Consider the following 144,179-nt stretch of genomic DNA (forward strand, 5'->3'; position numbering starts at 1 on the left):
CTTAAGTTTTCTGGTTTTCCAAACCTTGAAAACAAAACTTGTGCTATTCATCTTTTTCATTCTTTCTCCCTTTGCCAAAAAGAATTCGCCAAGGACTAACCGCCTGAATTCTTTTTGTGTCTCTCTTCTCCCTTTTCCAAAAGAACAAAGGACTAACTGCCTGAATTCTTTTGTGTCTCCCTTCTCCCTTGTCAAAGAATTCAAAACGACACAGTCTGAAAATTCTTTTGATTCTTCCCTTTCCCATATACAAAAGATTTCAAAGGACTAACCGCTTGAGAATTCTTTTGTATCCCCATTCACAAAGTTTCAAAGGTTTAACCGCCTGAGAACTTTGTCTTAACACATTGGAGGATACATCCTTTGTGGTACAAGTAGAGGGTACATCTACTTGGGTTGCTGACTGAGAACAAGAGAGAATACATCTCTTGTGGGTCAGTTCTAGTGGAGGGTACATCCACTAGGTTGTTCAAAGAGAACAAGGGAGGGTACATCCCTTGTGGATCTTTGCTTGTAAAGGAATTTTACAAGGTTGAAAAGAAATCTCAAGGACCGCAGGTCGTTTGGGGACTGGATGTAGGCACAGGTTGTTGCCGAACCAGTATAAAGACTTTTGTGTGTTTGTCTCCTTCTTCCCTACTCTTTTAATTTCCGCTGTGCACTTTAATTCTTGTTTTTACTTTTGGTTAAGTTTCTTTTCTATTCTTTATTTTCTTAACAACATAGTAAAAGCCTTAGAAGAGTAAATTTTTAATTAGTAAAGGTTTAGGAATAATTAATTCAACCCGCCCTTCTTAATTATTTTGAGGCCACTTGATCCAACATTAAAAACTTTTCAAACTCTATGATAAGTTATGTAAGGTGACAAGCTAACCATGTTGCTTATAATCTAGCTAAGGCATCAAGGTCATATGTTGGCAACTATGTCTTTAATCAAATTCCATCTTGTATTTTATCTTTGATTATTAATGAAATGACATAATTCCCTTGCTATAAAAAATAAAATAAAAACCCCCACTAAACATTAGAGGTCAAACACATGTTTTTCATCCTCATAAAATTTGAAATGTTTGGATATCATTCATTCAAAATTTTTAGTATGTTTTTCATTTTCATAAAATTGAAATTTTTTAAATTTAGGCTTAGAGTTAGGTTTAGATAAATTCGAACATAAAATGATGATTTGTCATACATATAACTAACCTAAGTGTAAAGTTTTCTACATTGATTATGCATGTAACTTTTATAAATGTAACATTTTTTAATTATTTATGCATATAATTAATGTAAAAAAGTTATACATGTATGGTTGAATATCCGAATCTTGCTTGAAGTGATATATTTCAATTTTATAGGGATAAAAAATATATTAAAAGTTTTGCAGAATACAATTTGAACTTTATAATTTAATGGGAAAAAAAACATATTTTATCCCAACTTTAGAGATGCCTTTAACTAACAAAATGCCATTGAAGCAGGATTGCATCCACATGTCCTCTTTGGTCATTTCAACCAACGCACCTAAATTAATTCAAAACAAAACCTTCCCTCACCTGAATCCATCCATCTCAAATAAAAAAAAAAACGTTGCAAAGGAGAGAAAAAAAAACATAAAAATAAAAAGCCAAATAATAAAAAAACCCCAAATCCAAAACGAAGAGAGAGAACCAAATTTCTCTCTTTCTCTCTCTTTCCGATCAGATCGGACGCCCTGTGTCTGAATTCCAATACACCGCACACAATTTCGATTCCTTTCTTTCTCTCAACGTTTCAATTCCCAATTTTTCAAAAACTTTCCCCATTTTCATCAATTCGAATTTTATTTTTTTACACTGTTTCCGTTCCCAATTTTTGCGATCTGGGAAATTCCTTGTATTAGGGTTAAGGTTGTTGTATTCGGGTTCATTGCGACGGTGATGGCAATTTGAGCGTTGAGAATTTGAATTTGTCGATATTTTTTCGTTCCAGATCGTTCGTTCGTGGTTCTCTAATGGCGTCGGCTCAGGTGCTGCCAAACACCGCCGCGTCGTCGCGGAAGCAAGAGCATCTTGAAGCTGGCAAGCGCCGGGTATGGATTTTGATTTGATTTGATCTGGTTTATTATTGAGTATTGTTCTGATTATCAACTTGTTGAAGATTGGCAAATGCGTTGTTGATTTGCTAAGTGCTGTGTTTTTGATGTTATAATGTTGTGCATTTGTACATGTGGGAGTAATGTGGGTTGTTTGGTTAGGATTAGAGTTTAATTTTTGTGGTTGGACTTGGATGGAATTTATTTACTTATTTTTTTGCTCATTATGAACATTTTGGAGCTCTTGGATTGTTTTGCTGATTGTGTTTAGGGTGGTAAATGGAAGGAAATAGTGAAAATGATTGGAGGGGAGCTGAAAGGAAGAGGACTATGCAATCTTCAATTACGTATCGCGTGTCAGTCTGTTGTGACAGTTGAAGGCCTGGGACTTATTGGGGGGGTCCTGCTCTCAAGTATATGCAAGAGGGAAGCTAAATCATCTAGTTGCTACTTGCGTGAGGATCCGTTTTTGTGGTTATAAAGCTTATAGTTTTCCTTTTAGGCTGCTACCTTTTGTTTTGGGGCTAACAGGGGCAGAAATTTTGGAGGAGTAAACTTTTAGGGATTTAGTTTTGTTTGGTTGATGAGTAAAAGAAAAATGAAAAATCTTGAAGAGTATCTTTTTCCCCCTTTTGGGGATTTTGTTATCTTTTTTCTTTTTAAAAGTTTATTCATCCGTTAATGCATTCATCTCAGCCACACTTATGCCTTTGCTTGCCTTTATCTGGCACTTGATTACCCATATTTTCTAGCTGGTCTCAGTAGCCTGGTCTGTTCTTTTACCCATCATCTTGTTTGGCATCACATCTTCGGTTTGATTGCATGGTACAATGAAGGAACCTGTTCACCGGATAGTAATATTGTGTTATTGTAATACTGATCATTGTTTTGTTCCCTTAAAAAAGGGGCTTTTCATTTGTTTGAAGATCTTTTCTTGCCTATCCTACTAGAATGAAGATTCAAATCCTATACCTAGGAAAACCGGAAAATTACTGTTTCCTACTTACTAAACCCATAATGAAAACATGTTCTTTAAAATAAGATTCAGTAATACCTAAATAATTCAAGCATATAATAAATTTACTATGCCCATTTGGTGAGTGATAAATTTACAAAAATATACCAGGGATAATAATAACTTAATTAATTTATCAAACAACCAGGGAAGCCATTTACTGAATAGTAATGTTGTATATTGAGCATTGTTCCCTTGAAAAGTGGCTTTTCATCCAGAGTAGTCAACTGAGTGCTATAGCACCACTGTGGGCCAATCAATGGAACCCTGTCTCGTTGCAGTTTTATGTTGTGCCTGGAGTGTGTGAATCATGGCTGCTATTGCAGTTGTGTGACCACTATTGGCTCAGAGACAAAACTCCTTTCTATTTGTCCTCGAATGACAACGTTTGGTGCCGAGTGAGGGGGGCAATCTTGGGATTTCTCCCCTTTTTATTTCATCTTACCCTATTTCCCCACTCTCTGTCCATTTGAAAGCTAAATGATGCAGGTATCTTTTCTCTTTGATGCAAGCCATCTGACCTAGAGCTCCTAGTTGCATTTTTAGCCAACCCATGGCATGATGGCACTTCAATGGAGTTTCCTGCCAACCCACCTACTGTGGAACTCTGGAACATCATCCTTTGGTCTCTGTCTGTTCACATAGGGGTCTATGTTTTGTTTTACATTCTTTCACTGTTGTGTTTAGATTGGTAACCTTATGTAAATGTAAATTATGTTGCCCTTTCTTGCTGTATTTTCTTGTATTAACTTCTATTTTTGCCTTAAAATTATGACATTTAATGTGAATACGTATTTATTTATGGGTCATCCTGCTATTCGCTATCCTGCTATAGCTGTTTAGGGGTTGGTTGCTCTGCCCTGCTATCCAGGTTTGATAACTATGTTTTCATTTCTTTAAAGAATAATTTCCTTTTAATTTGGTGCTATAAGCCAGAGGTTTTTTTGTTTTTTAGTCTTGGATTTAAGTTTTGTAATTATTGATATATATATGTATATAGCATTAAATTAAATTAAATTATTGAGTCTCATCCTGATTTACTTTATCAATTCTAGTCCCTTTCTGTGGTTATTGCTGGAGTGATTCTGGTGTTCATATTAGGTTTAGAATATATGTCCTTTCAGAATGTTACTGATAGGGGAGGAGGTGTCATAATGTCATTAATTATACCCAAAGTGTATGAATATTTTTAATCTCTTGGTTATAAAAATGCTCATTACTTCTATTAATCTCCTTGAATAACAGTTATCGGTTAATTACATTGAGAATTTATGGACTCTATTTGAAAAAAATGGTGTTTTTTAATTCTATTTTTTAGCTAGAGGCTCTATATTGGTGTATGACTGTCATTGTGATGGTTCTGCATGATCCAGCTTCTATGTCAAGGATCAGCTATCTCTTATTGGGTGAATACCCATGATTTTTTTTTTAATATATCTGACACCTCCCATTGAGCAATAACCCTTTGGGCTTCAAGTTGGGCAACTCATGTCTAGCTTTACTCATGTTGAAATTTTAATAAGAATCAGGTTGGTGTAACAAGGATCAAACTGTAGACCGCATGGTCATAGAGGCTTTGAGACCATGTCAAGAACTATACCAAAAGCCTAAGTTCAATGTGAAGGCACACATGAATGGATTTTATATCTAATAGATTTCTTATATTTGCTATGCAATTTGACTACTTATTGCATTATTAATTTATTTTGTATTATGTCTAATTTATTGTGTTGTGCTACTTTGTAGTTTGTAGCTGTACTACTTTTAAAATGCCATTCTCTCTTTTGCCTTTTTTCTATCAATCTCATACTTTTTTGGGTCTTGCAGCTGGAGGAGTTTCGTAAAAAGAAAGCTGCTGAGTGGACCAAGAAGGCTGCTTCCTCTGGCCAAGTTCACAATTCTGATGCTAGCTTGAATAAAAAACAATCTTCTGAAGTTGAAAATGTACGTGTTAACGAGTCAGATGGAGTTAGCACATCTGATGGTGTTGGGGGATCTGTTACTGGCACATCAACTTTGGGGATGAGGAATGATAAGAACCTGAATTTGATTAGCCAAAGTAGTAGTCAAGGGTCTTTGGCTGGTAGTACTTTTCTTGCCAGAAATGATCTTAATATGTCATCTACAAGTCTGGGGGAGGCACATTCCAATATTGATGAAGGTAAGAGATATAATGCTTCTTCTGTTACCACATCTGCTGATTTTAGTCAAAACAATGAGACAAATAAGGTGAATGATATACATGGAATTCATGCTGTTGGTGTTGATGGAATTCCATATGCGACAACAAACCACCAAAGCGTTCCTCTACGCTCGCAAGAAAGTCAAGAGTTTGATAGTAATCCTAGTCAATCTAGTCTTCATGGGGTGAATGACAACCAATCAAACAAGAGTAACAGTTCTTTGAAGGATTATGCAGTTACTGATAATTTCTCTTCGTATTTTCCTTCAAAAATCACACCTCAGAACTCTGTTGATACTCCACTGCAAATCAAGCCAATGAATTCTAGCACTTTTGATAGTGGCTACTCACATAGTTTGCTTTCTGGAGGTAACATTTTTTTTTTCTTTTCTTTGCTTCTGTAGTTTCGAATTTTTATAATTTGTTTCCTGTTTTACTATAACCTGACAATTGCATAGAGTGCTCTTTGCTGATAGAGTTGTGCATAATATATGTTGTATTGCAGGTTTCAGTGATTCTTTTAGTTCCAAGTTTCGAGAGACCATTACTAGCTCTGATAATAATTTGCCTAGTCTTCATGGTGCAACTATGCCAAAATATGATTCCACAGGTTATGAAGCAAGAAATTCTTCTAATCATACACCAATACATTCGTTGCCAACGGAATCTAGTTCTCAGAGGTCACGTCCATCTTTTCTTGATTCTCTTAATGTCACTAGACCTTCTTTGGGGTCTCCATTTCATCAATCTGAGCAAGATTCCTCAATGTCCAATCATTTAGAATCAAGCAGCAATGGCATATCAGGATCTACTTATTTCCATAAGCCGTCTGAAGAGACAAAAAGTATGCCACTTTTCTCAAATTTTACAACTGCAAATGTTCATAGTTCACTTGAGCAGTTGACAACCCCTTCAGTTGTTGATAATGACAATCAAGGTGCACTGATGACAAGCACTAGGGAAAATGGCATGGAGAAGCAGCATGATTATTACTCATCTTCACAAAATGAAGACTTTTCTGCTTTAGAACAGGTGATCTCTGCTAGTTATGGTCATGACATTACTTTCTTGATGCCTGTTATATGATGTTATAGTGCTTTACTTTGTGTATGTGTTTTTTATGAATTAGTATAAAAAAATGAATTGGTTTTGATGGTTGAGTTTTGTGCTTGATTTATTAGCTACAGAATTGTTTGTAGCTGTAAGAGCATTTGGTTGCTGGGGATATCTATGATATGCCAAATATGAGCTAAAATGTACCTAATTTTTAATTGGAATTGGTGAAATCTTTTGATGATTTTGTGCTTAAGTTGTGAAAGGAATGTCAATAGGTCAGAACTAAGATATGCCTTTACATGAGTGTAATTTCTATGCTTGTCTAGTTAAACCAATGGAATGTGAATATCAATTGTTCATCATATTGGCTTATCCGTGTTAGCAGCAGAATATAAGTAATTAGTATGTCATTTATGGGAACTAAGTTCCAATTCCAAGTTAGTTCTATTAATGGATTGGAGTTAGTTAATTATTAGGAGTATATGTGATGGAAAATAAGTTGTTCTGTAATAGCAAATATATTAGAGAACATTTCTGTATTAGAAACTGCAGGATGATAGCTATTTGTAGAAAATAACTGTTGGTAGTTAAGTATTAGGAGTATATATCTGATAGTAGGCCGTGTAATTAGGCAGTGTGAAGTTATTTGCATTTTGTGGACACAAATACTTTCTGTAGGAGACTTTTGTCTCTCGGACTGAAGGTTATGCTGTCTTGTGTTGTGTGTGATACAAGACTTTGGTCTCTGGGACAGCAAGTGTATTGCTGTTTTGTGTGTGATTTCAGTGTTCAATATTACATTATTACTTTGTCAATTGGTGTTCTATCAGTGATGCACAAGGGATGTGATCTCACTATTTAAGGGGGGTGGGAGGTGTTGTTCTTTGATAATGTCGATTATGATTCTTTCTCTGGTTTGTGGGAGTTAAAAATATTTTATTTATCAGTGCAGTGGTGTACTTACAACAATGAAAATGATACGCATTGGTTCTATAAACAGAGACAGAAAATGAATATATTGGTTCTTTTCTTTTGTACTTTTTCAGTCTATCCTTTCTTCTCTGGGAAAACTTTTGTAGTCACATTATCATTTACCTGTGTTTGCTCGGCAGGTCTTTTGTATGTCTCTCAATTTGCAAAAGTTTCTAATTCTAATGCGTTAAAAATGAACTTTTAATATTTTTAGTTGGTATTGAAATGATTCTTATGAGAAAGCACTCATATGTTGTACGCATCTTAGTTTTTCCATGCCTTTTTTATATGTTAATTGTGAAAAATAAGTATGTTATATTGGTTTATACTTTTGTCCGCTTTTTGTTTGCTTGGCAGGTCTTTGTATGTCTCTCAACTTGCAAAAGTTTCTAATGTGTTAAAAATGAAATTGTAATAATTTTATGTTGTATTGAAATGATTCTTATGAGAAAGCACTTATGTTATACACATTTTAGTTTCTCCATGCCTTTATTATATGTGAATTGTGAAAAATAAGTAAGTGTTATTTGCCTTTCAAAAAAAAAAAAGTAAGTGTTATATTGGTTTAAATTTTTGTCCTGTTTTTGTTCTGCAGCATATCGAAGATCTAACAAAAGAAAAGTTTTCTTTGCGACGCGCTCTTGAGGCTTCTCGAACTTTAGCAGAGTCACTAGCTACTGAAAATTCAACTCTGACTGATAATTATAATCAACAGGTTTGGTAATGGATTACAGTATATCATTTTGAAGAATAATCAACTTTGATACTGTTGCAGTTTTTAATTTTTACCACATTGTTTTGTTGTCTATCTTCCTTTTGAAACAATTAGTTATTACAATTATAATTATAAAACACGCTTCGGTGTTACAGAACATAATATGTTTATCTATTGAGCATATTATGATATTTCATGTTGAGCTATTTAATAATTAATTACGAAGAACAATAGGTTTCTAATAATAGGAGCAGTCATTGTTATTGTTATGACTATTGAAGTTAGTGGCTTTTGGGTTACTTGTGTTGTACTCCTTTGATATGAGATCAAACATTTGAACATAATTGGTCTGTGTGATTGTGGGTGTATAAAAGGAACTTAATTAGTTGTAGGTTGCAGAAATTAGTGTAAATGTCTTGCAAGGCTGGTGTACTTTTTTCTTAGTCCCAGGTTATTTTGTTAACTGTGTTAGTACTTAGATCTTTGTTATATTGGCATTACTTAAACCAGATTCCGAATTTAAATTGGTGCTTCACATTAACTTTAATGGTAAAATAGTTGTATGTAGTCACAATTTTTTGTTTCTATGTTTTTATAGAGGAGTGTCGTCGACCAATTGAAATCAGACATGGAGAATTTACAAGAAGATATCAAAGCCCGACTGGTTTGTATCAACACTATCTAATCCCTATCTAATAGCGTAATTATTTTGGCTGTGCTGGTCTTCCATTATACACTCATGCATAGTCTAGCTTTGCTAGTTCATTTGCATACTTGCTTCCATTTATATTACTAAAAATCATATATTGAAAATATTTATATAAATTTAATTATTATTACAATTTTGTCAAGTTATTATGTTAAAAATTCAAAAATATTATATATATCAATTGAGCTGGCTCACAATCTATTGAGTTGAATATTAGGGGGTTTAAGCTTGACTCATAATAGAATTATCCTCATATAAAACTTGATGCGGAGATAATCAGGCATCGAATTAAGCAATGCCTACAGAGTTTGTTGAATTGGGCTTCTTATTGAGCTCATTGTGATTCCTGTCCCATTTCTTTAGTATTATAGAAAGTTTATGGTTGGATTAATTGGATGACACTTTGTGTCATTCTTGTCTGGAATATGTATGATATATTTTAGTATACACAATAACTGTTTTCACTCTTCTAAAGCCCATCAATTTCAATTGATATCCTTGGTTTCTTGAAATAGTGCACCACTGAGAGGATCATTTGGCTCACCACACTTTCTAAGAAAGGTGCTAAAACAACAAAAGTTGTTCATGATCATCAAGATCCTTTTATACAATCTTTCCACAATGAGAGTTGTCTTCCATAGTCTTTTTTCTTGCATAAAAGTATCTGTGGTTGATATGGATTCATATTTGGGGTGTTCCTCTGGAGATATGGGACGCAGAGCACTTCCAGACTTTGATTTCGCCATTTGGAGAGATTGTCGAAATTGATGAAGAGACGACGGAACGTTCAAGGCTTGACGTCGCGCGGATTCTGATTCGCACTAAGGAGAAACCAATTTTCTCCCAATCGATGAGGGCTATGGTGAATGACAAGGAACATCACCTGTTCCTGAGGGAGGAGATAGCTCGACCTATCGGAAGACGTGGGTGTCGGTTGGAGCTACAGGATTTGCCACCATCACCGTTCACGACAGTTATGGAAGATTCCGACGAAGACTCCATAACTTGCGCCCCGGACGGAGCTTCGTCGGAGTACAGGAGGGATGGCCGGCGGCGACGGTGGACCAACGCCATCAATTTATGGTGCGCGGATTCCGAGGTCTCCTCTGATGGTGACGCGTCACCTCTTCAACGGGAGCTGCCTCCTGATGCTAGGCTGCCACACTGTGTCACTCGACAGGAGCCACTCAACGGTCCTCTCACAGAGTTTTTGCATGGAAGCGGTATGGAGGGTCGTAGGCTTTCCTCTCTCGGTCAGAAGAGTTTGCCAATAATGGAAAAAGATATTGCTGGTCTCAACGTAGACGATATAGTCGAGGGCGCTGACCTTAGGGTCCTTCAACATAGCCCAGAGGATATTACCCCTGCCTTATATCCTGCAGTTAACACAAATTCAAATTCACCAAATAATATGTCTCACGGTTTGAATAATAGCTATCACTCTAAGGGGCCAGAAGGGGAGAAGCAGATTTTGGGCCTGAACATTAAAGGCCCAGAATCATATGGATTAGAAAATACCCATAACCTTAAGGTGTACTCTAGAAAAAAGATGGGTGCAGGAAGCAAGTATTTGGGCCACTCAAAGGTTGCTGAGCCCAGTAGCAATGGTTTTAAACCTCCACATCTAGACACAGCCGACAGTGACCTCAGTCATAGGGAAGATGACGAGGCAGGGGGGGTGCATCTAGCTGATGTTGATACACCTCAGCTCCAGACCTGTCTCAGTCCCATTCCTTCAAGCAGCTTCACAACTTCTCTTCAAGAGGATGAGGAGGCTTTCCATCAAGACATAGCTAGACATTTGGGTTTGACTTTTGAAGATCAAATTAGTGAGGATGCAGTAAATTCACCAGCTATGATGGGTAGAAACAATCTTGCCTCATGAATATCTTAACCTTTAATTCTAGAGGCTTGGGTGGGGCTGTTAAAAGATCAGCCATTAGAAAGATGACTCTGACTAATAATCTTGATGTTCTTTGCATCCAAGAAACAAAAATGGAGTCTATTGATAGAAAGCTTTGTCAGTATTTATGGGCTGACTGTAATGTTTCCTTTGAGTTTGCTCCTGCAACTAATTCTGCTGGTGGTCTTTTATGTATTTGGAACAATGCCTCTTTTACAGTAGACAGAAAGGTAGTGGGGAATGGGTTTATTTTGTTGGAAGGGAAGTGGATTAAGGACAGCAAAATGGTTTCTATTCTAAATGTTTATGCGCCTTGTGATCTTCAAAGAAAGAGGCAGCAATGGGAAGAGGTCCTGCAGCTGAAGACAGATTCACAAGTAACCATGTGGTGTGTTTTAGGTGACTTCAATTCTATAAGACACCAAGATGAGAGGGTGAGCTCAGCCCAGTCTGTTAGTGTGGATCCTAGCATTTCTGAATTCAATGCTTGGATTTCAGACATGAACTTAGAGGATGTTAGGTCTGTTGGGAGAAGATTCACTTGGTATAGACCTAATGGAAGTGCTATGAGTAGATTGGACAGGTTTCTTATATCAGATGATTGGTTGATGCAATGGCCTGATTCTACTCAATATGTGCTTGACAGAGACTTCTCAGACCACTGCCCCATCTTGTTAAAGTCAAAGAACATAGATTGGGGGCCAAAGCCTTTTAAGGTTATGGATTGGTGGTTGAAGGACAAGGGTTTCCAGCAACTAGTTCAGCAGCAGTGGAACAACTATCATCCTCCAGGATGGGGAGGATACGTTCTGAATCGTAAAATAAAAACTCTCAAACAGTGCATAAAGCAGTGGAGCTTAATAAATGGTGAAGCTAATGCTAGAAAAGTTATTATGACTAAAAAGGAGCTGAATGCTCTAGAGAATGCTCTAAATGACAGACCTTTATCCCAAGTGGAAGTCTCTATTAAGAAATCTCTTCAAGTTCAATTGTGGGAGGCAGCTTATGCTTATGAGTCTATGTTGAGACAAAAGGCTAGAGTTAAGTGGTTAAAAGAAGGGGACAGCAACTCCACTTATTTTCACAGATTGATCAACCACAGAAGAAGAAAAAATGCTATTCCAGGTATTTTCATGGATGGTGTGTGGATTCATGAACCTTGCAGGGTTAAAAATGCAGCTGTCCATTACTTCAAAGACAGATTTTTGGAGGATTGTTCTAACAGGCCAACTCTGGATGGTGTTTATTTCTCCTCGCTGGATCTAAGAGACAAAGAAAGCCTTGTGTCCAGATTTAATGAACTAGAGATAAAATCTGCAGTTTGGGACTGTGGGGGGGACAAAAGCCCTGGCCCGGATGGCTTCAATTTTAATTTTATTAAACACTTCTGGGAGATTTTGAAACCAGACATCTTGAGATTCATGGATGAATTCTATATCAATGGATCCTTTCCAAAAGGATCTAATGCTTCCTTTATAGCCCTCATCCCAAAGATCAATGACCCTCAATCTTTCAATGATTATAGACCCATCTCCCTTATAGGGTGTGTCTATAAAATCGTGGCAAAAGTTTTGGCCAAGAGATTGGCTGCTGTATTACCTCACCTTATAGACGAAAGGCAGACAGCTTTTATGAAGGGGAGGCATATTCTTCATGGTGTTTTAATTGCCAATGAGGCTATAGCTGAGGCCAAATCTAGAAGCAAACCTTGCATGGTCTTCAAAGCTGATTTTGAAAAGGCTTATGACTCCGTTTCTTGGGGTTTTCTTGATTACATGCTTAAAAGGATGGGATTCTGTGAAAGATGGAGGAAATGGATAAATGGTTGTCTAAATACTGCAACTATATCCATTTTAATTAATGGGAGTCCATCTAAGGAGTTTACTCCCAAGAGAGGTCTAAGGCAAGGTGATCCCCTGGCACCTTTCCTATTCAACATTGTAGTGGAAGGTCTCACAGGCTTGATGAGGTCAGCTGTGTCCAAGAACCTGTTCAGAAGTTATCTAGTGGGATCTTTAAAAGAAGAAGTGAACATCCTCCAATATGCTGATGATACTTTGTTTTTTGGAGAGGCTACTAAGCAAAATGTGAGAACCATAAAATGTGTTCTGAGGTGCTTTGAGGAAGCATCTGGTCTCAAGATAAATTATTCTAAAAGCCACTTTGGCTGTTTGGGGAAATCAGCAAGTTGGTGCAGGGAAGCTGCCCAATTCCTCAATTGCAGTATTTTGGAATTTCCTTTTACTTATCTTGGAATTCCAATTGGGGTATCCTCTAAGAGCTGGATCGTGTGGCAGCCTATTGTAAAGAAGTTTGAGTCCAAACTTGCAAGATGGAAGCAAAGAACTCTATCTATGGGGGGCAGAATCACTCTCATTAATTCTGTCCTCTCAGCCTTACCTATATACCTTCTATCCTTCTTTAGGATCCCCAAAAAAGTAGTGCAAAAAATTGTCTCCATCCAGAGAAATTTCTTATGGGGAGGTCACCAAGAGGCCAGCAAGATTCCTTGGGTGAAGTGGGACAAAGTATGTCTTCCTAAGAACAAAGGGGGCTTAGGGATTAAAGACTTATCCTTATTTAATGCGGCTCTACTTGGCAAATGGGGGTGGCAGCTGGCTAACAATCGAGACCAACCTTGGTCTAGAATCTTAATCTCTAAGTATGGTGGGTGGAAAGAGCTGATCTCTGGTGGTAGGAGGAATTTCACTTCCCAATGGTGGCAGGATTTGAAGAGTATCTTTCAGCAGCAACATAATGAATGCTTAATTGATAATTTAAGTTGGAAAGTGGGTAGTGGGTCTAGCATCAGTTTCTGGAAGGATAATTGGATGGAGGACAATTGTAATCTCCAAGGAAAATACCCCCAGCTCTATTTAATAAGTAAACAGCAGAACTCATCAATTAATTCTATGGGAGATTTTGTGGAGGGTAGGTGGGATTGGAAGCTATCATGGAGAAGGGATTTTTTTGATCATGAAATCCAGCTGGCAGCTGATTTCCTAGCTGAGATCGATTCTATTCATATTCACCAAACCAGCAGAGATCTCCTTTGGTGGAAGCCCGACACTAATGGAGTTTTTACAACAAAATCTGCCTACAAAGTGCTGCAGGAGGCTCATCATAGTGACAGGGAAGACTCTGTTTTTAAACTTATGTGGAATCTGAAAATTCCCCCAAAAGTGAGGGCTTTCTCTTGGAGACTTTTCAAGAATAGACTTCCTACTAGGGACAATCTTAGCAAGAGACAGGTCGCACTACCTTCTTATAGTTGTCCTTTATGTGATCATGAAGAAGAAACGATTTATCATCTTATGTTCAACTGTGAAAAGACTAGGAGCCTTTGGTGGGAGACAATGAGATGGGTTAATAGAGTGGGTCCCTATTCCATAGATCCAAAGATACATTTTCTACAATTCACCCAATGGAATACCAAAGACAGTACCAACAAAGCATGGGAATTTCTGTGGCTAGCCCTGTCCTTCTCCATTTGGTACCATAGAAATGCCAATATCTTCAAGAACCAGCAGTTCTCTCCTGAAAAGGTCATGGATGATGCCCTGTTCCACACCTGGTCTTGGTTAAAATGTGTGGAGAAGGACCTCCAATTGCACTTTAATTTTTGGTCATCCAATCTAAAGGATGTTCTTTCTTAGAGGGGTTGGGTTGTATCTTTGTGGGCTGTTTTTGGTCTCCCCTACTGGGTTGCAGATTGTATTTGTCTTGCTTTGTATCTCTGTTTTTTCAGTACACCTAGTACTGAACTTTATATATAATATATTGATTTTTGCTGTGCAAAAAAAAAAAAAAAGTATCTGTGGTTATGTGCCTGTCTTTAATCTTTTGCGCTGTTCCATTATCTGGAAAATATTGATATCGGGTTCCCATATCAATGATTTTTTTTCAGTGTGTTCTTCCCAACATCTAAGATTGTCATGGTCCTGTTTTGGAACTAGAGTTTTTAGTGCATTAAGCTGTGTGTGGTAGAAGTTTAACTTCTACCACATTTATTGTTGATTGTCTTTGGTTGACAATAGACTGGTTTCATGTGAACAGGTTGAGTTTGAGGCTATCAAGAGTGAATATACAAATGCACAACTAGAATGTAATGCAGCTGATGAGCGTGCCAAGTTATTGGCATCTGAAGTTATTGGTTTAGAGGAGAAGGTACTGATTTTTCTTGGTATTTTTGCCATTTGTACTTTTGAGGATAAAGTATTTCCCGTCTTTTTTTTTTTTTCTGAAATCAAGTTGTTAATTGAAACTTGTGTTGAATTTTTTTTCTCTTAATCATGTTGAGTCATTTTCTGACATTTAATTAACTACTCTAAATCATCTGAAATTAATTGATGACTAAAATGTTATTCAAAACGGATGCAAATGAAAAATTAAGAAATAGGATTTTATTAATATTTCCTAATGATTTGTGGGTGGAATTATCATGAAATGAATTGAACTAATGAAACAAATGTTAACTAATTTGACTGTTTTGTTATGCTTCAATCTTCAGATATATTATACAATTCATTATTGTCAAAATGAATGGTGAGGATGGGCAATAAGTCTTTCAAAGTTACTCTTGGAGTAACTCGATCCCTCTCTCTCTCTCTCTCTCTGAACTTTAAAAGTTATATCACACAATATAATTTTGAAAATAATTTTAGTGTTTTGCTACCTACATCTGTTCTGCTCTTATATGTATTACTTTCATAAGTATTATTCTTTGAATATAATTTTATATTAGAGGTTGGGTCTTGTTTATGTGTAATGAACTCATGTTCTATATATGAATGTTAGAATAGAGATGTAAAACCATTCATGAGCCTCCACCAAAAAAGTGAAAGCTTTTAGGAGAATTGGCATTTGATTTATTAATAAAGCCTCTATAATGGAGTGGTAACTGGTAACCCCACTTTTTATAATTTATAATGAAATTAAATTTCAAAACAAGGTAAAGTGGACCAGTGCAATGTCCATACTTCAAGCCTTAAAAGGCTTACTTGTTTAAACAAATATTTCTGTATGCATATTTTAAGACGTACAGAACTATGGGATGTCTATCTCACCTAAACACAGGGCTGTAAATGTTAGGTGACATTTAGTTTGAGAAAATATTTTCTATTTTCATTTCCTGAAAACAGTTTTCATTTTCATTTTCAAGATTTAGAAAATGTGTTTGGTTTGACATCTTATTTTCTATTTTCTGAAAATGAAAATATTGAAAATGTGTTTGGTTTAATCAATTTTCATAAAACATTGTTTGTTTTAATCAGCAAAAGGAAATATATTGATATTGTGTATAAGGGATACCCGTTCATTACAAAAAACTGACAGAGTTATATACAGAGAAAGATTCCAACATATACTGAAATCATTCTCCCCATAACTAAGTCAAGAACCATGATTCACGAAACCAAAAGGCCCACCACTATCCATCCCACAATAATTACAATTAATAATCCCCCCTAGTTTGCTATATCAGATCATATAAACTGCACAAGAACCTATAATTCCATGTAAGTAGTATAGACTAACTATGACTACCTATCCCAACATGCTTTAATTCCAAATCCTTGTTGTTGCCAGTATGTATGTATGCTGCCATGCCCTGTTAGAACAAATGACCAAAAATCCCACCCTTGATCCATTTCACAACCCTGTCAAGCATTCCCTGGGTATAGTAGCCCATGAGTAGTTGAATCCAGGGGACTTGCTAAATAGCCAACACCAGGAGTTTGTTACCACCATGCCCTGCACCACATGCAATGATGCAAATTCCATTGTTCCTCGTTGAATACTATCTTATTTCTCTGGTTCCATATACCCCAAACAACAGCACACCAAATAGCCTTATCTAGTTACAGAATGCCTATTTCCCTTGATCCAGCTATGTTGTAGAAAGTGTTTTCTGGGATCTCTGTGTGTACCATAGATAAGCCAATCCATGAATAACACTTATTCCATACAACAACACATTTTCATAAAACATTTTGTAATATATGCTACTGCAATATATGTAGGATGTTTTTGTAATGTTCTCTATGCGAAGCACCACCCATCTCAGCTTTTTATTTATCGTCAAATGACCGCTCCGAAATAGCTTCTCATTGTGGCATTTTATCAGATACAAGAAGTGCATCTTCATTTCCCCCCTGCAACCGTGTATAAATCAACCATGTGTTGCAAAAGTCATTTTTTAGTTTGGAACTCAAGTTTCTACACATACTCATGAACAATTTTGCCAGGAAAAATAAAAGATTTCAACCTCCAACACATACCCCATGAATGATTCTGCCAATTGAACAATCAAGGGGGAGGGGATTTTTTCATGAACTAGTTATCCTCGCTTTCTGCCACCCTTCTGTTACCACTTCAATTTGCTTCATCGGATTCACCTCATGGTGGCCTTTATCGTCCGTCCTTGCCAACCACCTTATTGAATCGCTTACTCTCGAAAGCACAACATCATCTTTGTTGTTGGGGTTAAGCACTTTGTCAAAGTCAACAACCTGGTGACACTCATGGTTGGGACACTCTTTTCTTCACGTGATACCGTTCATGTTGTCTTGTTATCAGTGTTGTCAAATGGCAGTCATGGTGTGGTGGTTTTTTGAAAAAATGCCACCAAATAGCGGTGGTGTTGTGGGTTTCAAATGGCGGCGCCATGGCGGCTGCCATAGGCTTAACGGTGGTGGCAGAGTGGCGGTTATGGCTGAAGAAACTTATTTTTTTTGAAAATTTTCCCAAAATTACAGATTGGGTCGTCTTGGGCTGACCCGACCCAACCCTAAACCCAGTTTTTGAATCAAAATGGGATGAGCAGCATGCGAACTCCAGCACGAGCACGAGCAGCACGCACCAGCGTGAGCAGCACGAGCAGCAGGCAGCACGCACCAGCGATGACGGCACCACGCACCAGTGCGAGTTCTCTCACGGTCTCACCCGAAGTCGACGATGGCACCACACGAGCACCAAACACCACGCAGGCGAGCAACTGATGGCGACGGCAACACCCTGATTCTGTTTTTTTTTTTTTTTTTTTTTTTTCTGTTTGACACTTTTAATTTTTGGTTCTGGTTTTTTTCTTCTGTTTGACTTTTTTTTAATTTTTGGTTCTGCTTTTTTCTTTTATCTGTTCAGCCCTCTTCTACTAGTTACAATGGCTGAACCATCATCTAATGCTGCAACCTTTACTTTGCACTTTGCATTATGCTTTTATCCTTTTGTTATTTTGAACTCTTGAATGAGTTTATTTGGTGTTGGTTATTGGGTGAACTCATGAAACATTTTAAGTTTATTTGAATGTAATCCATTGTTTTTTTAATTTTTTATTTATTGTTTTGTTAATATATATATATATATATATATATATATATATATATGTATATATGTATTTTGTCCTCCATTTGTCGCTACGCCATCCGCCATATTTTTATGGCAGATTTTTGACTTTCCGCCATGAACCGCCATCTGCCATTAACAACATTGCTTGTTATTCATTGTCATCATCTTAGTGGGGAGCCGTTGGACCTTCCTCCACCCCTTGCGAGAGGTACTTTGTCGAGGAGGAGAGCACAATCAAAAACAACTGAAAACAAGTTATTTACCATAATGTCACTGCGTTTTCAGTGTTCAGTTTCATTTTCAAAGAAAATGAGAAAACAACTTCTTTTCATTGAGTTTTAACTTGTATTTGAAAATATTTTCACGAAAAATATTTTCCCAAACATAACCAAATGCATTTCCAATATCATTTTCTGTTTTCAATGATAATGAAAACGGAAAACGCACAAACCAAGTGCCACCTTAGGGGGGTGTTTGGTTTAGCTGTTTTCTGTTTTCATTTTCATTGAAAACAGAAAATGGTGATGAAAATGTGTTTGGTTGGATTTTTGAAAATATTTTCAGTGAAAATGAAAACAGAAAACAACCAGAAAATGAAAACAATAAAATTTCGTTTTCAGTTGAAAATAGGAACCTCATTTTGGGTAAAATGAAAATGCGATGGCAAGGAATATAATTTCAAACAAATCTAAAAATACAAAAAAGACAAGAAGTCAATATATCATAAATTTTCAGTGTTTTTATTTCCTAAAAACAGAAAACAAGAAGTCAAACCAAACATATTTTCAGAATTTTAATCTTTTGAAAATGAAAACAGAAAATGAAAATGAAAACAAAAAATGAAAATGCAAACCAATCACACTCTTGGTAATCCAATCTGAACTCATTTAGGTAGATTTTTGCATATAAATTTAGGAAATATATTACATTATAGCTTTAATTTGTCGTTGTGTTCATCAAACATGACAGGCACTGAGACTAAGATCCAATGAGCTAAAGCTCGAGAAGCAGTTGGAAAATGCTAAAGAAGAAATTTCTTCATACAGGTATTTTTGAGGTTTTAAATAAGCTTCAAATTAACTATAGATGACAAGAATGTGATTTGTTGAATATTCAACCATTGTTTCTGCCTGAATTTATTTGAATGCTTACAATTGAAACTTCTTGTGTTAACGTGCTTTTTTTCTTGAATGATACTCTGGTCGTTAATATCTAAATTTGATGGTAATTTGTCTTATCTCGGAATATTTGAAATCGTTGAACAGAGTTCAAAGCATAGAATTAGGGGAAAAAATGAAATAAATTTGAGGTCTTGGTGAAGAGTTGGTCATGGGTGCGAATCCGGAAACAGCCTCTTAGAGGTAAAGTTGTGCCTTGATGACTTGTTGGTCATGGGTGCGAATCCGGAAACAGCCTCTTTGCATATGCAAGGGTAAGGCTGCGTACAACATCCCTCCCCCATACCTTCGCATAGCGAAGAGCCTCTGGGCAATGGGGTACGAAGTTTTTTAATTGGTCTTGCCTTTTTTCTTCCTCCCATGCGTTTCTTTCTTGTATGAATATTTCTTTTCCTTGAAGTTCTTACCTGCTTACTTTTCCCAATAAAATATTAAAATTTCTTGTATGGAGAGAATGCTATAAAACTATTTTTGAAACAATGAGTTCTATGTTTGGGAATATTCACCCACATGTAATTTTTGGTGATTGGGACAGTAACACTTGAAATTACCTTTCACTGTTTTTTTTTTGGCAGAATCACCCTAATTCAATGTTTGGTTGGGCAGCCAGACATGACAGCTTGTATTCTATTACTTTTTCTGAACCTTTACAATTACTTCGGGATTGATATCCAAACTATCTGGTTAAAAACACTGCACTTTTTTTTATATAAATTTAAATAAAATTTTACCTCAATTCCGATGGAATTTGATCTTATGTCAGCTCTTATTTTCCTTCCTTTGTTCATTCTTGGGAATTTTAATATATTTCATTCTGGGGCATATCAAAATAACTTTTCATAATAAATATTGCAGAAAGAAAATGTCTAGCCTAGACAAAGACCGCCATGATTTGCAGTCAACCATCGAGGCTCTTCAAGAGGGTAATCAGACTACTTTATTTTCTTTCTGCATTTTGATTCACATAGATTTTAATGTTTCATTCAAAGTTGCAACTTTTACTTATATCTGGCCTGCTGATTAGCCAATGTTTATTGAGGTGGTAAGGTTGGTGCCTATTCTTATTTGAAGTTTATAAAAGTTAAAAGGGGATACTGCTTTTGTTGTTATTGTTGTTGTCTAAAAGTTAAAAGGGGCTATCAACTAACAATGGGAATAGGAAATAGAAAAGAAAGTGTTTTTGGATTGTTACAGTCTTTCTTCTATCCTGTTTCTTGTCATCTCAAATTTATTCCTAATTTAAAATGCTCTAGTTTGTAATAGTGCTTACAGGAAAATCACATATGATGCTTCTCTCTCTCTCTCTCTCTTGCTATATATATATATATAATGATTTTCGGAATTCCAATTTTGAGTATCTTGCTTCTCGTCCTCAAGTTTTATATTATTGAGACAAATGTTACATGTTCAGAGGCACAGTACTATTGTCAGGTTCACTTTGGTGGTTGATACTTTATTGTATTAAAAAGCCTGTTTGTGCTTTGTAACATTGTTTTAACTTTGTTATTGTCAAGTCTGAAACTCTGACACGGACACTTGACATGAAATGGACACAGATACTTCGACACAGCTAATGTCTAAAATATAGGATAGAGGGACACCGCATACACACAAACAAAGAGAGGCTCTAATGAAATGAAATATGAGTAACATTCCTTCCTTCCTTCGTACCCCATTGCCCAGAGGCTCTTCGCTATGCGAAGGTATGGGGGAGGGATATTGTACGCAGCCTTACTCTTGCATATGCAAAGAGGCTGTTTCCGGATTCGAACCCATGACCAACAAGTCACCAAGGCACAACTTTACCGCTGCACCAGGGCTCGTCCTCAAATGAAATATGAGTAACATATAACAAAATATTTAAATTGATGGTATATTCATTTTTTTAAACCAATTCTATGTTTTTTCAAGTGTCTGATTTTGTAAAGGTGTCCTCTTAAGTATTCAAGCCAACAAAAAATCATTTTTAAATTGAACACCTAATAAGAAGTGTCAGGCAATTGTCAAACAAGTGTTGGTGTTGGAAATGTATCCGACACAGCGACACTTTGAACATTCATATCCACAACTCTATATATGCACTATTTTAGTATTTTGTTTTATCTAATAGTTGTTTTTCAAACAAAAATATTATCTTTTGCATGCAAATGTAAACGTTTGTCTGCTATGATATTTTCAGGACTTAAGTTGTTGATGACTTTTTTGCATTTATTGTTTCTTCTGGTATGTGGAAAACTATCATTATGCATACTGCATAATCAATTTCATGTTTATGGCTTTTGTCTGTTTCACTATTTTATGGATATACGTAGAGTTAAGTGGATTTCTTTGTTGGTCCGTTTCTTTTTATTGGTGGATATCATGTAATTAAATCATTTTGTTCTCTTTTGAATTACTTTTTATTTTCCTTATGAAGTGAAAATATTGGAGATGTGCTAAAAAATCGTAGTTAACCGTTCAGTGTGACCACTAAATATGAAACAAATTTTGGCTAATCTTTCAAAATTGCAAGCGAATTTTGTTTGAATTGAGTAAAATCATATGAACTCAGAAATCAATGTTCTTTCTTTGCCATTGCACTGATACAGAAAAGAAGATGTTGCTTTCTAAGCTGCGAAAGGCTTCAGGAATTGGAAAGTCTATTGAGAGTCAAACAAGTAAAAGGGATGTTTCTACATCTACAGACGATTTAGGTTTGTTTGACTCAATTAGCACTATTACTCTGTCTGTTCTTGGCATTCTTCATGGTTTTTCAATTTACATATGCTGTGTATTTGGCATCAATTGAGCAAGTTTGCATATTAATCTTGCAAGTCAAGCCTTTTTCTTTTTATTCCATTATTCTAAATGAAAATAAGAGAATGAAATGCTTCTATTTTGTATCCACTAACAAAATATGCTTAAAACAGAAAAAGAAAAGAAAAGAAAATAACAAGTCTATGAAGTTGTTTTGCAGACAAAGCATATGAATATATAATATGCCTAGCTTAGGTTCATTTTATTTTATTATAAAATATATTCTTTTATGTTTCTTATTGCACGAATGTCTTGTGTAAATAACCAACATCTGGTATAATATCTTTCCAGCATATATAAACTTGTAGTCTTTCTGAAATCTTTATAGCCAATATAAACTTGTTGGTATTTTCCCTTAGTTGGTTTAGATCACATGATGTAAATGTATGTTGTTCTCTTCATTCAAGGATTTTGATTCTCATGAATCATGACTGGCAAATGATACTCTTGATTAAACTAGTTGCTATTACTTTTTGTATTTTATTGGTTTAGTATCTAGTTATATTCATATATCTATATGTAATGCAGCAAGTGAAGATCCTGCTTCTAACTCTTCCAACCCAGAAATCAATGATAATGCTGCTGAGGCCTCTAGTTTGTCCTCTGTTACTGAAACTAGACACTCATCTTTTGGAGTTTCAACTGTGAATATTCCTCACGATCAGATGAGAATGATTGAGAACATTAATGCACTTATTTCTGAGGTAGGATTTGGTCTGTTGATAATTTGGTGGGTAATATATACCCTACCTCTTGTTGCTTATTAGTTATTTGGAAAATTTCTTTTGTCACCCATCCAGCTTCCATGTTATATTAGAGTAGTGTGAAATTGTTGTCAAACAAGCCCTCATATTCACCTGTCTACCTTTTTTTTTTGTGTAGCTGGCATTGGAGAAAGAAGAATTGATAAAAGCCTTGACATCTGAATCATCTGAGTGTTCCAGGATGAAGGTAATTCAATTAGAATGCAATTATATGAATCAGGGAGCATTTGCTTTCTGATTCTCTACTCTATAGTTTTAGGCATAACTTGCTATTATTTATACGACCGTAGAGAGAGCACTTTGGAAAAAAAATTGCAATGTTGTTACATCTATTATATGAATTATTTTTTCTTTGAAAGAGGTTTCTATAAAAGTTGCTATTAGAAAGAAACAATATTGTCTAAAATATTAGAACTTGTTTTGCCCTATATAGTTAAGTCAACAAGATGTACATTTTAGTTAAAAATAATACTTATGATTATAGGTTTCAGAATGGTTATGATTACCTGGGCTAATAATAAATGGGTGCAGTGCAACTTCCTAAATATTAATATTTCCAACATTTCTTAATGGATAAAATATGTATTTAGTTCCTGTATATTACTTCATTTAATTTTGGTCCTTCAGTTTTTTTGTTGGTTTTGGACATTTGGTCCTTGCAAATTTTAATTTTTTTTTTAAACAATCCTTGCCGGTTGTCATTACGTAACAACTACAGGATTTAACATTACCATGTCACATGCCACATCAAAATAGTTGTTGACGTGGTATAACTCAATGCATGACACATTGCTATTAAGTGGTTTTAGGAACCATATTAAAACATGAGAACCAAAACCAATAAATTCTTTTTAAGGAGTAAATATTTAATGGTTTCTTAATTTTGTTGTTTCGTAATTTATTTATTTCTTCTTTTGCTTTTTGGTTACATCCTTAATTTGTTTTTTCCAGTTAAGGTTAGTAAGTAGCCTTGTTGTATCAGTGGGTTAGGGTTTGTATTTATCTTTCCAAACTTGATCTAATTATTTGTATGAACTACATATTTGTGTTTTGCATTTTACACCCTGTATCTATCACATATCCAAGTCCGTGGGTCCTTAGGATCTTTACTTTCTCTTTTGTATCTAAAATCCTGTAAATTATTCGGAAAAAAGTATTGCCAATAAGCATGTGGGGGGCAGTAGGAATTGTGATTCCTCTGTATTTCCTTTTATGCATTCAATTCATTAGTAGTGATTGTTTGACACTACTGTTTTCTCTTATCTGTGATTGGGTTTCTAACAGATTGTATCTTAATCTAACCATGTAATATATGCTGTTTCTTTTCCTGAATGAAGGAAATAAACAAGGAGTTGTCCCGAAAGCTTGAGGTCCAGACACAAAGATTAGAGCTTTTGACTGCTCAAAGCATGGTCAATGAAAATGTTTCTGCAAAGCAACCAGATTCTCGTGCTATGTATGAGAACACCCCATATGCAGATGAGGGTGATGAGGTAACCTATGATCAGTTTACTTTAGTTTGGTTACGTGAACTTGTTATTGTCTTGCATGTCTAGTACACATTATTTATACTCCCTCATGGATTTTGGAAGTCTTGACGATCAATCCCAGCCTACTATTTTGTAATTGAAAGCTTCACTACTTGTGAGGAGTGCAAGTATCTAGAAAAACATCAGACCTAGACTATATTGTTTGGGTGGAAGTAGTTAGTCTGTGATGAAAACCTGTTAAATAGTAATGATTGTTAATATTATTAGGATTAGAAAACTTCAAAATAAAAAAGGAATTAATATCGCTTTTTCTGGTACCAGGTCGTGGAAAGGGTGTTAGGATGGATTATGAAGCTCTTTCCTGGTGGAACTTCAAGACGGAGAACCAGCAAACTTCTTTGATTGGATTTACATTAGACTTTTGTATTTGTTGTCACCAAAGTCTTACTCAACTGTTAGGATGGATCATGAAGCTGTTTCCTAGTATGCAAGGTAAAGAATCAGCAAATTTCAACCCCGGATCCACGAGTAACATGTTGACAAAAGTCTACCGAGTTGCATTTTGTTCTTGTAACCTCCTCAACCCACTGGAGGTCGTGATCTGTAAATTTTGAGTGAATTATACAACAAATTCTTGAAAAAGAAATGATTTTCTCTTCTGAGCTGCTGCTTATTGATCGATGAATCCAGCTGCAATTATTTTCGAAGATGGCAATAAAATCTCTTCTGCGGTGTTATCTCTTTGACTGAATTCCAAATTTTGTAAGTATAATAGTTGGCTATGAAAGAGACTGTACCAAGAAGCATAGTGTGAGAGTCAGAGATCAGTTGTTAAGTATGAGATGTGAGAACATTTGTTGAATGTATATTGCTAGATAGAAGTGCAAAAGATGATTATAGATACATAATTGATTTATTTTTAAGTGCTTCAACTTCAAATCACTCATGAACATTATATTTGCTCAGTAGTGAAAACAGCATTTACCCATTATGAATGGGAAGAGAGTTTGTGTTGACAAGATGACATGTATAAGTCATCAATTAGTATTCTTTAAATAAGAGTTATTTTTCCATGGAGACTTGTACAATACTTAGTAAATATCACAAGTTTGTACTATTTAAACTAACAAACAAACAATGATGATTTAAACATAACATTCAATAATAAAGATAAAGCAAAATAAGGTTATAAGTAACAATATTTTTGGAATTTTGATAAATACACAATAAAATCATATGAATTTCACATGATGAATGTTGTCGGGATTAAGATATTATAGAAGCAAACTTTCTTTATGCTAAAACATGATATTTAACTTGTAATCCAATGTTAATATTAATTGCAGTTCAAAAATGATATTCTAATCTCTAATTCCTTAGGTAAAAAGACCTAAATTCTTCCATTAAATGTCAATTCCTTACACATTTAATAAAGAAACTTGTTTTAAGTTCAATGATCCCAAGATAATCATCACCCCTCATCCTATTCCTAGTTCTGAGGTTTAATGGATATTTTATCATAGTTCAAGATAAAGAAAGTATTTTTCAATAACAATCTCATCCAAGAATCAAGCCGAGTGACCAATCCATAATAAGCATGAAACATAAAAGTAAAAGGTTAACATTGAAGAACAAAATAAATATATAACACTATTTCAAAAGAAATACATGAGAGCATAAGGTTCGAATACAATCTAACCCCAACAATGGAGGGCTTAACTGCTTATCTCCATGAATAACATCCGAAAGCAAGAAAGATGAAAAAACGATGGAAGAAGATAGTTGGAGAAGAAGAACTTTAGTAAAGAAGATGTTTTCACAAAGCGAGAAACATGTGTCCTAAAAAATAAGCGTGAAAATCTATTTATATAGTCCCAAAAATCTGCACTTAAGTGAGGGTTTGCTTAAGCAAAATATTTCAAGCTTAAACAGATACTTCAGCTTTGTAGTTTTATACTTCAGTCTAAATTTAGCTTAAGCCAAAAGCTATTTGACTAAAACTGATTTTTCCTTGGTAGCTTTTTTCATCTTCTCAAAAATGCAATTCAATCCAATTCAATATCCTATAAAATAGTCCATCAATAAGCATATGTGATCTAGCAAAATGACAAGTTAAAGAGAACAAACTACAAATTAAAAATTTAAATAAAAAAGGACATAAACAAAGTCCTAAATAAGAGAAAGGATGAGATAATGGTCTAAATCCACATGTCTCAATTAAATATTTTTGGCAATTATCAACTCCCCCAAACTTAAAACTTTGCTTGTACTCAAGCAAAAGTAACAAACTAACACTTTGACATGGGTTGAGATCCATCCCATCCTAACATATCCAACACATGCATTTTTTAGAACCAAGATCATAAAAAAGGAATGAGACAAGAACTTAATTATTCACAGTGATGTCCTCCTTACGAGACCATAGCAAGGATACACAAGCTCAGAATTCAAGGAAAACAACAAGCACGACAATTAATCATTGATGCAATTAGAACACATTCTTCACCAATCAAGTGTTTCACTCACTCACAAGTGCACTCAAGTGTTTGTCTCTTAATCACACACATTGGAATTGCACAACTCAGTTTTGCTATACTTCTCAAGTTCAACACAATTCAAGCACACAATTAGATCACTGAGGACTTTTGAAGCTTGTAATGTGGCCGAGCTTCAAAGAAAGCATGGTTTTTCTAGATCACATCAAAGCACCAAGAGGCTAGGAGAACAAATATATCATGCATTACATCAAATCTCTCAGATCTCTTTCTCTTTCCTAAACAAAAGAAAAATCCAAAATAATAAACACCCCAGTCCATGATCAATCAACAGTTTAAGAACTTGTCACCATGAGGTTTGCTTGATATTTCTTTATCTTTTTTTTTTTTCTTCTCTTAACATTTTTTTACCTTTTGAAGAGAAGAGAGAAATACATTAAGTAACAATTCTTTTTTTACAAGCAAAAACATGAGTTGAAACTTCATTAATCAAAACCCACATTGCATACACACAACTCCCCCAAACTTCAATGAAATCCCATTCATTCAACAATTGCTCTCCTATCCTAATAGTGAGGGAAGTCATTCGTTTTTCTCTTTTGGCTTTGGGGATTCAAGAAAGAATAATTTTTCACATTGAGGCTCAAAGGGGTACAAGGGAAAAATCAAGAATGGTTTAGCTTTTTGGTTTAGTGACTTATAAAGAAAAACATGCCTTGATCATATCCAACATGCTTGCAAGATAGTCAAAAGAAAGAATCAAGGAAAACCAATGTATTAACTCCAATGGTGGAACTCACAAGTATATCAACTTAGTCCAAGAAACACACTCATCCCTCTTTAGGGTCTAAAGTATTCACAGGCAAACAACAACTTTATGCAACACTCATTGATCTCTTGAAAATCACAAAAGTATCCAAGTTATACTAACCAAGAATTCAATCACATGCTTCAAATCAATCCAAAGTCCATAAACCTCAATCACATGTTAGGATAATAAAATGATGAAATTTATCTCAACCCAACAAAACATGAATAATTAACATGCAAACTAACTACTAACATTAAGCTAAAAACCCATCACCCCCCCTATAAAAGAGGGCTGCTCCCCCAGCCAAACAACAAGGTTATTAAACCCCTAAAAGATAAAACCAGCAGAGAACATAACAACAACAACAAATAAAAGATTACTCCACAAACAGATATCAAATGACACCAAAGACCCAATGATGCAATAAACAAGTTACAAAATCATAAATCAGAAAAGAACAACATGAATGTAACAAATGGTCTCCTCTAACTGAACACATGAATGCAAAGCCAAAACAATGATGAAAATAAACACTAACAGAAGAACTAATACTCAACAAGTATATAAGCACAAATTAAAAAAAAAAAGGAAGCAAATAAAGAAAAAAGGTTAAACAAGTACTGTAGCTATAGAAAAGAAGAAAAAGAAATATTAAATTAAGGAGACAAACAAACACACATTTAACAAAACACAAAAAGACCAAGTAAAACTTAGACAATACAACAAACACTTACTGGATATGCATTTTCTTCAAGAATTAGAGCACAAGTATACAATAAACCCAACAAGCAAACATGACCTTCTAATACTATAAACCACAAACTTAATTGAAACAATAAAAATAAACTAGTTATTAGACAAACACAAGCTAACAATAAAAGAAGAAGAAAACAAACTAAAAACACAAAGGAAATGAAGAAAGAAAAACACCTACTAACAAAGAAAGTAGCAAAACAAATGAGATTCAACAAAAATAAAACTAGCACTAAACAGGCCAAGTCATGAGAAAGTGACACCGAGTCTCAAAACCAACAAAAAAGTTGCAAATCAAAGAAATTTTGGCTTAGGCATTTCATCAAACATTTAGAAGGCACACGTAAAATAAAAGTAAATTGAAGTCATTTGAACATAAGTAAAATCCCAAATTTGAAAAACAAGAGGAAATAACACAAAAAGCATAAAAAATTAAGATGCCAAGGGAAGGAAACCCCAATAGGTAGAATCTATTCCTAAACCCCCCAAAAGAAAGGAAGACAATTAACAAAACAGAGAATCACAAAGGAACGGAACGGAATTAAAACAAAGGAGAAAAATAGCTAAAAACACGCAACTAACAAGAAGAACAAAACAAGCAAATCCAAATGCAAATCATGGAGAATAAAGAAATTAAAACTATGAATAAGCTTGTGAATGAACAAAACATGAATAAGGAAGAAGAGAGAAAAAAACGTAAAATAGAACTTGCAAAGGTGAAAAACTTTGGATGAAAATGAGAAAGAAAAAGATTGGGTGTGTGAATGTGTGCCAATTGTGGTGAGTTTGGAAAAGAAAATGGGAATGGTGAAAGGTTTGAAGAAAATAGAAAGAGAAAGAGTGAGAACGGAGATGCAATTGGAAGAATTAAAAGCTGGAAATTTATTTTAATGAAAATTTTGCTTAAGCCTTTTTTCCATTAGCTTAAGTGAAAAATAGACTGAATGTAGCATTTTTCTCCTAGGGGGCTGGGCTTAAGCCAATTTTTTTCAAGTTTAAGAAAATTATGCAGAAAAAGAGAATTTGCACATAAATGAAGTTTGCTATGCATAATTGGACTTAACCTTTAAAAAATGACTAGGTAACTCTTAAGTAAAAGCATAATTTTACACTTTTAAAAATCAATTCCAAGCCTAAAGAGAAGTGCCAAAATATACACAAAGGTTTTCAAACTTAATGGCACTTTCAAGCATCAAAACACATGATTTTAATTACATTTAACACAAAACATGAATGTGAATGCAATTAAGCACAAGATAAGCATCAAGTGAGGTCAAGCCACAACATTTGAAGGTTATGTGTTCAAAGAAAGCCAAAATAGCACATGCCTCCAACCCAAAGCAATGACATGACCAAACTAAAATTGCACAATTCAAACCCAAAATCACCACAAGTCTTGCACATGAAATTCAAAGAACTACTCACAAGAAAATCACACAAATAACTACAACTACCAAGTACCAACTCAAATTCAAAACACAAATCAAAGCATGCTAAAAACTAAAACTAACTATGACAAACAAACTAAACAACTAATATCAAGAACTAAGCATAGCATAACACAACCAAAGAACACATAAAACAATAGAAGATGCAAAAACTAAGCAAAAATACAAAAGGAAATTTAAAAGTAAAGGTTAGAAAATTGGGTTGCCTCCTAATAAGCGCTTGTTTAACACCATTAGCTTAATGGGTCAAATGCCTTCAAGGTGGCATGAAGGTCACATAGAACACATCCTCCTTGCACTTTCTCTTGGCTAGAAACTCTGTGAAAATCATGTATCCATGAAGCGACTTCCATATCATTGCAAGGCAAGAGTTGGTGAACAAGGAAAAAATGACAGTTAAGGATTTATCAAGTTCTTCATGCCTTTCTTCCTGTCAATCAATTGGTGGGGAGAGATGTTAACATGGGAAAACTTTCTTGTTGAATTTTTACTTGTGAGCGCTTCTCCCACTATTGTTGTGTTTTCTCCTCATCTTTCTCTTCTTTTTCTTCACCTTTTTCCCTTGAGTCATGCTCCTCTTCAAGACTCTCTTTTAACCTTTAGTAGATTTTCTTTCATTATGGCCATAGAAGACATTTCAGCCACTTCTTTTGTTAGATTACCAACTTGAATATCAAGATTTTGAATTAAGTTTTGATTGACTTTAAAGTTAGGAAGTTTCCATATTGCATCAACATATTCTCAAGATTAGAGAGTCTTTCTCCTTCATATTGATTGTAAGGGTGTAACTCTTGTTCCCACTAAGAACTTTCCATGAAGTAAAGATGACAATCATCATTAAAATGCTCTCATTCACAAAAATCACAATTGATAGGTTGTGAGTGACTGACCCCTAATTGCATGATTTCAAGATGCTTAGACAACATCTCTAATTGGTTACTAAGAAGCCTTCGTTGTCTGAACATACTACTCCAAATATCTTCCATGGATCAAGTTCTTCAAAGGTTTCACCCTATATGCAAAGACCCATAATAAAAAGGGATTCTTTTCCTTGTTTTTTTTAATTAGTACAACACAACACAAAGAACTAGAAAACAAAAGACTAGACCACACAAGTTAGCACAATGTAACAAAATAAAAGAAATTAACTTCAAAGAATGAAAGAATAAAGCTTAGATAAGTAGAAAAATGCAAAATTGCCTAGTATTGAGACACAAGTCCCCAACAACGGCTCTAGAAAACTTGTTGACTTATTGACAAGTGTACGAAGTTGTCAAGTAGTATTCAATAAATAAGAGCTATCGTTCCCATGAAAACTTGCACAATGGTTAACAAATATTTCAAGTTTTTACTATCTAAACTAACAACTAAACAATGATGATTTGAACATAGCATTCAACAATAAAAATAAAGCAAAACAAAACTATAAGTTACGATATTTTTGGGATTTTTTTATAAACACATAATAAAATGATATGAATTTGAGATGGCAAAGGTTGTTGGGGTTAGATATCACCAAACCAAACTCTCTTTACGCTAAAACATGATATTCAACTTGTGATCCAATGTTAATATCGGTCAAAATTCAAAAATAATATTCTAATCCCTAATTTCCTAGGTGAAAAGACCTAAATTCCTCTATTAAATGTCAATCCCTTGCACATTTAACAAAGAAATTTGCTTTAATTTCAATGATCCAAAGATAATCATTACCCCTCATCATATTCCTAGATCTAAGGTTTAATGGACATTTTTCCACAATTCAAGATAAATGAAGTATTTTCCAATAGCAATCTCATCCAAGAATCAAACTATGAGTGACCAATCCATAACAAGCATGAAGCATAGAAGCAAAAAACTAACATTGAAGAACAAGATGAATATATAACAATATTTCAAAATAAATACATGAGCATAAGGTTCAGATACAATCTAATCCCAACAACGAAGGACTTAGCTACCCATCTCCATGAGTAGCATCCAAAAGCAAGAAAGGTGGAAGATCAATGGAAGAAGAGAGTTGGAGAAGAACTTTAATAAAGGAGATGTTTTTAAAAAGTGAGGAACATGTGTCCTTAAAAATTAGCATGAATATCTATTTATACAATCCTAAAAATCTCAACTTAAGCGAGGGTTTGTTTAAGTCAAAATTTTGGGCTTAAAGAGATATTGCAGCTTTGCAGTTTTGCACTTTTGTATAAATTCAGTTTATGCCAAAAGCTGTTTGGCTAAAGCTGATTTTTTCTTTGCAATTTTTTTTATCTTCTCCAAAAAAGAACTTCAATTTGGACCCTCCAATTCCGATTTAAGCACATTTGTTGTAATTTTCACTTCAAGCTTTCATTAAACCTTACTCCAAAAAATGCAATTCAATATCCTATAAAATAGTCCATCGATAAACATATAAAATCTAACAAAATGACAAGTTAAAGAGAACAAACTAAAAATAAAAAAATTACATAAAAAGACATAAACAAAATCTTAAATAAGATAAAAGATGAAATAATTATCTAAATCTACATATCTCAGTTAAGTATTTTTGAAAATTATCAGTCTCACATGTTTATGGATAACTAGGGGTGTTTTTGTTTTTGAAAAGTTTCATTTGACATGTCTAATTACTTTCACAATTAAAATAAAAAATGTAGAGCCTAATTCATTACATTCACAATTTAAAATTAAAAATGTGGAACCTAATTCAGTTAACAGTTAAGCACTCAATTCTTATGATTCTAAACTGAAGGTTCCTGATATCCAATTAACCTACATATTAATCTACAATTATGACAAACTTACCTAAATCCTATGTAGATATTGAAGCTTCTGTATTTTTATTTTGATTCTCAGTAGTCTTTCCAATTCCCAAAGCCTTTCGCTGCTGAGACATGTTATATTATGTATCAGTGCAACAACAGAGAGTGAGCTTGAGTGTCCAAGTAATATTTAACTCGGTCCAAATAAAATTTGTTTACCCACAGCGAATTGATAACTAACATATTTTTAGTCATAATTTTTCTCTTCTAAAAAAGGTAATTTTTTTGAAAATGAATAAAATAATATATAATTATTAATTTTTCATTTAAAATCTATTAATGCTTGATATTTTTTTCTTCTATTTTGCATTTAAAGTATACTTAAAAGTTAGAAGACGTTTACGTTCAAATATACTTAAGAAACAAACAAATTTTAAAAGACAAACTATCTTTGACATAAGTCATTGGAAGTAAATCTCCACGTACACGGAAACTTGAGTTTTGCCATCTCCATCATATTGATGTAATCAGCACATGAATACTTGTAAACAAACATTTCAAAGCACCGATTTTTTTGGAGTGAATAGGCAATTTAGTCCCTGAGATTGTAACTAGTTTGCATATTAGTCCCTGACTTAAATTTTAATTCATAATAATCCCTAACTTTACATAAGTTTTGCAAAATAGTCTCTGTCGTTAAATTCTCAGGTGACGGTGTTAGTAAGGTGTATAGGTGGCAATTTAGTGCCACGTAGATTGTCCAACGTGGCACTGAGGTCTGCATCTATAAACTCTCTCTCACGCAAGGTTGCTTCTTCTTCTTCCCACGCTGAGTTGCTTCTTCTTCTTCTACTCTGAGGCTCAGTCGCTGCTGCTTGTTCACTTGATTTCTCCATGTCTGCAAGTGGCAGTTGTTGTGCATTTTCTGGTAGTTTCATTCGGCAATGCCACCATGGAAGACGTGCAGCTATTCGAACTGCAAGAATAAGGAGGAACCCAGGAAGGTTATTCTATAATTGTGCATTACCCCAAACAGACCCAGATAACTGTCAATTTTTTCAATGGGTTGAAGAAGAAAACCAACTTTCTAATTCGTCTTCTGTCTCAAGAGAAACAATGGTAGTGGCTGATTTGAGGCTACAAATTGAAACTTTGCAGAAGAAAATGAGAAATTTAACAAACATTGTGTTGTTAGGTTTTTCATTTTTAATTGTAATGTTAGTTTTAGGGGGAATGTATTTTAGGTAAAATGTGTAATAGCAGCTTTTGATATTGTAATTGTTGTTTTGCTGAAGAATTTGTAGTAGGAAGTAGCTTTTGTAGTGTAATAGCAGCTTTTGTTGCTACTGTCAATTACCCATTTCAATTAAATATAATTTGTTGGTGAAATTTGTTGTTGAAATTTGCAGTTTATTAAATATAATTTGTTGTTGTATAACTTTTTGAAGTTATTGAAGTAGCACTAAACTAGGTGGTCCTACTCCAACTCCAAATCCAACACAGTGTATAATTTATAAAAGAAAGAGAAGAAACATGACATTAAATCAATTTCACATAATGTTTGACATCCCAAAGCATGATAGTTAGAAGCAATTGTTCAGTAGGCCATAATGTTTACATCATTTCACATGCCAATGAAGCTTTCAAAATATACAACTACATATCCTAATATCAAAATGCAACAAAAAATGCTTCTTCAGTTTTCTTCATCAGCAACCTTCAAACTCAGCAACCTTCAAAATGCAACAAAAAATGCTTCTTCAGTTTTCTTTATACTGCATCATCTTTATCAGCAACCTTCCTTTGTTTGGCTCTTGTTATGGTTAGCTTATTCCTTGCTATTGGTGGAACAATTGTTGCAGGGACCTACATGCAAATGGCAAACATGAATAATTGTAATATATAAAAATGGAGTGCTGCAACAAATTAGGTTGAGATAAAACTACTTTGTTGTGACAAATATTTACCATCAACTCCATGTCACTATCTTGTGACAAATGAGGCTGAGATAAACTAATCTCCACCGGATCTTGTTGAACATGAGCAGCAGTTTCTTCAGCCTCATTCAAAGCTTGTTCATCTTGAGATAATAGGTGGTCATCCTCATTTGAAGTTGATGGTGCAACATATTTCTTTGGCCTAACAGGAACTCCAATATTTTTACAGCTTCTAATGTTATGATTGGTTTGGCCACACCTTCCACATGTAAACTCAGCCAATTTCCTCTTTAGCTTATGTCCTGTGACATTGTCCTCATCTACAGATCTCCTTTTATTTTTCTTTGGCCTTCCTCTTTGGACCCTTTTATGTGGTGGAAGAGGGTGTGCATACTGTGTCTGGGCCCAATATTGTGGTCCTTAGACTGGTTCAATAAAATGCTGGTATGTCTTATTATAAGCTTCTATTGACAGCCACTCATGACACATGTCCTCAGGCTTCCCTCCTTTGTGAGTTATTGTTGCAATGGCATGTCGGCATGGCATCCCTACATCAAAGTTGTAAAATCAGCACACATGTAGGTTAGGAATGAAAAAAAAACTATAAAGAACACAACTTGTTAGTTGCCATACTCCACAAGTGCATGTCCATTCACCTAAATTGACCTCAACCTTATTCCCCCACATGTGGACCTCATATCTCAGGCCCATGTTATCACTACACCAAATGGGAGTCCATTGATTAGCAAAATGAAATTCTTTTTCTAGTCTTTTATACTGCACTGGACATAATGGCCAGGCTTTCCAGAAAGTTTAACCTTGCGGGCAGCCATGGTTCTCATGATATAACTTCTAATTTCTTCAATCATTGTGATAATAGGCTTGCATCTATACTGCAGAATTCTGGAATTGAATACCTCACAAGTGTTGTTGCATATATTGTCCACCTTGGGTATTGTACTGAAGTGGGCTTTTGTCCATGCTTATTTGGGCCATTTATTCAAATACTCCCAAGCCTGGCAGTTGATTGTCTTCAAATGGGCCATATGGCCTTCAAACTCAGCAACAGTAGTGGATTTTGCACATTGCCACACAATTCCTTTAAGTTCCTTGCTTTTCCATTGCTTTGTAAAATTTTTCCAAAGATGCAAGACACAGAATATATGAGGTGCACCAGGCATGACTTCCTGTAAAGCTGGAATAAGTCCTTGAAAAATTGCAGCAAAGTAGTAAATACTTTTGGACTAGTCCGTAACTTATGTCATTAACTTCAATTAAATACCTAACTTATGATAACAATTGCAAATCACACCATGTCATACCTTTTGCATGTCTGACATGAAATTCCACCCATTCTGTATGTAATCCCCAAGATCTTCATGCAACAAAGTTAAAAACCATTTCCAATTGTCTTTGTTCTCAATGTCCACAACAGCATAAGCAATAACAAAGATGTGGTTATTGCCATCAAGCCCAACAGCAGAGAGCAAGTTTCCTCCAAATGCACTTTTTAGGAAACATCCATCTAGACCTATGAATGGTCTACATCCAGCAACAAACCCCTTCTTACAGCTAGCAAGACAAATATATAGCCTCTGAAATTATGGTGGACCTTCTGGACTTGGCACTATGTTGATCTTAACTGTTGATCCAGGATTGCTCCTCAACAATTCATGTGCATAATCAAATACTTTGGCATATTGTTTCCTCTCATTCCCTTCCACTAATTGCTTTGCTTCTTTCATGGCTCTCTACATCTTTGTAACTTCAATGTGCACTCCAAACTCTTGCTTGAAATATTCCAAAGCTTCAACACATTTAAGGGTTGGCTGCATTCTGAGTTTGCCCTCAAGTTTACTGACCACCCACTGTCTATTTGCTTGTTTGTTGTTCACTTCTCTGCAACAATTATGGTTATGCTTAAATGTCTTTATCTGAAAAGAGTTTCTAACTTCATTCTTTGCACAGTAGATTTCCCAATCACAAAATGCCTTCTTGCATTTTGCTCTAGCCCTCTGTTTATCATTCTTCTTCCACTTGAACTCCCTGCCCATCAATATGCTATACTCCCTCAAGGCAGATTTAAATTCATCTAGAGTACCAAACTCCATCCCTAATTCCAACTTCTGTTCACCAACTCCACTACTTTGACTATGTTGAGGATAAACTTCAACATCCTCATCTTCATCATCACTACTAATGGGGATATTAAGCTCCTCTGAATGATAACCATCTGTCTCAACTTCAGCTTCAACTTCATTCAACATACAAGAGAAATTTATAAACCACTCATCACTGTCAACTTCCTTTTCCTCCTCACTATCAGCAACATCTCTCTCTTCACCACCAGCATCTCTCTGCTCACCAACTTCAACATCCCTCTGCTCACTACCATCTCTTTGCTCACCAGCATCAGTATCCCTTTGCTCACCACCATCCCTTTGCTCACCAGCATCCCTCTGCTCACCAGCATCTCTCTGCTCTCCGGCACCAACATCTGCATCAATGGTGATGAAGTAAAAATTAATCATATTAATTAATTATGGTAACCATGTTGGACCAAGTACAGATGAATTAAAACTTACCTTCCTCATGGCCAGCAACAGGTACATCATCTAAATCATCCTCATTCTCAACAACTTTTGGAATTGGATCACATTCCAAGTACAACATCTTGGGACTTCTTCTAAAATTGGATCTACTTCATGATGAAAATAAACATGTATCTCATTCTCATTTTCAAAAGCATCCCTAACTAAGTGTAATATATCTCCATCAGTTGTACAACTCCTTAACCCATGATTAAAATCTAAGTCCTTATCAATCAACCAAAAACATTCTCCTATATTGCTATACTTCTTACAAGCTTTCACCAGATCATATAAGATAAATGCATTCAGGCAATCTGCAGATATATCCTCCCAAACGTCAAATTCTCCGCCTATATATTCAACCTTTCCATCACTGGCACGTGGAGTGAATCTTCCTCCATGGTGAAATACTAAAGTTATATTGTCATTCATTCTACACAATCAGAAACCACAAACATTGTCATATATTAGGAAATAAAAAAACCTACCTCAAACTCAAACATAGGCACATCACACAACAACATGCAATGTCATCTATAAAAACAGAGCATCATAAACGAAAATAGTAAAGGATCATAAACCTCCCTACGAAGCGCGAAGACAATGCAAATGAAACCCCTCGAACATATAAAACCCCAAATCAAACCACCAAAACAATGCAAACGAAATGAACGAAACCACCAACCTGACAAAAAGCGCGAACCCTCACAATCACGAGAATGCAGGGGAGGGAAGAGCAAACCGCAAACAGTTAAAAAACCCTACAAGCAGTAAGACAGTGAAAGGGAAAATGGGTTTACTTCATTTTTAATTTCTTTTTAACCTAATTTTTCAATTCAGTCCTTGCCTTGCCACATAATATTGCTGACTTGGACTCAAACCTGCCACATTGGAATGCTTACATGGACTGAGGTTTGCCAAATAGACATTTGACCAACGGAGGAAATTAGATTTTAACAGCAGGGACCTATTTGCATAAAGGAGGTAAAGTTAGGGACTATTATGAATTAAAATTTAAGTCAGGGACTAATATGCAAACTGGTTACAATCTCAGGGACTAAATTGCCTATTCACTCGATTTTTTGGTAGTTTTTACCGTGCACCATTTAGAAACATATACTAAAAAATAAAACATTCATTATTTAAAAAATATTTAATATTTTTACTTAATTAAAAATATTTTTTAAAATATATTAAACATGAGGTTGTTGATTTTCACTAAAAACACTCTACAAGTAACCGAAAATAAAATATAACATAACAAAACAAAATAAAATAAAATGTAAGAAAAATTACAAGATATTTCTTAGGACGTGGCATGTTGTGGCCACATCATTATTAACTAGTGGAGTAGAAGCTACAACAATCTAAGTCACCTCTCTCACTCACCTAATCTCAGTTTTGGGTTCAACTCAACTCAACCATGTCTTCCTTATTCCTCTATGCCAAGCTCTCCTCTCTACCTATTTCCCTCACCATTCGTTCTTCTTCATCCAAAGGTACATCCCTTCATAATAACCCTTCAATTTCTCATTCTCTCCTTGCATAGTTGCATATATACTTTGCTTTTCTTCTCTTCTTAACCATCTTTTCTTTTCTTCCTTTTTGTGAAGCAGACACCTCTTTGAAACAGGACTGGAGGACAAAGTCCAAACCTATCCCACCAGGTGGCACATACCCAGCAAAAGATCATTGCAGGTATATAATTATATGTGTGTTATGTGTTACCCCATTTTATTTTATTTTTGGTATGTTATTCTTAGTTATCATGATTTATTTTTGATATTATTCTTTTGTGACAGTCGTTGTGGGTTGTGTGATACATATTATATTGCCCATGTCAAGAACGCGTGTGCTTTCTTGGGAGATGGAATGTCTAATATTGAAGTAAGTCTCTTTCTTAACTCCATTGCTTGTATATCCTTACCCTTTGATGCAATGCATAAACTAGGGCACTAACACTGGCACACTTTTTGTTCTTTTAGATATAAGATTAATAAAATGTTTCAAATTGATGATACAACAAATGATGCTTATCCGTGTTATGTCATTGTCAATTTCCCTCATCTGGTTGGTTGAAAATTTTCATTTTTGTTGTTGTTTTGAAACCACTTCTAGTGAAGCTGATAAGAAATCGTGTCAAATTGAATTTTCTATGTGCAACAGTTATTTGTTAGTCATTTTGGCTATGAAAATTAAATGCGTGTTTGGATGAGCGTTGTCAAAATTGGTTTTGAATGAAATTAATTTTGCGAAATTAATTTGGAAGTGATGTGATTTATGTTTGAATTAGTTATTGAATCAAGTTAGGAGTAAAACTTAGTATAAATTTTCTGATCCAATGGAAAAGCTATTCAAAGTTGCTTCAACTCGAAATCAATTATAGACTTAAAATAAATTTTGAAATCTTTGTAACGTAAAACCAAACATGTAAAAATATATCTAAAATCAATTCTAGACCCAAAATCAATTCTCTAATATCAAACCAAACACACTAAACTTCTTCAAATTTTGTATGCCTAATTCCAATGTTGCCTAAATATTTTTTATTGGCATGCTTTGATACTGATTGGAGGTTTTAGAGCTGATATATAGTCTTTATTGGAAAATATTTTGCCTAACTAAAGTTGCTTCCATGCTCCACAATTGTTTTCCCTGTCAGAGATTGGAGCCTGTTGTTCATGGTAGAGGCAGGAAAACTGATAACATGGATGAAACCTACTTAGGGGTATATGAGGAACTGCTATATGCTCGGAAACTTCAACCTGCGGAAGGTACTTTTTCTGATTTGAAATGTGAAGACTCATGTTTTTTAGGTCTATGTTACTTCTTCATTCTTCTGAGTTTGATGCTGTATCAGTTTTGAGGGTCTTTAAGTGCAGTGTATTTCACGTGCATTAAATTATCTAGTTCCCAGAGTTGAAACAGCATCATTAAACAACTGTTCCTGGCTAGCAAGTTTGAAGTAATTTTTAGTAATGATATATAAGATTTTGTTTCTTGTGGTTTGTAGTTTGCATGGATTTCAGTTTGGGTCCCTCAAATTGCCTTTTTAATTTGATGCTTTAACACGTTAAGATCTAATGTTTTCCATTCGTTGCTTCATTTTATGTAGTCCTTTACAGTAATTTTATGGGGTAAGGAATATGTTGGAATTAGAGTAGGTACAAGAAAATAGGATTTTTCTCATATGTTGATGTTTATAATCTATTGAGCTTTTAGACACAAGACAATGTTTGATTAGAATTAAAGATTTTCTTTACATGGAAAATGATACTTTGGTCCTTGGAGATGTGCCTAACTAGCAATTTAGTCCCTAAATAATTATTCATTCATTTTATCCTTGAATTATTCAAATTTGTTTTATTTTTTCCATCGGAAAATATTAAATAGAGTAATGTGAAACAAATTTGACTAATTTAAGAACTGAATCACAATATAATTAAAAAAAAGGGTATAACCTAATGCATAATTTGGAGACCAATTCTAGTATAAAATAAAATAAAATTTGGAGACCAATTTGATGAATTCTGATTTTATATTTTATGCTGCTTTGGGAAACAAAGATGTCATGACTCATGAGGATGTTTATGCTTTATATTTTATAAAATGACCCTTATTGTATTTTTTGTTGAACAAATGGTTTCAATAACTTAAGAGGGAGTGAATTAAGTTTTTAAATTCCCACTAACAAACTTTTAACCATCTTCTAAATGATAGACTCATAATGCAGAAGAAGAAACAACAATCAATTTAATAATGTTCTTTAAATATGCAAGACAAAATTAATTGTAATAACATAAATGAGATAAGGGAAGAGAGAAATGCAAACTCGATTTATACTGGTTCGGCCACTTCCCGTGCCTACGTCCAGTCCTCAAGCAATCCACTTGAGATTTTTTACTATCTTTGTAAAAATCCTTTTTACGACTACTGAACATCCAAGGAATCCCTTTCCCTTGTGTTAAAAAAACCTCACAGTTCAAGAGACAATCAATCTCTTGATTACAATTGACTTTCTGAGAAGAACATAAAGATTTATCTCCTTTAGAGTGGATAATAAAATTTGAAGTTCTTGGATGAACTCTCAATAAATTTGCAAGTGTTTGCCCAAGAGTTGTTGAGAGAACATTTGACAATGAAGTTCTCTTGGAATATCTCTCTTGCTTTTTGAAATCAGACACACATATATATAGGTCATTCGTGTCTTTTCAAAATGGTTTAAAGAGATGTGTCTTTTCAAATAACTTTTTCTGAAATTTTTCACTGGTAATCGATTACAGATTTATGATAATCGATTACATAGTTATATTTTGAAAGATCATGACTTTTGAATTTGAATTTCAAGAGCTCTATTGTTAGTAATCGATTACAAACGTTTGGTAATCGATTACAGGTTAAAAATTCAAATTCAAAACCCTTTTTAACAACTATTTTTAAACTTGTTTTCTGGTAATCGATTACACTGCCTGGTAATCGATTACCAGAGCCTTGGATGTCTTGGAAACACTTTGTTTTGAGGCAAGACTTTGTTTGTTGAAGCAACCTTGTATTAATTTTAAAGCAATGCTTATGCTTTGAAGAAACCTTGTTTGATTCTTCTTTAGCATCATTAAAATCATATATTCATACATTCACATTCTCCCCATTTTTTATGAGGACAATCATTATCAAGTGATTTCTTTCCAGCATCATCAAAACATGTATGATTCACATTTTTTCTAACCACCTAATTTGTGTAATTTTGATAGTCAATAGAAAATCTAAGTGACTAGGTTTCCCAATAGGGACGACCGTGAGTTCACTGATCACTTCTAGTAGGCTGAGAGTGAGAATGACTTTTACTTTCCTTTTTTTTAAAAGAAAAATTGTTGCTTTCAATTTCATAAAGTGTCTGAAGATTAAAGGGGGAAAGTTTTTCATGATTGTCTAAGAACCTATTGGGTATTAAGAAAGAATATATATATATATATATATATATATATATATATATATTTTTTTTTTTTTTTTTCTTTTTCCTTTTTTTTAATTCAAAAAGATTTAAAGAATATCTTTTAACTTGTTGCGTGGACACATAAAAACATTTCCTTATTTGGCATTAGCATTCAGCATAATGATTTGATGCCAATTCAAACCCACGCTTTGATGGTTTCATATCATATCTGCAAACCACAAAGCCATGAGGGGCAGTAGCATTTGGCATATTATCAGAAGTTCTCCTTTTTTCCAAGTGATATTATATTAGCCCAGGTTTCTGGACTATGTTTTTTTGTAGTAATCCCGATCCATTTGTGGATAAGTCAGTTAGCTTTCATTTGTTAGAAAGTTAGTTAATTAGTTAGTAGTTTGTTGCTAAAAATAGAAAGTAAGGTGTTGAGTTGTAATTTTCAGTTTTATCATTTCAGTCTTTAACAATGATGTATAAATACAATTGATCATTCAATAAGATGGTTGAATGAGTTTATACATTTGCAGAAAAGAATAGATTATGATAAAAAAACTCTATCTCTCCAATCTCATACATTTTTTTCTTTTCGTGCAAGTGTGTGTGTCAAGAAACTCATATATTTTTGACACTAACAGTGGTATCTAGAGCAATGTTTGATCAAGAAGGGATCTTTAAGCACAACCACGGCTTCCAATGGCCATTTTCCCGCGAATCTCCCAGTTCTCACTGGCAAGAACTTCAGCAGGTGGCAAGTTCAGATGAAAGCCTTGTTTGGCTTCCAAGATTTAACTGACATCGTTGAGAATGGTGTAGAAGTTCCAAGAGACAACGCTCTTGATGCACAAAAGGCTGGATTCAAAGAATTAAAGAAACAGGACTGCAAAGCATTTGTGATTCTTCATCAGTGTGTTGATGATACCCACTTTGAGAAGATCGTAGGTGCAATTACCACGAAAGAAGCCTGGGACACATTGAATAAAGCTTATGCTGGTGCAAATAAAGTCAAGAAAGTGCGCTTACAAACCCTAAAAAAATAGTTTGAACTACTGCAGATGGAAGAGAGTGAAGGTATTGGAAATTTCTTCGGTAGATTACAAGTTCTTGCTAATTCAATGAAAGGCTGTGGTGAGAAATTCACTAATCTAATGCTGATTGAAAAAGTATTAAGATCCTTGAATCCAAAATTTGACCACATTGTGGTTGCTATTGAGGAATCAAAGGATTTGGAATCCATGAGCATTGATGAATTACAAGGTTCCCTTAAAGCCCATGAGCAAAGAGTGCAAGAAAGGAATAATTGTAGTACAAAACCTGTTGAAACAGCTCTTGTGGCTCAACAAAACCTGAAGAACTTTGGAAATGAATCATCCAGAGGAAAGAGAAGCAAATTCAAGAACTTTAGAGGAAGAGGGAACTATGGATTAAGAGAGCGATTAGATCAGAAAAACAATGGCAACCAAAGTTCCAATAGAGGAGGACATATTGGAAATCGAGGGAGAGGAGGAAAAAAGACCTAGGACAAGAAGAATGTAGATTGTTACAATTGTGGAAAGAAAAGAAACTATGCTTTTGATTCCTGGTACAAGGATAAAAATTCGGTTGATGAGGCTCAACTTGCAGAAGGAGCAGATTCAGTTTCTGAACCTGTCTTGTTGATGGTGACAAACAAGACAACTCTTGATGACAAGGGTCAATGGTACTTAGACACAGGATGCTTTACACACATGACTGGTCACAAAGACTGGTTCATGTGTCTAGATGAAAGGATGAAAAGCAAAGTGAGATTTGCAGATGACAGCACCATGCTTGCTGAAGGAATTGGAAATGTCCTGATTCAGAGGAAAGATGACAGAGAAACTTGCATATAGGATGTACTTTATGTTCCAGGCATAAGCAGTAATCTTCTAAGTCTTGGTCAGTTACTTCAGAAAGGCTTTAAGATAACTATGGAGGACCTGATGATGCTGGTATATGACAACTAGAAATCTAATCATAAAGACACCATTGACCAAAAATAGAACTTTCAAGGTTGGAACGCAAGCACTTGAGCACGAATGTCTTAGTGCTGTAAGTAACACGGAAGAATGGCTTTGGCACTATAGGCTTAGACACCTGAATTTCAGAGATCTTGCTCAAATGCACAAGTTGGCACAAGGAATTCCTCAACTACAACAACCACATGAGAAATGTAGGGATTGTTAGGAATGCAAGTAGACAAAGAAACCATTCAAGAAGTTTATCCCAGTAAAATCAACTCAGAAGCTTGAAATCATCTATTCAGATGTTTGTGGCCCTATACAAGTAGAGTCCCTTGGAGGAAACAGGTACTTTGTAACCTTGATAGATGATTTCACTAGAAAGACCTGGATTTATATGATCAAAAGAAAGAGTGATGTGTTTAATATCTTTAAGAAGTACAAAGCTTATATTGAAAATCAAAGTTCTAGGAAGATTAAAGTGTTGAGAACTGATGGAGGTGGTGAATACACCTCAAAAGAATTCCTAGAATTTTGTGATGAAGCAGAAATTGTACATGAGTTCACACCACCCTACACTCCACAACACAATGGGGCAACAGAAAGGAAGAATAGAACAATTATGAACATGATTAGGAGCATGCTCAAATGCAAGGATCTGCCACAAAACTTGTGGAGTGAGGCTGCTTCCACTGCTGTGTATGTGCTGAATAGAAGTCCTTCAAAGAGACTGAATGGTGTGACTACAGAAGAAGCTTGGTCAGGCATCAAACCCAATGTGAAACATTTGAGAATTTTTGGTGCTATCTGCTACAAACACATTCCTAACCAGTTGAGACAGAAACTGGATGACAAAGGTGAACAGATGGTATTTCTAGGATACCATGAGACAAAAGGGTACAGGCTGTTTGATCCAAGGACCAAGCAAATTGCAATTAGCGGGAATGTGGAATTTGATGAATTTAAAAAATGGAGGCTGGAACCCGAGTCTACAAGCAAGAATGCAAGATTCCTTATTGAAGCAGATTATAGTGGTAATAATGTTGTTGTAACAACTGCCACATCTGACCAAGGTAATCTGAGAAAGTTAACGAGATTGACACAAGTTCCCCAGAATTTGAGAGATTATGAAGTTTATAAAGATGATCAAATCACTGAAGGTGGTGACCTAGTGCATTTGACTTTATATGCTGGTGCTGAGCCAATAAATGTAGAGGAAGCATTGCAAGAACCTCAATGGATTCAAGCAATGAAGGAGGAATTGAGCTCAATTAAGAAGAACCATACCTGGGACCTTGTGAATCTCTTAAAAGGGAAAAGACCTATTGCAATTAAATGGGTCTTTAAAGTGAAGAAGAATCCCAAAGGAGAGGTGGTCAAGCACAAGGCAAGACTAGTAGCAAAGGGTTTCCTGCAAAGAGAAGGTGTGGACTATGGTGAAATTTTTGCTCCAGTAGTAAGGATCGAGACAATAAGGCTTGTAGTTGCAATTGCAAGTCAGAGAAGGTGGTCAATGCATCAATTGGATGTCAAGTTTGCTTTTTCTAAATGGTCCTCTTGAAGAAGATGTGTTTGTTGATCAGCCTCCAGGTTTTCAAGTTGATGGCCAGGAAGACAAAGTGTACAAACTAAAAAAGGCCCTGTATGGCTTATAACAAGCTCCAAGAGCTTGGAACAAGAAGATTGATGGTGTTCTCAACCAGATTGGGTTTGAGAAATGTATTTCAAAACATGGTGTCTATATTAAAGGAGAGACTACTGCAGATTTAATCCTATTGTGCCTCTATGTGGATGATCTATTGATTACTAGGAGCAACATGTCAGAAATCAACAAAGTTAAGTAGTTGTTGATGAAGCAATTTGAAATGATTGACCTGGGCCAACTATCCTATTTCCTTGGCATTGAATTCAAGGAAACTGAAGTAGGTGTGATGATGCATCAAAGTAAATACGCAGCTGACTTGCTTGTGAAGTTTCAGATGAGCAATTGCAATCCAGTTGCAGCTCCAACTGAAATTGGACTATTGATGAGCTTGAATAATGAAGGAGAACTAGCAGATGCTACTTTGTACAAACAAATAGTTGGCTCACTCAGGTATTTGTGTAATACAAGACCTAACATAGCTTATAGTGTTGGCACTATAAGCAGGTTTATGAAGGCACCTAAGATTTGTCATGATGGCTGCAAAGAGGATCTTAAGATATGTGAAGGGCACAACTGATTATGGAGTGTTGCTACATTTTGGACAGAATGAATCAAATCAAAATCTGCTTGCCTATACTGAATCAGGTTGGAGGAGGGACAAGGATGACAGGAAGAGCATTGCGGCCTATGTGTTCCATGTATGGTGGAGCTCTAATATCATGGAGCTCGAAGAAAGAAGATCCAGTAGCATTATCTACCTATGAAGCTGAGTATATAGCAGCTTCCCTTGGAGCATGTCAAGGTCTATGGTTGAGAAAAATGCTAAAAGAAATGAAGATTCAAAAGAAGGAACCAGTTTGCTTGCTGATTGATAATAAGTCAGCAATCAGTCTTGCTAAGAACCTAGTAAATTATGGGAACAACAAGCACATTGATACTAGGTATCATTTTATCAGGGACAAAGTTAACAAAGGAAAGATCAAGCTCATCTACAGCAAATCAAAAGATAATCTTGCTGATTTACTGACAAAACCATTGAAGAAAGCCAAGTTTGAAGAACTGAGAAGTAAACTGATGATTAAAGCTGATATAGGATCAAAATTAAAGGAGGGTGTTGTAGTAATCCTGATCCATTTGTGGATAAGTTAGTTAGCTTTCATTTGTTGGAAAGTTAGTTAATTAGTTAGTAGTTTGTTGCTAAAAACAAAAAGTAAGGTGTTAAGTTGTAATTTTCAGTTTTATCATAATACAATTGATCATTCAATAAGATGGTTGAATGAGTTTATACATTTGCAGAAAAGAATAGAATGTGATAAAAAAAAACTCTCTCTCTCCAATCTCATACATTTTTCTCTTTTCGTGCAAGTGTGTGCGTCAAGGAACTCATATGTTCTTGACACTAACTTGTTTTACATATCAAATTCATTCTGTTTATAGGAGCTCAATGGACTGGGATAGTAACAACCATTGCAATAGAAATGCTTAAATCAGGCATGGTGGAGGCTGTCATTTGTGTACAAAGGTAATGGAACAAATTTGGGATTTTAGAAGTGAAATAAGATGCTAATGTTTTTTATTGCTAAAACTGACTTTTTCTTTGTTAATGACTTTGATGTAACTTTTTATATCATAGTGATCCTGATGACAAATTTTCTCCTAGACTTGTTTTAGCAAGGTTTGCATTTTTTTTTTGTCAGATGAAAAGTTAAATTTCTATTAATTATTGGTTTTTTTTGTATTAAAATACTTCCTTTGTTTTTTTTTCCTTCAAAATTCATGTAGGACACCAGAAGAAGTGTTGGCTGCTAAAGGTGTCAAGCCAACATTGTCACCTAACCTCAATACTCTCGCACTTGTTGAGGTGTGCCAAATCTCTTTTCATTGGAGAATTTTTCATGATCTAGGATAAATCCTATTTAAAATTTTCAGTGTTCTGGCACAAAATTATTTGTGCAAATAAACTGTATAAATTTGAAACATATTCTAAAAAAGGTGTTATTCAAGTTGATTAAGATTACTACATGCATTGGGGTTCTGTCCTAGAGGTTGAAATGTGTTTATATGATGTGAAACAATATATAGGAATGGGAACCAAGGGCATTTTGACTTTTATCTTTAATTTCTTTTGTAATCTCATTTTTCTGTAATCGATTGAGGAAAGCATTTTGCTAATTATTATAGTGTTGAGGATCTTCTCTACGAGATTCAGTTGTTTTGACACTTTGTATGAGTTCTGGGAACAAAATGATTACATCTAGTATGTTGTCCTCATTCTGTGCACCTTGGCTTTGGAGAGAATTGAATTCATTCTATGGCGTTGAGAACATTAAATTTAATTTCAAGACTGGTCTTTTAGAATTCACTTTCTCCTTTGTGGTTTTTCGGGTTCTTCCTGTTTTTGTTCATTTGGCATTTTTCTTGAGAGCAACTGGTCCTTCAAAAAATTATTCTTTGCTTTGAGATATTTCTGATGAGCAAGATATCTGTAAACTAGTTGTTTATTTAAGATTGTGTCCTAGATGTATAAAAGTAATTTTTTCTCGAAAGTTCAATGAAACATAGATCTTAATTTTTACAACATGAAACTGTAATAGAAGACAACCTGTCAACTGCTCCTGATATTTGTGCATATAGCATCACTCTGTTTGGTTCCTTTATTTCAGCTGTCATAAGATATATTGGTTGTATTCTTCAATGGAAACCTTTTATATTAGTATGTCTGTTTGAATTTTCATTATTAATAGGCTGCAGGTGTCAAGCGTCTTCTTTTCTGTGTTGTAGGTTGCCAGGTGCAAGGTAACACTACTATAAAGATTTATTTTTTTGCAAATTTTCATCATTTTCTCCATTGTGACTTGTAATGTTGTAATGCAAAATAATTTCTTCAATTGCGGCATTAAGATCTGTGGAGCACCACCTGAATTTGGATAAGCTCTATATTGGATGTATAAAGGTTTTGTGTTTCGCTATAAATCATTTGTTGAGTGCTTATAAAGTTGTAATATGAGTAATTCTTAATGGATCTGTTTAATTTTGTACACACTCCCTTGAAAAAAATGAACTTGTACTAAAGTTCTGGTTCCACAGTGGACAATGGTACTAGGGAAGGGCTGGATAAGTTTCTAAAAGCTGCGAGCCAATCACCAGAAACAGTTCTACATTATGAGTTTATGCAAGATTACAAGGTTTTCAGCTGAAAATTCCATTCGGGTTTAGAGTAGTTATGGACAAATTAATGTTTTTTTAGGCAGTGAAAAATAAATGAATAATTTCTTATAGTAGAACCACCAGTTGATTTATTTAGAATAGTGATTTATCATAGCATCTTTCTGTATGACCAAGTTTATTATATGTTACTCAGTTTCTGTTTCAAACATTCTGGCAGGTTCACTTGAAGCATTTGGATGGTCATATAGAAGAGGTATAAAAAGCTCCCTTTTATTTTACTGTGTCCATGGGTTTCACAGGCAAGCAACTTCGTTCAGTTTCAAATTTTACCTTAAACAAGTTCCTTATTTTTGTCTGCCAACAAATGATTTGGTTGATGTTATTGCCCCATCTTGTTACAGGTAATTTTTGTTGTTATTTTAATTTGTTAAATGTGATGGCTTGACATTTATATATAAGAATTACAAGTTTATTTTTACTTTAATTTCTTATTTTCTCTTTCGCTATATGTTGCACTAAGTTGTCAGAGTTTTTTTTTTCCTGCAGTTGTTTTGACTATACAAATGCTTTAGTTGTAAGTCCTTATCCGCTTGACCATCTTGTCTTTTCGACTTGCATATTTTACTTGAACTTAGGAGGATTGTGTTGATTGCTTCTGATTGTTCATGAAATTGTCTGCAATGTACAAACTGTTCATATGCCAAATTCTTTCACCATTTGTTCTTTAATCACTTTCCATGATGCTAGAGTATTTGAAATTTTTGTCTTGAGTGTAAAACAATATGTCAAACTTGTTTTTCATTAATTACTCCATAAATATTAAGACTTGATAACTTGAGTGTAAAATAGGTTGTATCACCAACCACATGTACCTATTTTTATGTTTTCACTTGCTTACATGCCCCCATTTTATGACTTAAGACAACTTATTGATTTGATATTATACTGTATATATGCGTGTTTTTTTACTATATTGTAGGATATGCTTGAAAAAATATTTTGTATTGATTTATGTCATTCATTATGTCCTTTCTTCCAGATGCTTCGTATTAGCTCACTTCTCTCCATTTCCTAAAACCCATATGTATTTTTTTATCCTCTTGTAAAAACTAAATTTTCAAGCTTGATACTACCTCAATTTGATCTTGTTAATATATAACAAGAAGCCCCAACAGACCAACATCCAATTACTTTCTATTTTCTGAGTGTATATGTGTATGTGCATGCATGTGCTTGAGGGTGAAATGTTAAGAATTGTTGTTCATTTGCCAATTTGCCATGTCCTTATTAGACTTGTTTTGTGTAACATCCCAATTTTTTCGTAAATAAATTTAAAAAGAATTTTAGTAAATAAATAAATAAATAAATAAATAAATATACAACAAATAATAGACTGAGTACCCTAGGTATAAATAGCTATGTTAAGTCAGGTGTCTTCTCTTGGCCTCATTTTCATTTTTTCCCTTCTCTTCTCAAAACTCTTTCTTTTTCCCGCAGCCCATCAAACCTATATCAGAAAAATGACGATCTCGAACTCATTTACCGTTGGATCGTCGTGAAATTTTAGCAGCACATTTGCAACCCAATTCTGAGCATTCTCACCATTGGGAATTGTAAAAGCATGTCGGAGCTAAGAAAATATCCTTCGCACCGTAGCTTTCTCTTTTCCTTCAGAAACCCAAAGTAGTCTCAGTAAAACTACGATCCCAGTTTCTTTAACCGTTGGATTTTTATAAAATTTGGATATGTTGTTAGAAACTCAATTGCGCACACTTTTACCGTTGGGATTTGCGAGATAATATTCGTGGAGGGAGAAAAAGGAATCGCATGAAGATAGTATAAGTGGAGGCTTCAATCTCTTCTCCGTCTCTCTGACGTTTGGGAATTTTATCGGGACAGTCAGAGGAATAACTGGAGGAATCTCAGGGAACCGCTAGAGATGCTGCTATTGCTGGCTGAAGACACGTGAGCCTGCTCAGAGGTAAGGGATAAGTTATTCACAATTGGGGATTAGTGAGAACATGTGTAGAGATCCTTAGAGATATAAATTGGAATGAGTTTTGGGGTGTTTTTGCAATTTTCATTTTATCCTTATAATTATTACAGTGAATTATATATGTTTGACAGACCAATTGTTGTGAAATTGATATGCTATTGCGTTGAGCGTGAACCCTATAAATCGAACATTTTTTTAATTAATATGAATTGATGAAATAAAGTAAGGAAAAATTTAGAGAGAGATATTGATTTTGTATTTTCTCTTTTTCTTGCTTTTTAGGTTTTTATATATAATTAAAATAAATTAATATCATAATTGAAATTGACCAAAGTGTTCATATAATTATTTTAGAATTTGTGCATTGAAAGCTTACTTTGAAATTTGTGATTCAATATGATGTATGCTAGTTTATATATATAGAGGTAGTTATTTATATTAATAATTTATGTAAATAATATTGTAGAGTGTTATAGTATGATTCCAAAAATTATTAAGTGTTGGAGTTTGAGAATATTATGGTTAAATTTGATGAACATGTGTATGTTGTACCTTATGAATATCATTAGGAATGTTATGAGATGGTTGATGTGATGTTATGAGATGTTAAAGTGTGGACATGATATTCGATTGTGAATAAGTGGACGTGTTTAACACTTGATGTTGCATTAATTATATTGTGAGCTATGAATTATACAATAACCAGACCAGTGTTTATGTGCAATGTTAAAGAGAAAGTGTTGGTTCCTAGTTAGGAACCAGTGTTAAATTGTAGCGTAATTGTGTTAAACATGTTTGAAACATGAGTGTGAGGTCGTGGTATTGTATAATTCATGAGCAGTGCTTATAAATGAAATATGTGATGAATTGTGAAATAATATGTTGCCTTGAGATTATAATATTGTTATTGAGATTGAGTAAAAGTGTAAAGTAGAACAGGTGTTGAATTGTGAGATACGTGAAAACATGTGATGATGGATTGTGACATTATGAGATATGAAATTGTGAATGAGTTTTGGTCGTGAATAAGTGTGTGATTAACTCTTGATGTGACATTATTGGTGTTGTAAGCTGTAAATTATACAATAACCCGACCAGTGTTATCTTGAGAAAAGTGTAAATGCGCAGTGTTAAAGAGAAAATGTAGGTTTCCTATTTAGAAACCAGTGTTAAAGAGAAAGTGTAGGTTTCCTATTTAGGAACCAATGTTAAATTGTAACGCAATATGTTGTACGTGTTTAACACACGAGTGTGAGGTCGTGGGTATTGTATAATTCACAAGCAGTATCTGTGTGCTAAAATGATTTTAGGGGTTGGACCAGAATCAGGAGGGAGAGGCCCTGACGGACTCTTCGGAGTGTAGGCCTTGGGGGTCACCGGGTTTGAGTGTTCCTTTAAGCCTATGCTGATCCCATATGGTTGAAGCATTCTCGCAAAACATCATGACCCTGACTGGTCTCCCTATGATCTTACTTAGTGAGAGTGACCTGAAAAACCCATTGTGTGGTGTGTCTTGTTATGTACTCCTAAGCACCCCAGGGTGGTTTTTCACTGACATGGTACCACATTGCATATAGGCTTGAGTCTTAGCATAACTGTCTCATGCGCTTGCTAATTGTTTATTATGAAATTGATGTATTATTATGTCTTGATCAGAGCGTGTGATTCTTGTGTAATGCGATTGATGATTGAAAAGTGTGATTGATGGATGAAAAGTGAACTGTGAATGACAAAGTGGTGGAATTACGTGTAAGTAAGTTTTATTTGGTTTATATGACATGTATATGTAGTTGTCTTGTTTCTCTATTAGTTAGGAATGTGATAACTCACTCCCCGTGTGTTGTTTGTGTTTGGATCCTGTGATGATCTTGAACTTTGTGTTCGGGGGAGTAGATGACTAGATGAATTGCTTTAAGGAACATTGTGCTGAAGGACGTCGAGACACAACGCTCTGATAGGATGTGATAGTGGGACATAAGTTTTTATATTAATTGCATGATGTTAGTCTATTTTATTTTATTTCACTGATTTAACAAAATATCTATGTAAATTTTGATGGCTTTATTTGAGCCGAATATGTTTTAATAAGTTTTAATTGATAATAGTGAAGTGAATGTGAGCCTTTTACCGGTGTGAATTTGGTTACCGATATTTTTATATATTTTGTTTATTTATATATATGTTGGGGTAGATGGTGTCACATTTTGCTTGATGTTTACATTGGTTGTTCTTCTTTTCAGTTTTCATGCTAAGAAACTTTTATTAGACAGTAGAAAAATAATTTTCAGGACTTAGTGGTTGGATATATGGGTGTGCCAAAACATTCTGGAATCGGCATGACACAACATCCACAATATGTTACAGTCAGGTAACACTGCTAACTAAAACATGTGTCTCTATCTCTCTCTCTCTCTCTTTTTGCATAATATCATATGCCCCATTTATGCTATTTAGTTATCATGAGCGTTTATTGGCCTAAGAAATCATGCATTACTCTTTCATGGAGGGGTTACTTTTTGGTAAGAAGGGTTGAGTCTTGCATATTTTGCTCTTGATATGACAGGAATAAACGTGGAAGAGAGATGTTGAGTCTTATAGAGAAATTACTGGAGATTACTCCAACAATTAGTACTGTAAATTACCAGCTCTGTTCCATTTAAGCATATTATTATTATTTTAAAATAAATAGTATGATTTTTTCCATCTGATTCAGGGGAATAGGCGACCATTTGTCATGGAGACTGTTAAGGCTGATGATGAAGCTAAGTTAGGTATATAACATCCACTATTTAATGTATTTATTTTATAGGGTTTTCTGTGTATTGTCTTGGCTCTTGGCATAGGTCTCACATTTAGTGCTTTGTGATAAAATTGGCTTTTATGGATTGATCTATCCATGGTAGAATATGACAGTTATTATATTGTTATCTTAGGCTAAGAGTATCTCCTCTATCTGTTTTGATCCGTACTTCCTTGTAAACTTTCAAAATTGATTACTTCTTTTTTTGAAATTCTTGACCAGGAAGAGGTCCCTCTCAGCCTGCCCCAAAGTTTATTGGAAGTTTGTTGGCTTTTATACTAAACTTGGTAAAAGATTCATACCAATTTATCCATTGATACTTGTATATTATGCACAATATAATGATATTTTAGCTCTAGCTTTTATGCTCAGGTTGGTCCAAAGGGTCTTGAATTTGCACGCTATTCACTTGATTATCATACCATTCACAACTATCTTCATGTGAATCGTATGTGGGGAAAGGAAAGGTATGTAGGATGTTGTGAAATCTAATTAACACAATATTAGTGTGATTTGATCCTATTGTTCAGATTTCATTCCTAATATCATGTAATTAGGATAGATTTGATTAGAATTGATTTGTACATAATCTATTTAATTTTATTTCCTTATTTTCTCTCAATTAACATAAGTTAGTTGTATGTATTGTATCTCTCAGTATTGTAGAATCATCAATTTCTTTCAAGTTAGGATAATTTATGGCAACCCTTACTTTGATATTAAGGATAATTTGTTTGTATTGTTGAAATGCAGGGCTGATAAGCACATGCCTACATATGCTAAGAAAATTGTGGATTCTTACAACCAAAATGGTCAAATTGAGAAGATGCTTTCTAACAAGTGATTCTAACAGATTAAAAGCTTCCAATCAGTGGCATAGGTGACTTCAAAGTATGCATTGAGTCTATGTCATTGGAAATGATCAGGAGGTCATAACTAAGCCTATATTTTGATAAAGCTTGTTCAATGAATTCCACAGATTCAAAGAGAAGTGATTAGCAGGTTGGACAACTCTTGATTCATATAAAAGTATTTAGGATAGCGTACTCAGCAAATATGAAGATTTAAATACGAACTTGCTCATTAGTCTACTCATTTTTTAGCTTTGCAAAACTGCCTTTCGAGTTGTATAACAAGAACAATTGGGAATAATGTTATATTTTTGTTACTTTTGTGGCATAATATTAGAAGTTAATTATAAAGCGCGTGATTGAACATTATTTCCTGGCATAAATATGCTATCAATCTTGTTGGTTACACACTTACACCAATTCTCGTTAGTATTCTAGTACCACAAACACCAAATTCAAAACAAAAATGTCTTGTATCTTTGTTGAGTTTGGTGGTGAAGAGAGAAATATACTGGATAGAAATAAAAGAGAAATAATTATATAAAAATTTAAATATGTTTTTTATCTCTAAAAAATAGTTGATTTTTGCGTTTGTTTTTTAATAATTTTTGTTTAATGTTGAATTCCTAATAAAATAATTTTGTTTTTGGTTCATATATATTTTGTTTTAATTTCTGATAAATTAGTTAATTTTGTATTTTCTCAATGATAAAATAGCGGATTTTGTTTGTTTCAATTAATTAATAACAAATGAAAAAATTTATCAGGAAATAAATACAAAATTTATTAATTTATTAGAGACTAAACAAAAGTGTCTAGGATCAAAAATAAAATTGTTCTCATAAGATATATTTTAATGTAAAACAAAAATTTATTAGAGAACAAACACAAAAATTTATTAGAAATTAAAAATATATTTAAGTCTTGGATAAAACATAAATAGAGTGAAAATAAAGTAGGATGTTAGATTGTTTGGTTCAAGAGAAATATGGGAGAAATAAAGTGGGAAAAAAATGATAAAGCTATAAAAATACTAATAAACTCTTATCAATATGTTTATCTTTTCTTCAAATGTGGGTCAGATTTCTTGGTAAAAAAGTGATCAACCAAACACTCCCGATACATCTCCTTCCATGCACCAAACAAGCTATCACAGCACACACCAAACACTCCCGATGCATCTCCTTCCATGCACCAAACAAGCTGTCCAAACACACACCAAACACTCAAGTCCCAACACCAAAGCGCACCAAACAAAATTAACACGCAACACTGATAGGCAACAAAAATAGAGAACACATTCTTTGACTATGACGATGGTGACATCGGGTATGTGAACGTTGGGCGATGGCGATGGTGGGATCGGGGACGCGAACATCCGGACGATGATGGGGATATCAGTTGGCGACAATGAAAGTGTTGAGAGTAGACCGTATAGAGGAAGAGAATGTCTTTGTTCATCCCTACAAAAAGATTGATGTGGAACGACGACACACATTTTTCCACTAAAAATCATACGATCTTTGGTGCGAGTTAACACGTAGACCTCCCGAAACTCGTACGATTCTACAAGCTAGCGAGTATACTCACAATTTTGACAAATCAACTGTACCAAACCAATTAAAATCCATCTTTGCTCATCCCAAAATTGTCACCGACAAGTACAACATAAATGAATGATTTTTTTTATTAAGTATAATACATAAGGCCTTTGGCTCTCTTGTGAAACTTAAGTATTTTTTACAAGTTTTGGTCCATTCTGGTTCACCACCAGTTGGGAATTTTTATCTTGTGTTTCTTTCGCTATACACATCCAGGAGTGAGTTCTTAGCACTTGGAATTGAAATAGTTTTTTCATGAGTTCTTTTATCAAATCCATCAGTTGAATTTAGGACTTGTATAGGAATGATTAGATTTTGAAAGTAATACTTTTTTTTTTGCTTATTTTAATTAAACGTGTTCAAAAGAGAACATTAATAGGACATTTCTTTAAAATTGCTTTATCCAATAGAATATGCTTACACTACAAGAAAAATGACCTATGCCTACAGACAAAAACTGTCACTAGAAACAAAAAATCCGTAGGTAAATGTATGATAGACTTTGTCCTACGGACATTTTTTCCGTCAACTTTGAGGGGGCGTATAATGACAATTAATTGTCTGTCACTATAGGTTTTACCTACTATGTATAGTGTGTAGGTAAAAGTCATTAACTTCTACTTACATCTCCTAACTGTAGGTAAAAGTCTTTAATATATACCTATCATCTTCAACTAGGTAAAAACCATATAATAATAATAATAATAAATCTTCTAGCTATGCTCCCTGCTACTTACCTATTCATATGCTTTTTTTAATTATCATGTGAAAGATGACATTTGAATTGGAAGAATATGTAAATATACTGTTTAAACATATCTATAGGCCCTTTTTAAACTAAATTGGTGGTCTTCGTTTGCAAATCATGCAAAATAGAGAAACCATGTTTGAATAATTTGTCAAACATCATACAAAAAAAGCATTTTCACCAACCTGCCGGCTGCCAAGTAAATGTGTGTGCCTATCATCAATAGGTAGAACAACCAACCTGCCGGCTGCCAAGATGGAAATCAGAACTGAAACAAATTAATTTCTTTGATTTGCATCAGGGGAACAACAAAATCTTCACAGCCTCATTTCAGAAAACTAAATGTACAAGAGAAGGTATATTTAAAGCGAAAGTCAATTCATTAATACAAGTCTAACTTATTGAGAGGAATCTACATGTACATAAAAATTGGTTGCCACTATCAGATAGCAAAGAATAAGCATTAGTCCTTTGAAGTAATTAGCAGTTCCTTCCTGCAAATGCATAATAAATGTCACAGTGTTGTCTCTTCAGTCTTCACCATACTAATAATCAAGACGTTGTTAACATGTGTCATTATCTACGTGTTTTAGGTTCGTAATACCATACTTTTAATTTTCACTTGTTTTTTTTATGTTTGAATACAAACCTGTAACATGAAGGCAACAACTATAACAGTAAGAAATAGTACTGCAGTCTCAAAAAGTTGAAAGTTTAAGTCCATAGGGTGCCCTGTTATCCAGCCAATAACAACACAAAATGGTATCTTCATAATGAAAAGGAAAATGTGAACGAAATGAAATTTCACACACTAGATTTTTGTTATAATTTATAAGGAGGAATTTATGTATGAAAAAACCAGATGACAGTCCATTAATGCTGCATCAGGCCATCTTCTACTACATATAGGAAGAAACTGAATATATTCAGTTGTTTCATCACTTGGTTTCGATCCTACTATCATGTTATATGTTACTCCTACTAAATTTTGCTTTCTCTTATTTGGACATCATGCAAATATTTCAGCATATTGTACTCCTCAGAAAAATGCATCTCTAAAATTCTGTGTGCAAAACTCTACCTTAATTCTACCTGAATATATGCATGATACATAAGAAAGCAAAGACTGTCACACATACTTGCATGAAAACTGAAATTAGAAAAAGCATTTTATATTTACCATAGCAACAGTAATTCTATATAGTAATTCAATCTCATCCATACAATATAAATATATAATACTTGCCACAAACATAGATATCTGTGTGGATGACCCAATTGCTACTCCTAAGGAAATGTCCTGCAAGAATAAAACTTATTAATATGAATATATATGGGAACACATGTGTGAATACAAGAACTGAAACCTCACAAGTTTATCTTTCATGGCAAACATTATAGCACTGGCATGTTCAGTTGCATTCCCCACTAGTGGAAGCAATATGACACTAATAAATGCTACTGGAATTTCCCATGCCATAGATGCTCCCTGTAACAAATAGAAATTTTATTTCTTAGAAAAATGTCCTAAAAAGAACAAAACAAAAATAAGAAATTTCATATAATAATAAACATTTAATGATACCTTAGAGAAGTTATCTTTCTTGTAAAAATATACAAAGGACAAATGGCATTTCATTTGAAAAGCAAGCCAAAAACCTGAATGACCTCAAATAGGTAAGCACAAAGGCAAGGATGAAGGAAGAACAAGATAAACTGCTTGAACCGCTTAAGGACAATAGCTGGAGACAGCTAGAATTTGGAAGGTTTAGATTCTTGTCAGAAAATGGGAGTGAGTATTTGGACTTGTTAGAAATCAGTTAGGTTGACAGTTATTATGTTGTAGTAGGTTCTTAAATCGTAAAGGCTATAACAGATCTCTACCCAATAATAAGGCGACATCTCCCTAGAAGAGTTCTCTCTCCTTATTCCCAATTGAATTGCATATTCACTTCTCTCTTCATGCAATTCTGATTATCTCTCTCCCCTTGGGAACCTCTCACAAAATCAACATCACCTAGTGGACAAAAATAGTTTACCTATCTAATGCTGACAAACATGGGTCATGCTCGTTCTTCGGACATTGTTAACGATGACACACAACTTAGTGCTTGCCAGGCCAGCTTTTTAAGACTTGCATAAATATATAAACATGATATACTGAGTAGGAAATATATTATCAGGCTGAAAGGTAAACTCTGAAGGGAATCTATTTCAATTTAACTACCTTCTAACAAAAAATGTGAATATTATCCCCACCTCTATAGCGCCAACCAAATATTCTGACAGGATTGATATCCAAGCAGTCATAACCGAAAGCCAGATTATTGTTTCCCATTTAGAAATATCTGAAGATTCATCATCATTTGAGTTGTTTCCCATTTAGAAATATCTGAAGATTCACAAAATCTTGATTGATATACATCAAACTTGGGTTATCTAAGTCTAGAATCTAAATATCACTTTGCTGTCTGCTCGTTTAGATTAAAGAGCATCCATTCGGTCCAAAACCTATTAATAAGCATGTGTCACAGTTCCTATTCATGACAAAATTATAATTGTGATTACATAAGAAAATCAATAATATCACATGGCATACCACATATCCACAAACAAAAGAATGACTGAGGAAACAAAAAGGAAACTGGATATAAGACTGCCAACCTCGTTCACAGAGACGTAGAGATTTCTTTGACTTTTTAACTGAAAAAATAGGTATGCAACATAAGCCACAAGCATAATGCAGCTGCTGAATCTTGAAAGTGACAACTCTGACTTCCCAACATGGACCTCACTGTGAGTGTAGTGTAGAACAGCAGGAAAAAGTATGCCCATGACTGCCATTAGCAATAATCCTGAGTTCACGGAAGTAGCTGCCTACATGGTAAATTGAATCAGCTACAGGTAATACAAAATGAAACTAAGGAACATAATAAAAAAGGCAGAAATTAACATGTCTACCTTGTTAAACACTTGCTCCTTCTCGTGATTAACAATCCCACCACATAAGAATGCACACCCAAGCACCAGTAACATATTGGACAATATTGAACCCAACAAAGAGAGCTGGACAACGCGTGTCATTCCAATTTTCAGTGCATATATTGAGATGATTAGTTCTGTTGCATTGAACTTCACGATTTTCTTTCTTGCCGGTGTCATGACTCTGATTCTTTCTATTCCCTAGAAAATTACACACTAATGTGAATTCACTTTTTTGGCCATGCACTAATGGTAATTAATTAAGAACGGGTGTTCTAAATAGTTAACCACCATAGAAAGTGCTCGTGAAATTTCAAAACCTTGTTTGTTGATTTGGAGTGTGGGTCTTTGTATATCATCATATGACTCAATTATGAGTTAGTGTGGGTAGGTCACGGGCCAGTTGCTTACGCACACATATTATAACCCTATGTGCTATGTCTATATAGTTATAAAAAAAATGCAGCCAAATTATGAAAAAGTGACCAAGGTTTAGACCATGATGATAACAAAGCTTGAACACCAAAACAGGGGAGGATAAATAAGAACACGAATAAATCCATTTAAAATTAGCAAAAGGAAACAGAAAAAATGACTACATGATAATTTCGATTGAGTTTAAGTGGCTTAATTCTCAAAAGGAAACAGAAAAAATGACTACAAAAAATAGTGTACTAAATCCTTAACGCATTTAAGCACTGGGTACAGGGAATCATCTTATGTTAAATTTCACAGTGCTAAAATTTTCACATGTATATATAAAAAGTTGCATATGTCAGCTATCAAAGAAAATCACTGAGCAAAAATTGTGACAATATGCCAACGGAAAACAATAGAATTACGGAGAATGACTTATTTCCTTAATTATTAATTGCACAACAATAATTAAATGGTGTTGAGAAACGAATGAAACAAAAGAATCTATGTTTATTTTCAGAAAAAATTTCATAAACACTATGTTATATAAATAGACACACGAAGAAGGAAGTGTAAATATAATAATTTATATAATGCATGCATTGAACTGTTAAGTTACAAATTGGTAGATGACTTTCAGTAATAAAAAATGGAACACTTAATTCTTTGGTAGGCACTTTAAAACTACTCCTAGACAATAATGAGTCATTCTCTTTCAAAATATTATTGTGGATAGCATGATATACTTTTTTGTTCAACCATTCAATTAAGCAATGTTCCAACTTAAAGTGACTACCCTACTGCAGCATTCAACATACACATCCTATTACATATTTACATGTGCATTTGCACACCATATTCTTCACAAGCATCTTACTTTCTATCACGTGTGTTTATATTATTGTATATTAAGCTTTTAACAATTGTACATTCTTATAAACTCAGTAAATTGAAAAAAAAATTAATGAAACCATGTAACTTCAAAGAAGAAACAGACGCTTATTTTATTAACACACAAAATTCTTCATCTTAGAACTAAACATTACTTATTGTAATGGATAATCCTTAGAGCAGGTGCCACTAATTCTTCCGGAATCTGTTGAACTTTCTCAGCAGCATGCTTCTCTGACACCAGAGCCTCTTCATAAGTCAAGCCAGATTTTCCAGTAATTTTACAAGTCCAAACCCTCTGGCGATATTGATTTAGACGATTCAAATAATCACTAGTACATGTCAAGGAATACCAACCGTCAAACAAATAATCTAAAATAGGAAAAAAAGTTCATTAAAGTATTCAATCACTGTTTGCTATTAGTTTATTCAAAGTAATAAAGAGAGGCAAGGTAGAAATAAAAAAGATGAACAAAAAAAAGATACTTCATACTTGTAATCTTGAAATATTTCTTTAGTAAATCGAATTTGATAATCGCGCTTCCTCGAGCGACATAATAACAGTGAAATCGAAAAGGCATAGAACAATAAAATTGCTTCTGAATGAAAATTAAGAGAGAGAGAGATTCAAAACGGAATAAACCTTTGTCCTTGACGTACTCGGAGAGAGTGTTGCAGTCGGAGCACAAGACGAGTCCGATGAAACCGAGATTCTCGCATTCTCGCGAATTTAATTGCTCCGATGATGAACCCAAACACAAACTCAAAGCCAACACAAGCCCTTCTTCATCTCCGAGAATCGAATCGAATCGAACTAGCGAGCCAAGTCAAGGGACTGGGTTAGTTACTTCATTCCATGGGCATGATCCTCACGCTCTATCATATTAGGCTTCACTATATGGGCTCCAGGCCCTAATTTGTTTTTGATTTATCTATTTAGTTCAACCGAATTATTTTAAAATGAGAAAAATAGTGAAAATATTGTATGTTATTGAGTTTTTGATTAACTTTCTTAAAATAATTATTTTAATATGTATTTGTTTTATTGTATTTTACTTACATTATTATTTGTAGGTAGAAACTTTTTATCTACACCAATGGACTGTAGGTATAAGTTTTATAGGATTTTACCAACACCAAATAATCGTAGGTATAAGTTTTTTGAAATTTTATCAACATTAAGCATTTGTAAGTAAAAGTTATTTTGAGTTTTATCTACACCAAATAATAGTAAGTACAAATTTTTAAATTTTACCTATGATAAACAATTGTAGGTATAAGTATTTTTTGACTTTTACCTACACTATGTGTGTAGGCAAAAGTCTCCGTACAAATTTTTAAATTTTACCTATGATAAACAATTGTAGGTATAAGTATTTTTTGACTTTTACCTACACTAATTTATGTGTGTAGGCAAAAGTCTCCGTAGGCATATGTCATTTTTTTTGTAGTGTTAAGAATTAATATCCTGACAACCTAGCAAGTTAATACATCACTAAGGGCAAATTATATTCATATTTGAGATTAATGAAATTATACATTACATATGTTTGGTATAACTAACTGTTAAGGATAAAAGTTTACAAGTTAATTGAAAGCTTATAAGTTAAGGGTATTCACGGGTACAGGTCAGCCGTGAACTTGAATTGACCTAAACCGATCTGAATAGTTTAGGTTGAGTCATTTATATATTTGAGTCAAAACTAAACTGAACCGATCAAAACCGTTTATGTATGGGTTGAATTACGAGTTTAGACTTATAGATCTGTTGACATTTTGACCCAACCCATGAACCTGTAATTAAAATATAAATTTTATTATATATATATATATATATATATATATATATATATATTTAAAACTAAAAAAATGAATTTAGAATGAAAATGAAGAAAAAATAGGGTGGGGTACAAAAAAAATGAGTTAGATATGTATTTGGAGGATGATATTGAAGATGACCACTCTGAGTTTGACATTTTGAATTGATGGAAATTGAAAGCATACAAATATTATATTTTTTTCTTGTATAGCTAGAGATATATTATTAGTCATTCTTGTATCTACTGTATCATTTGAACTAAAATGGGTAACATGTTGGTCCGAACTGAACTAAAATGTTTATGAATGAGTTGGGTTGAGTTGGACTTAAAAAATTTGTGAAAATTAAACTGAACCAAACCGATCAAATTTGATTAGGTTAGATCCTAAATTTGGTCAAAATTGGTTAGGAACTGGCTCACGAACACCCCTATTATAAGCTATAACTTAGGAGTTGAATAGCTAGAAGTTTATATACTAACTTATTTAATTAAAAGTATTTAGTAAGATTAATTGATAAGTTAAGTGATAAATATCAAATGACATAAAAGATTAATTCAAAGTGTTTGTAAGAATGTTGAAATAATAATTTTTTTTAAAATTAAGTAAAAGAAGAAAATGAAGTTTCAAATAGATTAGTGAACAATGAAATTGAAAAAAAACTTATAACATATAATTTATTTTAAGTAACTTATTTTCATAAGATACTTAAAATAATTTGTAAAAAGTAAGTTATTAAATTAAATTCGTGCAAACAAGCTTGACTTTTATCTGTGAGGCCAATCAAACTCATTTTCGTTCAATTAACCGTTTCTTAGGAAAAACCAATATAGCAAATATGCTATTTTAAACGAAAATGCTGTGGATGAATTAAATCTTTGCCAACATAGAAATAGACTTACACCTACCAGAAGATCCCTTACAACAACGTAAAACTGTTACGAGTCCCAGGACGTGATGTCTAATGCATGGACATAGCAGGCATAACACGTGCATGTGGATAATTCTGCTTGCATCATGATACCAGGAATGGTAACATGTACGTGCACAGAACCCAAAAAGGATTGCTACTTTCATTATGACCATTCCTCTTCATCTATCGATCCTTTAAGATTATAGCATATACATATATATAAATTAAAAAACAATTAATATTCAGATATAAAAAAGATTACTTTTTAACTTCTCAATGATTATGCCCTTTACTATTATTCTTCACACAAATTGTAAGAGTACGAAATAGTTTAAGATTTAGAGATAAAGAATAAGTTAGAAAATTATATCTTTTTTTATTGGTTTTCCATACTTCATACAACAATTATTATTAAGAAATGATTTCACACAATATGAATATCTCTCATGTGTTATTAAGGTGGTTGTTAATTTAATCATTTTGTGCAAAATAAACCCTACCACTTGATCTAATCTTATTGGTTGAAGATATTAAGTATCATTCAATACAAGAATAACAAAAATTAGCGTCGTCATTTCACTAAAAATCAACCCTAATTGTCATTTTGTGTCAATTGGTCAAGTGATGGCCTCCCAACTAAAAAAGTCTCAACACAAATGTGTTTCGAGCCGATAATAAAAAAAATACAAATTTAATTAAGGGGGTAAGAAAAAATAAGTTCACAATTAAGTATAACTATAATTTAATTTTTTTTTTGTAATATACTCGTTAAAATGGCATTGCAATATTGATAAGAAGAAAAGTTTAAACTCTCAACTAATCTATTTATGAATTATGTTTATATTATAAATCATGTGAATCTCTTACACTCATTTTCGCTACTACAAAAGCAACCTTTTAAGACGTTAGAACAAAAACGGTTCTATCAAAATCATCTTAAAAAAAACTATCGGTGGCATTTTCATAAATAAGTGGTGTAAAGACACTCAAATTTAAGACGGTTATAGTCAAAACCATCTTAGTTGAAACAATTTTAAAGACGGTTTTACCTAAAACCGTCGTTGTTGTGCATGTAAAATTTTAATATATCGAGTGAAGCACTTCCCCAGCACTCACGTTTTTGAAACTCGAGTTTGAACTCGTGCCAAAATCCCTAAATCCTTTAACCTCTTCTCTACCAGCCCCACACATTTTTTGACCGCATGGTCGATGGTCCCATCTCGGAGTCCCAAGCCGCCTCCCTCATGAGGAACCTTCTAGAAGCCATCGAATACTGCCACCGCCTCGATGTCGCCCACCGTGATATTTAGCCCGACAATATTGTCTTTGATTCGGCGGACAATCTTAATCTCATCGACTTTGGTTTGGCGTAGTGTTTCAAAGACGGGAGAAGCATGAGCGGCAAGGTGGGGACGACGTACTACATGACGCTGGAGGTTCTGTTGGAGAGGGAGTACGATGAGAAGGTTGATGTGTGGAGCTATGGGGTGATTTTGTATATAATGTTGGCGATGATTCCCCCTTTTTATGGAGACTCTGCTGCGGAGATATTTGAAGTTGTGCTTAGGGATAAGCTTAGGTTTCCTTCTAGAATCTTCCGAACTGCGTCCCTCGTTGCCAAGGATCTCTTGAGAAAAATGATTTGTAGGTACTCTTCTAGAAGGTTCTCTACAGAACAAGCCTTGAGTAAGTTACTACTTGGTTCAGTTTTTTTTTTTTTTGGGGGGGGGGGGGGGCTGGTGTTTGTGTTGATGGATCTTTTGTTTTTGTAGGATACCCTTGGATCTTGAGTGCGGGTGACTCAACTGAACTAATATTTATGGAGAAATTTTTTGTTGCCAATATCATCATTTGAATCTTCTTCTTACCCTCCCTGTTAGGTTTTGGATCAAACATTGCCATCTTTTTCTTCCGCCAAAGTCACCTGGGACAATGTCATTAAGATGGCTGACCAAGTCTCAAAACAAGCTACCATAGGTACGCTTAGTGTTTGAGAAAATGCTTCACTTTTTTGTTTTTGTTTTTTCCATTATGATGTTTTGATGTTGAATCGCGTGTTGTTTTTGGTCCCTTTTGTAACTCGAAGAAGACTGGGAAGGAAAAGAGACCTGGGAAAGGTATCAATCGCTTTTGGAAGTCCATTGGGCTTGGATTTAAGACTCCTTGGGAAGCCATCGAAGGTATTGGGTGCATAGAAGTCCTATGTGCAACACTCTTAAAATCTCATTTTGGACATTGCTTCTATGGTTGTCATCCAACACTAGACATAGATCAATTAATTGTTCCGCAATCCCTGACTGAAAATACTTCCATGTCTAATTAATGAAAGAAAGGTACAAGTTAGTTCACCATGGAATCTTGTCTTAACTAGTTGAAAAACTATTAGGACAAACTAACTTATATTGAGCAACTTAATATTATAACTAGACTGTCCGAATATTCTGATGCTTTGATGTTCAGTCTTTTAGTAATTATTTCTAGCAATAACACTCCAAAGCTATATACGTCTGCTTTTTCTGTTTATTGATCATGTGCTAGGTACTTTGGAGCCATATAACCCCTACACGTCCAAAAGCAAAAGCTGAGTATACCATTGTTTCAAGATATAATACATATTAATTACTATTTTTTTTGCAAGAGTTTGATTTGTAATAAAATGTGTTCAATGATGAACGTATAAGAAGAAAGGATCTGTTTTATTGTCACAATTTACATATACAGTACAAATTAAATAGTTGATACACTAATAATAAGCGACAATCATTAGCCAAAATCAAGGAGACAAAATAAAACAGAATTAAAGTAATAATGGTAGTAATAATGATAGAGCTTGATTTCCTCCTATAATAAGGAAACAACATGGACGTGATTATAGGGACAATAAATCAATTAATTTGAATTAAATGCTATGTTTGAATTTATCACTAATATGCCCCTGCAAGATGGAGGAGGAGGTAACGATGCCAATGTTGGTGATGAGAAACTCATGGCGTGGCCAGGAGAGCGGCTTAGTTAGCAAGTCTGCTAGTTGATGACTGGAAGGAACATGAGACACTTTGAGTTCACCCTTGGCAACAATGTCACGAACAAAATGGTAATCAATAGCTAAGTGCTTCATCCTTGAGTGAAAAATTGGATTTGCACAAAGATATGTGGCACCAATATTGTCTGAAAAGATAGTTGGTTGCTTGGTTAATTTGATGCCAAGTTCCAATAGTAGTTGTTGTAGCCATAGAAGTTCAAAAGCAATTAATCCAATGATGCGATATTCAGCCTCAGTTGAGGATCTTGCAAATGTGGATTGTTTCTTGCAAGACCAAGATATAGCATTTGGAGCAAGATAGACAATATAGGCACCTGTAGACTTTTTGTCATTTGTATCACCACCCCAATCTGCAACACAAAAGGCAGTGAGATCAAGGTTTTTGGTTGCAACGAGTTGTAGACCATGTGAGATGGTATGCTTGAGGTAGCATAGGATATGCTTGAGTGTCTGCATGTGAGTAGTCGTAGGTGATTGCATGTATTGCGAAAGTTTGTTTACGGCGAATGCGACATCTGGCCTGGTGATGGATAAATAGTGTAAGGATCCGATGATGCTGCAAAATAAAGTTGAATCACAACTAGGTGTATCATCGTGTGAGCTAAGTGAGCAGGTAGTAGACATTGAAGTTCCAACTGGCTTTGCATCAATCATGTTACCTTTTTGCAAGATATCCCGAATGTAGTGTTGTTGAGATAAGAACATGCCATTAGCGGTAGGAAGAAGTTCTACACCAAGGAAGTGGCTCGACGTCCCAAGATCTTTGAGAGAAAATTTTGTAGCAAGAGCTGCTTTGAATTTGGCTAGGAAAATGACATCATTTCCCGTAAGAAGAAGATCGTCAACATAGACTAAAAAATAAGCAAAGACATGATCTTGTTTATAAATAAAGAGTGAAGAATCAGATTTAGCATTGAAAAATCCATAGGCAACAACAAAGGACTTTAATTCCTGGTACCATGCCCGAGGTGCCTGCTTCAAACCATATAATGCTTTATGGAGCTTGCATATATGATTTGGAAAATATGGATGAATAAAGCCAGAAGGTTTAGACATGTAAACATCCTCAGATATAGCTCTATGTAAAAAGGCATTATTGACATCCATTTGTGTTAAGTTCCAACCCTTGGAAAGCGCAATGCACAAAACTATTTTGATTATTTGAGGTTTGATAACTGGACTGAATTTGTCTTTATAATCAATGCCTGGTCGTTGATGAAACCCTTTAGCTACAAGCCGGGCTTTGTAACGAGCAATCGATCCATCTGAATTTCTTTTCAAATGAAACAGCCATTTGTTTCCAATGACATTAAAATGAGGTTGACTGGGGACTAGAGACCATGTACCATTGTTCATGAGAGCGGTAAATTCTTGCGACATGGCTTGCTTCCATTGATGACATTGTAGTGCTTTGGATACACTAGTTGGTTCTTCAACTGGTAGAATTGGATATTTGCTCATTGATAATAATTTCTTTGGTTTGAATATTCCATCTTTTCCATGAGTGACCATGGGATGTTGAGATATAGTTGATGTAGAAGACCGAGAGAGTGATTCCATTGCAAGTGATTGAGAAGAAGATGAAACATGGACAGGTTCAGGAGAGGGTAAGGCAGGATGTTGGGGTGTGCCATGTGGTGAGTTAATGGTGGGTGTGGTGGAAGCTTAAGTGAAATGAGGGAATCTAGTGGGGTTATGAATATGGGAGACTTGTTCATTTGTGACAGGTTGGCTAATATTGGGTGAGGAAGTGGTGATATAAGGTGAGTTATTATTGGGAGGAGAAATGACTTGTCTCAGGGTTGACTCATGTGACTAGGGAAGGTTAGGTGGGTTTTCATTTGGAAGGGGAGGAATGGAAATTAATGGAATTAATGGAGGAGAATTGGAGGAGGTTGGTTGGGTATTTAAATTTGAATTAATGGATGAGATGTTTGATTTAGAGGAGTATGGATAAACATTTTCCACAAATTGAAGGTGCCTAGAATGATAAAATTTATTATTTTTAAAATTGAAACAAATATAGGCACTTTTTGTTAGACTGTATCCAAGAAATAGACATGGTTCTGACCTTGGTTCAAGTTTATTATTTGTGTATGGTTTCAACCCGGGAAAGCAAAGACACCCAAAGATTTTGAGTTTGTTGTAATTTGGAGGTGTTTTGAATAGAATGTGGTGTGGTGTGGTGTGGTCATATTGAGGCCTGGTATAGGTAAGCGGTTTATTAGATAGGCTACTGTTTGGAAGGCAAAGGTCCAGAAAATGGGAGGAAGGGATGCATGGTGTAGTAGACAACGAGCCATCTCAATTAAGTGATGATGTTTACGTTCAGAAACACCATTATGTTCAGGGGTATAAGGTGGGGTTTTCATGTGAGAGATGCCATGATTTTGTAAAAATGGTCGAAGTTTAATAAATTCACCCCCATTGTCAGAGTAAAGAGTTTTGATTTGGGAGTTTAATTGTCTTTCGACCAAGTTTTTAAAAACTGGAAAAATTATGAAAACATCAGATTTTAATTTTAATGGATAGAGCCAAACATACTTGGAGAAATGATCTAGAAAAATGACATAATAATGAAAATCATCAATTGAATTTATTGGAGCAGGCCCCCAAACATCAGAGTACACAATTTCTAATGGATACGAGCTAGAGATAGAGGACCTAGAAAATGGAAGCTTATGACTCTTATTGGAAAGACAATCTAGACATTTATCTAATGAACCAAAAAAGGAAATGTGGTTGGATTTGAGTGCATGTAGGAGAGTAGGGGATGCTGGGTGGCCAAGTTGTTGGTGCCATAGCTTGATGGATGAATTGGAGCAGATGAAGAAGGCAAATGGGTTGGGTGTAGTTGGGTTAAACCTCTACACATTGTCTTCATTCAATCCTTGCTGAAGAAGCTCTCACGTTCGTAGGTCCTTTACCTCAAAATGCCAAGGAAAAAATTCAATGGAAACTTTGTTAGTTTGGCATAGTTGAGAGACGGATATCAAATTTTGAGTGACATTTGGAACATAAAGAATATCTGAAAGCTTTAAAGGAGAACCATTAGTGGGAATAGTGGTGGAGCCAATGTGAGTAATAAGAAGTTGATTACTGTTTGCAACTTGAAGATTGTCATATCCATGGTAGTCATCCTTGAGAGTCAAGTTTGTTAGATCATTAGTGATGTGATGAGATGCACCTGAGTCAAAGAGCCATGAGGATGGAGGTGAGTGAGATGAAGGTGGAGGTGAGTGAGATGAAGTTGTTTGCACAACATTAGCAGTTGGTTGGCGTGGCTTTTTTGGATAGCCATGAATCTTATAGCAATGCTTTGTGGAGTGACCAGGCTTTTCACAATATTGATAGGTGATTAGATTGGTTGATTTCTTGTTGCTAGAGGAAACATGATGGTTGTGTTGACGGCCATGGGAAAAGTACCCACGACCTTGATCATGTTGATGATGTTGAACAACATTGGCAGTGACGGGGATGTTGGTTGAGAGGCGTTTTTCACGTTGTAAATACATCTCAAAATCCACCAATTTATCATATAATTCATTGAAGGAAATTGGTGAATCACGAGTGCGGATGGAGGCAGTGAACTCTCGAAATATGGGTCCTAGACCATTCAGAGTATGAATGACCATTTCAAGGTCATCAATCAGATGGCCAATGAGAGCCAACTCATCAACAATATTGCAAATTAACAGTAGATAAGTGGAAATCGAGGAGGTGCCTTTGGTGATAGAATTGAGACGTTCTCTAAGAGACATGATTCTAAATTAAGATCGATTAGAAAATGCACGTGCAAGGGCTACCCAAGCATTGCAAGAAGTGTCGGCAGCAGCCATGACAGATCGTGCTTCAAAATGGCAGGAGCCAAGAAGAGCAAGATAAATGAGCTTATCTTGCTGAATCCATAAGGAATATGTAGGATTTGGTGCTACAGCATCGCCAGAACCAACGGTGACAGGTGGACAAACAATTTTTCCGGTGACATAGCCTTCAAGGTCACGAACAATGAGTAGAGCATGAACCTGTTTGTACCAGGCAGGGTAATTGGTAGCAGTAAGCTTAATTGGAAACTGAAAATTGTTGTTGAATTCCATGAGTTCTTTTAACTCAATGGTGGTAGTGGAAGTGGTGGGTGCCATAGAAGGATCGTGTTTAAGGTGCTGTAAGGCTAAGGCAAATCTGATACCATACAAGAAGAAAAGATCTGTTTTATTGTCACAATTTACATATACAACATACAGATTAAATAGTTGATACACTAATAATAAGCGGCAATCATTAGCCAAAATCAAGGAGACAAAATAAAATAGAATTAAAGTGATAATGGTAGTCATAATGATAGAGCTTGATTTCCTCCTATAATAAGGAAACAACATGGTCGTGATTATAGGGACAATAAATCAATTAATTTGAATTAAATGTTATGTTTGCATTTATCACTAATAGAACGATGGTATGCTATTAGTTGTCAAAAAAGTGCATTATTGGTAATAAATACTAACAAAGTTCCAACAATAGTTGTACTGTGAATACAAAGTGATAGAAAATTATCTTGAGATTCATCTCTTTTGGACTGAAAAAGGTACTTGGTGCATACCAGCTCAAGGTACTTATGGGCCCTCAATTCAAGCCATCCATGCTATCCCAGGTAATACTATGAAAAATAATTGGCAATTTAGATGTTTAATTACTAAACTTTCACGATGCATCATCCCTTATCAGCTAGATATTCAAAATTTATATTTTTTGAATTTGATAGATTTTTTTATATTGTACAGATTTCATACCTACTGTTAGTAACAAACCTCCTAGTAGTAACAACAATAAAATCGGTCTAATTGTTGGAATCATTCTTGGAGTTGGAGTTGTAAGCATTTTATCAATAAGATGTTGTTGGCTTTTATATCTTTGCGGATTATCCTAATGTTGGAGTTCTCATGCAGGTAAATTAATCCTTCTGCTATCTTGATGATAATGTCATATCTATTGTCCCATATTAGTTCTTTACCCTTGTTTTTATCTAGAATATATAGAGAATCAAATGATTTAGAGTGGCTCTCTCTGATTTATGCATGTTTCTTAATTTTTCTAAATTTGATAATTGTGCATGCAATTAACTGTGGGGGACAACAATAACATGTTTAGTATTGGTCGGTCATTGAGAATTAGATCATTAATGTTTTCTCAGCATAAGGTTCTTACAGGTTTGTTTATGATGGTCAACTATTGAGTATTGTCCTTGTTTTCTTTGTTTGTGCTAAGCTTTTCACATGGATACAATCTACAATGTCTTTTTTTATTATTATCTGTATAGTGTTAAATTGTTAAGGTTTTTCTCAATCCAATCTGATATGGACCATATTATGGCATGGAATTATTGTGAAAGGGTGAATTCCTGCTTTTCGTGCTAGATATGTGCCTATTGGAAAAGTTATGTATATACCGTGAGTATATCAATGCAACTAAAATAAAATAGTGTGAAACTAGCTCTAATTGTCATCAAAATTGATTAACTAAGCACCTAAGAAAAGACTAAATAACTTCTCTGTCCGTAACCTAGAGATGGAGATATCAACATGTATTAGCTTGGCGGGATTGAAAAGTAAGTGGGAAAAGTCCTCTACTGTAGATATTAATATAATGTATGTTTCTCTGGAAGATAAGTGAAATAATCTATAAATTTACAATTATCGTAAAGCCTTTTCTTATCTACACGTGGTAAATGGTAATGGTTAGTGTGTTCCCCATAAAAGGCTAACTCATTATTAGTAATTTTAAAAAAGTATTTTATTGTAACTATTAATAAGTGAAACAATTTATTAATATAACATATGTTTCTCTGAAACATATGCGAAAAAATCTATATATTTACAATTAGTCTAAAGCCTTTTCTTAACTACACGTGCTAAATTATAATGGTTAGTGTGTTCCATTAAAGGCCAACTCATTATTAATACTTTTTTTAAAAAAAATATTGTAGCTATTAATATAATATGTTTCCCTACTAGATAAGTGAATCAATTTTTTAAAAAAAGGCTAAATGGCCATTTTGGTCTATTTTTTTTATTTAGTTCAATTTAATTTTTAATCTTTTAAAAATTTATTTTGATCCTTTATATCATTTAAAAGGTAAATAAATGATCCTTTGTCCTTTAAAAAATTATAATTACACTTTAAAACCATAACCATTACTTGTTTCACGTGATAAATGATAATAATTAGTGTGTTTCCTATTAAAGAATTTATATTTTCCTCTCATAAATTAAGAACATAAATTACAGGAACTTTCAATTATGTGAATGTTTGTGGTCTTTTATTGAACTCTATACATGGAAACTATGTATACTTTTGATCAGAAAAATTATAATAATAGGATAGTTGAACCTTAACGATAAGGGTATAGCTGAACCTTAGCTAGTGATATGTCAAAAGTTGCTCACTCAAGAGAGACTAAGTTTTGAGGCTGAGGCAATAGAAAAGGGATGACAGGGTAAGGGAAGTAAGCCTTTAATTCCATCTAAAAAGAAAATGTGGTTTGAATACGCATCATATAATTGTTACTATAATTTGATTAAGTGGTGGAAAAAGTTGGGACTTGTTGAAAGAGCAAGCCTTTAATTCCATCTAAAAAGAAAATGTGGTTTGAATACACATCATATAATTGTTACTATAATTTGATTAAGTGGTGGAATAAGTTGGGACTTGTTGAAAGACTTGGCTTTGCCAGAGATAGACCAACATATTACTTCTCATGTTGGAACCTTAGAATCAGAAATCACTGAATGAGGTGTTCTTTCAAAAAAAATTATAGAGAAGGTCTGGAAGCTTCTTTTAGTTCCCTCACCCTTTATTGTTTTTTTCATTCTTTGCAATTTATTTTGTGGAGATGGAGCTCCTAGATTGAAAATTCCTTTTTTAGGCTTCAACAGAAGTGGATAGCCTTGCCAAACTAAAAGCAAGCAGAATGGAAGAACTTGTTTTGAACAAGAGGTCAGAGTTAGAAGAAATATGTAAATTGACTCATATTGAACCATATACAAGTATTGCAGCTAGTGCTTTAATAGATTCTGGTATGTTCCTGTGCATTAATAGATTATTTACCTATAACTACCTCTTAGAATGTTTTTTAGAACAACTTTCTTCTAAGAAATACTTTTGTTTTTCAAAGCTCTCTTAAGAAGCTAACAAAAATAAGGGATTATTTCTCTAAAACAAGTTGATCCAAACACATACTTAGTCATTATCTTGTTCTTCTCTTAAAAACAGTCAATCACCTAATGACAGACTTGTGCTCTCGTCAAAGAGAATGAGTTAACATGGGCACCTGTTTTTTTTTTTCAGATACATTGAAATTATGAAGGGAGAAGGATTGAAGATATCTCAACCAGACTCAAATTCGACAAAGATACATCATAGAATTATAGTTAGAGCTAGGACTAAGAAGGTTCATAGGTGACTTATCATTAGAGGCTATTGATATGTACTTGTTAATCAATTTCATACTTAAGCTTTGAGTTTTTGTACATGCAGGAGAGTCTATGAACTTAGAGGCAATACTCAAGCTCCATTAAAACTTTTGTCAATACTCAATAGCCTTTTTGATGGATGGGACCCAATGAGATTAGTTTCGACACGTAATGCTTGGTGAAATGCTTTCAGTCTCAGAGATGATGTGCTACCCGTTGGATTTTGGCCTTTTTGGATGGTTGGGGTTGTGCTATTTCCTTTGCCTTTTGCAACTACTCGAGCCTTTGTTCAATGGTGAGGTTTGAAGACATTGTGAGATAATGCTTGAAGGAAGGATTAATTGGTGGGTTGGTGTATGACTCTTTGGGTGTAGTTGGTAGAGGCCAGATTAGTAATAAGGCTTTAATTTGCTCAAGTAAATGGATAAGATTTGTGGTTTATATTGGCTTAATTTTTGAATCTTTTAAAAAATTATGAAATTCATATATTTTTATAAAAGGTAATATTATTTTAAAAAATATTATTTAGTTATTTTTAATTTGTGCTTGAGCTTGAAATGGAATACTTCTTTCGTGCCTTAAGCTTGATTAATTGATTGTGTCAATCTTATTAGTGGTTCCACTTTTTTGTTGTTAGCCTATGTTTATAAAAACGTTAAGTATATAAGTTGATTTTAGCTTATATGAAAAGTTTAGTTCAATTTACCTTGTTATTTCTTCTCCTATAAGTGTATATAAAGAAGTTTATTCAAACAAGACCTTAATAAAAAGTTCTTTTCATATACATATGTTGCGGTGTGTATTTCTTCAGGACCTATTGTTTATTTTATGATTAATCACGGCTAGTAGATGTTGCATTCATACATGATGTTGCATGTGCTTTGAACCACTATAGGTGAATTTTGTAATTTATTTCTAATCAGGTTCTTGCTGGTGTTATGAATAAAAGTAAGATATTAAATTATTTTAATGATATTATTATTATTATTATTATTTTAAAAAAAAATACATTCTAAGACGATTCTTAGAAAAATCGTCTTAGGATCCTGAAATTTTTTAACTTTTTTTTTGTTTTTTAAAAAAGACATTCTAAGACGGTTCTCTAAAAAATCGTCTTAGAATATAGAACCATCTTAGAATCTTCACTAATTTTTATTTTTTTAAAAAAAATGATTCTAAGATGATTTTTAAAAACCATCTTAGAAAGTGTACTTACTAAGACGATTTTTAACTAATGATCATCTTAGAAGAGTACTCTTTTAAGATGATTTTTAGTTAACAACTGTCTTAGAAGGGTACTTTTTTCTAAAATGATTTTTTTGAAACTGTCTTCAAAAGTCAAGACTTTTGATAACGTTGGCTTCAAAGACAGTTCAACCGTCTTTGAATGTACATTGTAACCGTCGTAGAAGACATTTTTTTCAGTCGTGTTTCTTTTGACACTCTTAATTTTACAATTAACTTTTGCATCACAACAAAAATTGAATTTACAAGTTTTATCTTTTTCAATCGTAATTTTTTTCAATGGTTACACTAAAGTTTTATCATGCATAATATCCCAACCATTCACCTAATGACCCTAGTGGATTTTTACTTAGTTTGATTTGCATGTTTTTATCATGATTTTAAAATTTAAATATTAAAAATGACTTAAATATATTTTTTTCAACAATATTTAAATATGATAATAATCTATCCCTGAAAATATAATTAATATTTTTGGAATTAAGTGAGGAACTAAAAACACATTATTTATGATAAGTGTAAGATTAAATAGTGCGTACTAATAGTGTATAGGATATTTACATGATCATCTAATCATAAATTATCATATATGATAAGTTTGTTAACTTTTACAATAATTATATTTAAAATCACACCATCAATGACTTGTAATTAGTTAATAGTGTAAACCTTTTTTTTTATGGAAATTCATTTCTAAATGGAGTAAATAGGCATTTTAGTCTCTGACTTTGTAGCCCTTTAGCATATTAGTCCCTTGCTTATTGAAATGTTAAAAATAGTCCCTATCTTTACATCCATTATGCAAATAAGTCCCTGCTGTTAAAATCTAATTTCCTCTGTTAGTCAAATGTCTATGTGGCAAACCTTAGTCCATGTAAGCAAACCCATGTGGCAAGTTTGAGTCCATGTCAGCAATCCCATGTGGCAAGGACCAAATTGAAAAATTAGGAAAAGTTAGGTTAAAAACCATTCAAAAATGAAGTAAACGCATTTTCCCCCACAACGCGGTTTCACTGTCTTACTGTGATTTGTAGGGTTCTTTTAACTGTTTGCACTTTGCTCTTTCCTCGACTGCATTCCCTTTGTTGGTGATTGTGAGTCTTCGCGCTTGGCAGTCAGGTTCGTGGTTGTTTTGTGTTCATTTTTGTTTGCATTGTTTTTGTGGATTCATTTGGGGTTTTATATGTTGAAGGATTTTCATTTGCATTGTCTTCGCGCTTCGCAGTGAGGTTTATGGTCCTTTATTATTTTGATTTATGATGCTCTGTTTTTATAGATGACATTGCATTTTGTTGTGTGATGTGCCTATGTTTGAGTTAGGTTTTTCATTTCCTAATATATGGCAATGTTTGTGGTTTCTGATTGTGTAGAATGAATGACAATATAACTTTAATATTGCACCATGGAGGAAGATTCACTCCACGTGCCAGTGATGGAAAGGTTGAATATATAGGCGAAGAATTTGACGTTTGAGAGGATATATCTGCAGATTGCATGAACACATTTATCTTATATGATATGGTGAAAGCTTGTAAGAAGTATAGCAATATAGGAGATTGTTCTTGGTTGATTGATAAGGACTTAGATTTTAATCATGGGTTAAGGAGTTGTACAACAGATGGAGATATATTATACTTAGTGAGGGATGCTTTGGAAAATGAGAATGAGATAAACGTTTATTTTCATCATGAAGTAGATCCAATTTTAGAAGAAGATTCACAGATGTTGTACTTGGAATGTCATCCAATTCCAGAAGTTGTTGAGAATGAGGATGATTTAGATGATGTACCTATTCCTGGCCATGAGTAAGGTAAGTTTTAATTCATCTATACTTGGTCCAACATGGTTACCATAATTTTGAATAATTTTGGAATTTAATGTTTATAATTAATTAATATAATTTATTTGTACTTGATCACCATTGATGTAGATGTTGGTGGTGGAGAGAAAGGTATTAATGTGGACGCTGGTGCTGGTGAGCAGAGAGATGTTGGTGGTGGTGAAGAGAGAGATGCTAGTGTTGGTGAGCAAAGAGATGCTGGTGAGCAGAAAGATGCTGGTGCTGGTGAGTAGAGAGATGTTGTTCCACCAGTAGCAAGGAAAAAGCTAAACATAACAAGACCCAAACAAAGGAAGGTTGCTGATAAAGATGATGCACTATAAAAAATGAAGAAAACTGAAGACCCATTTCTTGTTTTATTTTGTTATTAGGATGTGTAGTTGTATATCACTAATTTTTATTTTGTTATTAGGATTCAGTAGTTGGATATTTTGAAAGCTTGAGCAATGTAAACATTATGGTACTTGTATATGAAAGCTTTACTTATCTATTTTGGTTTATGGTGTGAAAGCTTTATATGGTGTGAAAGCTTGCCCTGCTGAACAATTGCTTGTAACTACCATGCTTTGGTATGTGAAATGAAATTATGGGTGAACCATATTGGTTCTCTGGTTTAGGAAGTGTCAAATGATATTTGCTAGCAGTTCTCTGGACTAAGACCACTGTTAAACCTTACATCAACTTCTAGACTTTGAAAAATAATCACATGATTTAATGTCTATTTCTTCTCTTTCTTTTATACTTTACACACTGTTTTGGAGCTGGACTAGGACCACCTGGTTTAGTGCTTTTTTTCCTAGTTGGTTTTTCAAAATTTCTCATACATTTGCTACTTCAATAACTTCAACAAGCTATACAACAACAAATTTTATTTAATAAATAACAATAAAATTATATTTAATTCAATTGGCTATACAACAACAAATTTTATTTAATAAATAAAAATTATATTTAATTGAACTGGGTTTAGGTGAATTGATTAAATTGCAAATTTCAACAACAAATTATATTTAATTAAAATGGGTAACTGACAGTAGCAACAAATTTCTTCCTACTACAAATTCTTCAGCAAAACAACAATTACAATATCAACATATGCTATTACAAATTTTACCTAAAATACGTTCCCCCTAAAACTAGCATTATAATTAAAAATGAAAAACCTAACAACACAATGTTTGTTAAATTTCTTATTTTCTTCTGCAAAGCTTCAATTTGTAGGTTCAAATCAGCCACTAGCATTGATTCTCTTATGACAGAAGAAGGATTAGAAACTTGGTTTTCTTCTTCAACCCATTGAAAAAATTGACAGTTATCTGGGTTTGTTTGGGGCAATGCACAAGTATAGAATAACCTTCCTGGGTTCCTCCTTGTTCTTGTAGTTCGAATAGCTGCATGTCTTCCATGGTGGCATTGTCGAATGGTTCTATCAAAAAATGCACAAGAACTGCCACTTGCAGACATGGAGAAATCAAGTGAACAAGAAGAAACAAAGGGTAGAACCTTTACAGACGAGAGAAGAAGAAGCAAGTGAGTGTGAGAGAAGAATAAGAAAAAGCAACTGAGCGTGAGAGAATAGCAGCTTCATAAACCCTAATTTATTTGAGGAAGAAGAAGAATCAAGTGGGCGTGAGAGAAGATTTATAAATGCAGACTTCAGTGCCACGTTGGATAGTCTACGTGACACTGAATTGCCAACAATGCACCTCACTAACGGCGTTACTTTGGAATTTAACGACAAGGACCATTTTTGCAACACTTATGCAAAGATAGAGACTATTTTTAACATTTCAATAAGCTAGGGTCTAATATGCAAAAGAGCCACAATGTCAGAGACTAAAATGCCTATTTACTCTTTCTAAATATAAAGAGTAAAATGAAAATAGAAATATTAAAAAAGGGATTATTCTAAAAATATTGTTTTAGAAACTATAAAAAAATATTTAAACTCTAGAATAATTATAATGCTAATATTTTATATTCAATAGTAACATACATATATATCAAATAAAAATCATGTTAATTAATTAAAGTTATGTATTAAAAATAAAAATAAATAAAAATTTAAATAGTTAAATTATTTAGTCAACATTTATAGGTAAGTAATAATGTTAGTTTGTTAATTATAATTAAGTTTTTTTTATATTTTTGCAATAAATGTTTTAGATAATGTAGAAAACTCTTATATAGCAACATATATGCACTTGTATCAAATGATCATTCATCTTGTGGCTAAGCTTTGAGTGCTCTTAACAATATCTTTTGTTCTATTTTTGTGTTGTTTTTAATCAATGTCTTTAAGTGCATCTTAACAATGTCTTTTGGATAGGGATGACAAAATAGACGCTAATTTTGTGGGTATCTATAAAAGTATTTGCAAATAGGAAGGATAATTATATGCTTATTGGGACTAGAGATGGGGCGGGGATACTATAGTACCATCTCACCCCTCCCCGCACATGTATGTCATATATTTTATATATTAATATAATTAAAAAATAATTATAATTTCCTAATTTTATGACTAGCAATAACAATCTAACAAAGAATAAAGAATCCTAATTCAACATTGTTATATTAAATTTGCTTCACATTCTACATAAGAATATCGAACTACTATTTACTTTTATGTATAAATTAATGACTTTGCTAACAAGTTATTTTAAGATTGACTTGTGAAATGGTATTTTGTGTTGTTTGATGCTTAAAATTAGTAGTGTAGATTTAAACCTATTTAATAAATTTTGTAATATTGGATGGTTATATTTTTAATGTTGTTTAATTATGACATAAGTTTGGAGGAATCATTGTTATCTTTGCTTGTTTTTAATACCACCTCCGCTCCTATATATAATAAATAAAATGCAACATTTTCTTGGTCTTAAAAATAAGAAACATCATACTACTTTATTGCTAAATTTTATTTTTACCCATAATTAACTATGAGGTCTATTAATGATATACACTCTTTTTCCCATGAAAGTGGGTGCATTTATTGATTTATCAACAAAACAATATATATTTGTTGGTTAAAAAATTATCTTTGAAAAATAATCATCTATTAAATCATTTAATGTCATGGATAGTATTGAAATGAAATTAAAATATATGACAAATTAACTAATTTAGTCAGTTATATTGGTCGTGATGAATTAAATAATTGTTTCTTATATATAGGATCATAAGTAGTATTATGTGTGGGTACTTTTAATATCATGGTTGAGTTACTTAAGAGTAAATTTTCAATTTACTTGTAGTAATTTTTTAATTAAGACATTTTTATTGATTATTAACTTTATACATAAGTAAAATACTTGTCATCAGTGCAGGTAAGAGTATATAAGTATCTAGCGAGTACGAGGATGAAGATTAAAGTTACTAGCTGCACGGTATGGGATCAGATATGATTATTTTTTTAAATGTGGGTATGTGGGCGGATATGATAGGATCTTACCCAGATTCTACCTATTGTCATCCCTACTCAATTTATACAATTATTGTCGGTTGTAGCTCACAAATATGTTATTGATTTAAATATATAGTTACAGTTATGAAATCAAGATTAATTTAAATTGTGAATAGATATACAACATATAGATTAATTTGTACTAGTACAAAGTTACTATAAACACTACAAGAAAATATATCTTTTGTGATGAAAAAAGTTGTGACTAAAAACTTAAAAAAAATGTCACTAGAAATATTTAGTGACAATATTTGATTTGTCACCCTTCGTCACTAATATGCGAGTCGCTGTTATAAGAGTGAGAATATTTTTTATTGTCACAAAAATACTATTTTATTGTGAAAACAAATATCATCATTAGTATTTTTATAGAATCGTCACCAATGTCCCATAAGAGTTTATAATGATAAAATAATTAATGATAAAATGTTATTATTAGTGTCAATTTTTCATCACAACTAGTTACTAATTGCAATTAGTATGATTTTTATTACTATTTTAAAATAAAATATTATTTTATTATCACTATTATTTTTTAAATATATCAATAATGCATTGAAAATTATTTTTAAATGCTGGAATAATTATCATTGAAATAAAAGTAAAAAATTAAATAAATCAAAGTTTACATTAAAATATAACAAAGTCATTACATGTTGAACGATAAACTAAAACAATAGTATCCAAAAATACGTAAATCAAATACATTAATACAATATTTAGATTCTCATAAAAATAATAAAGCGCCAATTATAGAACCTATAATATTAAAGTCTCGACATCACAACAAAAAATAGTATCGTCATAAGTTTCAATCCCAAAACTACAGTAAGTAGTATCTTCGTATGTTTCAATCCTGCAAATAAATATAAAAAAAATAAGTCAGATAAAAATAAAAAAAAATGGTATTTTGGTTTTAGAAAAATGACCACATAATAAGTGTAAAAGAAAGTATTCAATAAAAGAGCTTCGCATTACTAACCTGAGCACTTGAGTTAGTAGGTGATTCAGAGGTCGACAATTCTTCCAATATGACTAAAATTTGACGCTTCACTTCATTTTCAAGATTTTGCTTCATTTGTTCTTGCTTAGTTTCAATCAACTTTCGTTGGGATTGTACTTCAATATGAAGTTGAATAATGACATCCTCTTGCTTTTTTGTAATATTTGTCAACTTTTGCACTTCCAACTCCAAATTATTTGTTCGATTTTGTGTATTTTCAAGTTGATTTTGAATAATTTGTTTGTGTGAAAACTTCTTTGTTATTGGTGCACTACCAAGACCTAAAGAATGGTTTGACTTTGTTCCTAATACCATGGCAAAATGTTCAACAAGTGGTACACGAGCTTTTGAAATTTCCTCTTGATATATATCACCCACATTCTCCAAAGCTTTTTGTACAATGTGGAAAAAGTATGTATAATTTTCATAATTACATTAAAATATTCACATTATTAGTTGGCAAATGGAAAGAAAAAAATTTCATAAAAATATTACTAGATATGATATCATAATACAATTAATCTCTTTAATTCTAATATTGACATCAAGACTTTAAAATGAATTTTTTCTTTACCTTGATTTCTTCTCCTTTTGGAATGCACCAAGTTCCATTAGATCTCATGTGCGTGGCCTTCCAAACTTCCACACCATCTGACCATTCACCAGATATTGAATCTTCTTTCTATTAAAATTAAATATAGTAAAAGACAAATTAAATGATATAATCTAATGCATGATGTCTTTATATAAATTTCACCAAACTTTCATATATCATATAAAAACAATCACAAAATAAAAAAAGAGAGTTATTATTATATAACTTATAAGAAGATGAATATAAAATATTAAAAGATGTTACCATTTCAAATGTCTTTTGCACAATTGATTTTGTGCCAATAATTGATTTTATTTCTTGTTTGCTCCAATTAGCTTTGTTTGTCAAGATTTTTTCCTACATCAAAGTATAAATGATTTTATATTATAAGTATAAACCTATTAAAAAAGTTTGTTCGAAATAATAAAATAACTTTACCTGAAATTTTGAACCACTCCACTTGTTTTTAATTAGCCAATTCCAATATTCTAGAGATACGTATTTTGGTCTATCCTTTTCTTTAAGATAAACTTGATGTAAATGATAAAGCTTATTCTTGTATTGAGATCAAATTTGCTTCATTGCATATTCTTTCACCTTGTCAGGTAAACTAAAAGCATCCTTATATCATACGTTTTTATTAGAAAAAGTAAAAATTAAATACTATCAAGATACATTATCAAACCAATTTAAAGACATAACTAATATTCAAATATATAAATAAATTTAATATAATTGACCTAATTACATACTAACCTTCATATGTCACCACATTCCATCTACATCATCCTTACTAATTTCACTCCAACCATTAACTTGTAAATGAGCTTTCTGGCAAATACACACTTGTGCCTCAGACTTGAAATATTTTGCATGTTTTCCGCAAATCTTATAAAATGGTGGAGGAAATTGGATGTCGATACTTTTTCCCTTTGCCATAAGATTTTCCTTTTTCTTTTGAAATTTTGCATTTATTGTATGCCCACGTCCCTTCTTTATGACATGCTTGCCTAAAATAAATAAGATAAGTTATAACATTTTCAATGATAATTTTTTTATTAAAGATTATTCTATAAATGTATCTGCATTTGATTCAACTTGTTCTACATTGGTCAATTCTAAGGCATGAGATGCATTATTAGGTAAAGACTCATTCACTTCTTTATCAAGAGAGTGGTGTATGGATGGATCATTATAGACTCTTTTAGAATTCAATATCGATGATTTCATCACCTATCAATTACAATGATTAATCATAAAAATAAGAAATAAAATACAAGTTAAACTTGTATATAATATAAACTATAATTGTAATAAATCAAGAAAGTCTGAATATTTAATGGAAAAATTATATCTCAATTTTTTTCACACATAAAAAATAGATCAATTCATAAACAACATATATACACTTTTCAATTAAAATTAACCAATTCTCCAAATTTAACTTCTTGGCATCAAATGATACACTTACAACACACTTAATCACTAACTAATTTTATTTTTTTAAGCAAGAGTGAATTTTATTGAGAATATATATTACTCTCTCACAAAACCACCACATTCATTTATTAAGAAAATAATGTATATTAGCATTATATTGAAATTTTTTCAAGAGTTCCCTTTCTTTTTCGTGACTCAAGATCATTTGTAGCAGCAAACTCATCAAGCTTGTCGTTCTCCTAATTTTCACTTAAAGAATTTGATCCAAGTCCCCCTTCATATTCAGGTACATAGTCCTCATCATCATCGTTGGCCTTCTTTTTATCCTTTTTCTTAGCTTTTCGAATTTTATCCTTGAAAATGGTGGCCAATTTGGACAACCCTAAAACTTTTATTTTTTTCTTGATTCTTTGTAATTATTTGCATTCTAAGTTCCTTGTACTTGGAAACTTCAACCTTTGACATTATTTTCTCCTTCTTCACTATGAGGGAAGGTAACTTCTTTGTGTGGGTGCTTTTGGTTTGGTTTAGACGTACTAGGTGCAAGGTTATAGGTGAGTTTTTTTTATAATTATTTTTTAAACAACTTGTTGAGAGAATTGATGATTTACTAAGAGAGTGGGTGAGAGAGGTTAATTAATAATGGGGAAGTTATAACTTTCTTTATCTAATTGATCCAAATAATATTCCACGGTTGAGGAATGAGATTGAGAAAGAGGGAATTGGATGAGCAAATGGAAGGAGCAAAGAATGGGGTCCACGTTATCTTTAAAACAAACCAAATATTTCCATTTGCAACAAACATTCATAAAATTAAATTTTAAATTAATTAGCAAGAATGGTAGCAGTGGTGAATGAAGAATTTTTTCACCAATGAGGCAAGACATAGTTCTAATTTTATAAAAAAGTTTAAATATGTTTTAGTTCATAATAAATTAGTTAAATTTTATTTTGGATTTCTAATAATTTTTTTCCTCGAGTTCCTACTAATACAAAAATTTTATTTTTAGTTATTGTTATTTTATTTTAGTCCTTATAAAATTTTGTTCATTTTCTATTAGCCCCATTGAAAAATACTCGATAGAGACTAATAGAAAATGATTTACATACTATAGAGACAAAAATGAAAAAATAGATGTATTAGAAGGATTAAAACATAAAACAAAGACCAAAAATTAATGTTCTTATTTTATTAGGGACTTAACGCAAAAAATAATTTTATTAGGAACCAAAAATAAAATTTGTTAATTTATCAAGGACCAAAAATATATTTAAGTAAAAAAAAAACTCTAATTTGGTGGATAAATTTTCCTTAGTTTGCAACTGTAAGTTGTGAATGTAGTTAGAAATTGATGTATGGTACATGCTCCATATAACAGGAATTTTCAAAATTTAATTAACTCGAGGGAAAACTACTTAGTATTATTTTAAGTTTAAATTTAAACTATCTATTGTTAAAAGTAACACAAAATAAAAAAAAAATTAGTAGTTGAGGGAACAAAGAAAAAAACAAACAAAAGCAACTACAAATGTGAAAGTTGAATTCTCACTTAATGCTTGAAGTGGATGTGATCATTAGTAGTTGTTTTGTGTTTTCTCTAATATAAAGATTTAATTTGAATCTTACATAAAGATAAATATGACCGTTAAAAATTACTCTTGTAAGATAAATTATATAAAAAGGTGATTAATAAAATTTTATAAAAAATTAAAGAAAACATTAAATACTATAAAGTTATTTCAACTTTATATATATATATATATAATGACATTAAAAAAAACTACTATAAAGTTATTTCAACTTTATTAGTGATCTTAAAATTTAAATTTTAGATATATAAATTTTATGTCTCACTTTCAAACATTTATTTGTTAATAAAATCATTTAGTAAAATTTACAATATTTTCGTTACCAGGAATGTATATTTAATATATAATACATACTCACAAACACTCATATATGTATTAAATAATAATAAATTATTAAATACAATATATGTAGTAATATATATATATATATATATATATATATAAAGATTTGTATTTAACATATTATGCTTTATACTTTTATAAATCTTTGACATACAATTTTTTTTAAAAATGTATTATTAATTAAAATTTTAAATTTAAATAAATACTATTAAAATATTTTAGAATTTGTAAGAATAAATTTATAGATTATGAAATTTATGACTATTATATTATAATGTGTATATATATATATATATATATATATATATATATATATATATATATATATATATATATCAATTATTTAAGATATTTTATAACATTTTTGACATTCATTCCGTCACCTTTACGATTTATTATAAAATCTTGGAGGTTAATTTTGTCTCTAAAATTCAGAAAAAAAATAATGTATTAATTAAAATTCAAAAAGGAGTATCAAAGATAATTTGTATACATTTTTATAATTTAAAAGAAATAGTGTATAAAAAGTTAAAAATATGTAATTAATTTTAAAAAATAATATTCAATTTTGATAAAAGGGTAATATGGTCACAAACACATATTATCATATCTTGATATTAAATATTTGATAAATCTCAAACACAAGATCTGATAATATATATACTTTCTTAGAGATTATTTAGTTCACATTAATTAAATATTGGGTATTATAAAGGTTTGTCATACTCTTTTATTTATCCTATGTTTATCTAACTTTTATGTTTCATCCTGTTTTTATTATATTTTGATCACCAAAATCAACCTAAGTAACAAACAAAATTACAAGTTATATTTGAGTGCATGAAACCTCCTATTAATAAGAATGAAATTAAGATCAAATATTAACTAAATAGAGTGCAATTGCATTGAATGAGCCAATAGACTAATAAATAATTAAATAGGATAAGTTCAATAGTATTTTTTTTTCATTTAAGAATTTAAATTAGCGTCATTTTTCAATATTTAATATGTATAAGAATTGTGTGATAACATCAACGATACAAAATCACACCGATTCAATCATGTATCATAAACTTATTCATCAAATGATACGGATCACATTGAATCATACTATTGCAATCAAGAAACATCAAATTCTAATATATAAGTTTACAACATACTATGCTTTTATACTATTCAAAACAGTACTCGAATATATATCATTGGTAAAATAAATTCAGAGCACAACATGGAGGAATGGGCTTATGATACTACTAAGGGATATGGGTGGTGCCACCCATGTGCTTTCCTCCATTGATGACTGTCATGTTTAGGTGAGTAGCATGCATAGCTTTTATGATAAACCTTGGAAGTTCTTAGCGTGAGTGAGACAAAAAGTACAGTAGTGCAGTGCATATTGTATGCTGTAATTAATGTTTATGGATTCAAGTTCTAATAGTAAATCTTTGTTCTATGACATCATGGAAGGAACACTGAAGAAACGGTGCTATATAGTGTATGAATAGATGGGTATGTTTTTCTGCTCTTACAGATTCGGATATCCCACTTGCAATTTTGTGAGTAGCATCCATATGGGGCCATTGAGTTAATGGAATGTTTGCAAATGTAAATGGATGAATAGGAACTATCTATCATGGGTTGTCTTCCTTTTCAGGACTTGTTATTTATTTGGTTTGAAATGTGTGGACCAACAGATTGGGGACAAATTATTTACTCACAATTCTGTGTGACTGATACAATAAGGTGGATTTGGAAAAAAGCAAGAGTGTCGTATCTAGTTCAGTTGGTCTGTGCATATAAATTAAATTCTTGTTAATCTCTTGGTACCAAAATTCAACGTCTCCTTTTGAATAAAAAAAAAAGTGTATTTGAAGAATGGTTCTTCGGTTATCTCTAACGTAAACCAACGTTGAACTCAATAACATGGATTATATTTTGATAAAAGTTGGGAACATACTTCTGAAAATTTTCATTGCACATTCCTAAAGTTTAAGACGCAAACAAGAAAAGAAAAAAATTGTTACTTTGAAAGTAAAATTATTTTAAAATTTATCATATATATATATACTCACACGGAGAGACAAGTCTTGTTAGTTGTTTCTACGTTTCTTCTCTTGAATAGTGTGAACATCAGTTTTGAATGTTCAAAATGGTAATAGAAGCACACTATATAATACCCTTTCATTCACTAGCTACTCTTCTTTATACTTTTGAAATCAACTCGATCACTCAATTATTAGGTTGATATAGAATAAAATTTAGCTTTTAAGGTAATTTGAAAATTAAAGTCTATGGGATTAATTATGTATAGATTTTATCATCACTTCATCTCATCAATTAAGCAACTTCTTCATATTCTTGTGGCCTAAACTAGTATGAACAGAGGACTAGCTAACTACACTAACTTATATTTGATAATTCTTCTCTATGTTTTCATTTCTTTAAATGAGTATTTATACATGATTTCATGATTGTCTAATAGTGAAAAGAAAGAGAAAATCATAAAGCATTATCTTCATAATAGAAACGTACTCCTAACAGAAATGTGCTAGCACTAGTAACTTCCTAACAGAACTGCTCTCAACAAATTATGTTATGACCTATCGCTAGATGGTGATGGTGCTGTAATCATTGTTGCTTCTTCCTATCATTCCCTTGCCCATCAAAAGCACCTTGTCCTCAAGGTGTTGGGTGTAGGAAAATGGAACCTGGATCCCAAATGAAAGTGGGTGTAGGAATGAGTGAATGAAGATCGTATCGGGGACAGAGTCATTTGGCAGCGACGAGAGTGGCGTAGACGGTGAGGAGGAAGGGGTGGTGGAGATTTGTTTCCCTGACCGTGGCGGAAAACACAACGAAAAGGGAGAAGCAGAGGCCGGAGGAAAGGATGCAGCGACTGGGGGGCTCTGTGAAGAACCGGTGACTGGCGACCCGGAGGGGGTCGGAGGAGGGTGCGTGGTGCTTGGCGTTAATAGGGAGGTGGGAAGCTACCATGGGAAGGGGAGGCAACGTGGTTTCTGCTGGTGGTGGTGGCTTTGCAAAGGAAGAAGATGGGAAAAGTTGGCTCGTTACCTTTGGAAGCAGAGGTAGCATGGTTCCGGCTAGTGGTGGTGACTTTGGAGAGGAAGAAGATGGAGAGAATTGTCTGGGTACCATGGTATTCAATTTTAGGAGAATGACATCGAGTTTGGAATCCATGGAAGCTTGGGCTGCGACGAGTTTGGCCATGACGACCTCGAGGCGATCCAGGCTGGCGGCGGAAGGTTCGACATCCGCCATTGAAGAGCAACAGGTCGGACCAATTGTTACGAACAGAGGACTAGCTAACTACACTAACCTATATTTGATAATTCTTCTCTACGTTTTCATTTCTTTAAATGAGTATTTATACATGATTTCATGGTTTTCTGATAGTGAAAAGAAAGAGAAAATCATAAAGCATTATCTTCATAACAGAAACACACTCCTAATAGAAATGTGCTAGCACTAGTAACTTCCTAACAGAATTGCTCTCAACAAATTCTATTATGACCTATGGCTAGATGGTGATGGTGCTGTAATCATTGTTGCTTCTTCCTATCGGACCAATTGTTACGAACAGAGGACTAGCTAACTACACTAATCTATATTTGATAATTCTTCTCTACGTCTTCATTTCTTTAAATGAGCATTTATACATGATTTCATGGTTGTTTGATAGTGAAAAGAAAGAGAAAATTATAAAGCATTATCTTCATAACAGAAACACACTCCTAACAGAAATGTGCTAGCACTAGTAACTTCCACTACTACAAAATATAGATTTAACATCGCACGATTAACATCGGTTTTTTAAAAAACCGATGTTAAGAAAAGCACGGTGGCATTTTTGTAAATAAGTTGAGTTAGTTAACATCGGTTTTGTCAAAACCGATGTTAACTACTTGAGATTAACATCGGTTATTTATATAACCAATGTTAATATCAAGTAGTTAACATCGATTATTTTAAAACTGATGTTAAGTACTTGAGGTTAACATCGGGTTTTAAAAAACCAATGTTAAGTACTTTAGGTTAACATCGGTTATTTTAAAAAAAACTGATTTTGTTCTTTTCATAAATTAAAACACAAATTCATTTTGGCCCCCACGCACTCAAACCCTTTTCTCCTTTGTCCTTTCTCCTTCTTCCTGACCTTGTGACTGTCGGAAACTGCGTTGCTGAAGCTACCACTGCCGTTGAAGTTGCAACTACCGCAAACGAGTTCGTCTCTGCCGCGATTGAGGTACATCACTGCAACCACATTGTGTGCTTAAGGAATATGGTTTCCATTCACTCTCAGCCATGGCCATTTATCGATTCTTCGAATGTTTGTGTCAAACTTGTATAGTCCGAAACTTTGAAAATAAATTAGTTCCATATGAATAGTTTTTTTTCTATAATTAGTTAAGGGTTTTTATAGACCCAAGGATTTCAAACAAAACACAGTGAAGGCCTAAAATGTTGTTATCCCTATACATGATAATGGTCAATTATTCATCTTTAGTCCTTTAAAAGTGAAAATACTATAATGTAGTATAGGTATCTTGACACTCTTCGAATCCCTCGCATATATAAAAGAAAAAAATTAGTAGATGTATCCTAGTTTGGTTTCTGTCTGACACCCACATTGAGGAAATATAAGATTAGTGAGTCAATAAAGTTTGAATGTATGCATATGTAATATTTTGTTGTGTTGTCCCTTAAATTTATACAAATCAAACGGATCCTAATTGTCTTATTCTTGGTGGTTTCTAAACTTTATTTAGGTTTGTGGTTGCATTCAGAGAGGAATTCTATATGTTGTACTTGCCGACTTTGGGTGACATCAAGGAAAGGGTAAGATTTAAGCTAGGATTGCCTACTCTGAGCATTATTTCACTTTTTATGCAATTAACCTCACATTTACTTTACAAAGGGTTTGGCATAAAACACTGGACACAACAAACCATTTGCCATAGTACTAAGGGAAACATCCCATTTGACTGACTGGATATTGTTTAGTTTTGCACAAGAATTAATGTTTACCTGGCTTCTTAATCTTAAGACCAAGTACAAAGCTAGATAGAACTACCTATTTCTCCATTCTGGCACTGACTATACTTGATGAAATTGAAGGCAAAGTCATCAATACAGATTCAATAGAGTCAGGTCTGTAACTGTTAGTAGTAGTAGTTGTTCTCCAAACATTATAAAGTAGCTAGAGTCAAGCGAAAAGCATTATAAAGCAGCTACAGTCAGGTTTGTAACTGAAAGTACAAGGAAAAGCATTATAGAGCAGCTAGAGTCAAGCAAAACTGATGACTGACTTCTTTTATTTTACTAATCAAGTGTGCCTGTTTAATGCTACTACCCTTCCTCTGCTTCGGCTGAAACAAAGACCTAATCTTGTTCTCCAAACTCTGCATCGTATATTTCATATACTTGTCAACCTTAGCATCATTTTCTATTGACAAACAATAATTGTTGACATAGGCCCTATAAATTGGTATAATACCTTCCACCATTTTCCCTCTGTAGCATGACATCGAGTCTTTTTGACATTTGTAGACAATTACCATCTCTAGTACGAGTTCGATGACCAAGGGATAGACGTCATCAATTTCCCGGTGTGCATATTTCTTGATCCAACAGGTATTCCACTACTAGGGGTCTGCATATTTCTTGATTGAACTCAATATACCAAACACTAGCTGTTACAGTTACCTTCAGGATATGCCTTTTCAATTAAGTGGTTGTTTACTCAACTTCATTTTAGAGAATTATTTGTTTTACATGCAGGATCGTATGTGCTGTGAACATGGACTGGTGTGAGTGACATTGAAACCTCTTTCCCTTGTCTTGAGGAAATTTGTTCTTGCCTTTATTTTTATTGTTTTGGCCAGAAATAAGAAATCCCTTGTCCTTAAAGAGCATTAGTGAGCAGATCAGCCAATTGATTATTTGAAGTTAACAAAATATGTCCTAATTTATCTGAAGTCTATCTTCTCAGAAATATAAACGGCAATCAATCTCTATATGTTTGGTATGCTCATCAAAAACTGGGTTAGATGTAATATGAAGGGCTGCTTGATTATCACAAATGTGTCTCAGTTCCAACCTCACAAAATTTTAGCTCCTTAATGAGTCATTTATTTTTTTTTAGACATATTAGTTCATAAGTAGTGAGAGTCATAGCTTGATATTTTGCTTCAGCTCTGGACCTTGCAACCACATTTTGCTAGTTGAGGTTTTTCATGAAAGAGATTCACTCCAAATAGAACATAATATCCATAGGTGGATCTCCTATTAAGTATAGGTAATAATCTCCTTATGCCCTCTGTTCTAAACCACTAATCAATCCTTTTACTAGTGGTCCTCTAAGAAATATCAGAATTCTGACATCTGCATTCTGATGACCACACTTACAACAAAAGATGGTTGGTCTTGTTACAATTGGATTAGTTTAGCTTTCTGCCAAACTCCAATATCTACTTGGGTCAGAAAATAATTCTCCTTGGTCAGGAAGAAGCTTAACATCTTGATATGTGGGATTATCTAATGGTTTGCAAATCACCATTCCATTTTCTTCAAGAATACCAAGAGCATAGTTTATTGGGAAATAGTAATTCAAGACCTTGATTAAGCAACTCCAATTCCCAGAATATGTCAATTGGCCTGAGTCTAGTGTCGCAACCTACCCTTCGGCGGGAGGACGACGCGTGACTCGCGGGATGCGTCTTCCATGAAGGGAATACGCGCGGAGTCGTCACCAACGTTTATTTGTAGAAAACGTCGGAAAAATCGGAAAAGACGTAGTCTACGAACTTTAAGTGAAATATTCGGGAGTTGTATTTACGCACGGGCAAGGTATTAGCACCCTACGCGTCCGTCACAAGAGACAGCAGCCTTTAATCAAATGTGCAAATATGACTTTAATTTATGTTCTTTTCCCTTTTTCGCGTTCCTATGCCTTTTTATGCCTTATATATAATTTATCATTTTGTGGTCGACAAAGGTGTTTCCCTTTGCTCCTACGTATTCCTCAATTGTGATGAGGAAATCAGACCTACGTAGTTCTTTTGTGAACAAAGCGTTTTGGTTAGATTATTTTTATCCTTTTTTGCAAGATATGTTTTTATTGAATGAAAGGTCATTTAACGCGTTGGACCATTAAATAATCTTTCGATTCTTTTGAAAAGTGAGAAAACATTAAGGCATTGGACCATTAATGATTTCTTTATTTTTGAAAGAGGTAATAAAGTTACATATTGATTTTAGGCCTTTTAGAAATCTACCCTTAGCCAATAAAAGCGGAAAGGACCATTTCAAGGCGTTGGACCTTCGAAAATGGCTTTTTTAGGCGATGACAAAAGTTTGGTTTATGAATTGATTTTAGCCTTAGTCTCACTTTGGTTATTAGTTGATTTGATTAAGAAAGAGAAATCCCAAAGAAAAACGTCTGATTGACTTTTTTTGATCTATTTTACTAAAAGATATTTTTTATTATTATATTATTATTTTACCTCTTTTTGGTTTCCAACGTGGTTACGGCATGACCGAACGGTCGGATTTCATTTTAACAGAAATTAATGGATGTTACAATTCAAATGATCGGTGTAAATTTATTTTATTTTTTGATTAGGCGAGAAAATGACTTAAGTAAATGACTAAAGCACGTCAAAAGGGGGTACGGAAAGTAAATGAAATGAAAATGAAAGTACATGAAACAAATGAGGACCACTAAGGGTACATAGAACGAATTGAAAAGTTCGATTTCGGGAACTTATAGGTTGAAGACCGAAGAACGACGAAGAACGAATGAAGACCGTCGAAGAACGGTTGAAAATCTTCGCGAAATCACCCACGGGAACGTTATGGAAGCGCCTCGGCTTGGATTTTTTTCACTAATTTCAAGTGATCTCGAATTACCAGAAGGGCTGAACATTTTTCTTCTTCACTTCTCCCCCTATTTATAGAAAAATGGGGGAAAAGCTTGCCACCCAGCTCGCCCAGGAGAGCAAGGTGGCTTCCTCCAGAAGCAACCGCCTTCTGGAGGAAGAATCTGAAGGCCCAAGTGGGCCTGATTGCTATTTGCACCCCCATTTTTACTAAATACATCCCCTTGCTCTTTTTTGGTGATTCTTTTTCCATAACGTTACGAAACTTTATGAATTTCGTAACGATGCTTGTTTTCTTTCCGTAATGTTACGAAACCTTACGGATTACGTAATCATCCCTTCTTTGCCTTTCGGAACGTTACGGAACTTTGCGGATTACGCACTAACACTTCCTTTTAATTTCCGGCATGTCACAGAACTTCGCGGATTGTGCTACAATGCTTTCTTTTGACTCCCGGCATGTCATGGAACTTCACGAATTGCCTAACGATGGGTGCCAAGTACCTCAAAGTGGTCAAACGAAAGTTGCATGCCATCAAACAAGGGTCCCCAGACGAAATTAGGGTATGACAGTTGCCCCTCTTTACTTGTCTTTTATTGGAGATAAAAGGGAAGTAAAGATAAGACAGTAATTTTGTTCCTCTCGGTTGACGAAAGTCGCGGGTGACCATAAGATATCTCCGCATGCAACTGACTCGCTGTCCCTGGATGACAAAGGCGCAGAATTCGTCTATGCGCGTTCATCACCCGCCTCACTGCTCCTGAATGATAAAGGGCGCAGAATCTGTTTCTGCGCGTTTACCCACTCAGCTTGTTGTTCCTGAATGATAAAGGGTGCAGAAGACGACGTTAGTCTCTGCGTGCTATCATGCTTTGAGTCTTAGAGATAGCAAAATAATGTTTATACGGATAACCACTCGGGTATTTTTGCCTGTCAACGTGACTCCAGTGTCAGTATGATAGAATTTGTGGGGTGGCCGACAAAAGCGAGGCTCTTGCTCCTACGTATCCTCAATGAGGAACTCATACCTACGTAGTTCTAGATAACTTTGTTAGACTAAAAATAGCCTCGGTGTTTTCTTCACTAAAATGTAAACATGTGTCATACCCTAATTTCGTCCGGGGACCTTTGCTTGATGACATGCGACCATTCTTTGGTCCTTGTGAGGTGCTTGGCACCCATCATTAGGCAATTTATGAAATTCCAGGACATGCCAAAAAACCAAAAAATATTGATGCACAATCCGTAAGTTTCCGTGACACACCGGAAATCAAATGGAAGCATCGTTGCATAATTAAGTGAGATTCCGTAACATTCCGTAAGTCAAAAGGGGGATGATTATGTAATCCGCAAGGTTCCGTAACATTACGGAAAGAAAACAAGTATCGTTACGAGATTCGTAAGTTTCCGTAACTTTACGAAAAAAGAATCACCAAAAAAGGTAAGGGGGTGAACTTATCAAGATAGGGGTGTAAATAGCAATTCAAATCTAGGCCCTTCTAGAACATTTTGGAAGTTGGGTTGCTTAAGGAGGAAGCAACTGGGCGGCAAGCTCCTCCACGTTTTTGAAAAATGGTTTTCGGGGCTTCCGCGGCTTCCGTAATACTTCCATAAAATTTCCGAAAACCTTGGGTAAGCATATTCCACTTAACATTGGTAAAAGGGAAAAGAAAAAAGATGAAAATCAAATTCGAAAACAGTTCCGTAAGGCTTCCGTAACTTTTCCGTAAAATACGAAAAGGGGGGTGAACTTAGTAATTCGGGTGCGCTTAGAAATCTTCTTCATTAAGTCTTTGGGCGGCAAGCACCTCCTTTTTTTTCTATAAATAGGGGAGGGGGAGCTGTTTCAAAATGTTCAGCCCCTTTGGCACTTCTCTCTCTTTCGAATTTGCTTGGAAAAATCGTTTCCGTGAAGAAAATCTAAGCCGAGGCGCTTCCGAAACGCTTCCGTAAGCGATTCTGTGGAAATTCTTCATCGTTCTTCACCGTTCTTCATCCGTTCTTCGTTCGTTCTTCGTTCTTCAACGGGTAAGTTTTCGAATTCGAGACTTTCAATTCATTTCTTGTTTTGTGTACTTTCACTTTAATTTCGTTTACTTTCAGTTTTCTTTTCTTCCGTTTTTAACGTGCTTTAACCATTTATTTAAGCTGTTTTCTCGTCTAATAAATGATAAAATGAATTTCAACCGATCATTTGTGTTGTAATCTCATTTAATCACTATTAGAACGAAATCTAACCGATCGTTCACGCTATAACCTCGGTTAAACCAAAAAAAGTAAAATAATAATAAAATAATCAAAATATCTTTGAATAAAATAATAAAAAAAAATCAATCGGACGTTTTTCTTTGGAAGTTTCCTTGAATGAATTGATTAATAACCAAAGTGAAACTAAGACTAAAATCAACTCACAAATCAAGTTTTGTCCGAAAATCACTAAAAACCGTTTTAAGGTCCAACGCCTTAAACGGTCCTCTTTGCTTTTATCGGTTAACATGGACCGTTCAAAAGCATAAAATCAACATGTAACTTTACCGCTTTTGCAAGAACTACGTAGGTCTGATTTCCTCATCGCAATTGAGGATACGTAGGAGCAAAAGCCCCGCTTTTGTCGACCACCCCAAGAGATCGTTAATGGTCCAAATGCCTTAACGTTTCTCTCCTTTCAAAAACAAGAGATTGTTAATGGTCCAATGCCTTAACGTTTCTCTCCTTTCAAAATCAAAAGACCGTTTAATGGTCCAACACCTTAAATGACCCTTTTGTTCAAATAAAAAACATATTTTGCAAAAAAAGACAAAAAACAAACTTAAACCAAACACTTTGTTCCGAAAGAACTACGTAGGTCTGATTTCCTCATCGCAAATTGAGGAATACGTAGGAGCAAAGGGAAACACCCTTGTCGACCACAAAAAGAGAAAAATATAAAAAGGGTATAAAGGACATAGAAATGTAAAAAGGAACATAAAAAATCAAAGTCATGTTTGCACATTCGATTAAAGGCTGCCGTCCCTTGGGACGGACGTGTGGGGTGCTAATACCTTCCCCGTGCGTAAATACAACTCCCGAACCTTTTCACTAAAAAGTTCGTAGATCGCGTCTTTTCCGGTTTTTCCGACGTTTTCCTCAAATAAACGTTGGTGGCGACTCCGCGCGTATTCCTTTCGTGGAACACGCATCCCGCGAGTCTCGCGTCGCCCTCCCGCCGAAGGGTAGGTTGCGACAGTTGGCGACTCCACTGGGGAATGTTTTTAGAGAGTTAGGCCATTTAATCTTGTGCAAAGTTTTGCCATGACTTACTCCTTTGTTGGTTTCCCTTTATTATGTTCTTGTATATATAACTCTTTGATGCTTTTAGTGCATTTTTTTGTATGCATGAGGTAAATATTTATTCATTTGATGCACACAAACACTAACACTATTTGCACACACGGTGAGTTGAAAAAGGGCCCTATACCCGGGTTCGTGGGAACATAAGGAGTGGAGGTGAATCTGTGATCATGCTAGGTCTCCGACTTGCTTGATTGCAGTGAACCCTCATCTAGAGTTTTTCTCTTTGAAGACATATTGTTGCTAGTAGTCCCTACTGCTGCATTATGTTCTTCGAAGAGGATGATACCTCTAGAAACCATCAAGAGAGATATGACTACCTTGGGGATTATCACTAAAAGCCTAGTTAGCTCTCTCCCTTATAGGTCCCTTAAATAGGGGCACGGAGCAAACACGCTGCGTGCCATTTTTCACACTGCCATGCATAAGTATCATATACCCTTTTGCTTATATTTGTTTGTGAATATTATCGTACTATGTACATCCCCGTGTTGTGCCTTTCACATATGCATCATGCGTGGGTTTCGTCTTTGATCCCCTCACTTTAGCAAACCGACGGAGGGTCCGTGTCGCCTTCTTAAAAAACATACGTTGGGTGCCATGCTGCCCAAACGTTGTATCCAAGAAGGAAACAATTTCTCGGGCTCCCGTATCCGTAAAATGCATTCATATCATGCATCGCATAAGCATCTCTTCATAACATCATAATGAACATATCGTTCCTGGATTTGTCCGTTATCATATTCCAGCCTCACATTTTGCATGAGTCATGGCATCATCATGCATATGCGTTCAACAAACTTTTTGATCTGCAAAATTGCATACCATTTGTTTTCATGTTTGCTCATCCTTGCGTTTTCCTCTACAAAACAAAAACAAAAAAGGGGAAGCGTGAAAACTTCACACTACATTCTTAGTTGCATGTGTTAGGCACCATGAGCCAACCATGTTGGGATCATAAACCCATTTCTAAAAAAAAATGCACACAACAACAAAACAAAATAATTGAACATGGTACCTAATGCATGGTTAACTAGGAAATGGTGTTTCTTCGGGCATATCAATTTCATAATTACATTTTCCATGCATAGCTTAAAGTATGCCCGAGTCATTCATCCCTATGAGATGTTGTTGAAGTATTGGCGATCAGAATTGCCATTCCTTGGATTATAGGGTTGAACCAAGCTCATGCTTTTACAAAAAGGTTCATCAAGTCAAGTTGAAATATGGAAGTAACCGTCTTGCAAAATTGGGGCAAAAGATGAATCGAGTCACATCACTGCTTCATCTACTGCCAAACATATTTAGGATTGTTGATGTCCTTGTTACTTCCAGTTTCACTTTGACAAAGATGTCATGGACCATGTTGAAAATCTAAATTGATTCAACCCCATATCCTGCGTAAAAATTCGCAATACTTCAACTGTACATCATTCGCATACATCCATGCTTTTCATTGGTTGCATTGCTCATTGCATTCTTTCCTTGAAAAATAAAATAAAATAAAATAAAATGAACTTAATCATTGTTATCAAAAAAAAAAAACATGCTTTACGGCGTCCTCACCGAACTTGTGCTAGAGCTAGAGTAATGGGTGAAGTAGAGGAGATACAAGAGAAGATGAAGGCCGACATGGAGGCCATTAAAGAGAAAATGGCCACAATGATGGAGGCTATGATGAGCGTGAAGAAGATAATGGAAGCCAATGCGGTTGCAATTGCCGCTACTAGCGTTGTTGCTAAGGTGAACCTGATGTCCCCATCCGGCATCAACCAAATGAATCATCCAACCTCAGATATGGTAGGCAAAGATTTGGGAAGTACGGGCAGCCCCCATAATGTACAAATTCAAAACGAGCACGCCTTCCCACCATATGGCTTGCCTCTCAACTATACGCCACCCAAAGTGGCGTACACTCCCAATAAGAATGTCAATAACTCCACTCCTATACCCATTGAGAGTCAACAACCCCAAACTGATCATGCACATGTCTCTTAAACCGTGGAAGAGACACATGAAATTCCCCACCACAATCTAGCCGACTTCGAGCCTTGGCTCGGATATGCCACTGAAGGGCAAGCAGTTGGAGGTATACCCCTTGAAAACACTTCGGAAGGCCCTCAGTATCACCCCCAGCTACACCTCTTGCATTCCACAACAAGTAAAAACCCTCATGCTATGGCCGAAAAGGGAAAGTTGGATCATTTAGAGGAAAGGCTCAGGGCCATTGAAGGAGGTGAAGATTATGCCTTTGCTAACCCAAAAGAGTTGTTCCTAGAACCCAATATCATCACCCCTCCCAAGTTCAAGGTGCTGGACCTTGACAAGTACAAGGGGACTACTTGTCCCAAGAACCATCTAAAGATGTATTGTCAGAAATGGGGGAATACGCAAAAGATGAGGAATTGCTAATACATTCCTTCCAAGAAAGTCTTACTGGGGTAGTTGTTACCTGGTACACTAACTTGGAATCTTCCCGAGTCCATTCTTGGAAGGACCTAATGGTTGCCTTTGTTAGGCAGTATCAGTATAATTTTGATATGGTTCCGGATAGGATGCAACTACAGAACATTTGCAAAAAGGGGGACAGATCTTTCAAAGAACACGCCCAATGGTGGAGGGATCTGGCGGCCCAGGTGGTACCCCCAATGATGGAAAGGGAGACGATGATCGTGATGGTAGACACATTATCGATACTCTACTATGAAAAGACGGTGGGCTACGCACCTTCAAAGCTTTGAGGATTTGGTCTTTGCTAGTGAAAGGATCAATGTGGGTCTGAAAAAAGGCAAATTTAGTCATCCTGCTTGGACAAATGAGAAAACTGGGGCAAATGAAGAGGGTGAGAAAGAGGGAGAAACCCATGCTGTGACTGCCATTCCTATACGGCCAAGTTTCCCACCAAACCCAACAATGTCATTACTCAGTCAATAACAAACCTCCTCCTTACCCACCACCCAGTTATCCACAAAGGTCATCCCTAAATCAACCACAAAGCCTGTCTACCGCACTTCCAATGATGAAGACCACCTTTAGCACAAACCAAAAAAACACCAACAAAAAGGAATTTTGCAGCAAAAAAGCCTGTAGGGTTCATCCCAAATTCCGTTGTCATATGCTAAACTTGATCCCATATCCACTCAATAATTCAATGGTAGCCATAACCCCAACCAAGGTTCCTCAACCTCCATTTCTCCGAGAATACGACTCGAACGCAACGTGTGCTTGTCACGGAGAAGCCCCGGGGCGTTCCATTGAGCATTGTAGGGCTCTGAAGCGTAAGGTGCAAGGTCTAATTGATACGGGCTGGCTGAAATTTGAGGAGAATCGCTTGTTGAATCCTAACATTGACAAGCAACACCATACATGGGGCAATTCTGGAAGCTGTTGTTATGACTCATCAGGATTTTCAAGTTTATGCCATAAACCACAGTTACAATGTTAAATGATATGGATAAAATGGACATCCTCTCACGAACACATCTTTGCTTATTCAACTTCCACCGGAATGTGAGTGTAAGCCATTGGTCTATTTGCTCAAGCAACCTGCGCTCCTGAGTGTTGACTTCCAAGACCGTTCAATCAGAGATTACTCATCTTGCACGTTGGTGGGGGTACCGTAAAACAACGAGCAAAGTTCAAAACAAATAAGTTTCAAAATAAAAAATAAGTTTCAAAATAAAAAATAAAAAGGCATTTGATTGACTGTGTTTTCAAGTAAAAATATAGACGTTCATGTGACCTCATTTTGTCTTTTTAGAGAGAAGTGAGTTATCAAGAATAGGATGTTGGACAAATGGCCTCAGTTACCTTAAGAAAAAGGGGGTTTGAATTAAGATGCAAAGACTATTCCCCAATTGAACTATCACTCTCTCTTTTCGGATTAACAATGCACACAGGGATAACCCTTCCCTTGTGTTCAGGAATCCTCTACAACAAGAGACCCACGGTCTCTTAATCCCTTTTCAGAAATAAGAAGAAGAGAAGAAGAGGTCTCTCGTAAAAGAGGTAGATTGTAAAATGAAGATCAATCAAAAATTCCTTATTGAATAAGCAAGTGGTTGACCAAGGAATCTGTTTGAGAGGATAAGACATTTCAGTTCAGAAAAACTCTTGATCTTTCGAGAGGATAAAACTGTTTGGGCAATGAAAACTCTCTTTAAAACATTTGAATGGCCATTCATAAAACATTTGAATAGATATGTCTCTTGGAAATTATTTTCTGGAAATCCCCTCTGGTAATCAATTACAAGACTTATGTAATCGATTACAGGTTTTAAAAATTTGAATTAAAACATTTTCAAACTGCTGGTAATCGATTACCAGAGAGCAAATCTCAATTTGAAAGGATAGAATTCCTTGGTCAAACCTTTTGCTTCTTCAATTTGGAAACTTCTCCCTAAGATTCTAGAGATCAACTTGATCATATATCTTGATTTTCTTGGATTCTTGGATTCTTGCCTTGAATAAAACTTGGAAGCACTTGATCCTTTGGCATCATCAAAACATCAAAACATCTTGCTTCTACATAGGAGTCATTTGACTTAATCCATCAAAAAATCCTTCAACTATTTCACGTCCTTGGAAAATTCTTTTTGCAAGAATCAACTGCTTCTTTCGTTCTTCCTCACTTCGAGGCTATGAAAACAAGACAACGATTGGTACCTCAAAGCCTTACACTGGGGCAATGAGGGGCATCGTGCATGAGCCTCAAGTGAACCTAGGGGCAGATTAAAAGTTCTCACCCAATAGGTTCCCTCCTACAAGGTCATGACGAAAGACAACGATTGGTACCTCAAAGCCTTACACTGGGGCAATGAGGGGCACCGTGCATGAGCCTCAAGTGAACATAGGGGCCGATCAAAAGTTCTCACCCATCGATGTTTTCAACAAAAAAAAGGGGGGACAAACCCTAGGATTTCAATAGATTGATTAAACGACAAACAGCTCTATTGCCATCACTCCAAAATGGTCAAGTGACTAAATCAAACAGAACATACACTTTGAGGGGGTTCCCGGAGAGATTTGCAAAAGATAGGATAAGGTTGCATGAATTATCACCTCTTTCAAAAGGACAGTCAATCTGTGTTTTCCAAAAAAATTAAATCAAAATCAAAATCACAAAACAAGGAAAAAAATGACACGAACATTGTACAAACTTTCCATTTCATTGCATTATTTCATATGAAGTCCGCATTTACCAAATTTCACAACAAAGGTTGCATGCATCTGCATCCCTAAAAATCATGTTGACTACATAGATTCCCTACATCTAAATGTCCAAATCTTTTGAATTTGGGATGACCGGCTCTCTCGATGAGTCGATCTCTTGCTTTCTCATAAGGGTGGACCCTTGGGTACTAGTTACCCTCACCGTTGAGAGGACTACACGTCCTCGCCTTGAGAGGACTACACGTCCTCACCATCGGAGGGCTGCACGCCCTCACCTCCAGAGGACTACATGTCCTCGCCTTGAGTGGGCTACGCGTCCTCACCTTGGGTACTAGTACCCTCACCTTAAGAGGGCTACATGCCCTCGCCATCAGAGGCCTGCATGTCCTCACCTTGAGAGGACTACACGTCCTCGCCAACAAAGGGCTGCATTCCCTCACCTTGAAGAGGACTACACATCCTCGCCAACAGAGGGCTGCACGCCCTCACCTCCAAAGGACTACACATCTTCGCCTTGAGAGGGCTGCACGCCCTCACCTTTAGAGGGCTACGTGTCCTCATTTTCAGTGTGCTCCACATCCGCACCTTAAGAGAATTTAAGGTCCTCTATCCTTAAATGCTTAACCAAGACTTGCACTCCCGGTTAAGGGACCAGTAGTTTCCTTTTCACGGTTCCTGGGCCACCCCTTGATATTGGAGGAGGGCCAACTGTGCGAGCACAACCAGAGAGGGAGGCTATCACACAGCTACTATGCATACCGGGGCAAGATTTCACCCGTGCCGCTGCAAAGAGACGAGTGCGGATCATGCGCACCAACATGACCACTCTTACACAGATATAGATGACATTGCTACTTAGCAACATTCTGCCCAGCGACCGCAATGCCAATCCCCCCTGCAAAAGTATCAGTTGGTCTGTGTCGTCCCGACATGGGTAAGTATGCATATGGTTCAACTGATTTCTGATGCCATCTATTGTTTGCAGGGATCGCACCCACAAAGACACCCAGTGGACCTGAAAAAGTCAAACAGGGCCCTGGGGTTTCCAGCTCTGGTTACGGGCCTCTATCAGTCCTATAGGGTGCCCGTACCCCCCCCGGCAAGGTCACGTCATCATAGGTAAGTATGCACATCGCTCAACTGATTTCTGATTTCATCTATTGTTTGCAGGGATCGCGCCTGCAAGACACCCAGTGGACCCGAAGAAGTCCAACAGGGTCTTGGAGTTGTCAAGCTCTAATTACGGGTCTCTGTCAGTTCTACGGAGTACCTGTCACCTCCAGCAAGGGCATCATGCCCCCTATTAATCGAGCTTTCATCAAGAAGTACTGCGCCCCCAGGCAGGCGCAGGGCGAAACACCACAGCAGCATTGGGATGGCCGGTAGCGGGCAATAGACACACCGCCACCACCTCTGGAGTTCACCTCAGCTCATCCGCAAAAAGGTTAGAGCGTTGCCTACGACACATGGCCGACCAGCAAGCGACCAAGTCCAAAGCCAAAGGTAAGCAAAGTACTAGGTCCGTGATCTACAAGTCATAAGGCGTCCAGCTCAAGACGTTAAAGAAGCGCTACTAGGAGGCAACCTAGTACCTTTTAAATTTCTGCCTGCTATTTGATCACTTTTTATAGTAGGACGCACCTAGTTGCTCATGATCCTGGGAATTTAAATAAAACAAGCGCAAGCTCGGAAGGTAGTCATACCTTACAAAACATATATATGTATGTTTAGGTAGTGAAAATACCTTAGATATGCATGTATGTAAACAAAAAAACACTTCACAAAATATATATATGTATGTTTAGGTAGAAAAATACCTTAGATATGCATGTATGTAAACAAAAAACACTTCACAAAATATATATATATATGTATGTTTAGGTAGAAAGATACCTTAGATATGCATGTATGTAAACAAAAAATACTTCACAAAATATATATGTATATTTAGGTAGAAAGATACCTTGGATATGCATGTATATAGCAAAAATACCTTACAAAACATATATATGTATGTTTAGGTAGCAAGATACCTTGGATATGCATGTATATAGCAAAATACCTCATGAAAAAAAAAGAGAAGAAAAAAAAACAAACAAGAAAAAGAAATAAACAAATGATAATGATAAAAAAAAGAAGGAGAAAAAAGAAAAATAAGTTGTCTAGCTGAAAAACCGACATGCTTTTGAAAAGAGATGATTTCCAACTTTTCTTTGAAAAAAAATTCATTGATCATAACTAGTTTTTGGAAAAAAAAATGTGTGTACACCTGAAGGGTGAATGCTGTGAAATTTTCCCGGACGCCCGAAATGGACTTGGATGAATGCACAAATGGATAAAAGAACATATTTTGGAAACATTGGGTTGATTAAAAATAGAGGAAATGAATCCTGAGCCCTAGCATCACATGACCATAAAAAGTTGACATTTGAGTGTCCGCATAGGTGCATGCATAACCAGTTTTGCATAAAATTTCCAAATCATCATTTTTGCATTTGTGTCATGGAAATAATGTGGGGCATCCCTTTTTATCCTTGAACCAAACCAAACCCTGACATGTATCATGTCTAGCCATTCTACAAGCCTTGAGCCAAAATCCTGACTCACCATAAACCTTACCCTCGGAAGCAAAAAAAAAGAGAAGGAAAGGAAATTTCCAATCAAAGAGAAAGCAAAAAAGGAAGTGGAAATTCCCAATCAAAGAGTGGGAGAAAGAGAAAAAAGAAAAGAAAGGAAATTCCCAATCAAAGAGTGGGAGAAAGAAAAAAGAAAAGAAAGAAAATTCCCAACCAAAGAATGGGAGAAAGTAAAAAAGAAGGAAGCTCCTGGTCAAAGAAACCAGAAGAAATGTGCAGAGAGGTCTTTGGCCCAGACAATATCTGAACAGTACAGAATTGTCATCAAATGAACAAAAGAAAGAAAAGGAAACCATGACCTAAAGTGGTCTTCTCCCTTTGATTACCAACCAAAATCCTGTGCGTCGGTGACTTGTTCGCCTCGCGCAAAACCAAAACAGAAAAGGAAAAGGCAAAAAAAACATACAAAAGCCAAAAAAAAACCCATAAAAAAAAAAACCATTCCCAAGGGAAGTCCTATTTGATCCATGATCACGCATGTAATTTTTGATTTGATAGGAAATAATTTGCAAAGTCAAGTCATGACATATCTATGGTTCGGAATTAGGATGAAACACTTACCTGTGCGAGATTGATACACTTTGAGTAGATTTCTTCTATTTTTGTCGAACCCAGTGTTTCCTCTAAATGGTCATTTAGAAACGAAATGCTAACATCCAAAATCTCATTTATGGTTATGGGAGATTTCATCAGCAGACTCTCCTTCCCCGGTAAACGCATTGTTTTCCACTCAAAAAAAGCGTATGCTGCTCTAATCAGTTGGAATATTTATCTCTTTACTAAAGCATGTTTGCATTTTAGCGAAGAAAACACCGAGACTTTTTCAAGTCTCACAAGTTTCCAGAACTACGTAGGTCTGAGTTCCTCATTGGAGGATACGTAGGAGCAAGAGCCTCGCTTTTGTCGACCACACCGCCTTTTGTCGCCATGACTCAAGAGCTGGTAGCCCGCGGAGACACCTTACGGTTATCCGCACCTCGTCATTTAGTGACCCCAAGTGTGATTGATGAGCAGAGGCCAATGTGGTCATCTGCGCCTTTTCCGGAGATGTCAGCATTTTCCGATGGAGACTTTTCAAGTCTCACAAGTTATCCAGAACTACGTAGGTCTGAGTTCCTCATTGGAGGATACGTAGGAGCAAGAGCCTTGCTTTTGTCGGCCGCCCCATAATCTTTGTCATACTGACCCTGAGGTCATGTGACGTGCACCCATGATACGCGGAGATACCTTACGGTTATCCGCACCCTTGTATCATCCAGAGGCGGCGGGCCCGATGACAAGCAGAGACCAAGTTTGGTCATTCTGCACACATGATACGCGGAGATACCTTACGGTTATCCGCACCCCTTTGCTAGGCAGACACAGTTGTGTCCGATGGCAAGCAGAGACCAAGTTTGGTCATTCTGCACACATGATACGCGGAGATACCTTACGGTTATCCGCACCCCTTTGCTAGGCAGACACAGTTGTGTCCGATGGCAAGCAGAGACCAAGTTTGGTCATTCTGCACACATGATACGCGGAGATACCTTACGGTTATCCGCACCCCTTTGCTAGGCAGACACAGTTGTGTCCGATGGCAAGCAGAGACCAAGTTTGGTCATTCTGCACACATGATACGCGGAGATACCTTACGGTTATCCGCACCCCTTTGCTAGGCAGACACAGTTGTGTCCGATGGCAAGCAGAGACCAAGTTTGGTCATTCTGCACACATGATACGCGGAGATACCTTACGGTTATCCGCACCCCTTTGCTAGGCAGACACAGTTGTGTCCGATGGCAAGCAGAGACCAAGTTTGGTCATTCTGCACACATGATACGCGGAGATACCTTACGGTTATCCGCACCCCTTTGCTAGGCAGACACAGTTGTGTCCGATGGCAAGCAGAGACCAAGTTTGGTCATTCTGCACACATGATACGCGGAGATACCTTACGGTTATCCGCACCCCTTTGCTAGGCAGACACAGTTGTGTCCGATGGCAAGCAGAGACCAAGTTTGGTCATTCTGCACACATGATACGCGGAGATACCTTACGGTTATCCGCACCCCTTTGCTAGGCAGACACAGTTGTGTCCGATGGCAAGCAGAGACCAAGTTTGGTCATTCTGCACACATGATACGCGGAGATACCTTACGGTTATCCGCACCCCTTTGCTAGGCAGACACAGTTGTGTCCGATGGCAAGCAGAGACCAAGTTTGGTCATTCTGCACACATGATACGCGGAGATACCTTACGGTTATCCGCACCCCTTTGCTAGGCAGACACAGTTGTGTCCGATGGCAAGCAGAGACCAAGTTTGGTCATTCTGCACACATGATACGCGGAGATACCTTACGGTTATCCGCACCCCTTTGCTAGGCAGACACAGTTGCGTCCGATGGCAAGCAGAGACCAAGTTTGGTCATTCTGCACACATGATACGCGGAGATACCTTACGGTTATCCGCACCCCTTTGCTAGGCAGACACAGTTGTGTCCGATGGCACGCAGAGACCAAGTTTGGTCATTCTGCACACATGATACGCGGAGATACCTTACGGTTATCCGCACCCCTTTGCTATTTAGACACAGTTGTGTCCGATGGCACGCAGAGACCAAGTTTGGTCATTCTGCACACATGATACGCGGAGATACCTTACGGTTATCCGCACCCCTTTGCTATTTAGACACAGTTGTGTCCGATGGCACGCAGAGACCAAGTTTGGTCATTCTGCACACATGATACGCGGAGATACCTTACGGTTATCCGCACCCCTTTGCTATTTAGACACAGTTGTGTCCGATGGCACGCAGAGACCAAGTTTGGTCATTCTGCACACATGATACGCGGAGATACCTTACGGTTATCCGCACCCCTTTGCTAGGCAGACACAGTTGTGTCCGATGGCAAGCAGAGACCAAGTTTGGTCATTCTGCACACATGATACGCGGAGATACCTTACGGTTATCCGCACCCCTTTGCTATTTAGACACAGTTGTGTCCGATGGCACGCAGAGACCAAGTTTGGTCATTCTGCACACATGATACGCGGAGATACCTTACGGTTATCCGCACCCCTTTGCTATTTAGACACAGTTGTGTCCGATGGCACGCAGAGACCAAGTTTGGTCATTCTGCACACATGATACGCGGAGATACCTTACGGTTATCCGCACCCCTTTGCTATTTAGACACAGTTGTGTCCGATGGCACGCAGAGACCAAGTTCGGTCATTCTGCACACATGATACGCGGAGATACCTTACGGTTATCCGCACCCCTTTGCTATTTAGACACAGTTGTGTCCGATGGCACGCAGAGACCAAGTTTGGTCATTCTGCACACATGATACGCGGAGATACCTTATGGTTATTCGCACCCATTCTTTTGCTATCTGTAAGACAGAACGCTTGATAGCATGCAGGGGCTGACACAGTCTTCTGCACCTTTTGTTCCTCCGGGAACAACAAAGTCATTTACATGCGGAAATTTCATGGTCGCCCGCGACTCTCGTCAACAGAGAGGAGCGAAATTAGTGTCATACACTGATTTTCGGGGACCTTTGCTTGATGACATGCGACCATTCTTTGGTCCTTGTGAGGTGCTTGGCACCCATCATTAGGCAATTTGTGAAATTTTGGGAACAACAAGTCATTTGCATGTGGAGATTTTATGGTCACCCGCGACTCCCGTCAAATCGAGAGGGACGAAATTAGTGTCTTATCTTTACTTTTCTTTTATCTCCAATAAAAGATAAGTAAAGAGGGGCAACTGTCATACCCTAATTTCGTCCGGGGACCTTTGCTTGATGACATGCGACCATTCTTTGGTCCTTGTGAGGTGCTTGGCACCCATCATTAGGCAATTTATGAAATTCCAGGACATGCCAAAAAACCAAAAAATATTGATGCACAATCCGTAAGTTTCCGTGACACACCGGAAATCAAATGGAAGCATCGTTGCATAATTAAGTGAGATTCCGTAACATTCCGTAAGTCAAAAGGGGGATGATTATGTAATCCGCAAGGTTCCGTAACATTACGGAAAGAAAACAAGTATCGTTACGAGATTCGTAAGTTTCCGTAACTTTACGAAAAAAGAATCACCAAAAAAGGTAAGGGGGTGAACTTATCAAGATAGGGGTGTAAATAGCAATTCAAATCTAGGCCCTTCTAGAACATTTTGGAAGTTGGGTTGCTTAAGGAGGAAGCAACTGGGCGGCAAGCTCCTCCACGTTTTTGAAAAATGGTTTTCGGGGCTTCCGCGGCTTCCGTAATACTTCCATAAAATTTCCGAAAACCTTGGGTAAGCATATTCCACTTAACATTGGTAAAAGGGAAAAGAAAAAAGATGAAAATCAAATTCGAAAACAGTTCCGTAAGGCTTCCGTAACTTTTCCGTAAAATACGAAAAGGGGGGTGAACTTAGTAATTCGGGTGCGCTTAGAAATCTTCTTCATTAAGTCTTTGGGCGGCAAGCACCTCCTTTTTTTTCTATAAATAGGGGAGGGGGAGCTGTTTCAAAATGTTCAGCCCCTTTGGCACTTCTCTCTCTTTCGAATTTGCTTGGAAAAATCGTTTCCGTGAAGAAAATCTAAGCCGAGGCGCTTCCGAAACGCTTCCGTAAGCGATTCTGTGGAAATTCTTCATCGTTCTTCACCGTTCTTCATCCGTTCTTCGTTCGTTCTTCGTTCTTCAACGGGTAAGTTTTCGAATTCGAGACTTTCAATTCATTTCTTGTTTTGTGTACTTTCACTTTAATTTCGTTTACTTTCAGTTTTCTTTTCTTCCGTTTTTAACGTGCTTTAACCATTTATTTAAGCTGTTTTCTCGTCTAATAAATGATAAAATGAATTTCAACCGATCATTTGTGTTGTAATCTCATTTAATCACTATTAGAACGAAATCTAACCGATCGTTCACGCTATAACCTCGGTTAAACCAAAAAAAGTAAAATAATAATAAAATAATCAAAATATCTTTGAATAAAATAATAAAAAAAAATCAATCGGACGTTTTTCTTTGGAAGTTTCCTTGAATGAATTGATTAATAACCAAAGTGAAACTAAGACTAAAATCAACTCACAAATCAAGTTTTGTCCGAAAATCACTAAAAACCGTTTTAAGGTCCAACGCCTTAAACGGTCCTCTTTGCTTTTATCGGTTAACATGGACCGTTCAAAAGCATAAAATCAACATGTAACTTTACCGCTTTTGCAAGAACTACGTAGGTCTGATTTCCTCATCGCAATTGAGGATACGTAGGAGCAAAAGCCCCGCTTTTGTCGACCACCCCAAGAGATCGTTAATGGTCCAAATGCCTTAACGTTTCTCTCCTTTCAAAAACAAGAGATTGTTAATGGTCCAATGCCTTAACGTTTCTCTCCTTTCAAAATCAAAAGACCGTTTAATGGTCCAACACCTTAAATGACCCTTTTGTTCAAATAAAAAACATATTTTGCAAAAAAAGACAAAAAACAAACTTAAACCAAACACTTTGTTCCGAAAGAACTACGTAGGTCTGATTTCCTCATCGCAAATTGAGGAATACGTAGGAGCAAAGGGAAACACCCTTGTCGACCACAAAAAGAGAAAAATATAAAAAGGGTATAAAGGACATAGAAATGTAAAAAGGAACATAAAAAATCAAAGTCATGTTTGCACATTCGATTAAAGGCTGCCGTCCCTTGGGACGGACGTGTGGGGTGCTAATACCTTCCCCGTGCGTAAATACAACTCCCGAACCTTTTCACTAAAAAGTTCGTAGATCGCGTCTTTTCCGGTTTTTCCGACGTTTTCCTCAAATAAACGTTGGTGGCGACTCCGCGCGTATTCCTTTCGTGGAACACGCATCCCGCGAGTCTCGCGTCGCCCTCCCGCCGAAGGGTAGGTTGCGACAACATGCTTTAGTAAAGAGACAAAACTTCCAACTGATTAGAGCAACATATGCTTTTTGGATGAAAAACAACGTGTCTACCGGGGAAGGAGAGTATGCTAATGAGATCTTCTCATAACCATAAATGAGATTTTGGATGATAGCATTTGGCTTCTAAATGACCACTTAGAGGAAACATTGGGTTCAACAAAAATAGAAGAAAATCACTCAAAGTGTATCAATCTCGCACAGGTAAGTGTTTCATCCTAATTCCAAACCATAGATATGTCATGACTTGACTTTGTGAATCATTTCCTATCAAATCAAAGATTACATAAGTGATCATGGATCAATAGGACTTCCCTTGGGAATGGGTTCTTTTGGTGGGAATTTTGGCTTTTGAGTTTTTTTGGCCTTTTCCTTTTTTGTTTTGGTTTAACGTGAGGCGAACAAGTCACCGACGCACAGGTTTTTTTTGGTTGGCAATCAAAGGGAGAAGACCACTTTAGGTTGTGGTTTCCTTTCCTTCTTTTTGTTTATTTGGTGACAATTCTGTATTGTTCAGATATTGTCTGGTCCAAAGACCTTTCTGCACATTTCTTCTGTTTTCTTTCGATCCTTGATCGGGAGCTTTCTTTCCTTCCTTTTTTTGCTTTCTCCCACTCTTTGATTGAGAATTTTCCTTTCTTTTCTTTTTTTGCTTTCTCCCATTCTTTGATTGGAAATTTTCCTTTCTTTTCTTTTCTTGCTTTCTCCCACTCTTTGATTGGGAATTTTCCTTCTTTTTTTTTCCTTCCGAGGGTAAGGTTTGACATTTTCATCCTGGGTCAAGGTTTATGGTAAGTCAGGATTTTGGCTCGAGGCTTGTAGAATGGCTAGACATGGTACATGTCAGGGTTTGGTTTGGTTCAAGGATAAAAGGGATGCCCCACATTATTTCCATGACACAAAAATGCAAAAAATGATGATTTGGAAATTTTATGCAAAACTGGTCATGCATGCACCTATGTGGACACTCAAGTGTCAAATTTTTATGGTCATGTGATGCTAGGGTTCAGAATTCATTTCCTCTATTTTTAGTCAACCCATTGTTTCCAAAATATGTTCTTTTATCAATTTGTGCATTCATCCGAGTCCATTTTGGGTGTTCGGAAAAACTTTCACAGCATTCACCCTTCAAGTGTATACACATTTTTTCAAAAACCAGTTATGATCAGTGAATTTATTCAAAGAAAAGTTGAAAATTATCTCTTTACAAAAGCATGTTGTTTTTTTTAGCTAGACAACTTTTATTTTTATTTATTTTCTTTTTCTTCTTCCTTCTTTTTCTTTCCTTTTTTAAGTTTATTTATCATTTGTTCATTTCCTCTCTCTTCTTTTCCTCTCTTTTTCTTTCTTGGTGTTATCATGATTTTTTGTTCATTTTATTTTTAGGATGACGTTCCTAAATGACAACTCTACACGGTTCCAGAATTTCAAACAAACATTATCGACAATAACGAAATAAGCACTAACGCAACAATCCAAACAAATGTATGCGCAAAACAAATGACAATCGAAACAAACAAAAACAAACATTAGTCTCTCAAGTCATAAAAATAAGATAACATGTAAATGACAAATGATGAAACATAAAACTGAAAAGGACACAAATCTGGGGACCTCCCAGTCATGTGGCTCCACTCCCTCCCAAGAAGCCGAGCAAATCCGACATCTCCTCATCCATGCTGGCCTCCTCTCCATCGTCGGGAGCCTCTGCGGGCGCCTCCCCTGCCTGGGCCTCGGGCCAATCTCCGGGCCATGCGACCTCTGCCTTGAACTGGTCTGGAGTAGGGCTAGCAAAAGGAGCGAAACCCTGGTTTTGCATGCTGAGGCTGAGCTGGTAGAGACACTCATGGACCTGCCCCAACCCCCTGTGGTTGGCCGTGTGCTGGCGAATCGAGTGCCGCAAGTACCGCTCCGTGTCAAATGACCCAGCTGGGTCAGCCTGATGAGGTGGTGGCGGCGCGCCTACGGCCTATGGTGCATCACCCGGTGCCTGTGTAGCCGTGCAATACTTCTCAATGAAGGCCCAGGTGATGGGTGGTCGGATTACTTTACTGGGGGCGACGGGAACTCCGAAGGACTGGTAGAGGCCCGTGATCAGCGCCGGAAACCCCAGGGCCCTGTTGGACTTATCTGGGTCCAGAGGGTGTCTGGTAGGCACCATACCTGCAAACAAATAGATGGCGTCAGCAATCACCTGGGCCACGTGGATGCTCATCCGTGTTAGGATGGCATACACCAACTGACACTTCGGCAGAGGGAGGTCGAAATTATGATCGCTGGGCAAGATGTTGCTAAGCAGCAACGTCATCCATGTCTGGGTCAGAGTAGTCATGCTGGTACACATGATCCGCACCCGTCTCCCGGCAGCGACACAGGTGAAATCTTGCCCCGGTATACACAGTAGCAGCGCGATAGCCTCCTCCTCTGGTTGTACTTGCATAGTTGGCCCTCCTCCAGGATCAGGGGGTTGCCCAGGAACCATTGATAAAAGGAAATTACTGGCCCCTTAACCGGGAGCGCAAGTCTTGGTTAAGCATTAAAGGCAAAGGACCTTAAATTCTCTTAAGGTGTGGATGTGGAGCCCACTGAAAGTGAGGATGCGTACCCCTCTAAAGGCGAGGGCGAGCAGCCCTCTGAAGTTGAGGACGTGTCACCCTTTGAAGGTGAGGGCGTGCAGCCCTCTCAAGGCAAGGAAATGCAGTCCTCTGAGGGCGTGTAGCCCTCTGAAGGCGAGGACGTGTAGTCCTCTGGGGGTGAGGACGTATAGTCCTCTGACGGCGAAGGCGTGTAGCCCTCTGAAGGCGAGGGCGTGCAGCCTCCTTAAGGCGATAGGTACTAGTACCCAAGGGTCCACCCTTATGAGAAAGCAAGAGATCGACTCATCGAGAGGGCCGGTCATCCCAAATTCACAAGATTTGGACATTAGATGTAGGAAATCTATGCAGTTAACATGATTTTTAGGGATGCAGATGCATGCAACCTTTGTCGTGAAATTTGGTAAAAGCAGACTTCATATGAAACAATGCAATGTAATGAAAAGTTGTATAATGTTCATGACGTTCTCTCCCTATTTTTGTGATTTTGATTTTGAATTAATTTTTCCGGAAAACAAAGATTGACTGTCCTTTTGAAAGAGGTGATAATTCATGCAACCTTATCCTATCTTTTGCAAATCTCTCTGAGAACTCCCTCAAAGTGTATGTTCTGTTTGATTTAGTCACTTGACCATTTTGGGGTGACGACAATGGAGCCGTTTGACGTTTAATCAATCCATTGAAATTCTGGGGTTTGTCCCCCCCTTTTTTTGTTTAAAAACATCGATGGGTGAGAACTTTTGATCTGCCCCTATGTTCACTTGAGGTTCATGCACGATGCCCCTCATTGCCCAAGTGTAAGGCTTTGAGGTACCAATTGTTATCTTTCGTCATGACCTTGTAGCTGGGAACCTATTGGGCGAGAACTTCTCATCTGCCCCTAGGTTTACTTGAGGCTCATGCACGGTGTCCCTCATTGCCTCAATGTAGGACTCTGAGGTATCTATCTGTTATCTTTCATTATGACCTTGTAGCAGGGAACCTATTGGGTGAGAACTTCTAATCTGCCCCTAGGTTCGCTTGAGGTTTATGCATGGTGCCTTTCATTTCCCCAGTGTAGGGTTATGAGGTAACCATCGTTGTTTTGTTTTCAAAACCTCGTAGTGAGGAAGAATGAAAGAAGCAGTTGATTCTTGCAAAAAGGGTTTTCCAAGGACGAGAAATAGTTGAAGGATTTTTTTTCAGTTGATGGATTAAGTTAAATGACTCCTATGTAGAAGCAAGATATTTTGATGTTTTGATGATGCCAAAGGATCTAGTGCTTCTCAAGTTTATTCAAGACAAGAATCCAAGAAAATCAAGATATATAATCAAGTTGATCTCTAGAATCTTAGGAAGAAGTTTCCAAATTGAAAAAGCAAAAGGTTTGGCCAAAGAATTCTATCTAAATCATTTTAAATTGAGATTTACTCTCTGGTAATCGATTACCAGTAGCTGAAAATGTTTATAACAGTCACTAGAAATTTGAATTCAAAATTTATAATGTGTAATCGATTACACATGGATGGTAATCGATTACCAGCAGTTTATTGAACGTTTTAATTCAAATTTTAAAGCCTGTAATCGATTACACAAGTCTTATAATCGATTACCTGAGGAGATTTTCAGAAAATATTTTCCAAGAGTCACATCTATTCAAATGGTTTATGAATGGCCATCAAAGGTCTATTTATATGTGACTTGGAAACACGAATTTAAAGAGAGTTTTTATTGCCCAAAAAGTTTTATCCTCTCAAAAAGATTCCTTGGTCAACCACTTGCATATTCAATAAGGAATTTTGATTGATCTTCATTGTACAATCTATCTCTTTCAAGAGAGATTTCTTCTTTTCTTCTTCTTACTTCTGAAAAGGGATTAAGAGACCGAGGGTCTCTTGTTGTAGAGGATTCCTGAACACAAGGGAAGGGTTGTCCCTGTGTGGTTCAGACTTTGTAAAAGGAGTTTTACAAAGAGAGTGGAAAATCTCAAGTGGGTTGCTTGAGGACTGGACGTAGGCACGGGAAGTGGCCGAACCAGTATAAATCAAGTTTGTATTCCTCTCTTCCCTTAAACCTCTTTTATTTATTGCTATTTATCTTTTGCTTTAAAGAAGTTTATTTTGAATTGTCTTTTGAGTAATTCATATTAAGGGTGCATCGTTACTCCAAAAAGAGAGAGTGAAAGTTTAATTGGGGAATAGTCTTGGTATCTTAATTCAACCCTCCCTTCTTAAGATAACCGAGGCCATTTTTCCAACATCCTATTCTTGATAACTTACTTCTCTCTAAAAAGACAAACTTTCCGGAATGATAAAATGAGGTCACATGAACTTCTTGAAGACACAGTCAATCAAATGTTTTTATTTTTTATTTTGAAACTTATTTGTTTTGAACTCTACTCGTTGTTTTACGGCACCCCCACCAACGTGTAAGACGAGTAATCTCTGATTGGACGGTCTTGGAAGTCAACACTCAGGAGCGCAGGTCGCTTGAGCAAACAGACCAATGGCTTGCACTCACATTCCGATGGAAGTTGAATAAGCAAAGATGTGTTTGTGAGAGGATGAGAGAGACAAGGATGTCCATTTTATCCATATTATTTAGCATTGTAATTGTGGTTTATAATAAGGGCATAAACTTGAAAATCCTGATGAGTCATTATAGACATCTAACAACAACTTTCAAAATTGCCCCACGTGTGGTGTCATTTGTCAATGTTAGGATTCACAAGCGATTCTCCTCAAATTTCAGCCAACCTGCATTAATTAGACTTTGCACCTTACGCTTCGAGGTCATACAGTGCTCAATGGAATGCCCCGGGGCTCCTCCATGATAACCACACATTGCGTTTGAGTCGTATCCTCAGAAAAATGGAGGTTGAGGAAACCTAGCAGGGGTCATGACTACCATTGCATTATCAAGTAGATAAGGGAGCAAGTTAGCATAGGACACCAGAATTGGGGTGAATTCTACAGGCTTTTTGCTGCAAAATTCCTTCCCTTGTTGGTGTTTTGGTTTATGCTAAAGGTGGTGTTCGTCATTGGTTGTGTGGAAAGTGGGTTTTGTGGTTGATTTAGGGATGGCCTTTGTGGATAACTGGGTGGTAGGTAAGGAGAAGGGTTGTTATTGGCTGGGTAATGACGTTGTTGGATTGGTGGGAAACTTGGCCGTATAGGAATGGCAGTTGCAGCATGGGTTTCTCCTTTATTCTCACCCTCTTCATTTGCCCCAGTTTTTCTCAATCGTCCAAGTAGGATGATTAAATTTGCCTCTTTTCGAACCCACATCGATCCTTTCGCTGGTGAAGACCAAATCCGCAAAGCTTGAAGGTGTGTAGCCTACCATCTTTTCATAGTAGAACACTGGTAATGTGTCTACTATTATTGTGATCATCTCTTTCTCCATCATTGGGGGTGCCACTTGGGCTGCCAGATCCCTCCACCTTTGGGTGTATTCTTTGAAAGATTCGTGCCTTCTTTTTTGCACATGTTCTGTAGTTGCATCCTATCTGGAACCATATCAGAATTGTGCTGACACTACCTAACGAAGGCAACCATTAGGTCCTTCCATGAATGGACTCGGGAAGGTTCCAAGTTAGTATACTAGGTAACAGCTACCCCAGTAAGACTTTCTTGGAAGAAATGTATCAACAGTTCCTCATCTTTTGTGTATGCCCCCATCTTCCAACAATACATCTTTAGATGGTTCTTGGGGCAAGTAGTCCTCTTGTACTTGTCAAAGTTCGGCACCTTGAACTTGGGAGGGGTGATGATATTGGGTACTAGGGACAACTCTTCTAGGTTAGCAAAGGCATAATCCTCACCTCCTTCAATGGCCCTGAGCCTTTCCTCTAGATGATCCAACTTCCCCATTTCTGCCATAGCATGAGGGTTTTTACTTGTTGTGGAATGCAAGAGGTGTAGTTGTGGGTGATACTGAGGGCCCTCCAAAGTGTTTTGCAGGGGTATATCACCAACTGCTTACCCTTCAGTGGCATATCCGAGGCAAGGCTCGAAGTCGGCTAAGTTGTGGTGGGGCATTCCATGTGTCTCCCCCATGGGTCGAGAGACATGTGCATGATCAGATTGAGGTTGTTGGCTCTCAATGAGTATGGGAGCAGAGTTATTGACATCCTCATTGGGAGTGTATGCCACATTGGGAGGCAAGCCATATTGCGAGAAGTCGTGCTTGTTTTGAATTTGCACATCATGGGGTCATTCGTACTTCCCAAATCTTTGCCTACCATATCTGAGGTTGGATGATTCATTTGCTTGAGGCCAAATGGGGGCATCGGGTTCACCTTAGCGACAGCGCTGGTAGCGGAAACTATAACCACATTGGCTTCCATTATCTTCTTCATGCTCATCATGGCCTCCATCATTATGGCCATTTGCTCTTTCATGGCCTCCATGTCGGCCTTTATCTGCTCTTGCACCTCCTCTACTTTACCCATTACTCTAGCTCTAGCACGGGTTCGGTAAGGGCGCCATAAAGCGTGTTCTTTTTTCTTTTTGGTAATAATGATTAAGTTCATTTTATTTATTTATTTTATTTTTTCTAGGAAAGAATGCAATGAACAATGCAACCAATGAAAAGCATGGATGTATGCGAATGATGCACAATTGAAGTATTGCAAATTCTTACGCAAGATATGGGGTTGAATCAATTTAGATTTTCAACATGGTCGATGACATCTTCGTCAAGGTGAAACTGGAAGTAACAAAGACATCAACAGTCCTAAATGTGTTTGGCAGTAGACGAAGCAGCGATGTAACTCGATCCATCTTTTGCCCCAATTTTTTGCAAGATGGTTACTTCCATGCTTCAACTTGACTTGATGAACCTTTCCGTAAAAGCATGAGCTTGGTTCAACCTCATAATCCAAGGAATGGAAATTCTGATTGCCAATACTTTGACAACATTTCATAGAGATGAAAGACTCGGGAATACTTTAAGCTATGCATGGAAAATGCAGTTATGAGATTGAGATGCCCGAAGAAACATCATTTCCTAGTTAACCACGCATTAGGTACCATGCTCAATCATTTTGTGTTGTTGTTGTGTTTGTTTTTTTTTAGAAATGGGTTTATGATCCCAACATGGTTGGCTCATGGCACCTAACACATGTAACTAAGAATGTAGTGTGAATTTTCACGCTTCCCCTTTTTTGTTTTTGTTTTGCAGAGGAAAACGCAAGGATCACGCATGAGTAAACATGAAAACAAAAGGTATGCAATTTGTAGATGAAAAAAAGTTTGTTGAACGCATATGCATGATGATGCAATGACTCATGCAAAATGTGAGGCTGGAATATGATAACGGACAAATGCAGGAACAATATGTTCATTATGATGCCATGAAGAGATGCTTATGCGATGCATGATATGAATGCATTTACGGACACAAGAGCCCGAAAAATCATCTCTTCTTACTTGCGCATTTGGGGGCGCAATGCCCCATGTGTACAGTTAAGAAGGTGATATGGACCTTTCAACTTCCCGTGACAAAGGACGAGACCAACATACAATGCATGCTAGAGATAAAATGCAGGAGTGACTTGATTCGCACTGATTTTTGGAGTAAAAACGTGGGATAAACTCATTTTATTCAGAAAGTTATAACTAGTCAAGATCTGAGCGACAATACAAACTTCCCAGCGGTTTCTAATCATATGGGCCATTAAGTCTATCATATGCTGACAATAGCTGAGAAGTCCGTGGATCTCCTCGGGGGCGGAGTAGGTGTTCGCCATTGCTTTGGCCTTGGCTAGCAATCGGGGAAGTTCTTAACTCCCGTTCAAGGTAAGAGCAAATCGTTCCATCCATATTGTTGCCTCTTAGTGTAACGAGTCGATCACACTTCCTCTAGCCTCCTTTTCCGCGTAAACTCGGGCATACTCGTCCGCCACTTTGTGCTCGTGGGCCGTGGCTAGATTTAATTCTTCTTGGTACTTGCTGACGATGGCTGACATGCTGGTCTCTATCTCGCATAAACGCTGAGACAAGCTTCTCTTGGACCTTAGGCAAACCTTCAACTCATCCTTCAAGATCAAACTGTCTACTCGCGATTGGTCCCTTTCCTCTCTCCGGAGCCTAAGCTCACTGTTACTGCCCCACAGAGCCCCTCGGAATTTGTTTCGGTCGTGTTCTTCCTACGAGCCCTTTTTGTCTCTTGCTCCAAGGCCTTGGTGGTAGCTATATTTACATCTCTTAGTTCGGCATTCTCCTTTTGGATCTTAAGAGCTGCCGATTTGAACCTTTCTTTGACTGTTTGAGCTTGCTCGAGTTCTGCCCTAAGGGCCTGCACCTCTTCGTCTTCCTCTGGTGCCTCAACTTCCTCCCCTTTAGCGGTTCTCAAACTCGGGAGCCAATCCAAACCTTGCATGTGGGCTTTCAACCACTTACGGTAGCCGCCGATGGGCCCGTTGTTACTGCCTCTGAGCTCTTTGTCCTTCTTTTGCACCGTCTCCCATGCCTTGCAGACCTTCTGAAGTGTCTCCACGTTGGTCTTATTGAAACCTCATGAAATGACAGGCGTGAGCTCTTCCTCTAGTGGTGCCCCTCTCATAGGGTAGCCAAGTTGCCTTATAGCAAGAACGGGATTGTAACTGATGCAACCCCTCGTCCCTATCAAGGGAACCTTTGGGAATCCTCCGCACGAAATAAGAACTTCGGTTCTTCCTTCTTTCCATCGAGGGAACCAGTTGACACACGCTCCTTCTTTGTTTGCTAAGAGTTGGTCCCAATTCGCCCTTCCTTTCTCTGTGCATGAACGGTGGCTTTCTAACGGGCAAGCATGCCTCACCTCTTGGCGAAAAAGGTGTGAAACCAAACATACATAAAGAGCGGGAGTACAACAGACAATTCTCGTACTGCTCTTCTCATATCTTCGGTCAAAGGTGTCATATAGGTCGGCTAGCATAGCGACGACCGGGCTTTCCTTGTGGTCATGATAGGTAAGAAAAGCGTCGATCACTGCTAAGTTCACCAACCCATCCACATTTGGAAAAGGACTCCTCCTAAGATCCACAGTGCAAGAATGTCTATGAATGGGGCCCATTCGCCTTTACCTGCCAAGATTCTTGCTTTTGCCTCCAAACATTTTCTCGGTACTCCAACCACCCCATTTTCGACTTGCTTACTGTGGTCTAATTCTTGCACCGAGATTTGAACTATTTTAGAAATTCTAGCTAATGAGGGATAGAACCCTGAGAAGAGGTATGGTTTCCTTCCCCCTAGAGGACATCCTAGGATCTCTTTGAATTCTTCCACCATGGGTTATAGCTGGAAGTCCCAAAAAGTGAAGCACCTCAACGGCTGATCATAATACTAGGCGAGGGAGGCAATGGCCTCTGTGGAGACTTCTACCATGGCTAGGCCCCAGATTTTACCGTAAGCTTTGCGAAAAGCTTGCCGCTGGAGTTGACCCATCAACTTCCCTAGCTCTTTTAGACTGGTGATTCCTAGGCTCTTGACCTTGACTTGATAGAACCTCTTTTTAAGTGAAGGCGTTTGACTTGATCCCATGTTTACTAAAGTGAAACAAAATCTAGCGTGAATCAAAACTCCGGCATCTATCATGGGTGAAATGGATGAATGTATGAAGGAATGCATATGACATAGATGCAATTTGTGAATACGGGAGCCCGGGAAATGGTCTCCTTCTTAGATACAACGTGTTGGGGTAGCACAATGCCCGACTTATGTATTTAAGAAGGTGACACGGACTTTCCATTGGTTTACCAAAGAGAGGGGATTAAGACGGAACCCACGCATGATGCATATGCGAAAGGTACAACACGGGGATGTACATAGTACGACAATATTCACAAACAAATATAATCAAAGGGTACATGACAGTTTATGCATGGCAGTGTGAAAAAATGGCACGCAGCGTGTTTGCCCCGTGCCCCTATTTAAGGGACCTATATGGGAGGGAACTAAAAGGGCTTTTAGTGATAATTCCCAAGGTGGTCATATCTCTCTCAATGGTCTCTAGAGGTATCATCCCCTTCGAAGAACATATTGTAGCAGTAGGGACTACTAGCAACAATATGTTATCAAAGAGAAAAACTCTAGATGAGGGTTCACTGTAATCAAGCAAGTCGGAGACCTAGCATGACTACAGATTCACCTCCACTCCTTAAGTTCCCATGAGCCCGGGTATAGGGTCCTTTTCAACTCACCGTGTGTGCAAATAGTGTTGGTGTTTGTGTGCATCAAATGAATAAATATTTACCTCATGCACACATTTTAAAACACACTAAAAGCATCAAAGAGTTACAAACAAAGAACGTAAGAAAAATAGAGGGAAACCAACAAAGGAGAAAGTCATGATGAAACATTTGCACAAGATTAAATGGCTTAACTCTCTAAAAAACAATCCCCTGTGGAGTCGCCAACTGTCACAACCTACCCTTCGGCGGGAGAACGATGCGTGACTCGCGGGATGCGTCTTCCATAAAGGGAATACGCGCGGAGTCGCCACCAACGTTTATTTGTGGAAAACGTCGGAAAAACCACGAACTTTAAGTGAAAGATTCGGGAGTTGTATTTACGCACGGGGAAGTTATTAGCACCCCACGCGTCCGTCACAAGAGATGGCAGCCTTTAATCAAATGTGCAAATATGACTTCAATTTATGTTCTTTTCCCTTTTTCACGTTCCTATGCCTTTTTATGCCTTATATATATTTTTTCTTGTTGTGGTCGACAAGGGTGTTTCCCTTTGCTCCTACGTATTCCTCAATTGTGATGAGGAAATCAGACCTACGTAGTTCTTTTGTGAACAAAACGTTTTGGTTAGATTATTTTTATCCTTTTTTGCAAGATATGTTTTCATTGAATGAAAGGCCATTTAAGGCGTTGGACCATTAAATAATCTTTCGATTCTTTTGAAAAGTGAGAAAACATTAAGGCATTAGACCATTAATGATTTCTTTATTTTTGAAAGAGGTAATAAAGTTACATATTGATTTTAGGCCTTTTAGAAATCTACCCTTAGCCAATAAAAGCGGAAAGGACCATTTCAAGGCGTTGGACCTTTGAAAATGGCTTTTTTAGGCGATGACAAAAGTTTGATTTATGAATTGATTTTAGCCTTAGTCTCACTTTGGTTATTAATTGATTCGATTAAGAAAGAGAAATTCCAAAGAAAAACGTCCGATTGACTTTTTTTTTTATCAATTTTACTAAAAGATATTTTTTATTATTATATTATTATTTTACCTCTTTTTGGTTTCCAACGTGGTTACGACATGACCGAACGGTCGGATTTCATTTTAACAGAAATTAACGGATGTTACAATTCAAATGATCGGTGGAAATTTATTTTATTTTTTGATTAGGCGAGAAAATGACTTAAGTAAATGACTAAAGCACGTCAAAAAGGGGTACGGAAAGTAAATGAAATGAAAATGAAAGTACATGAAACAAATGAGGACCACTAAGGGTACATAGAACGAATTGAAAAGTTCGATTTCGGGAACTTACCGGTTGAAGACCGAAGAACGACGAAGAACGAATGAAGACCGTCGAAGAACGGTTGAAAATCTTCGCCAAATCACCCACGGGAACGTTACGGAAGTGCCTCGGCTTGGATTTTTTTCACGGAAATAATTTTTTTCACTAATTTCAAGTGATCTTGAATTGCTAGAAGGGCTGAACATTTTTCTTCTTCACTTTTCCCCCTATTTATAGAAAAATGGGGGAGAAGCTTGCCACCCAGCTCGTCCAGGAGAGCAAGGTGGCTTCCTCCAGAAGCAACCGCCTTCTGGAGGAAGAATCTGAAAGGCCCAAGTGGGCCTGATTGCTATTTGCACCCCCATTTTTACTAAATACATCCCCCTTGCTCTTTTTTGGTGATTCTTTTTCTGTAACGTTATGAAACTTTACGAATTTCGTAACGATGCTTGTTTTCTTTCCGTAATGTTACGAAACCTTACGAATTATGTAATCATCCCTTCTTTGCCTTCCGGAACGTTATGGAACTTTGCGAATTGCGCACTAACACTTCCTTTTAATTTCCGGCATGTCACGGAACTTCGCGGATTGTGCTACAATGCTTGCTTTTGACTCCCGGCATGTCATGGAACTTCACGAATTGCCTAACGATGGGTGCCAAGTACCTCGAAGTGGTCAAACAAAAGTTGCATGTCATCAAATAAGGGTCCCCGAACGAAATTAGGGTATGACATTTGGTTTACCAAGAAAAATGTAGGAATCAATTTATAATTTTGTAAGTTCAGATATCTGTACTAAAGCAAGCCATACACTTGTATTTGATATTATGATGAAAATTTTAAAATCTTTTCACCTGCAATAAGGATAGTGGTATTTTTGTGTTGCTGTGATGCTATTAGTATTTTTACTAACTAGCTCGAGCATTTACAATTGTACATTAGGTAGTATCAGTGTAGGATTGCTGCAGAGTGGGATCATCCTAGAGGGTTGAAGAGCAAACTGGCTTGCTTGTGAGATTGTCATTTTTCTGCAAGTTGAAGGCCCACAATTTTGTGGGTTCTATTACATCATCCAACGCATAGAAAACCTCCATTTCATGGGGTTTTTTTTCCTTGAAAAGCTCTTCTCTTCAAGAGACACCTTTCTTCTCCTACTCAGTTGATAGATTTGCAATACCTTTCCTCTCCCTTACATCACATGACACTTTTCTATTCTTTCTCTTCATTCTATTTTTGATATGAAGAGGGTAATTTCACATCAAATCTCAAGGTTGCCAACTAGTGGTGTAGCTGTCTAGGAACATGTCTTTGTTGGAACAATTGGTCATCAAGTTGTTTTCGTTTTTGGTGTTGTTAATCTTGGAGCTGCAAGAGCCTTCCATCTTATAGGCTTTGGGGGAAAATGATGATGGTCCTTGCTCATAGGACCCTTTATTTGAAGCGGCGCTCTCTGAATTCAGGAGGTTCACTTCATTTTCTATTGCTCTCTTACAGACCTCACATTCTTCAATGTTTCATTTTCAGAACATTGCCTTTCATACCATTATCTGACCCACCAAAACAATATGAATTGCTACTCAATAAAACTTGATCTTTTGAACCTTCTGCCATTGATTCATCTTCTACATGATATTGCTTATCAGAATGAAAGATTTCATTATCCTCCAAGGTTGGGGAAGAAGAATCAACACTTTTTTGAGCTAGTCAATTCTGCAATTCAGTAGCAATTACTACATGGCTTGATGAGAATTTTGTTATATATTATTATATTTAGATATACCCAACATGCAAAAGCCAAGCATAATCATGCCCCTTATGGTTTGACAAGAATCAGTAGCTCTATCCCTGGGGCTGCAACCTCCCTACCACCCAAATCTCTCAATTGATGCCCCCCCCCCCCCCCCCCGGCAATGAAACAGCAGCACTGCCCCTGGGGCTGCAACTTAAGAGGTTGTTTGATAGGTTTGTTAGTTAGTTATTTAGGGGACAATGAATCAAATAGTGGGTTACTTAGTGAGTCAACTGGTCGATGAACGAAAACTAGATTAAGAAGGAATAAACTAACAAATATTAAGTTTAGTAAATAGTAGGAAAATTGGCAAGGAGAGTAAATTACCAAAGAATAAAAATAGAAGCTGTTAGATGTAATGTACTTGGTAAATAACTAACTACTTGGCAATTTGTGAGATAAATCATTAAATTTTTTTGACTTCACATTTTGCCAGGTTATCATTTGCTACTGGTAATTCGCGTTGCTCTTGAAGGTCTTTGATTATAGTAATTCCAGGTACATATGTACGGACTTGTATGTATATATATATTATCAATCACTGGTTTCAATTAGTTAGCTAGTTTCTCTTTTCATATATAAGACAACACAATAGATTGGTAAGAGCCCTAACCAAACAAGAAAGCAATGGCTTCCGAGTTAAGGCAACAGACGGTGGAGGTATCCACTCTCGTCACACCCGTCGCTCACGATAACTCGTTGGTTTTGTTAGCGGCGCTAATGAATCGGAGGACTTATCATGAGTGGTGCTTGTGACGAGAGTGGATACCTCCACCGTCTGTTGCCCTAACTCGACAGCCATTGCTTTCTTGTTTGGTTAGGGTTCTTACCGATCTATTTTGTTGTGTTAGATGTCACTGTATTTAAATTGTATGTCATTAATGTGTTTTTCTTTAGATTAAACTTATGTTCATAATGAGTTAGCCTTAGATTCCCGTTTGAGATTGAATACAATGATTCTTGGTGAAAGTTTGCATTAATCATTGTATTCAATCTTGAATTGTCTGTTTGGACAGTTTGGGGATACTCTCATTTTTATGGTAGATTCATGTGTTAAGGTTAACATTATTTTGTTTAATTTGATGAAATTACGGTACAATGCATCTCTAGTTTTCCTCTGAGTGCATACTTGATTACCGGCGAATTAATGTCACCGATTTCATGTCGTGTACTTGGAGACCAATGCGAAATGCGGCCAAAATTTCATCAAATTTAACAAAATAAGATTAATCTTGGCACCTGAATCTACCATAAAAATGTGTCCTCCTGAATGGGATAGGGTCACACCTTAAATGAAAAAGTGAGATATCATGCATTGAATGAGTTTCGGAGTATGAATCAATTATTATTTAGATGGATCGAAGTTGGATGAATGAAAGCCGATTGAGCCTTGCATATGAGGAAGGCGTCGAACAGTTCCTACAATTTGCTTCAGAAAGAAGTCGGTCGGATGAAAATGACAATTTTTTTTGTCCATGCATAAATTGTTTAAACAGGAGACGACAAAAAGTCGATGACATACGAGACCATCTGGTGTGTGATGGAATCAAGAGGAATTATACGACATGGATATGGCATGGTGAAATGACAGACAACCAGAGTGGGCCCCAATCTGAACCGTTTGATGTAGAAATGGGAGATCGCTTGGAGGATATGATTCGTGACCTTGGACAAGAGTCATTTCAGCAAGCGCATGCCCCTATGTATGATACATTGCAAAGTGATTCAAATAAGTCTTTGTATTCGGGGTGCAAGAATTTGTTGACGTTGTTGTCTGCAATGTTAAGTCTAGTTAATGTCAAGGCCAGATATGGGTGGAGTGACAAAAGCTTTAGTTCACTGCTTTAAGTAGTGCACGATATGCTTCCAGAGGAAAATAGGTTGCCTAAAAGTTACTATCAGGCAAAGAAGGTATTGTGCCCCATGGGTATGGAGTATTAGAAGATTCATGCTTGCCCGAATGATTGCATACTGTACAGACATAAATTTGAAGAAATGTCCAAATGCCCTAGGTGTAGGGCATCACGGTACAAAGTGAAGAATGATGAGGAGTGTAGTAGTGATGAAAACTCAAAGAAGGGTCCCCCAGTGAAGGTGTTATGGTATCTGCCGATCGTTCCAAGGTTTAAGCATCTTTTTGCTTATGGAGACGATGCTAAAGACCTTACATGACATGCAACAAGGAGAAAATGCAATTGAATGGTCTGTCATCCGGCTGATTGCTCGCAGTGGAAGAAGATAGATCGTTTGTTTCCGGATTTTGGCAAAGAGGCAAGAAATCTTAGGCTTGGACTAGCTAGTGATGGAATGAATCCATATGGCAATTTAAGCACTCAACACAGTTCATGGCCAATTCTACTAGTAATTTACAATTTGTCTCCTTGGTTGTGCATGAAGCAAAAATACATGATGTTGTCTATGATGATATCGGGCCCAAGACAACCAGGAAATGACATTGATGTTTATCTAAGTTCGTTAATTGAAGACTTGACAAAGTTTTGGGATGAGGGGGTTTTAGTGTTTGATGGGTTTCGGAATGAGACTTTTCAAATGCGTGCAATGTTTTTTTGTACCATTAATGACTTTCTAGCATATGAGAATCTGAGCGGTTACAGTGTTAAGGGTTATCATGCATGCCTCATCTGTGAAGAAGACACAAGCTACATACAACTGAAACATGGTAGAAAAATAGTGTACTAGGCATCGACATTTTCTAAAACCTCATCATCCTTACAGGCGATTGAAAAAAACATTTAATGGAAGTCAAGAACACGAAACTGCGTCGATACCGTTGACTGGTGAACAGGTTTTCCAGTGAGTTCAACACTTGAATACTGTATTTGGAAATACCCAAAAGAAGGAAAAAAGTAAGACTTGCATATGGAAGAAGAGATCCATTTTCTTTGATCTTCTGTATTGGTCTGACCTTGACATTAGGCATTGTATTGTTGTTATGCATGTGGAGAAAAATATATGTGATAGTGTCATTGGGACGCTCCTTAACATTAAAGGCAAGATAGAAGATGGTTTGAATACCCGTCAAGATCTAGCTGAGATAGGCATACGATTGCAGCTGCATCCAAGGTCTGATGGGAAAAAAATATACTTGCCTCCAGCTTGTCAAACATTGTCGAAAAAGGAGAAGATCTGTTTTTGTCAGTATCTGCGGCAGGTCAAAGTCCCACAAGGATACTCTTCAAATATTAAGAGCCTTGTGCAGTTGAAAAAGCTTAAGTTGGTAGGGTTAAAGTCTCACGATTGTCACGTCTTGATGCAACAATTATTAGTCGTGACCATACAAGACATTTTGCCTAACAAAGTCAGGTTAGCCATAACTCGCCTGTGCTTTTTCTTCAATGCCATATGTAGCAAAGTCCTTGATCTTGTCAAGTTTGATGACCTAGAAAATGAGGATGCAATTATACTGTGCCAGTTGGAGATGTATTTTCCTCCGTTCTTTCTTTGACATCATGGTTCACTTAATTGTTCATCTGGTTAGAGAAATCAAATGTTGTGGTCCTGTTTATTTGCGATGGATGTACCCGATTGAGTGATACATGAAGATCTTAAAAGGGTATAAGAAGAATCTACATCATCCCGAAGCATCTATTGTTGAAAGGTACATTGCAGAAGAAGCCATTGAATTTTGTTCAGAGTACATTGAAAAGGCTAAACCTATTGGGCTTCCCGAGTCTTGACATGATGACAGAGTGGGCGATAAGGGTTCAAGAGGACTGCATGTTATCACTCCAAGTGTAGAAGATTTGTTACAAGCTCACTTGTATGTCTTGAATAACAGTAATGAAGTTTTGTCATACATACTTCAGCATGAAGGTTTAGTCAAACAAAGTAATGCAAAAATGTCAAAGAACTGGGTCTTGAAAAAGAATAACAAGACTTTCTTTGATTGGTTTAAAGATACAATCTGTGTTGATGAAAATGCTTCTGAAACATTAAGAAAGCTAGCAGATGGGCCTAAAAGAAATGTTATAACTTGGCAAGGATACGACATAAACAAGTATTCCTTTTATATAAAAGCACAAGACAAGAAAAGTACAATGCAAAACAGTGGGGTCACCCTAAAGGCCGAATCTCAACACTTTGTCGGTGTACATGATGACAATCCCTTTGTAGCTTCCATCCCTTACTTTGGGTTCATTGATGAAATTTGGGAGCTTAACTATGTCAAATTTACTGTTTGTGTTTTCAAATGTAAATGGGTTGACAGCAATATCGGTTTGCGGACCGATGATGTAGGATTTATGTTGGTAGACCTAAAGAAACTAGCTTACCACAATGACCCTTTCATCATGGTAGAACAAGCTAAACAAGTATTTTATGTTCAAGATCCTTGTAATAAAAGGTGGTCTGTGGTTCTACATGGGAAAACAATTGGTGTTAATGTAGAAGATGATGATTCATACATTGATACTTATGTTAGTCTTTTGTCCATACAAATGACTCCTAACGTCGTCGGAGAAGAAGAAGCTGACGACGTTCATGCTAATCATAATGATCATGATGAAGGAGAATTAATTAACATCGTCTAATGTAATTTTCTAATTATGCATTTGATTTCGGTACATTCATTTACATAACTAATTCAGTTTTTTTGATAATGTTAACTAAGTCAAGTTTTTTTCTTTACAGGCCCATGCCTACTCCACTTGGCTTGCCTCCTCCTCCTCCTTCTCCTTCTCCTCCTCCTCTTGCAGTAGCATCATAGTCGCTGTCTACCTAGAAGCGGACACAAAAAGCCACACGGCTACGATCCTTGGCGACTAGAGCACCTGGGACAGACAGACCAATGGTCCAAGTCAATCCTGCAACCAGGAAGGCTGATGGTCCCCACAAGAAGAAATTAAGAACATATTTGGGGATTTCGTTCATGATAAGGTCGACATGACATACGAGACTTGGAAGCAAGTCCCTGCTGCTCAGAAGGATTTGATATGCGAGGATATTCAGGTATTTTAGTTTTCATCTTTCATTTTCTTTATTAGCCAAAATTTATAATTTACTAACAATAAAACCTAATTTATTGTTTGTTAGGCTGAATGTGATATCCCTGAAGCATCTGACGGTTGGACAAAGAAGAAAATACTTCAGACTCTGGGGGAGCGGTGGAGACAGTTTAAATCTGATTTGACGTCAAAATGGGCACTTGCAGCCGACAAGGACAGTGTGGATGACACTGTTTGTGAAAAATACAGCATTTGCAAGGAGAAATGGACCCAGTTTTGTCAGACCGGTAGAGACCCCTCGTGGGAGGTATGTACTTTGTCATTTTAATTGTTTTCCACTAAAAATTCAATTATTATAATACATTGTAATAATCAGTTTCATTAATGTTCAATTTTTGCAGGATGTGCGGAAAAAGGCACAAGCCATCCAGAAGAAAAACACTGCCCCCCACGTGTTATCTCATGGGGGTTATGAAAATTTATAACAGAAGCTGATGGCTGAGAAGACAAAGAAAAAATTGGAGGAAGTTGATCAATCCGGAAGCACTGAGGCCGTGATTGACCCTCCATCTCCCATCAGACGACACGTTAAGTGGAAGATGGCCCGCACCAAGAAAACTGGGCAGATGACGTTTGAGGCAACAAAGGAAATTGCTAAAAAGATTGTAAGTCATTTTCAATTAAGAATTGTAATTATCTTTGTTTATTTTGTGAATGACTAAACAAATATATGTGTTATGTACAGGATTCTTTGGAGGAGCAGGTGTCACAGGGTTCCTTTGTCCCCTATGGACGTCAAGATCTCCTGACTGCTGCAATTGGGCGACCAGAACACCCTGATCGTGTTCGTACTGCTGGAATTGGTGTGACCATAAAGCAATACTTTGGATCGGCTCCACAAACCTCCCGCACTTCTTCCTCCATGGCTCCCGAAGAACTAGAGCAACTAACTCAACAAATCAGGGGCCAGCTGGAGGAGTTGATCACAGAAAAAGTGACTCGGCAGCTGATGTTATCCTTTAGCCAGATGCAGTCCCAATTTCAATCACAGATGCAATCACAGGGACTTGCACTACCTCCGGAGCCTGAGGTTGGTCCCTCAGCTGCTCGTGTCAGCACAAATGGGAGTTGTGTTGATCCCTCAGCGACCGATCCAGACACGGGTGACTCAGACAAATACGGGTTGTACATCAAAGAAAATCCTTCCCGCCTGGTTGCCCTAAGAAGAGTTTATGAGGGATCCACAGCCGTTCACAACATCTCTTTGTTGCATGGCCAAGTGAAGGTTGGTGTTGAAGAGGTTAAAGATGCAGATGCTCCCGTTCCTGTACCCACTAACGAGGTTATTTTAGTGGGGCAGACACTTAACACCTTCCTTGCTTGGCCGATACATCTCGTCAAGCGTTTATCCGAATAGATATTCTACTCTCATTATATGCCTCTTTTTTTTAAATTGAATTGTTCACTGTAATTAAATTATGTTAATTAACTATGTTGGATAAACCGGTAGATGTATCTCCAGCAAAACCTATTGATAGGTTGGATCCTGAGGTACATGATCCCCTATATCTGATGACATTGACCATCCCACAACTTTTTTTGAAGTCGTTGCAGGTTATGTGGGATGCTTCCCTGTTTGGGCTATTTAATTTAGACTTCCCCTTGTACATAAAGCATGAAGATCTGTCTAAAATAACACATGGTGGTTAATGTCTCAGCATCTCTGTTATACAGTTGTGGATTTTGTAAGTCAACTTAGATTATTGTTAATTACCTAAGTTATTGTTTTAAATTCATACATAATTAACTTTGTGTTAACAACAATAGGCATCTGACTGAGACAAGTATGCGAGCGGGGAATTACGTTGTGTATGGATTCCTCAACGCAGTCCATTCAGAGATCTGGGCAATCGAAATTTGAATCAGAAAGTTACATGAAGAGTTGGATGCAGAATTCAAAACACAATGTCTACCTTGGAGCCTACCTGAATGGGTAAGTAAAACTGAACAACTGAATTTAAATAATGTATAATACTACAATAACCCATATTGGTCTCCACTGCAGCGCACACTGGCAAATGGTCGTCATTTTGCCTAAGGAAAATCTAGTTGTTTGGTTTTGTTCCTTGCATAACAAGCCAGACAACTACCTTAAAGGAATAATTAACAGGTCAGTGTTATTTTTCAATACATTTGCATTAGCATTACTCAACAACATCAATATTTTAATGTTCCTTACATTCAACAGTGCTTTGAAAGGACTTAATGATACTCCACAACCTAAATCCAAGGCTGGTACTAGGTCGATTGTTGTTAAGGTACGTGATTTAAATAAAACTTCTACTTATATATATTTTATGTGTGTGTACACTAATTGTAGTTAACGTTTAATATCCAAATTTCATTATGTATTTAGTGTAATAGGCAAAAAGGAAACACTGAGTGTGACTATTACGTGATGCACTAGATGTCCACTATAATCTTAGGAAGTTTCAGGAATGATTAAGAAACGGTAATTGTTTATTTCAAACAAATTTGATTTTGTTATCATTGGTATTACATTATTAACTTATGTTTTATTTGATCATACAGTATTTTAATGATGTTAGACCATTGGAAGCAGAGAGATTGAAGGCGCTTCGCATCCAGTGGGCACAATATTATCTCAAAGTTAGAAATAAAACTTAGGATGTTAGGGAACTATGTAATTTTTGTTTAGTTAATAAGTTTACTAGCTTGCTTTACATTTTTTACAATTGTTGATTCCTTTTAATATTGAATATTCTTTATTGATAGTTATTAATAAATTATTTATTCATAGTTATCAATTGATTTTTTACAATTGATAGTTTACTAGCTATCTTTCTGCTAAAAACTGTTTCAAATCAGAATGCAAATGATATATGTTGTGTTGTGTGGTCTAATTTGAAATTTACAGGTTAAATTTTTGGGTTTTTTGAAAAAACAGAAAGTGTATTAAAAATAATTCCTAATTACAACATCGGTTTTTTTAAAAAAAATCGATGTTAATATACACAAACAACATCGATTTTTTGAAAAAATCGATGTAAACATCAGTTTTTCAAAAAACCGATGTTATTTGTGTATATTAACATCGGTTTTTTTTAAGAAACAGATGTTAATATCCAAAACGTTAACATCGGTTTTCTATAAAAACCGATGTTAACGTATAAGTTAACATTGGTTTTTGAGTGAAACTGATGTTAACGTTCGTAAGTTAACATCGGTTTTGTAAAAACACCGATGTTAATGTATAAGTTAACATCAGTTTTTATAGAAAACTAATGCTAACATATAAGTTAACATCGGTTTTTATACTAAAACCGATGTTAACTGTCAACATTCATACCTTTTTTTGGTGTAATTCTTACTATATAACATCGGTTATTTAAATAACCGATGTTGTCAATTTTACGTTAACATCGGTTTTTTAAAACTGATGTTAACGATAATACTTTCAACATCGGTACTTTCAACATTGGTTAAAAGCCGATGTGGAAAGTCATAAGTAACAGATGTAAAAAGCATATTTTCTAATAGTGTTCCTCACATAATTGCTCTCAACAAATTCTATTATGACCTATGACTAGATGGTGATGGCATTGTAATCATTGTTGCTTCTTCCTATCATAAATCGTGGAGTCTTTTCACTACTAGAAAAGTAGTTTTTTAAGTCGTGATATCTACAACGGTGCTGGATAAACGATGTAGAATAAGGTGCGGTGACAATTTTGAAATTAGGGGGGAAAATTTAGCTTTCACGTCGTACATTCTAAGGCGGTTATAAATAACCATCTTAGAATGTCTGCAGGTGGCATTATTGTAATTAAGTACAATGAAGACAACGACGGGTTTCGAGCTACGACCGTCGTAGTATTACAAATATTAAAATAAGGGTAAACCCGCGGCGCGCCTACATTCCCTCAGCCATTGTCTCAAACACTTTCATTTGTTCCTCAGCCATTCTCTCCGTCAAGCTTTTTACATTGTGCATGTCCCTGAACCTCACCCTGAACCTAACCACATTGTGCACTTTCATTTGTTCCTCAGCCATTCTCTCCGTCAAGCTTTTTACATTGTGCATGTCCCTAAACCACACCTTGAACCTCACCCACATTGTGTACCTCAAACCCTAGGTTGTTGTTTCTTGTTATTAGGTTACAAGGCATCAAAAGTGGTTGCACGCGCGCATCCGTACTCACCTCGTGAAACAGGTAATGTCAACAACCTTGACTCTATTTGAGGTTAAATTATTGATTTCTTAGCTTCACTGAGAAATACCACAAAAGTGCTTGGACTTAATGCCTGAACTGTGTTTCTTAGCTTCACTGAGAAATACCCCAAAGTCCAAGTCCCATTTCTATTAAAGCATCATATTCAGACTGCATGGCTACAAACCATGTGGGATTTGAGATGGCAGTGTAGGGTTAAGTCTGGGTTCAGCATGAGTCAACAACAGTGTAGGGTTAAGTTTGGGTTTGACTATTCCAGACTTGGCCCTTGTACACATGGGATAAGTATTTTCTAGTGTAGATAAGGAGGGTTGAGGTGGGGCAGCAGGTTGTAAAGGTTCAGGAATTGGGGATGAAGGGTCAGGTGGTAAGTTTTGAGAAGTGGGGATAACAAGATCAGAGGGAGTGTAGGTGTAGGGGACTGCATCTGTGAAACATAAGCAGTTGTGGTAGGAGAAGAAATGCTAGGTTCAAGTGTGGGATGATAAGAAGATTGCTGCTGTTGTATAGAAGCAGTGGATAGGGATAAGGTTCAGAAACAACAGAAGAAGCAGGGATAGTTGGTAAAACTGTGAGAGGAGTTGGATTTGATTGGTAAGCTATAATAGGGTTAGGCTTTAAAGAAAATAGGGTAGGATAGCGAATTTTTTACTCATTATACTATACATCCTTTGAGATGTAAATTCTGCCATCAGATGCTAAACATTTGTAACCTTTGTGTGAGTAAGAGTAGCCCAAAACCCTACTTACAAAGATGTCTCTTTCTTTCTACACTTTCCTTTTTCCCATTTCATTTTCATTTCTATTGCATCATAAAGCTTATTTTAATTGGAATCTGTTTGTGAAGGTTTGGCACACAGCTTCGCTTTACCATTTGGTTCACACAGCTGCCTTAGTTGCCTCCCCAATTACAAAACACCCTAATGTTGTGAGTTCCCATTTCCCAATTATCCTACTTTCTCTTCCCTTTTGCCCCTTTGAAAAAATATGCTATTTTTCTATTATATGGTCATTTTAGTGTAGAGTGTTTGTGAAATGAAAACATCTATTTGTTTTTTGACTCATCAAGTTATCATTTTCTTTTTTGCAGTTTGGAGGCCTTCTAACAACTGGTATCTTGGCTTTCTCTGGGACGTAAGTGTTATCTCTACCGTTGCTGTTTAAATGACTACGTTTCTATTGTACCATGGAATTCTCTTCCAAACTATTTTTTATGCTTATTTTGGAACTAGATTAACTTTTATTTATTTATTTGGGGGGGGGGGGTTAATTTTTTAACAGCGAGGGGTGAAAAATTGTAGACAGGTATAGTGAAAGTGTTCCCACCACATATAAATCTCAATTGAATAAAAGATATTTAAGTTTGCTCAAGCTTAACAAGATCAAGTTGAGATACATCTGTTCAGGAGTCAGGACATTGCGGAAGTTTATGTTTAAGCCACAAAGGTGTAAAAGGCTGAGTCATTGCCACATTGATGTTGAAGATGAATAGTTTATTTCATTGTCTTGGTTGCACAAATAAAAGCTAGGTAGGGTATCACATATATTGTCTGAAGTATTAGGTTTGGACTATTGGGCCAAGGGATCCTTGGCAAAGTGATTAGAAGTGAGACATTGTTTCAACATGGGAAGGGAACTACTACATAATTTTGTCCTCGGAACTTAAAGGAAAACTCAGTTATTTATGTTAATGATGGAATAATGTATAATTTCTTTTACTAAACCAAAGTTTGGGTCCAAACTCTATAAAAATCAAATCACTAACTTCAGAGTCAGAGATGCCAACCAAGGGATGGTTAACCCGGTGCTTCAGAAGAAGAGTAGCGCACCCGTTATCTTCAGAGTTATGCTCATATATATGATATCATATGGTTGACACTTGACAATGCTGTGGGATGTGACCTTGTTTATTATTACAAGGACTTACATCCCTATAATACCTCAACAAAGTTAGGTTGTCTACTTAGGTACAACGGTGATGTGAGTGTGTTTTAAGATTCTTAAGGCGTGTCTTTAAAAGGAAATAGAAAAACTAGCAATTTGAGTTTTTGACTACCCAAACTGAAATACAATGTATAGATCAAAATTGGTCCCCAGACAATCTACATGATTCACTGAACCAATAGCTGACTAATAATTAGGATTACTACATATACTTTCATTAGTATGCTATAATGCCCTATTAGAGAACCCTTCTTATCTATCTCTAACTATCTCATGAAGTTGGTTACCTTTTTTAAAACATACTTTTCTATTTTTCTAAATGCCTTCTATGTTAAGTAGGTTGTTTCTCAGATATTATTCACTAATCCATCAAGTAAAGTTGTTGGTTTGATGCTGAATTCACATCTTATTTAGAACAAAGGTCCTCATTCTGTAAGTATTGTAGCTTATATATTTTTAGTGATTTAATGATCACATATTTCATTCAATGAAATGGATTTTTAAGTGAGATTACCCTTTAATGTTGTTAAATGATGCATTTCTTGTTTACTGTAGTGGTTCTTGTTTTAATTTCCTAGTACATTGCTACATTTAGAGGTAACGATTGACATGCCAATTAAATATTTTTAAAGTAATACCTTTTGAATTCCATATATTGTTCACAACTTTATCTTTGAGACGTTTAGACAACTATCATGGCAGTAGTTCTAACATAAACATAGGTAAGGAAATTGTTCTGTGAAAATTACAGAATATGGGGTATCGGAGCAAGCTTCATCAATTTCAAGGTATGTCCACCCAAGTCACTAGGATTTATGCAATATGAATAAGTAGTGTATGAAACAGTGCAACCATAAGGTTTCTTTTGTTGTATTTTTTCTTATAACATGGTAGCAGCGAAGGATTTCTGCACCTTTACGACATTTTTCTTATGGTGCGCTAGTGTCAATCTTTAAATATCTGCCATTTTAATTCATATTTGCTTTCTGATTATTTTATTATTAGTATCTAAGTGAGGTCTTCTTTAATGCATTTTATGATTGACGCAATTTTAAAAGGTTTTATTAATTCTTAACAAAAGCATTCTCTATATGTGCATGCACCAAATCGTCGCACTGATAAGTCCATAGAGCATGGATGCTACATCCTCACCATTTGTTTCCTCAAGAAGAATGGGTGTATATGATCCTATCCACCAAATTAGCACGTGGGAAGAAAATTTGGGTTTGAAGATTTATGCTTTCAAAGATACACTAAACATGCAACAAGTGTATGCATATACTAATATTCATGTGATTTTTTATGTTTCTTCACAGGCATACGTGCAGTAGTTAGAGTCATGTCGTCTGCAGGTTGTGCAGTTAGAGCAAGAGGTAGATCATGCAAAACAACAGGTGTTTACTCCTAGTTTCTGGTATGGATCACTTTCTATTACTTTTTTCCCATTCTCTTGTCAATCTCTTGAGGCAACATAACTGCAAGGATTGTATATTGGCAACGGATTGGGTTCTAATAATTTGGGTTTTGCTGGCTCTGTAAATTCAGGTTTGTGGTCATTAAGCTGCTAGTGCTAGATATTGTGATTTGTTGTCACTACTCCTGATTTTCTTATTCTTTTTTAGTACAGTAAATTTTTACATTCAAGTAAAACAAACAAAGAAAGTCAACCTTTCTTCAATTCTATCATATTTATTCATAATACTGTTATTCTTTTGAGACTACAAACTTTTGTGCCTTTTAATTTCAACACTTAATATGTGCTATGTAATGATTTATCACTCTTTGCACTAGGGAATGTGATGCAATCCTACCCCCCAAGGGCATTGGATAGAAGACTCCAAGAAGATTGGGCCAAAGATGCAAGAGAAGGCCCTAGGGTTCTCATGAGCCTTAGGGTAGATTTTGGGCCCATGGGCTAAGTATGAGCCCACTTATCTTTGTACATATTAGATTAAGGTTTCATTAATTTTGGGCCTTGTATTTAGGGCTCCATAATGTAGGTAGGGTACCCTAGAAATATAGGATTTTTCAGCCCTGGTATTTTAGGGCACCTAGACTAGTTTTTGTATTAGGGGTAGTTTTGTAATTTCATATGCACTAAGTGAATATTTGATGTGTATGGTTGGAAATAAATTTAATTGAATTGGTTGAAGTCAATCCAATTAAATTTAATTGAATTGGTTGAAGCCCAATCCAATTAAATTTTAGAGGGGGAGGTGAGCATTTGCTTACTACACCCCATTGCCACATCATATAGTCACACTTTATGCATGTCGTTCATGCTTTACATGTCTCATGACACCTAAGCACACTTAGTGGAGAATCTTGGAATTGATCTTGGATTAGTGGGCTAAACCATAACTAAAATTCACTAATCATAACTAGTGAAATTTTGGCTCCAAAGTTTGGCTCCACAAATTCAATTTCAAATTCAAGTGAAATTTGAATTAAAATTCAAATTTCCCTCCAATTGTGTGTGACACTTAGGCTATAAATAGAGGTCATGTGTGTGCATTTTTTTTTTAACTTTGATCATTTGAATATTAAACTTCAGATTTCAAAGCTCATTTAGAGCACAAAATTTTGGGCTCTTCTCTCCCTCTCCCCTCATTCATCTCCTTCTTCCTCCAAGCTCTTATCCATGGCCTCCTATGGTGGTGAGCTCTTCTAGACTCATCTTCTCCTTGAAGTGGCGTCTCCTCTCTCTCTTCCTTCTCCATTCTGCTGCCATTCATCTTCCAAGAAGCAAAGGAATCCATTGATGAAGAAGATCCTAGGCCTAAAGCTCCAATGGAGCTTACATCATGTGGTATCAAGAGCATCTTCATCTAGGTGATGTTCTTTTGCTTCCTCTATCTTTTTGTTTGGTGAATTCTCTTTAATTCATTGTTCTTCATCTTATTCTCCTTGTATATCCTCCATTTTCTTGTGGTTTGGTGCTTTTTAGAGTAGATTCAAAAAAATAAACCAATTAAATCTTAGATCTACACTTGTCATTCTTAGCCTATCTTTTGAATTTTGAGTCTAATTCATGCATGTTATTTAGTTCATAACATGTTCTAAATCAATTCCTAGAAATAGTCTTGTTCTTGAACTTTTTTTTTATTTTCTAAGTTTCCTACATGATGCCTATGATGAAGTTGAGTTGTGGTGCTGAGTTGTGGCTGGATTTGTGAATCAAAATAAGTCTTAAGCTCTCTTTACTTGTGTTATTCAAGATAATTGAGCATAAGCAAACACAAATTGTAACTATCCAAGCCTTAAGCAACATAAACACTACTCTTGATTTCTAGGTTGAAATCGCTGGTGCTGGCAGCTTGAACATACGAACTTGTATATATTATTGGGAATTGGTCAATAGGTTTTTTGAGCTGAAAGTTTTACTGAATTTTCTAGATATCTGGACCAAAATTATAAAAAAAGAACCAAGCGATTTGGATTAAAGGAAAAAATAAGAAAAATCGCACAAGTTGGAAGAAAAATCAGTGTCCAGGAAAAAAAAAGTGAAAGGAAAGTGTGCTTGTTGTTTTGGCTCAAAATTTGTTCTATAATTGGTGCCTATTTTATACCAATCCTAGTTCTGAAATTTCAATTGAAATTATTGTGAAAACAAGTGCCAAAACTAGAGGTTTCTTGAGTCTTTTTTTTTTATAGTTTTTCTACTCTACTCTAGAGCCATTCTAAGTTTCTCTTTGAGTCCTAGCTTGCTTTTTTGTGCTTTTCATTGCTTTAATTGTTGAATAATCCTTGAAAATTTGTCTTGTTAAAACTCTACTGGTTTAGCTTTCATTTCATTTTTTTTGGTCTTTGGTTATTGCTTGTCTCTTTGTTTCCTTGCTTGTGAGTTGCCATATAGGGAATTGGGAAGGAGGATTGGTGCCATATCTTGAAGAATTTGAGTCAAGAAGCAAGGGGCCAACCACCTTAAGAGCTATTGGAATATGAAGCACTCCAAATTGAGTGAAACACTAAAGAGAGAATAGCCACCACAATTGAGGACTTTTTTTCTTTGTAATTTTGTAATTGGCAATTTGCTTTGCTTTCAAATTTTGTAACAAAAAGGCCTTTTATTGGAAGTAAGTTGGGAGCCTCCGCTAGGTCACCCTACTTCCATTTGTGTGTAATAATTTTAGGCAATTTTCCCTTACGATAGTGAGTCTTTTGTTGGGAACCTTAAATGAGGTCATCCAAACACTCTTAGGATCCGCCTAGTTTGCATTTCTTGCACTTTAATTTCTTGCTTACCTTCATAGCTTATTTCCTTTACCCTCCATTGTCAAACCGCCTAGATAGCTTTCCTTTTACCAATTAGTTTTTACCTTATCTTTCACACCTCTTTTAGTGTTTATTTTGGCTAGTTTCAACCATAGTTTCTTTTACCTTTTGTTTTCAAACCCCCAACAAGAAAGAACCATAACTTAGGAACCAACATGAGTCTTCATTCTTCATCTAGTGTTAATGGTGAGGGTTCTACTCCTAAGGACCCCTTGTATAAGATATTAGATGAGTTGAGATCCCTTAAGTTGTGGAAAGAAAAACAAGAGAGAAAAGAAAAAGGTAAAAAAAGAGTGGAAGAAATAAGTCAAGATGAAAGAAAGAAAATAAGAGAAGAAGAAAGAAGAAAAATAATGAAAGAAATGAAAAGAGAAAATCATGCCTCCTATAGTAGTCATAACTCTTGCAAGAGCCGAAGTGAAGAACTTCATGACTATTATGAAGGAAGGCATAGGTCACATCTTAGACCTCACTCCTATAGGAGAGAAAATGAAAGAAAGCCTCAAGAGGCTAACATTAACCTCCCATACTTCCACGGGAAGGACAATGCAGAGGCTAACTTAGATTGGGAAATAAGGGTAGACCAAAAACTTAAAGCAAAATCTACTTTAAAATCTTATGGCTCTCACTCTTATCCAAAGAAAGACCAGGGTCTAGGCATCTTAGGGGCTGCACCATCTAAGCCCAAAAATGATAAGGGGAAGACAATAGAAAAGCAACCCCCTAAGGCTAGTATGCAAGAGAAGACTAGCTCTATAAAGTGCTTTAAATGTCTTGGAAGAGGACACATTACTTCTCAATGCCCCACCAAGAAAATCATGATTATGAGGGGCCAAGACATTTACAGTAGCCAAGATGAGGCTACTATTTCACCTTCCTCTAGTGAACGTGAAGAAGCAAAAGGGGAAGAATCTAGTGAAGAAATCTACCCTCAAGAAGAAGGACAACCATTAATGGTTAAGGAGGAGTGTAAGGAAGTAAGTGTCTCCTCCAAGAGGTTAGTTAAGAAGGAAATTCATTTTACAATAAAGACAAACATTAAAGAAACTTCTCTTCTTAGACAACCTCCACATTTTCTCATTTGTAAAAAGATACTTGTTAGCATTGCCACACCTCTTGGGCTTGAGTTTATTCCTCAAGTAAAGGAGTTGTTGGATGAGGGTTTGGTTCGCAAGAGCTTAAATCCTTGTGCTTTGTTGGTGCCTAAAATAGGTATTATTAGGCACCAAATCCCTATGATAGGTGGTATGATGAATGTGTTGAGTGGTGCAACACTCTTTTGAAAAATCACTCATGCACCCAACATCTTCATGATTTGTGTACATAGGGACTCGTTAGGTAGGTTTGTTCTTATTTTTTGTTTCAATGCAAACCTAGGTGCTCATGTGGGACACCTTAGGTTAGTCGTAAATTTTTGTAGCAATAATCAACATGAAAATAAAGAAAAATGTATGTTTTATTCCATTACTTTCCTTAACTTTTTAAATAGTGATCAAGGGCTTCCCATGGATCCTAAGAGAATAAAGGTCATTCCTGAGTGGCCTACTCCACCAAGTATAAGGGAAATTTGGGGCTTAAATATCTTAACAAACTTTTACAAAAGGTTTGTCCCATATTTTTCTATACTTGTACCACCACTCATTGAGTTGGTGAGGAACTATATTCTCTCATGGGAAGATGGCCAAGAAAGGGGTTTTCAGTCCTTATCGTACTCTAACATACCCAACATCACTAATAAATATGTTTTTATTCTTTTTACAGGTGTTGAGGAAAGAATCCATGAGTTTCAAGAACCTCTGGATTTGAGGTCAAATCCTTTTCAAGGTGGAGGGAATGATGCAATCCTACCCCCCAAGGGCATTGGATAGAAGACTCCAAGAAGATTGGGCCAAAGATGCAAGAGAAGGCCCTAGGGTTCTCATGAGCCTTAGGGTAGATTTCGGGCCCACGGGCTAAGTATGAGCCCACTTATCTTTGTACATATTAGATTAAGGTTTCATTAATTTTGGGCCTTGTATTTAGGGCTCCATAATGTAGGTAGGGTACCCTAGAAATATAGGATTTTTCAGCCCTGGTATTTTAGGGCACCTAGACTAGATTTTGTATTAGGGGTAGTTTTGTAATTTCACATGCACTAAGTGAATATTTGATGTGTATGGTTGGAAATAAATTTAATTGAATTGGTTGAAGCCCAATCCAATTAAATTTTAGAGGGGGAGGTGAGCATTTGCTTACTACACCCCATTGCCACATCATATAGTCACACTTTGTGCATGTCTTTCATACTTTACATGTCTCATGACACCTAAGCACACTTAGTGGAGAATCTTGGAATTGATCTTGGATTAGTGGGCTGAACCAAAACTAAAATTCACTAATCATAATTAGTGAAATTTTGGCTCCAAAGTTTGGCTCCACAAATTCAAGTGAAATTTGAATTAAAATTCAAATTTCCCTCCAATTTTGTGTGACACTTAGGCTATAAATAGAGGTCATGTGTGTGCATTTTTTTCAACTTTGATCATTTGAATATTAAACTTCAGATTTCAAAGCTCATTTAGAGCACAAAATTTCGGGCTCTTCTCTCCCTCTCCCCTCATTCATCTCCTTCTTCCTCCAAGCTCTTATCCATGGTCTCCTATGGTGGTGAGCTTCTTCTAGACTCATCTTCTCCTTGAAGTGGCGTCTCCTCTCTCTCTTCCTTCTCCATTCTGCTGCCATTCATCTTCCAAGAAGCAAAGGAATCCATTGATGAAGAAGATCCTAGGCCTACAAGCTCCAATGGAGCTTACATCAGAATGTTATATGTCGAATGATGGAAATGTTATTGTTTTTTGGTGCTTACTACTCAGCTTTAATGATGTAAATTAAGTCTTATTAATCTTTTCTTTTAATTTTAAAATTTTGTTTATGTCACTTAAAGATTGGTCAAAACTATGAACAAATGGTCCATGACTATCTAATAATTTCTAAGTTTGGGAGTTAAGTACTACGTTGGTTAAGATTCTCTACCTTGGGTGATGGGTTGGCCTAGGAATTCATTCATAATGAGGCCCTTCATGGTACCCTTCACAAATACTTTGTGTCTACTCTGTTTCAGTTTGAACTTTCATTATTTTATTTATGATATGATACAAATACTATTGATGTTGTCTATATTTGAATCCTAATTTTCCAAGTTATATTCTTAGGTGATTTGGAATGGGTACGAGTAGTGTTGACAGCCGATCCTCGGGTTAGATTGGAAGATATTGAGCATCAACCACCACCTCGGAGGAACGAACATCGCCATGTTGGAGAGTCAAAAGGAAAACATAGACAACAAACCCGACCTCTATGGACATACAAAGTGAGACCATGAGATTTAGGCAAGATGTTTTCAATTTAATATTGTTGATAACAAAACTTATTACTTACATGCATTCTTATTAGAAATTGTATTATTGTATTGTAATGGATATATATATATTGATTTTTTCACATTTGTTGTTGTAGTTAAATATTTTATTTATGTTGAAAATGAAAATGATTATAATAGTTTTGGCTCCCATCAATGTTGAAAATGATTAAAGATACAATAGAGCAAAAAAAAAATTAAACCAAAAAAATTCCAAAAAAAAAAAATAGTCACCAATACTGCGTCTTAGTATCTTCGATATACTATGCCGGTTATATGATAACCGTCGTAGAAAGACATTCTAAAAAAAAATACTACGACGGTTATTGATAACCATCTTAGTATATTTAGCATACTACGACGGTTACGTAATAACCGTCGTAGAAATGCGTTGCATACAAACATACGAAAATGGTTGGTCATAACCCGTCGTAGTATTTGAAACTTTTTAAGACGATTATCTGATAATCGTCGTTTAAAGTAATGTCACCATACACGCTTACTAAGATAGTTGGACCTACAATCGTCGTAGATTGGACATATATATCACGACGGTTTCGTAGCTACCGTCGTAGAAAGTCAGACTTTTTACAACGATTCCAAAACCTATTTTTGTAAATTTTATGCCTTTTATGATGGTTCTGAACCGTCATAAAATGAGACAAATAACCGACTTTAAAAATGGTTTTTCCAATAGTGTTTGTGTGATTTGTGTGCCACAACCACATACTATACGCAGCCATAGGAGATCTACCAGGATCTTATCCCAAAATGATACTCCTATTTTAGTTTATGTGATGTAATAAAGTTA

At 35.8% G+C, this 144,179-nt stretch overlaps 4 protein-coding genes and 1 pseudogene across 15 annotated transcripts; 4 read left to right on the plus strand and 1 right to left on the minus strand.

Moving 5' to 3' along the window:
- The first annotated feature begins 1,609 nt into the window (after positions 1-1,609).
- Positions 1,610-25,272, plus strand: LOC114403721 (protein BLISTER-like). Of its 8 annotated transcripts, none has more exons than XM_028366843.1 (14): positions 1,610-2,068; positions 2,343-3,711; positions 4,914-5,637; positions 5,774-6,300; positions 7,892-8,011; positions 8,610-8,675; positions 14,680-14,790; positions 18,937-19,013; positions 20,001-20,068; positions 21,734-21,838; positions 22,470-22,645; positions 22,824-22,892; positions 24,043-24,198; positions 24,517-25,272. In XM_028366843.1, exons 3-14 carry the CDS (start codon positions 5,109-5,111, stop codon positions 24,595-24,597), a joined length of 2,085 nt encoding a protein of 694 aa, XP_028222644.1. In that variant the 5' UTR covers positions 1,610-2,068; positions 2,343-3,711; positions 4,914-5,108; the 3' UTR covers positions 24,598-25,272. The 8 variants fall into 8 exon arrangements, with proteins under 8 accessions (XP_028222644.1, XP_028222645.1, XP_028222647.1 ...); XM_028366844.1 differs by having other exon boundaries at positions 2,343-2,526; XM_028366846.1 differs by having other exon boundaries at positions 2,358-3,711.
- A 20,500-nt stretch (positions 25,273-45,772) lies between these two features.
- LOC114401997 (uncharacterized mitochondrial protein AtMg00810-like) lies at positions 45,773-46,129 on the plus strand. The gene has a single exon (XM_028364557.1). It carries the CDS (start codon positions 45,773-45,775, stop codon positions 46,127-46,129), a length of 357 nt encoding a protein of 118 aa, XP_028220358.1.
- Positions 46,130-46,158: 29 nt separating this feature from the next.
- LOC114401998 (7-hydroxymethyl chlorophyll a reductase, chloroplastic-like) lies at positions 46,159-54,650 on the plus strand. The gene is made up of 16 exons (XM_028364558.1): positions 46,159-46,618; positions 46,972-47,074; positions 47,186-47,227; positions 47,335-47,413; positions 48,297-48,346; positions 48,445-48,510; positions 48,626-48,737; positions 48,938-48,964; positions 49,051-49,121; positions 49,267-49,294; positions 53,005-53,084; positions 53,280-53,349; positions 53,430-53,487; positions 53,739-53,803; positions 53,889-53,983; positions 54,270-54,650. The coding sequence occupies exons 1-16, from the start codon at positions 46,159-46,161 to the stop codon at positions 54,358-54,360; spliced, it is 1,497 nt and encodes a 498-aa protein (XP_028220359.1). The 3' UTR covers positions 54,361-54,650.
- Positions 54,651-56,823: 2,173 nt separating this feature from the next.
- Positions 56,824-61,928, minus strand: LOC114402382 (vacuolar cation/proton exchanger 2-like). 5 transcript variants are annotated; one of them, XM_028364925.1, is made up of 8 exons: positions 61,650-61,922; positions 61,162-61,338; positions 59,678-59,899; positions 59,381-59,593; positions 58,089-58,205; positions 57,963-58,016; positions 57,139-57,210; positions 56,824-56,963 (listed from the first exon to the last, which is right to left on the minus strand). In XM_028364925.1, the coding sequence occupies exons 3-8, from the start codon at positions 59,876-59,878 to the stop codon at positions 56,868-56,870; spliced, it is 753 nt and encodes a 250-aa protein (XP_028220726.1). In that variant the 5' UTR covers positions 59,879-59,899; positions 61,162-61,338; positions 61,650-61,922; the 3' UTR covers positions 56,824-56,867. The 5 variants fall into 5 exon arrangements, with proteins under 5 accessions (XP_028220726.1, XP_028220724.1, XP_028220725.1 ...); XM_028364923.1 differs by having other exon boundaries at positions 57,133-57,210; XM_028364924.1 differs by lacking the exon at positions 61,162-61,338 and having other exon boundaries at positions 57,133-57,210; positions 61,650-61,928.
- An 89-nt stretch (positions 61,929-62,017) lies between these two features.
- On the plus strand, positions 62,018-65,592 carry LOC114401999 (annotated as a pseudogene).
- Positions 65,593-144,179: the final 78,587 nt, after the last annotated feature.

The sequence above is a fragment of the Glycine soja genome, chromosome 20 (genome assembly GCF_004193775.1).
Source record: "Glycine soja cultivar W05 chromosome 20, ASM419377v2, whole genome shotgun sequence".
Taxonomy (NCBI): Eukaryota; Viridiplantae; Streptophyta; class Magnoliopsida; order Fabales; family Fabaceae; genus Glycine; species Glycine soja.

Excerpts from the sequence above, each read along its gene's own strand:
- LOC114403721 (XM_028366839.1), top strand. The coding sequence starts at position 1,991 with ATGGCGTCGGCTCAGGTGCTGCCAAACACCGCCGCGTCGTCGCGGAAG. Across the intron at positions 2,069-4,913 it reads TTGAAGCTGGCAAGCGCCGG|CTGGAGGAGTTTCGTAAAAA; the intron begins GTATGGATTTTG and ends TGGGTCTTGCAG. Across the intron at positions 24,199-24,516 it reads ATGCAGATGAGGGTGATGAG|GTCGTGGAAAGGGTGTTAGG; the intron begins GTAACCTATGAT and ends TTCTGGTACCAG.
- LOC114401998 (XM_028364558.1), top strand. The coding sequence starts at position 46,159 with ATGAATCAAATCAAAATCTGCTTGCCTATACTGAATCAGGTTGGAGGA. Across the intron at positions 48,511-48,625 it reads ATTGGATGTATAAAGGTTTT|TTCTGGTTCCACAGTGGACA; the intron begins GTGTTTCGCTAT and ends CTTGTACTAAAG. Across the intron at positions 53,085-53,279 it reads CCACAATATGTTACAGTCAG|GAATAAACGTGGAAGAGAGA; the intron begins GTAACACTGCTA and ends TTGATATGACAG.
- LOC114402382 (XM_028364924.1), bottom strand. The coding sequence starts at position 59,878 with ATGACACCGGCAAGAAAGAAAATCGTGAAGTTCAATGCAACAGAACTA. Across the intron at positions 59,594-59,677 it reads AGGAGCAAGTGTTTAACAAG|GCAGCTACTTCCGTGAACTC; the intron begins GTAGACATGTTA and ends TTTACCATGTAG. Across the intron at positions 58,206-59,380 it reads TCTACGTCTCTGTGAACGAG|GGAGCATCTATGGCATGGGA; the intron begins GTTGGCAGTCTT and ends TATTTGTTACAG.
- LOC114401997 (XM_028364557.1), top strand. The coding sequence starts at position 45,773 with ATGATTGACCTGGGCCAACTATCCTATTTCCTTGGCATTGAATTCAAG.